The sequence below is a fragment of the Arvicanthis niloticus genome, chromosome 15, assembly GCF_011762505.2.
Source record: "Arvicanthis niloticus isolate mArvNil1 chromosome 15, mArvNil1.pat.X, whole genome shotgun sequence".
In the NCBI taxonomy this organism is placed as follows: domain Eukaryota; kingdom Metazoa; phylum Chordata; class Mammalia; order Rodentia; family Muridae; genus Arvicanthis; species Arvicanthis niloticus.
This window is the reverse complement of record NC_047672.1, coordinates 33657448-33770358: the sequence shown is the minus strand read 5'-3', so window position 1 is coordinate 33770358 and position 112911 is coordinate 33657448. Positions and strand designations below refer to the sequence as shown.

At 44.0% G+C, this 112911-nt stretch overlaps 4 protein-coding genes and 1 non-coding gene across 28 annotated transcripts; 4 read left to right on the top strand and 1 right to left on the bottom strand.

Moving 5' to 3' along the window:
* Positions 1-3270: 3270 nt before the first annotated feature.
* On the top strand, positions 3271-25055 carry Garin1b (golgi associated RAB2 interactor 1B). Its single transcript, XM_034519358.2, has 9 exons — positions 3271-3458; positions 8609-8711; positions 9505-9898; positions 11137-11321; positions 14072-14324; positions 16727-16848; positions 19926-19963; positions 22921-23088; positions 24517-25055. The coding sequence occupies exons 3-9, from the start codon at positions 9650-9652 to the stop codon at positions 24528-24530; spliced, it is 1029 nt and encodes a 342-aa protein (XP_034375249.1). The 5' UTR covers positions 3271-3458; positions 8609-8711; positions 9505-9649; the 3' UTR covers positions 24531-25055.
* A 9418-nt stretch (positions 25056-34473) lies between these two features.
* Calu (calumenin) lies at positions 34474-62365 on the top strand. Of its 2 annotated transcripts, none has more exons than XM_034518842.2 (7): positions 34474-34584; positions 41068-41298; positions 46588-46781; positions 50905-51071; positions 51812-51872; positions 58406-58605; positions 60090-62365. In XM_034518842.2, exons 2-7 carry the CDS (start codon positions 41078-41080, stop codon positions 60192-60194), a joined length of 948 nt encoding a protein of 315 aa, XP_034374733.1. In that variant the 5' UTR covers positions 34474-34584; positions 41068-41077; the 3' UTR covers positions 60195-62365. The 2 variants fall into 2 exon arrangements, with proteins under 2 accessions (XP_034374733.1, XP_034374735.1); XM_034518844.2 differs by lacking the exon at positions 46588-46781 and adding an exon at positions 46322-46515.
* Positions 62366-63101: 736 nt separating this feature from the next.
* On the bottom strand, positions 63102-66204 carry Opn1sw (opsin 1, short wave sensitive). Of its 2 annotated transcripts, none has more exons than XM_076913620.1 (5): positions 65812-66204; positions 65462-65630; positions 65052-65217; positions 64615-64665; positions 63102-63763 (listed from the first exon to the last, which is right to left on the bottom strand). In XM_076913620.1, the coding sequence occupies exons 1-5, from the start codon at positions 66155-66157 to the stop codon at positions 63644-63646; spliced, it is 852 nt and encodes a 283-aa protein (XP_076769735.1). In that variant the 5' UTR covers positions 66158-66204; the 3' UTR covers positions 63102-63643. The 2 variants fall into 2 exon arrangements, with proteins under 2 accessions (XP_076769735.1, XP_034374732.1); XM_034518841.2 differs by having other exon boundaries at positions 64426-64665; positions 65812-66203.
* An 8172-nt stretch (positions 66205-74376) lies between these two features.
* On the top strand, positions 74377-74448 carry Trnap-agg (transfer RNA proline (anticodon AGG)). The gene has a single exon. It is a non-coding gene; the product is annotated as a tRNA-Pro (tRNA).
* A 5059-nt stretch (positions 74449-79507) lies between these two features.
* On the top strand, positions 79508-112462 carry Ccdc136 (coiled-coil domain containing 136). 22 transcript variants are annotated; one of them, XM_076913603.1, is made up of 19 exons: positions 79508-79600; positions 80818-81362; positions 82395-82502; positions 84332-84577; positions 84663-84737; positions 91369-91689; positions 94832-94943; positions 95695-95863; positions 96837-96974; positions 97303-97461; positions 97937-98107; positions 98472-98657; positions 100396-100590; positions 101044-101268; positions 102588-103199; positions 103562-103783; positions 104670-104942; positions 105561-105836; positions 112127-112462. In XM_076913603.1, the coding sequence occupies exons 3-19, from the start codon at positions 82487-82489 to the stop codon at positions 112232-112234; spliced, it is 3504 nt and encodes a 1167-aa protein (XP_076769718.1). In that variant the 5' UTR covers positions 79508-79600; positions 80818-81362; positions 82395-82486; the 3' UTR covers positions 112235-112462. The 22 variants fall into 22 exon arrangements, with proteins under 22 accessions (XP_076769718.1, XP_076769724.1, XP_076769721.1 ...); XM_076913602.1 differs by lacking the exons at positions 79508-79600; positions 80818-81362 and adding exons at positions 81398-81638; positions 107555-107661 and having other exon boundaries at positions 112127-112279; XM_034518845.2 differs by lacking the exons at positions 79508-79600; positions 80818-81362 and adding an exon at positions 81401-81638.
* The last annotated feature ends 449 nt before the right edge of the window (positions 112463-112911 follow it).

The window sequence follows — 112911 nt, the reverse complement described above, 5'->3', positions numbered from 1 at the left end:
TTGGAGCAGCATGCTTTAATGTGCATGTACAAGTGGATTCTGATCACTGTGGAAGGGTATGACAAATCGATTGTTTTTTTTTTAATTTATTTATTTTATGTATGTGAGTACATTGTTGCTATTTCCAGACACACCAGAAGAGGGCATCAGACCCCATTACAGATAGTTGTGAGCCACCATGTGGTTGCTGGGAATTGAACTCAGGACCTCTGGAAGAGCAGTCAGTGCTCACTGAGCCATCTCTCCAGCACAAAGTGATTGTTATGAACAGAAGATTTGGTAGAAGAAGATTGAAAGCCACCATACTGGTGACTGGCCTGCTCTTTACTGGTTCTCTGCCCACTGGGTCACCATCTCCACTTCCCACTCCTCCTCCCTCCTTCCCACTGGAGCTGTTTCTCTAGCTCAACTCTTTCCCACTGGAGCTGTTTCTTCTTAGCTCAACTCTTTCCAGACCTTGTTCTGGGCTCTTGGGCCGACAAGACTCTATTGGCTTCATTTTCTCCTAAGAACAAACCCAGTCATTCTGCACAGCTTCTTCAGAGTGACTTTGGGGAAACAGTGTACTGACTGGCTAGCTACCAAAAGAAGTATCTAGAAACTTTGTACTTTAGTTGATAACTTGTTTCTCATGAGGTATGGGCAAACAGTCCTGGGATTCCTTTATATTAGAGTCCAACAAGGAGAAAATGTTCACAGATTGTGGAGAACTTTCCCCATTGAAGAAAGAAGGGCCAGCTCTGTACACAGAGCTTTCTGTCTTCTTTCACCTCACATGTTGCCTAAATCAACATCCATGTTCTTGTTTGCTTTGGAATGGGATTCACTGTGGATTAAGCAGTCTGTTTATTACCTCATCTGTCCAAAGACAGGGCTGTTGGTAACAGGGCTGTTACCAATTTGGGTGATAAAAGTTGCGGTGGTGGCGCACGCCTTTAATCCCAGCACTTGGGAGGCAGAGGCAGGCGGATTTCTGAGTTTGAGGCCAGCCTGGTCTACAGAGTGAGTTCCAGGACAGCCAGGGATACACAGAGAAACCCTGACTCGAACCCCCCCCCCCCCAAAAAAAACCCAGACAACCAAACAAGCAAAAAAAAAAAAAAGTTGCTACAAACACTTCCATTCATAAGTAAATACTCGTGGAAGTTTGTAACTTTTTAAAATCCTACTTTTAATGATGGTTCTTAAACACTTTAACCTCCCTTGTAGCCCAACATCCACTAGAGGTAGTGGAAAAGAAAGAATACAGGGAAAAGCGGCCCTGTTTAGAAAGGTTCCCTGGAACAACTCCCATCTCGGTTGTCAGGAAATCGGCAGTTCAGTTCATATGTTCCATGGAATTGGAGTTACAGACAGTTGTGAGCCACCACAGGGTGTGGAGAATTGAACCCTGGTCCTGTGGAAGAGAAGTCAGTGCTATTCACGTCTGAGCTGTCTCTTCATCCCAGAACTGTGGTTTTCTTAATGCCTGTGTCATTAAACAAATCAGCAGAAAACACAAAGCTCTTCTTTGGCAGAACTGTTAGTGTCTGTGACTAACACCAAGACCCACAGACAGCCATTATATTCTAAATTACAAAATAGGTTATATAGGTTATATGTTTCCATAAACCTGACTTTAAATAAAAGAATCTACTTTCCATGGAACCAGACACCCTTACACAGACATACATGCATGTAAAACACCAATGCACATAAAACATAGATAGATAGATGGATAGATAGATAGATAGACAGACAGACAGACAGACAGACAGACAAGAAAACCACAATTTACCAGCTGATGTATTATTGTCCCTAACTGTGAATTTTTGTGATACCAGCAGTTGTACTAAGAAAACTGTTTTGACATCTCACATTTTCAGAGTATCCATAGTTTCAGTTTCAGATTTTGTATTTAGATTTTTTGGCTTATGTATTCAATGGTGCATATTTTAAAGTTCTTTGGGGCTTTGTGTACTTTTAAAATAAAATGAAAAAAGCCTGGGGTAGGGGACAAACCAAACACCAAACCAAGTAAAACAGGAGCTGAGGAGATGGTTCAAAGGTTAAGAGCTCTTGCAGAAGACCTGAGTCTCTTCCTAGCACCCACATCAGGCAGCTCAAAACTGCCTGTAACTCAAGTTCTAAGGGACCCAGTGCTTTCTGTCCTCCATGGGCATCTGTCTGCACAAACATGGTGTATATAAATTCACACAGGTCCATACAGGCACACACATACAAATAATAATGCATCTTTGAAGAACTTATTAGCCAAGCACAGTGATGTGCATCTATTATCTTAACATTGGTGAGACTGTAACAAGCAGATCTCAGGTTCAAGGCCAGCTGAGGCTACATAGTGAGACCCTGTCTCAAGTAAACAAAACTAAACATTATCATGTTCTTAATGTATGTGTTAGGTGTCATTCAATGACATGCCCGCTTCACAAAACCTAACTGCCCAGAGTCCTAGGTGGACTCCTAGTCACCTGGCTAACAACTCCATGTCTTGGCTTCCTTGTACGTAGGTGTAGGTGTGAATGTGGGTATGTGTCTGAATTTTGACCAATAGAACATGAGCAAAAATGATTATACCATTTCTAGATCATCCTTGTAAAAGGAATGTGTGTGCGCGTCCTATCCTCTTCTCACTTATCAGAATGCAAGTGTGATACCCGGAGCCAGTGCAGCCATCTTGAGGCTCAGAGGTGAAAGCCACATGGCAGAGATAATGGGATAGCTTTGGACTACCTATCCTTGTGAAAAAAAAAAAAACCACTTTAAAATTGTGTTTGTTAAACTTGTATTTAAACTTTAACTGTGTTTGTTAGATTGTGTTTTGTTTTAGATATAGGGGGTGCTTTGACTATAACCTAAATATTTTATGTCACTACCTTTATTCCTCTTTACTGGTACTTACTTATATCTTTATAATTTTATATTTTATATCCACCATTTTTTGTTTGTTTGTTTGTTTGTTTGTTTGAGACAGGGTTTCTCTGTGTCATCCTGGAACTCACTCTGTATACCAGGCTGGCCTTGAACTTGGAGATCTCCCTGCCTCTCTGAGTACTGAGATTAAAGGCATGTGTACCATTGCCTGGCTTATATCCATATCTTAAAACCATACTGCTAGCAAGTTGATCTATGAATTTTTTTCTATTAGTGCATATGTTCATTTACTTTGGTGGGCTTAATGTTTTAAGATTATTTTTGTTACCATTACAACTGAGTGACTGTCTATAGAATTCTGGAGCCACCTTCTTTCCTCCCCCACATTCTTTCTACACTGTTCCATTGTCTTGTGACATCTGAAAGTGCTGAGAAGTCCGAGGCCATCCTGCCTTCTTTGCTCAGTAGTCTGTCCCCTTCATCTGTCTGGATCCTTGCAGTAGAATGCTTCTCTTTTTATTCCAGTAACTTAGGAGTTTCTTAAAAGCCATCCTGCCTCTCTCATAAACTTACCTCGGAACATGGTGAGTCCCGTTGTGTTGCCATTTTGAGTGGGTTTTGTTTTATTTCAGAAACAGCTTTTTTATTCCTATTTTTTGTGTACTTTTTGTTCAGTTCCGTTCATTTTTCTCTTCAAAGGGAGCTCTAACCTTGCTGGGTCTACATGTCACACTGGTTAATGTCCCTCCAGTCCCTGTGTCTCTTCACTCCCTCTGTGGCCTTCCACGGGATGTCCCCAAGTCTGTCATCCACATCACTGACAGTTTTTTTTTTCCCATCACGCCAACTGTAACCCCTCATGTGACTTCAAGAATTTAGGAGTTTTCCTTCTGTTTCCTCATTTTTTCCTCCGGTCTGATTCTGGTTCCATTAGTTCCTTTTCCATATTGTATTTAATTTCTACCGAAGTACAGGGCAGACACTTGTCAAGTATTTTCTCCTGTTTTCTGGACTCACTTCTCTTGTGATATAGTCATTTGTGTATTTTTCCTTGGCATTACTTGGGGGGAGAAAGCAGCTCCTTGTACAGATCCCATGGTAGAGCTTTACTAAAAAAATAACTTAATTTTAAAAGAATTTAAAAGGTTTTTTAGCTATAACTTGTATTTCATAATGTTAGTGGCTGGAGAAGTGACATAAATAACTAAGAACTAACATGGCAAACCCAGCAACCTGCAGCACAGCTCACGGATGCTTTACGACAGTATGCAACCTGCAGCACAGCTCACGAACGCTTTACGACAGTATGCTAAGGAAGAGACTTTACTGGAGACAAATAAACTAAGGGGAAGATGAGCGATTGGCTGCAGATTTTGATAAGGCAGACGAAACAATAACTAAAGTTACCTAGGGAAATTGTAATGTATCCTCAGGTGGGATAAGATGAGAACACATGAACACAAACATAGTACTGACTAAACAAAACAAGTGATAACAAAGTTTGTGAAGCACTAGAGCACGAGACCAGTTACTGCGGATGCTCCTGTTAATCCCGATGTGCAGGAGCTAGAGAAGAGAGCCACAAGTTCACAGTCATCGGTCACCTTCAACTGCACCGTGAGTTCAAGCCAGCCTGGGTACCGGAGACTTCAAAACCAAACCAGAACTAAAACCCCAACACAGGATTTTGGTTTTACACACACCTGTACTCACACATACATTGTTGTTACAGTGTTCTTCAAAAAATAGGAGTATGCTGGCTTTTAAAACAAATTGTCTAAGGGCTGGAGAGGTTAGTGCTTAAAGCACTTACCTAGTGTTTGCCCTGAATTCAATCCCCAGTAACACACACACACAGGCACATGCACACACTTACGTACATATACATACACACACACACACTTATACACACAAACAGAGCTTTGCATTTTCTAATATTCTCAGAGACTATGCACTGTTTGTGAAACAAAGGATATTTGACATTGTAATAAGTTTAAAGGGAGCAGGTTGGCCCCAAAGATAATACTTAAGGTTTCTTATTCACACAAACACCCTAGGGCCCCTAGACATTTAGAAATACATATATTTTAAAGCTAAGCTTGGTAGCTTACTCTAGTAATCTCAGAACTTGGGAGACTGCAGCAGGAAGACTGCCAAGTGTGCAAGTGCTGTTGGCTACATGATGAACTCCAGGGCAGCCTGGGCTAGAATGTCATCCTGCCTTACAGTAATTTTTAAAAATCTTTTTCTGTACTGAAAATGAAACCCAAGGCCTCACACTTATTAGGACAGTGCCTCACTGTGAGTCATACCCATCACCCTGGGGTGACTTTGTGTCATACCATTGTGGGGCTTTTACTTTATCCTTTAGTCCATGTACCTTTCCTATAGTTAAAATACCACCACAAAAGATACCATTTTAGCCACCTGGCCCAGTACGGTGACATTACTCATACTCACGGTGGTGTAGCCACCACCACTATCCTACACCCGCCCCCCAGCACTGATTCACATTCCTTGTTTTTTGCATTTTATTTATTTTTATTAATCATTTTATTCATTTACATTTCAAATAATATCCCCCTTCCCTGTTACCCCTCCACAACCCCCACATCCCACCCCCTATCTCCTCCCTCCCATTTGCCTCTATGAGGATGTTCCTCCCCCAACTCACACTCCACAGTTCTAGCATTCTCCTACTCTGGGGCATCGACCCTCCACAGGACTAAGGGCTTCCTCTCCCATTGATGTCACATAAAGCCATCCTCTGCTACATGTTTCTGGAGCCATGGATCCCTCCATGTGTACTCTTTGGTTGGTGGTTTAGTCTCTGGGAGCTCTAGGGGGTCTGGTTGGTTGATATTCTATCTATGGGGTTGCAATCCCCTTTAGCTCCTTCCATCTTTCCCCTAGCTCTTCCATTGGGGTCCCCAGGCTCAGTCCAATGGTTGGCTGTGAGTATCTGCATCTGTATTGGTCAGATTCTGGCAGAGCTTCTCTGGGGACAGCCATACCAGGCTCCTGTCAGCAAGCACTTCTTGGCATCAGCAATAGTGTGGGGTTTGGTGTCTGCAGATAGGATGGATCCCTAGGTAGGGCAGTCCGTGGATGGTTTTACATTCCGAAACAGAAATTCTGTACCTATAAAACACCAACTCCATGTTCCCCTCTGACTAATGTTTAAAACATATTGTTGCAGGGCTTGGTGATAATCCCAGTACTTGGGAGGCAGAGGCAGGTAGATCTTTGTGAGTTTGAGGCTAGCCTGGTCTACATAATGAGTTTCAGGACAGCCATAGCTACATAGTGAGACTCTGTCTTGAAACAAAACAGTAAATAGATAAGGAAGGAAGGAAGGAAGGAAGGAAGGGAGGAAGGAAGGAAGGAAGGAAGGGAGGAAGGAAGGAAGAAAGGGAGGGAGGGAGGGAGGGAAGAAAGGAGAGATGGAGGGGGAGGGAGTAAGGATAAAGGGAAGTCTTAAAATAACATTTCTTAAGTGTCACAAAGCCTGGACCCAGAACCAACTGGACACCCAGATATTCTGGTTACTTTGAGCAAGTGTCAGAAAATGTCTCCCTAGAAGTCACCATAGTTATCATCAAATGTACAAAAAAAAAAAAAATGGTGATTATGGTGATACTAGTGTCCTGTAACAAACGAGGAACACAAGGCAGCGTTTTCTAGTGTTGGGATACATAGTTACATTCCCCAGAAGCCATACCTTTGTCATGCTGAGATTCAGATATCCTGTAAATTAACTTTATTCCCTTATCATCTAGAACTATTGGGAAATAGCGCTGTCATCTGCTGTAAAATCATCCCTGAAGAGAGAGCAGAAATTTTATTCTTAGTAGCATCAGCCTGATTTAGGTTTGGCTCTATCTAATTTTAAATATCCAAATTTGGGTTGTGGGGATGGTTCAGCAGGTCAAGAAAGGTGCTTGCTTGCAGAGGTTCAATCCCTGGTCCCCACATGGTGGCAGAAGAGATCAGGCTTCCCTTCCCCCTTCACTCATATGGTACAGCACCACCTCATGTTTACACCCACATACAAACTAATATGTACATGTAAAAAATAGTCCTAACTTTTTTTCATAAAAATTCACAACTCAGGATTGGAATGAAAGTTTTATTCTGGGAGGGAAAGGATGGGGCTAGGGAAGGAGATGGACATGGAAGGGGGTGTGCCTTCTCCCTACAATGGTTTCTCATAGAAAGTTCACTTGAGCTTATGTCTTTACTAGGCTAGTTACATACATGGCCTTACCTAGCTGCAAGGGAAGCCACACAATGCACTCTATTCCAGATGGCGTATGCCCAGGAAAAAAATGGCAATAATCTACACTAAAGAAATGAACATCAAACAGATATACTATGTATGTCTGGAAAAAATTGTGATGTTTGTTTTGTTTTTCAAGGTTTGGTTTCTCTGTGTACTCCTGGCTATCCTGGAACTTGCTCTGTAGACCAGGCTGGCCTTGAGCTTAGAGATTCGCCTCTGCCTCCCAAGTGTTGGGATTAGAGGCGTGTGCCACCACTGCTTGGTCAAGAAAAGAATTTTAATATTGAGGTTATATTTTGGTCTTTCTGTTTTTGTTTTTGTTTTTTGTTTTTCGAGACAGGGTTTCTCTGTGTAGCCCTGGCTGTCCTGGAACTCACTCTGTAAACCAGGTTGGCCTCAGAAATCCACCTGCCTCTGGCTCCCAAGTGCTGGGATTAAAGGCATGCGCCACCACTGCCCGGTCTGTTTTCTTCCTTCTTTTCATAATTATAAACAATATTGTGCTTAACAGAAAAAGGTGGAAGTATTAGGGTTTGTAGGTATCTGTACCTAGTTATTAAAATGATTCAAAGCACTGGTGTTAGAAGGCTAGTGAGAACATGAAGAAAAAGATAGACACCTTGAAAAACCAGTTTATACAATTAGCATTTGTTTAGAGCCCAAAGTGTTGTCACAATTAACCTTCTAGATCAGATGCTGAGGCCTCCCTCCACGGAAGGTTGAGGGCACCTGGAAAGTGGGTCAAATGGAAAAGGGGACAGCTCTGTGTCTAAGCCAGTAGATTATGTTGTAGTTCAGGCTAACTGTAAAAAGGAGCATGGCTTTGTAACGGCTATTACTTCTGTACCACGTTTTCAGTTTCCAGGGGAATGCAAACCACAGGGTGTGGTTTATGACCCTATCCTTAGAGAATCTTACCATGGGGGACATTTCCCCCCACATAGAAAGCAAAAGAAAATGAGAAATGTGAGTTAAACATTTCATTGCTACTCTGGGAGTTGTGGTAGGGGTTTAGACAGGTGTAGCCTTGTGGAAGAGGGCTGGTGGAACCAGACTGGGAAAGCCTTGGGGCCCACTGCCTCTCTCTGACTTTATGATGGAATACAGAAATAATATCCAATTCTGTCCTTTGTATATCTTTTTATTTCTAAACCATTTTTCTAAATTTATTACATCTGATCTCAATGGTATCACATTAACAACTCCTAGAATTGTGTTCAAGTTAGAATACTATTTCTTCTTAAATTGACTCTGAATGGTGATCAGTCTGCTTGGTTCTTTGACCCACTCCACACCCAGGAATTTGGATTTTTTTTTTCTTTTTTTAATTCTTCTGGCTCTTGGGGAGATCCACTATCACTGAGACGCGTGTGTAACACTGTCCCTCCTTGCTGGTACCTTCCCACAGTCAGCCTTGTCATAAGAAACTAATTAAACTTCCTGCTCCTTCAGTTTTGACCTCCGAAGGGAGAGAACTGCAGCTGCAACCAGCCAGCCGTAGCAGCCAAAGAGCAGGCGCCAATAGCCCTCCTGGAAGCAGAAATGGTTCTTGCACGTAAGCCAGGGGGTGGGGGAGTTGGGGAGGAGGCTCACATGCTAAGCCAGGGTGTGTGTGTGTGGGGGGGGTGGGAATCATATGACATGAGACTCTGGAAATTAGTTTTCAATAGACATCAGCTCTCCATACTGTTTAGAATACTTTACACTAAGAGAGTAAGGTAGGAGGCTAGCAAGATGGCTCAGTGGTGAGATGTCTCAGCAGATAAAGGCATGTACTTACCACCAAGCCTGATGGTCTGATCTTGATCCTCAGACCCTGTACGGTGGAAGGAGGAAATTAATTTCTGTAAGTTGTCCTCTGACCTTCACATGTGCTGTGACACATTCACTCTCATGCGCGCGCGCACACACACACACACACACACACACAGCAATCAATCAAATGTAAAGAGAGGAGTTTGAACTACATGCTGCACGCTCATGAACTCAGGAGGCCAAGGCAGTAATACAGCAAGTTCAAGACCTGTGTGGACTGGGGATATAGTTTGATGGCAGGACTCATACAGCATGTATGGGTCCCTGGGTTTAATATCACACACACACACACACACACACACACACACACACACACACACACACACACACAAGCGCGAAGGGCCTTTCTTCTGAGCAGTTGCAGAAGTTTCCTAACAGTCCTTGCTTCCTGCCTACCTGGGGGGTTCCCAGCAAGTTCCGTGAATGCTCTGAGTGGGCCTCCGAGAAGGACTTGGGATGTCAGTCAGTGCATCTGTGAGCATCACTGGCCCAGGAAGAAATGGGAGGCTCCACCTCATATCCCTTTCTTGCAGGCTTACTGTGGTTTTTCATGATGTCATCCATTCATCATTGTGAGCTGACTGGCTGCTCCCCAGGCCTTGGCCAGCTGCCCATGATCAGAAGGGAAGAGACAGATCCCAGGACAACTGTGCAGAGGGCCCCTGAGCATGTGCAGACATGATGACATCAGTTCCACCTAGAAAGTCTTGGTGGAAATCGAAGAAGACAGTAAAAGTGATAAGATCTTATCCAACCTTCCCTTCCTTGAATGCCTGGGAAAAATTCAGGGGCCTCTTGCCTGTGGATGGGGAAACGAACCCTGGAGTGGGCCTGGGTGTGGAGGAAGGACTACTCTGCCAGATGGTTCATTCTCCAGAATTCAATCTGTTTCCTAACTCCGTGGTGTTTGAAAGCAACTTTGTCCAGGTACTCTCTTTCGTGTGATTCAGAAGAGCGCTCCTTGATTCTTCTAAACCTGTTCCCAAGATGTGACCAGAAGAGTTACACCTAGAACTGCAGTGGAGGGTACATTGAGGCAGAAAAGCTAGTGGGCCTGAGACACAAAACTGGCCATGGTTTCTCCTGTAAGTGCACACTCAGAAAGGTCAGCCATTCTTTGCTGAGTTGGAAAATTGGGCATTGGGGTTCCCACTTTCTGTCATTCTCAGGTCTGTCACTTGAGGCCAAGTTAAGGCAGTCAAAGAGATGGCCTTTGAGGATTAGGATCAGAAGTATTGTTTGGCAAAGAATAGTAAGGGCCCAGAGAAACCTGAGCTTAGAGTCCTGGCTCTGCCCACTGGTGGGGAGGTGCCATTGTACAGAATTAAATAGATTCTGTACAAATCTATTTAAACAAAGCAAGCAAATTGCATGGTCTAGTGGGTGCTTGGTGTGTTTTTAATCTCCTTTTATCTCCTGGGATTCCCTTAGGCTAGACAGAACCTAGAATAAATAAAAGGGCCATTAGGATGAGTGCTTTCTAAGCAAAGCCAGGAAGCTGTCAAGGGGAGATGCATAGACCCAAAGTCAGTGCTAAGGAACTTCCAGTTTATTGTTCTTGCTCTTGTGTTGATAGTGGGCCCTTTAAGTCATGTTGGAGAAATACACATTGGTGGCTCACGCGTGTAATGCCAGCACTCAGGAGGCTGAGGCAGGAGGATGAGACTAATCTGGGCTATAGAGTAAGACCCTTTTTTGTTTAAATAAATATAATAATAATAATAATAATAATAATAATAATAATAATAATAATAAACAGAAACCCTACTGAAGTTTTTAGACCAATACACATGTCAAAACGGAGCAGTATCTCTCATTTCCAAGGAACGTTTGGCAATGTCTGAAGACATTTTCAGTTGTCAGAATTTGTGTGGGAGTTTACTATGAACACCTAGGACATGCCAGGGACACTGCTAAACACTCTACTGTATAGCATAGCCCTCTTCCCACAAAGACGCTAAGTGGTTATAACAGTATGGCACATGCCTTTAATCCCAGAACTCAGGACGTAGAGGCAGGCTGATCTCTCTGGTCCCGGTATACACAGTGAGTTCTAGACCAGGCAGAGCTATCAAAAACAAAAATTATCACTGAGTGAAGAAGCCGAGCTAAAACCTTGCTGCTTTTGCCAAATGTTCAGGCTGGGCCTGGGGGCTGCATTGCAGGTCAGAAGGAGCAGAATCTGGAAAGAGATCTATAAGGCATCCAACACAATGGCACTCGGGGTGACCTCCTCCGTACCTTGTCTTCCCCTTCCGAACATCCTCCTTATGGCCAGAGTCAAATGGCATCAGGGGCAGAGCCAGACATGGAACAGACCATCCACAGCACCAAGCATCAACCTGAAGAGGTAAACACCACAGAGGGAAATGAGGGACAAGATGGGCAGATCACGGGAGAGGCTACCTGGTAACTAAATTCAGGATGGGGTGAAACTGCGAAGTCATTGCAGTGACATTAATTGGGAGTTTTGGTTTGTTGGGTTTTGTTTTGCTTGGTTTTGGAAAGAACACAATCTCTTATCACTCAGGCTTGCCATGAACCCACTATTCAATAAAGGCTGGCCTTGAACTCTTGGCCCACCTGCCTCCTCATTCTGAGTGCTTGGATTACAAATATACACTATCATGCCCAGCTAACTGCTCTAGACTGCAGTAACCTGAGATAGACTGGGGACTGGGGCGATAGTTCAGTCAGTAAAGCACATGCTATGCAAACGTGAGCTCTACCCCCAGAACCCATGGTGAAAAAAAAGAATGGGTATAGTGGTGCACATGTGTAATTCTGGCACTGGGGAGGTAGAGCTGGGTGGATCCTCAGGGTTTGCAGGCCAACCAGCCTAGCCTAACTAATATAATATGTTCCAGGCTTAGTGAGACTGATTTTTAAAAACCAATGTGGATAATACTTAGAAACAGCACTTGGGATTGACCTCTGACCTCCACAGGGCATGCGCATACACATCTTCCCAAACACATATATAGAAGCAGACAGATTGGGGGTGGGGAGATGTCTCAGTGGGACAATGGCATGATGCACATGAGTATCTGAGTTTGGGACCTCAGCATCCGTGCAAAAACGGGACTACAGTGTATGCCTGTAACCCAGTGTTAAGAGGTAGAGAAAGAGAGGTGGATTCTAGGGACTGGCAAGTACCAGCCATTCTAGATGAAAGTAAAACCGTGAGCTCCAGGTTCAGTGAGAAACGTCCCATTTGTTTGTTTGTTTGTTTGTTTTTGTTTTTTGAGACAGGGTTTCTCTGTGTAGCCCTGGCTGTTCTGAAACTCACTCTGTAGACCAGGCTGACCTCGAACTCAGAAATCCATGTGTGCACAGAACACACACACACAGAATCCCCGTGTGTAGACCCCACATAATTTTTTGTTGTTGTTGTTTTTCAAGACAGGGTTTTTCTGTGTATCCCTGGCTGCTTGAACTCACTCTGTAGACCAGGCTAGCCTCAAACTCAGAAATCCACCTGCCTCTGCCCCTCAAGTGCTGGGATTAAAGGCGTGCACCACCACCGCCTGGCTCCACATAAAAATTTTAAACTGGACATGGTGGCATATGCCTTTAGACCCAGTGCTCAGGAGGCAGAGGTGGGTGGATCTCTGTGTGCTTAAGGCTAGCCTGGTCTACATAGTGAGTTCCAGGTTAGTTAGAGCTCTCTAGAGAGACACTGTCTCAAAAATAAAAATAAAAACATTTTTTAAAATGATGGACAGCGATAGAGGAAGACGGTGACATTGACCCTCGGCTTCCACACATAAACACGTGCATGGGCAAGCACGACAAGCATGCATGCATATAACACATACAAGTCAGGTGAGACAAGGCAGGTCTTTTGCTGGAAGGACAGACACTTTGGTACAAGGGGAAGCTTTACATGGACAGGGGCAGTGGCCTGCCTTTACACACACTTACCTTCTTGCCTCAGTCTTCTGATTTAGCAGGAAACGTCTGAGCCTCTGGTTAAGTGGTAATAGTGAGACCTGAACGATGGAGAGGCATGCTCTTTTTAGTCCTGGGTGTACAACTAACTAGACTCATTTTTTGTATCACAGGTCACCAGCTGCAGTCTTACTCTATAAAACAAATGGACTAAAGTCCCACTTGGGGCTGTAGCGTATAGTAGCGTGAAGTTTGTGGTAGAACTGCCCTGCTTGATTCTCGGGTCTCATTTCAGTCTCCTTTCCGTTGCTGTGATCAAACGCCCCAGCCAAAAAGCAGGTTAAGGGAGAAAAGGTTTGTTTGGACTTACAGTTCTAGGGAGGGCTAGAGTCCGTCATGGCAGGGAAGGGGAGACATGGTGGCAAGAGCAGGAAGCTGACTGATCACATTGCATCTAAATGGGAAACAGAGAACAGGAAGTAAAGCCTGGCGATAAAACCTCAAAGCTCTCCCCCCAGTAAAGTAAGTTCTCCAGCAAGGCTTTGCCTTCTAAAGGTTCCATAACCTTCCCAAACAGCACCACTAGCTGGGGACCATGTGTTCAAACAAATAAGTCTCTGGGAACATTTGATATTTAAGCCACGAAAGGCCTCCTTACACAATCTGCAAACCATCTCAAGAATCTCTAGATGTTAACAGAGGTCCAGGAAACCCCTTTATTAGGCTACCTCCTGCCAGAGCTCCCCATTATGATGCTGGCATACCTGTAACAAGTACTGCCCACTGCAGGTGACTAATACTAAGTCTAAGCCAGGTCCTTCAGCCAGCTCTTTTGGGCAGTCTTGGGTTCGTGGAGGTTAATGAATGAGCAAGCTATGCAGCTGGGATTTTAAAGAAAAATTCGAAAACCCCATGTCTCCTACCACCTTACTCTTGAGCTACTCTTGTGGCACAGGATCCCTAGACCCTGGCCTGAAAATCATGGCCAGATGAGAGAAATAGGTCTTAGGGCAGAAGCCCAGATCTAAATCTTTGGGATTGTCTTTGAGACTCTGCATCTTAATTAACTGCCCCAGGAAAATCTCCTTTCCTCAGCGTTTGAGCACCACTAGCCAAGAACTCTCTTTCATACCCCTAAAAGTTCCCTATCCTTGAAGAGATGCATCAAAAGTGATGGGGTGATCCAGGTACCATCTTCTATGCCTTTAGCATTCTCCCTTTGAAGTTTGTGGAGCTCCAGATCTGGGACCAACATGAACGCATCCTGCGGTTGAGGACAGTCACCGAGAAAATCTACTACCTGAAGCTCCACCCTGACCATCCTGAAACTGTCTTCCACTTTTGGATCCGCCTGGTTCAAATTCTGCATAAGGGTCTGTCCATCACCACCAAGGACCCTACCATCCTTGTCACTCACTGCCTGGTACCTAAGAGCCTTTCCAGCCCAGGTGGAAAGACTGAGGTAAGAAGTCCTCATTGCTACTCTTCAGCCAAGATCAGATTTGGAGAAGGGTGACCTTTGAATAGCTGCTGCTGAGTGTCCAGTGTAGGTGCCCTCAGCTTTAACTCTGTCCAGACAATCTTCAGTAAATAGACACTGTTGTGCAACCATCAGCTATGACCACAATTCAGTGGAAATGGACAAGAGACAAGGGTTTTTATTTTTGCTTGGCTTTTTGAGATAGCGTTTCATATAGTCCAAACTGGCCTCAAACTCATTATGTAGCCAAAGCTGGCCTTGAAACCTTGAACCTCCTCTCTCCAGTATTAGGGCTACAGACAGATATATTCTACCAAGCCAGGCCCAAAGAGACTTTTCTGGAGTGTGTGTGTGTGTGTGTGTGTGTGTGTGTGTGTGTGTGTGTGTGTGTGTGTAGTGGTTGTTTGCACTACTAGTGAGGAGCATGCAGAGGCCAGAGGAAGACTTCATGTATATTCCTCTATTGCTCTTTGCCTTATTCCTCTGAGATAGAGTATTCCACCTAGAGCTTTGGGGATTTTTGCTAAGCTGGTGGCCAGCAAGCCCCAGCAATCTTCCTGTCTGCTCGCCCACATCCACCCCAGTGCTAGGGTTAGAGGTGTGCCCAACTCTCTTCAGGGATGCTAGGGATCTGGACTCGGGTCCTTACTCTTTAACAAGTGCACTTACCTGCTGAGTCATCCCCCTGCCTATGAGGGAATGTTTTGTTTTTTTCATTTTCTATTCTTACCTCTTTTCCGTCTCTATAAAGTCATCTTAGACATTTCATTTTTTTGCTTGTGGTTGTTTTTGTAAGAATGGGGTCTTAGGTAGTCAAAATTGCTTTCAAAGTTCATGCCTCAAGTAGTCTTAATGTTGGGATCATAGGACCAACCCCCCACAACCAGTGTGTGTGTGTGTGTGTGTGTGTGTGTGTGCGTGTGTGTAAATGCACACATGCTTTAGCACACATGTAGAGGTCAGAGGACAGCCTCAGGCATTGATCCTCGGCTTCTACCTTGTTTGAGACAGCATCCCTTGTTATTCTCTGTGCACCCTCAACTTTTGGGGAATTCTCTTGTCTCTGGTTCCCGTCTCACCATAGAAGCTCTAGGATTTCATATGTGAGCTACTGCATCTGATTTTACATGGCTTCTGGGTCACTGAGCTCCTTACTTGTTAGCATCCTTTTGTTAAGTGTGTTTCTGCAGAATCCATTGTTGTTGGTGGTAACTGCAGGAGTTTTGTTGTGAAACAGAATCTTCCTCTGGAATCCAGGATGGCCAGCAACTCCAGATCCTCCTGTATTAGCCTCCAGTTGGTTAGATTACAGACACACACTACCATGTGTGGCTTTGGAACTAGGGAGGTGTTGTGTTTGAGACAGGGTATCATTTATTTATGCCTTTTGAGTTTATGGTCCAAAAAAATCAGGCATGATCAAAAATGGAGCATGGCAAACAGCTTAAGAAAGGGTTGGGGGGTGGAGTCTTCAGAGAAACCATGAAAAAACCCAGAGTGTTGGGCCTTGTACATAGGCTTTTGGTGTACAGAAAGCAAAACAACAACAACAACAAATCAAACAAACAAATCAACAACAAAAAACCCCAGATAATCAGGGAAAGGAAAGGTTACACTTTCTGAGGTAGAACTTAGAGGAGTGAGTGTGATCAACAGTGAAGTTCTGCAAGCAACTGTGTCAGGAGGGGCGCTTCCAGGAAGTACGAGTACAATCTTTATTAGTGGGATAATTATTCTCCTGGTCTCCTTAATATGTCTTCAGATTAATCAAATTTCCTGACAGGTAGACTCCTGGTCAGGAGATTCATAGGCCCAATTGGGGAAGATCCCTGGAACTCGCTGCCCTGCAGAGTCAATGAGAACCAGGTTCAGTGGGCATGCCTATCTTAAAGTATGAAGTAGAAAATGATAGAGGAAAACCACTCAGTGTTGACCTATAGCCCTACATGTATTCTCATGTATGTGCATGTGCATCTATACACATGTTCATATACATATAAACAGCTATAAATGCACTATATGTCCACAAAGAGATTGCATATAGGGGTTTTCTTGGAGGAATTGGTGTTTTAAACATTAGCTTCTCATAATTTATACATGTAAGGATAAAAACAAGTAGCATTAGCTGTTAAATATTCTAAATCTATGTTGGCAAGTATGCAATGAGGGCCTTACCTCTAAGGCACTAAAGGCTATTTATATGAAATACCAACAAAGAGAACTGTTTCCATGAGTGACTTGTATGGCTGCCTATTGGGAGAGTTTGGGTCCCAATGTTTTAGAGTCTAGATAGAGCTTGGTGTTAGGAAAATGCAGAGAGCCCAAAGCCTAATCTCCTGTTTTCTTTGTTTGTTTGTTTGTTTGTTTTTTCTTTCTCCATATAGTTAGTGCAGAAGAAATCTAAAGGCCTCCAGCCTAGTGAAAGCCTCACACATCTGCTGGCCAAGGGAGAGAGCGAGACCCTCTCCCAGATCTTTTCCGACTTGCATCAGCAGAAACAGTACAGGTACATGATTTAAATCAAGTTAGCCCATATCACCCTTTTCTATAGCCCAGGAGGTCCCAGAGGTAAGACCCTCAGTGAAGGAGCACAGTTAGGGATGTGATATACTAACACACAGTGCCTGGTGTCATTGCCGTAGTCTCTGTCTCCACACAGCAAGCAAGGCAGGCCCGACTCCAAAGGAGTTATATAGGAAGGAAAATACTTGTTCAGCAATGAGTAACAGACACAGAAGGATGAAAGCTAAATCCTAATCCAGTAGCTGATTCTACAGAGGCAAAAGCACATAACCACACAACCACACAGCCACACAACCACACAGCCACACAACCACACAACCACACAACCACACAACCACACAACCACACAACCACACAACCACACAACCACATAACCACATAACCACATAACCACATGTCTTTAAACCCTGCTGTATACTGGTTTCATTTCCTCTGACTGGGCCTCTGTCTGGACTTTATAGAAATCCTAAGGTTGTTCCTAAAGCATAGCCTTCTGGGATGCTCAAGGGTTCAGGCCTGTCGTTTCCATTCCTGAAGAGACATCCTGTGCATTTGATGATGCATTGTGATATCAGAGACAGGAAGCCAGGTGTGGTGACTCACATCTGTCATTCCAGCACTAAAGAGTCTGAGACAAGCAGATTGTCTTAAAGTCAAGGGTAACCCAGGCTGGCTTCAAAGTCTCTATGTAGTTAAGAATGATCTTGAACTCCTGATCCTCCTGCCTCCACCTTCCAAGTGCTGGAAATATAAGAAAACCTGTGCCACCATTCCAGGCTATAGAAGGGATATCCTCCCATCTCCCCTGGCTTGGTAGACCAAGCTGGCCTGAAACTTAAGTAACTAGAGAGATGACCTTGAACTCCAGATCCCCCTAAATGCTAGAATGACAGGCCTGTGGCACAGTACCTGTCTTCTTGGTTTTGTTTTGTTTTTTTTTTTTGTTTGTTTGTTTGTTTTTGAAACAGGGTCTCACTGTGTTGTCAATGCTGGTTCAGAATTCAGGATCTTCCTGTCCGAGACATAACTACAATCCACAGCTAACTTCCTATGCAAAAGACACTGCATTAGCTACATTATCATTATAATAAAATTCCATAACCAAGTCAATTCATATAAAGTGAGGTTTGTTTGAGCTTATGGCTGCAGAGGGAGAGGGGTCTGTCATGACTGGGAGACATAGATAGCAAAAACAGGAAGCTGAGAGCTCACATTTCCAAACGTAAATACAAAGCCCAAAATAACTAAAGTAGCACAGGGCTTTTAATCCCAAAGCCTGCCCCCTGTGACAAACTTCCTCCTACAAGGCTACACCATTTGAACCTCTCCAAACAGGGCTGCCAAGTAGGGACTGAGTGTTCAATCTATAGGTGTGTGCACGCACACACTTATTTCTCATTCAAACCACCACAGACTCTTTTGGATGTATCTCATGCTGAGTTACTAGCTGTAATTCAGTTCCATGGCCCAAAACAGCTGAGAACCACAGTCTATTTTAGACACAAGCCCAGACGAAATTAAGTGTTCTCAGTCTAAGATGGTGGTACACACCTGTACTCAACAGTCAGGAGGCTGAGGCAGGAGGATTCCTGTGAGTTTGAGGCCAACCTAGGGTTAACCTGTCTAAAACAAATAATACCCCCACAAAATTAGATGCTGTATCCAAGAGAAAGGGGGAGTAAAGGGGAAGGCAGGGTTATTAGGGGTCTGCCACTGATATTTGGCTTTTAATTCTGGAAGGTTAGAGGGAGCTAAGCCCCATTAGAGAAACAGGCTCTAGCCAGAAAGAAAGGGCGGGGGTGCAGAGCCAAGCAGTTTGAAAAAAACAAATGACTGAGGTTTTGTCCGGAGGAAGAAACTTAGGGAAGGAGTGAGAAAGTCACTGGGTAAAAGAAAATGTAGAAGCAGGCAGAGGCCAGGCTAAGCAGAACCTGAGAAGCCACTTAGGGTTTTAGAATTCCAGCGGAGGGGAGCCTTATTTGCATATTACTTATGAAGGTGCTGCGATCCAATATGCATTTGGAAAGTCACTCCAGCTGTGGCCATGCCCATTTATTTATTGGAAGGATAGCAGCAGAGACTCAGAAAGACCAGATAAGCAGCTAAACTGGTCTGGACTGGCAGGCACACGACAGGTCAGGGAGGCTGGAGTGAAAGAGAGTATCCCCTCTGCTCCCCTGCTCCCCCAGTGGCTGCTTTGCTCTGTGTCCTCTGTGTCCCAGCACAAACCCCCATGTGATGATGTTCTGCATCCAGACCCTTTCCAGGCTGGTCGCAGTTACCAGGTCTGGCTCATTAGCAGCCTCATGCCACCGAACAGTCGACAGCACGCATGGTTGAGATCCAAGATCCAAAATGGGGCCACACCACTCCTCAGACAAATCAGCACCGCGAGCTCTTCATCACTTCTGCTTGCTCTTTTCTCTTCTGGAAACATAATGTGCATCACATCCAACCAGTACAGCCACCGCTGGCCTTTTTCATATCTGTATCTGTCTCTAAATCTGTCTCTAAGTCTCTTTTAAAAATTTTTTTATTTTATGTATATGAGTACACTGTATCTGTCTTCAGACACACCAGAAGAGGGTATCCGATTCCATTACAGATGGTTGGGAGCCACCACGTGGTTGCTGGGAATTGAACTGAGGACCTCTGGAAGAACAGTCAGTGCTTTTAATCACTGAGCCATCTCTACAGTCCCCAGGAAAAGTCTTAACTAGGGATAAGCTTTGAAATATCACTTCAGAACTGATCATGTAGCTCAGTGGGTAGAAACCTGGTCCTAGCATACACAAAGCCTGGAGTTGATCTCCAGCACTGCATAAACCAGGCATGGTGGTGTGTGCCGTAATTCCAGCACTCAGGAGGCAGAAGGGTCAGAAGTTTAGAGTCATCCTTAGCTACATAGTGAGTCTGAGGCCAGCCTCAGATAATGAGACCATAGCTCCAAAAATCAAAATATATTAAAAAAAAATAACAACAACAACAAACTGAGTTCGATGTTTTTCTCCTTAACTTTTGATCTTCGTTTCCTTGACCTTGAAATGACTGGAGTTCCAGCAGAAGCAAAAAGGTGCAGATCAACAAGACCAGCTCAGGTAAGGAAGGATGCTGGGTTGCATCTTTTGCATCTGTTGCAGTCCCATCCCAACCATGCTTCCTCATACCTTAGTCATCCCCCACTCACTTCCTTCCCCTGAGGAGCCCCTGTAAGCCCCCTCTACATCCTAGACCGCACACTCCCGCCAAGACTTAACTGTCCTCCCCATGACCTTTCACACTATTCTCTGGTTCTCTTATAGGTTTAAGGCTTATTTCTCTTTTTTTGTTTTTCAAGACAGGGTTTCTCTGTGTAGCCCTGGCTGTCCTGGAACTCACTGTAGACCAGGCTGGCCTCAAACTCAGAAATCCACCTGTCTCAGCCTCCTAAGTGCTGGGATTAAAGGCGTGCACCACCACTGCCTGGCTAAGGCTTATTTCTTAATGAATGTTAAATTGCCTCTAAATCATCTAAAGAAGCAAGCACAGCACTGAGGACACCATGTGGAGTTCAATAAATATCTGAATCTAAGACCATTGACAAGTTAATTCTCCATACTGGCTCAGGAGATAGTCACAACATCATGATACTGATATATATATATATATATATATATATATATATATATATATATATATATATATATATGTGTGTGTGTGTGTGTGTGTGTGTGTGTGTGTGTGTGTGTGTGTGTGTGTGTGTGTGTGTATACATATATATGTATGTATGTATGTATTTTACAGACTACATTTATAGGAAGAATAAATGGATAAAGGCCTGAGGAAACAAGGGAACAAGAGGAGTGGTTGACTCTTACTTTATGGAAGTTAAAACAACTGCTAACAGGGTTGGAGAGATAGTTCACCAGTTAGGAATACTCACTGTTCTTCCAGAGGACCCAAGTTCAATTCCCAGCTCACATGACAGCTGACAAATGAATGTGACTCCAGTCCTGGGGGATCTGACACCGTCTTCTGGCCTCCAGGAGCACCAGGCAAGCATGTGGTACACAGACACACATGTAAATGCAATAGTCAAACACATAAAATACAATAAGGAAATCTAAAAAACTGCTGGCAACTGACCCCTGTTTTCAACATTAAGAAGACAATCAAGAGTGGCAGAGACAGTGGCCACAAAAACAGTAACGATTTTAGTTAAGGCTCTGAGTGATTGCTACCATGTAAACACAGAGCCTGGTATTGTTCTTGGTTTTTTTTTGTTTTTTTTTTTTTTTCAAGAGTCATCCCCAAATCTGAATTTTTAAATATACACTGTAAAAACGGAAGTGTGGCATATACTAGCATTTAGTGGGCAAGACAGATGTGTCAAAGGGAAGGCTGTATTCAGCACTGATGGTGAAGATGCAGGCTGCCAGCTCCCGATAGTGAGCAGAGTCTCACTTCTTCCCAATCTGTGACTGCTTTCTCACAGGCCTTGACCCTTGACATGATGTCAACTACATTGTCTGTTTTTATGTAACATTCGAGCACATTCACAAATGCACACACTTTATACTATTCTGTGAGGTTAGGGAGGAGAAAAACAGAATGCTCAAGAATATTTCTAATGATTGCTGGGACCAGAGAGAAAAGCTTTAGAATTTCAGGACAGCCACCCAGGTGTGCATATTTGTCATTCCTAGTACTTGGAGAGCTGAGTTGGGAGAAATGCCTCAAGTTTGAGGCTGGCTTGGTCTATATAACAAGTTACAGGATAGCCTGGGCTACATAGTAAGATCCTTAGCACCAAAAAGAGTTTCAGGATATCTGACGTTGGGATGTTCTTAGGTTAATTTTAATGAACCACACTGGGATGTTCTCTGGATCCTGTTTTCTTCCTAGATCAAGTACTTGGCTGCAAAGGGAAGTGACATGCCAGGCTCTTGGGACTCTTGCTGTCTGCTACTGAACTCTATTGGAACTTCTGGATGGAAAAGAGGGGAGGGAGAAAGACTGGGAAGATAACTCAGTAAAATACTTGTCTTGGAAGAATGAGGAACTGAGTTTGACCTCCAGAACCCATGGGCTGAAAAGATTGTCTCAGTGGTTAAGAAGCATATTCCAGAGGGTCTGTCTGGTTCTCAGCATCCACTTGGGGTAGCTCACAACTACCTATAACCCCAGCTCCAGAGAGAATGGGGAGACCTGATGCCTCTGGTCTCTGAGAGAACGTTCATTCACACACACACACACACATATGTACTCAGGCACTCACAGCTAGACATTGTAGTTCATGCCTGTAGTGCCAGCCCCTGGGAGGCAAAGACAGGAAGAATCAGAAACTCAAGATCAACCTTGGCTGTGCGTGAGCTCAGGACCAGCCTGCAGATGGGGATGGAGATGGGGATGAAGTGTGTGTGTGTGTGTGTGTGTGTGTGTGTGTGTTTAGTCTAGACAACGAGAGGTCCAAAGTTCCCCCTGTTCCCCCATTAGCAGGTACACAAGCTGACCCTTGGTCTTGTTAAGATGTTGCTTCTAATTCATTAGACCTGGGCATAGGGCTTTGAACCCATGCATTTCTAATATGATCCCAGTTGATACCAAGGTTTTGGTTACATTTTGGACAGCACAGGCCAAAGGGTCTAAGAATAGTCTCTGGCTTTGCTCTTCTGGTTTCAAGGCCATTGTCAGTTTAGTTGGCTAAATGTCCTTGGGGAGATTTTATTCAGGTAACCTGTTCCAACTATGTCATTTCTCCATTTACTGAGGCTATTTTATTCAACATGATTGTGTTGTGATCAAGAACATGGGCTCTGGAGCCAGGTTGGTTGGCTTTGCATGTTGACTCTGTCTGCCTCTCCATAATGTGGCCATTAGTAAGTTAACCAGCCTCTTTGGGCCTCAGATTCCTTATCTGGAAAATGTGGGTTGTGGGAGAGTTGTCTTTATACTGTTGTTAGCAACGATAAAAGGAGCCTGGAACATAGTGGCTTTCTCTGCCTATAACTGTTGGCTATTAGCTTCCAGAGTGTTCTGTGAGCTAGAGTGCAAATACACTCCTTTTCTTAACTAGAGAAAGCTACTCCCTGTGAAGACAGTATCCCCTGTACCTGCGATCTCAATTGGAGGGATGCATTCATGTTCGGAGAGTGGGAAAGAGAGAACCCCTCTGGGCCACAGCCCCTCTCGCTCCTCAGTACTCTGGCTGCCTCCAGCAGGCCACGGCTGTCCCTAACTGGAGGTATGGTGGTAATGGGGTTGATCTGGTGGCCTTCCTGGGACAGGCTAGAGTTCAAGTTCAGAACCAGGACCCTGTCCTAGGGTCCTCAGAGTGATTCCAAATGCTATTTATGGGCAGGGGATAGGTCACTGGCCACAATGACCTCAGTCCAACTCCTCTCCCCTGTCTTTGCCTCCAATGGAATTGACTGAAACTCTGCAGTGTGATGTTTCTAAAAACCATAGAGTCCCTACAAAGCAGTACCAAAGGACAAATTGTTAAACTGGTGATCTTGGAACTAGAACCTTCTCTTCTTGCTGTGTAGGGAGGGATAGGGGCCTCCTCCTGGAGTTCTGGAGTTCCTGTGGTCCTTCCCACCCTTCTCCTTTCCTGTAGCTCTTGGTGTCTTTCTAACTGATGGTGCTAGAGTACCAAGAGGGAGAAGGAGCTAGCTGGCAGGATTGGGTGAGGCAAGCTTCCCTGAGGTCCCAGCCTTTCTCTTTCCAAGGTCCAAGGATCCCTATCCTATATTCATTCAACAAGCACTGTGAAGTACCTTCCATGCACTGTGTCTAACAGAGTCCTATAGAAGGTGTGATAATGTAGATTTTTCTAATTCATAAAAATAAAAATATTTATTGTATTTTTTTTAAAGGAGCTTTATTTTTAAAGTAATTTTTAAATGAACGTACAAAGCAATGGTTTTTGTTATGGCATTTTTCTGGTTTTCAGTTAGTAACTGTGCAAGCAGTTACTAGGGCACTTCGAAGGTAGATGTCATTACATTTTGTTTTCCTGTACCCTTCCCCCACCTGCCTTATTCCCACTGTCTCCTTCCTAGTCCCCTTCTCTTTCCCAAATAGGCTCTATCCTGCTTTCCTGTCTCCTGAATTCCATTGCTCTATCTTCTCTCTCCTCAGGATGTCTTCCTGCCTTCCCATGATTTCTTTCCAACTTTCATGATCTTCATATCACACACACGAAACCACATGCGCACGTGTGCGTTCACACACACACACACACACACACACACACACACACGAGATTAAATAAATTAAAATTTAAACTGTAAATAAGCACAAGCACCCCCTCTGTGGTTTCTCTAAGGTTTCAGTTAGCCACAATGGAATACAGTCCAAAAATTAAATGGAGATTCACTATTTGAGAGAGAAACCATGGTCACATAACTTTTGTTAGAACACAATTGTTTGCTTTATGTAGGCATGTTGATAATATCATATCATGCCTCTGAATTAAACTTTAATATAATTCCTATATATTAGAAGACATGGCATCTATTTGGTTTGGAGTTGACTGCAGTTTCTAAAAGCCCCTGGTTGGGAAACAAAGCCCCACAGACAAAAGGGCCATTATTGTGTCTATGCATTCAGAGAGAGTTTTTCAGGTAACCTATATGATACTGACCACTTTTCTCTCTGGCATTCACAGGAAACTCTATGTGATGCTTCCTTCCCCACTGGGGAGAGTTTATGCGGCCCGTACCAGCTCTTCTTTTCAGCATTCAGTTTCAGGGGCTCTATCTGGACAAAAGGGAGGAGGAAGTTGCCACTAGGAGCAAACCAGAGTTATCTCAGCAGCACTGACAAGAGCTCCTCCTCATCCTGTCAGCCTCTCCATGTGTTCTCAGCCACCGCCTCCGAATACAGCAACTTGCAACCCTGTGGCCCCGGGTTCAGGTAGATTGGGATGCACTGTCCAAAAATCTGGAGCCTGGAGAAGAGCGATGTGGCGAGGGAAAGCAAGCCCAGAGAAGCGAAGCAGGGACACCGGAAGCTGGTGGGACACAGAAGCTGGCTGGTGGGAGGGAGTCGGAGAAGAGAGGCAGAAAGAAAAGAAGTAACACAAGGAAACAGAAGAGACCTGGGAGAAAAGCTGAAGAGAACTAGACAGGAAGTACATCTCTGAGAGATGCCCCGCCAAGCGTCTATTTATCTAATTTAAAAAGTAAAGCCATAAACCAAGGAGAGAAGTGTGGTTTCCTCTCTGCTCACATCGCTCTGGAACAATGTCATCCTTCCTCTGCCTGGCTTCCAGTTCAGGCTGTTCAACCTCTCCCTGGGTTGGAAGCTGAGGAACAATCTCTTGTCTGGGTTTTGAGATAGGGGCTCACATATCCCACCTCATGGATGCTGGGATTAGAGGTATTTCCAACCATTCCCGGTTTATGTGGTGCTGGGGACCAAACGCAGGGCCTCATACATGCTAGGCAAAACGCTGAGTTATATCACCAGCCCCGCTTAGGAACAATTATTATAGGAACCGGGAAGATGAAGTGTTAAGGTAGGGTGACTTTACCTTTTGTTGTTTAAACTATGTTTGCTGCTGTCTCCATCTTACAAACGCTGGCACAACCTTTTGGGTTGACAGCCCCTGAAACATAGACATACCTGGTTGATGTGCCTTGAACAGTGTTCATTAAATTAGCCAGTCCGTGTCAAACTCACGGTCATCTCAACATTCCTCACTACAGTAAAATACTGGATTTTACTCCTTCTTGCTTTTTAAATCTTGTCTGCTGAACCTGCTCCTACAGATCCAAATATAAGCGCGGTGACAGAATTTAATCCCCTTTGTTTACAGCATTCACAGTGCCCAGAGGAGTGCCTGGGCACACAGGAAACACTTCATCTATTTGTGGAGGGTGCAATCATACCACAGAGTAAGGACGCATCAGCCTTTGCAGTTCAGAGCACCATCCTCCCCACCCCCCACTCCCGCCACAGCAGACCCTAAGAGCTCCTTTCAAAGGCAGAATGAACTGGTATGCCCTGGGGATAGTTGGTTGGTGTCATTTCTTAAGTGTGTTACTACTAAGTCCTTTCCTTCTGTGGTCTACTTTCTAATGCTGGGCTTCTCGTTGGCCCTAATTTGCTTCTCTCTCAGAATGCATTTACGATGCCATCAGCTGCCTCCTGAGCCAAGACTCCTAAAGGTCTTCTCCAGCCTATGAATTCTTTCTGTCGCCTGTACTCACAACACCGAGCTCTACTTCTCTCCCTCCTCCTCATGCGTCAGGATCATTTGAGGATTTTATGTTGCTGTACTGAATAGTGAACTTGGGCCCCCGTGTGTGCTAGGAGAGCACCCTACCGTTGACCTACATACAGCCACAACCCAACATTTAATTTTGAGTGTCGCCTTAATTTTTCATTGCTAACTCTAAAATTTAATTTTTTATTTGCTCTCTCTGTCTCTGTCTCTGTCTCTGTCTCTCTCTCTCTCTCTCTCTCTCTCTCTCTCTCTCTGTGTATACATGTGCATGTCACAGTATATAAGTAGAGGACTTGCAGACACTGTGTCTCTTCTTCCATTATGTGAATTCCAGGGATTGAATTCCAGTCATCAGGCTTGGCAGAAAATACCTCTACCCACTGAACTATCTTGCCAACCCTCTATTTTTTTTTAAAAATTATATCTGAAATTGTATATATGTACATAGTTTTTTAAGTGATATATACAGATCATTATACCTTGTTGTTATTTGTTTTTGAGAAAGGGTGTTATATGTATCTCGGATTGGCTTCAAACTTGCTATATAGCAGAGAGTGATCCTGACTTGTGAGCCTCCTGCCTCTACACTCAGGCAGGCATGTGCCATCACACCTGATTTGTATGGTGCTAGGGCTCGAACCCCGAGTTTTGTGTATGCTAGATGTCTTCTGCTGACTAAGCTGTATCTCCTTCCTGTTGTTCTTACCTTTAAAATCTCTCTCATTTGCAAGGTTTGTTTTCATTTTCTTCCTAGGTCAGGCCATTATTCACAGGTAATCTCCAGCATTCACTATCTGTCCAGCTTTCATTGACATACTTCTGGGGTATGGTTGCCCCCTTGTTGAGTATCCAACACCCCCTCCCCTGGGAAGTCTTTCCATTCACCCCACGTAGGGCAACAACACACCAAAGAATTAGGTCTACCCAAGTCTAGCTTGGTGAACCAATGGGTTCAGGAACATGAGTGAGGGGGTTACCACAACATAGACCATTAGTACTGGAGGTCACACCAGGAGGGAGTCCCCAAGTCCCAGCAAATGTTAACTTTGTTATCTGGATGTCTTAGTTAGGGTTTTACTGCTGTGAACAGACACCATGACCAAGGCAACTGTTATAAGGATAACATTTAATTGGGGCTGGCTTACAGGTTCAGAGGTTTAGTCCATTATCATCAATTAGGGAACATGGCAGCATCCAGGCAGGCATGGTATATGAGGAGATGAGAATCCTATGTCTTCATCTGAAGGCTGCTAGCATGTTGAGAACCGAGATAGTCCCTGTTTGGGCGACACAAATGTTGAGGCCCTCTCCACTCCACGCTTGGTGGCCACTGTTTCCCGGCCCAAGCTGCCGCTCCGGTCTGCAGGTCAGGGTTCAGCAAGAGAGAGAGTGAGGACGGACTCGAAGAATGGAGACCAGACAGAGTATGATTCAATCCCGTTTATTCTTCAGTCTCTCTTCCTAGTCCAAGTCCCAAGTCTTGAGTTCCTAGTTGTACTCCTCCTAGTTCCTAGTTGTACTCCTCCTGTTCTCTTCCGAGTGTTTAATGTCTATTCCTACTCCTAGTGTCTGAATCTCTGTTACTCCAAATTGTTCTGCACTCTCCTGTCTGCCTCTAGCCTTTTATAAGTCTCACTTCTAAGCCATGCCTTTTGGTCACACCTTTAAGTCATGCCCTTAGGTCTTGTCCCTAAATCTGTCAGGGTATATGGCTCAAGATGGCTGCAAAGCTGATAGCTGCTTTCTGCTAAAAGTCAGCTCCCAACACTAGCAGCATACTTGCTCCCGGGCAGCTAAAACAAGGGTATTAAAGCCCACACCCCAAAGCCACACCTACTCCAACAAGGCCACACCTCCAACGGTGCCACTCCCTGAGCCAAGCATATACAAACCATTACACTGGGTGTTGGAACATGAGGCCTCCCTTCTGCAAGGGAATGTTAGTGGACCCCAACATGTGAGGGTCTTCTAGGAGTAATAACAGCTACTCTGGCTTCTGGTATCATGTCCAGAAGAAAGTGTTCCACAGCATATCTTCACTCTGGGCTGCAGTTCCTTGAGAGTGGTGTGATGTCCTACCCATTAAGGGATGGCCAGTGCCGCATACTGTGCCTTGCCTCAAAAATGCGTTTTTAAGATTTTGAAATAACACTTCCTGCTTGCAGTTGGCCTTTATGTGAAAATGTGTTCCTTTAAATTTCACTCTGCCCTTCATGTAGGCACACTTCCAGCTACCTTCAGCTCAGATTCCTCAGGTTAAGACTTTCCATTCCTCAACTAAACTTGTCAGCCATGCTTTACCTCAGTCAGCCATGCTTTACCTCAGTCAGCTATGCTTTCCCTCAGTGTCTGCCATCTTGTCCTTCATTCCCTACTTGGCCTCAACATGTACCTTCTACTTTCCCCACACCCAACTCTTCTATTGCTTATGTCCTCCTTAGTCCAGCCAGAATCTCAACCCAGGAAGCTCTCCATCAGTGATGGCCAATACCCTTTTGTTTTGTCATCAAAACTTCCTAGAAGGAAGCTGCCCCTTCAAACTGAACCTTCTATACAGCTGATTAACTCATTAGAACATCAAGTATAATTGCAAGTCCAGAAACAAGTTATGTTGGGCCAGTTTTAGCCTTTTTAATAGCCATTCGCTTAGTGGTGGTTTGCTGTTCTCCTATGTACCCAACCTAACAGCTTCGTGCTCATTAGGTAAAGCCTTTGGACTGTAGAAACCACACTAGTTTCTTTTGGAATATATTAACTTAGCAGACCTCTACCTTTCACAAAGCAAAAGCTGAGAGCATCATCAGACAGCATCTAAGACCTACAACAGAGGTTTCCCACTCTGTTCAACAAGCATGCCCTGTCCCTGATGAGGAAGAAGGAAATGTATTTGGAGTTTCCAGAAAGACACATGTAAGGGTTTTATTACCCAGTGTTTTGAGCCACACCCATTTTTGTAATCTGGGATAACCCTGAACCATAGACGGAAAAGATATTCTCAGGGTAAAATCTGAGAAAATCAATCCCCAAAGCAGAACAAAACTCTAATCCAAAGTGCAGGTCCAGAGATAGCACACTGAGGTTTGGAATTTTTCAGGAGAAACAATGTTTCCAAAAAAGAGGAATCGCTGGAAGCTCACCCACCATCCAACACTGCCATGAGCTTTATGTGTGATAATTACAAACTTTTACCTACAGAGTACTAGGAAAAACTGGGGAGGGCTACCAACAATAACTTAGTTTAACAGTTCTCAATAAGAAACATGTAATATTACGAACGTATTTTTGCACACAAAATCAAAGCCCTAGGCAACAAGAGATAATGAATGGGCAACCTGCTTTAACTGGATCGATTTCTATCCTAGATTACCTTTTACTATGCTAAACACTGACCAGACCTACTTGGGGGAGAAAGGGGCTTATTTGGCTATAGGATACAGTCTATAAAAAATACAGTCTATTAAAAAATAGCACCAATAAATTGTCAAAATTAAAGTTTTGACTTTCTTGTAAGATTTACTCATTTAAGAAAACATTTCTTATAAAATGAGTACTTGGTTTCAACAAAATGGCTGTCTAGACAAGACCTGAAGAGTGACACCAGTTTACATGCCAACCATGGATTCAGGAAATCTCACGGGGCTCCATCCTTAGATGAAGAACTACCAGCAATTGACAGTCACCATGAGAGGGAGGATTAGTCTCCCCCGGGAATTAGCTACCAAAATGATAAGCCAATGCCAAGTGGTAACCCCTAAAAATATACATACAAACAACATTAAACAGCCTTAGCAGTGGTCTAAGGAAATAGATATGTCTTAAAACTTTATGATTTATACCAAAGGGGTCTTAAAGATCAGGTCAATGTCATGTGTCTTTTTCTAATTGTGTATGTCAGCTTTGAATTTTCAGATATGTGTGTTTAATTTGAAATACCCTTAGAAATCAGTGTATCTTTCAACTGAGAAGCTTCTATTTGCAAATAGATGCTGATAATAGAGACCCACACTGGCCAAGGTGTGGAGAATAAGAGACTGATGAATTCTCAGCCCTAAAGAGAATATGAATACATATATACTTATACACACACACACACACACACACACACACACACATACGTATACGTATATGTATCACCCTCACCTACTTCCATAGTTTAGGAATCATTTCAGAACGGGGTGGAAAGAGTATAGGGACTACAGACAGTGGGTAACTACAGGGAAACAGTGTCTTCTGGACACACCAGGGAAACTGCATATATGAGCTCACAGAGGTTGCAATAACAGGCCTACAACCCTCACAGGCCCAATCCAGGCCAAATCTCATCCTGAAGAGGGCATTTGTGCATACGATACTGCTTCCAGCCGTTCAGTTTTTGGCAACTGTTAGCTACTGAGAGTGGAAGAGACAGTTTTCTCTAAGAGTGTAGTCCCTGGTAAGTCGACCATGAGCCAGTAAAGAGTGCACTGATATTTAGGCAGCACAAATGGGTCTCGAGAGGGTCTAAAAGAACTCAAAGTTTGGTGGGCATGAAAGGAGGGGTGTTGGGGAAGAGTTAGGGGTGGAAGTTGAACATGATCAAAACATGTACAGAACTCTCAAAGAACTAACTATATGAACCATCTCCATTAAAGAAAAGCATATGCTATGCTTTAAGAACCTTTAACTTTGGGAACCAAAAGTTCAAAATTAGTTACAGAGTCTTCCTCAGCAAATAAGGAAACAAGATGATTCATCAACTGAAAGAAGGAAAACAAAAAAAAAAAAAAAAAAAACATCACAGCAAAGACTTCACTGTGACAGGCAGAGAAAACATGTATCCAGGCACCTCTACAACTTCAACAAGACGTGAAGGGCATGAATTGTTGATCACAGTTCTAAGATGAGACATGTTAAACTTTATCTGAGAACACATCTGTATGGGCTTCAGAAAAGCTGGATAATACTCATCTTCAAGTCCATTGACAACTAAGTATCTATCTCAAGTAACTTTCCTCTTTTTTTTTGTTTCTTAAACCCTTTTTATAATTAGGTATTTTCAGAACGTGTCTATGATACGTAGTATTTTTGCCTGGTCTATAACTATATAATAAATAGTGTTAATTTTGGTTTTAGTGAACCTACAAAGTCATTCATCTTTTTGTACTTGTTTGTTTGAATCCCCACCTTACTCAAAACTAGTTTTTATGTTTAAAAAATTTAAGTGTCTGGCCGGAGAGCTGGCTTGGTGGTTAAGAGCATTTCTTTTTGTAGAAAAAAATGAGTCCAACCAATTAAACACTGTAAAAGGCTCTGTAATATGCTCAGATGTTGAACAAACCTTACCTCCGTTTACTTTAGCTAGAGGCACTTGAAGACTTGGCTAACTTTTCATTCATTTATACAGAAGACGTCCGCCTCTAATAACTACAACATCCTTGAAGTTCTATACCTTAAGTGCTGATGTCTCGTCATTAAATGAGTGGTGAAGGTATTCCACATTACGATAAGCTGGGATCTTTAAATTAAAAATATTTATATTTTGCTAATAAAAAGGAAATAGACAAAACTGAAGTGACTCCTTATAGAGTCTCATTTCCATTTCTGCCATTAAAATAAAATGTAAGATTTAGTTATGCCTACAAGGACTTTAACATTCTGACTTCCTTTTGGGTTTAAGATTTAACCCAGAGCCTTCATGCATGCTAAGCAAGCACTTTACTATTGTGCTATACTCCCTCCCATTAAAATTGTAATTTCTAACAAGTCTCTTCTATCACTGTTATTAATATCTTGTACATCAAACAAATAGTCTTGTTAAGAGAAAATTTATAGGAATATTATATTGTTATCTAATTTATTTTACAATGTGGCTTTCTATTTACTTTTCCCAACTAAATCTGGTTTAATACCAATATAATAAAACAGATCTGGCGAGTAGCCAACAGATAAGAGCTATAATAAATTAAATGTTGATGATCAGACTTTCCTAGAGTTAGGGTTAGCCTAATCGAGATTATAGCTATAAAGTCAAGCTGGGCCAGAACCAAAACAAACAATTAAAGAAACCCACCTCACTAGAATTAAAAATATAATAGATTTGTTTTAAAACTCCAGTTATAAATAAGATAGTTCACAGAATACAAGAAATTCTAAACACAAGGGTAAATATACAGTCAATCTAGGGTTAAGTTTGGTTTTTTTGGGGGGGGGGGCGTTAATTTTTGGTTGTTTAAATGCCCATTTTCTTCACTAGTTACTTTTATGCCACTGGCATAAAAATGACAAATACAGAGGACTTAAAAAATAGATCTGGAACATAATGGCCAGTAGATTTTAATGATATGATCCAGAAGTTGTTTTCTTAACAGTTTTAACAGGCTATTCCCCTCTATTGAAGATGCTCTCCTGCCTACTATTCAGCCTCATCTACACCAGATGCTAGGAAGTGTTTCCTAGCAACATGGAATATTAATAATATTCAGTAAGTACTATGTGTCCCTGCACCATGCACAAAATACAGTGCTTGGCTGGTGGTGGAACAGTGGACAAGGGTGTAAAGAGAGCAGCTATACTTTCAAACTGAACCTTCTTCAGGCTTGTTAGCTGATTAGACCCTCAGTGATGTGGAGGAGTCAGAACGTTGCTAGTCCAGAGACAAATTATTTCGAGACATATTTAACCTTCTTACTATCAATTTATTTAAGAACCTTTTACTTCTCTCCTCTGTAACTGACCTAACAACAACGTTATGGCCATTCGGCAAGTCGTGTGGACTGTAGAAACAGAACACAAATTTCCTCTGGAATGTATATCTTAGCAGACCACTAGCTTCCACAACTCAAGAGCTAAGAGAGTCATCAGATGATTTATTTGAGGGTTATAAGGAAGGTTTTCCCATTTTGCTGTAACTCATCCTCTGATGTTCCCACCAATGTATTTGAAAAGTAATTTTCTTTGTTCTATTACTATAAAGACTTCATCAAACTGTTACTACATTGGTATGTAAAATCTGGGCTCCTAGTCATGGTCACTCACATTTGGCTCCAGAATAAACTTTCTTTGAGATGAGAGTTGTATTTTAAGTTGGTAGTTTGAATGCCCCAGACAATAGTTGCCACCCTTTCTTCATCTTAAAAGGCAAGCTAATTTGCTTTACTGTCTTTCATGAGCTTAGTATTTGTTTTGACTGGACTTAAACTCTAGATGCTTTGTGTGCTATTCATTGCATGTATAATAATATAATGAAATTTGTGTGCTATTCATTGCATGTATAATAATAATGAAAATATAATAGCTCTTAATGAATAATGTTTTAATTTCATGGCATTGAGTAGGTGATGGGGCTGAGGTTAGTTCAGTGGTAGTATGACTGCCCAGAATCCTGTGCAGAGTCTGTGTTCAAACTCTCCCTGCCCCCTCATGCCCCACCCAAAACTAAATAGCTAATTTCCTGTTTCTTTTAAATCATGGGCCTTCAATGCAACGGGTTTCTTCTATTCAGTTCACTTAGTATTGCTGAGAATTTACTTGGACCTGCGCTGTAAGCTGCGATCTCTTGATGCATAAGTCAAGCGGATCCTATTTTGACACTTGGTCTAATCGAAGACATAAAGGATAAGCACCGTTACTTAACAATATCTGGCTGTGTACTGAAAATCCTAACTGCCAGGAAAGGAAATACATATGATCTGTTTACTGACCAGGAAAGATTCCTAGAACTAACACCTTAAATGAGCACTGGCAATGCCACTACTACAGCTCCCATTAAGACAGTCCAGGATGACAACCCGTTTCATGACTTTTTCAGAAGTGACGGCCTTCAGTAGTTGAAAAATCGAGAAAACGTACTTCAGGCAGAGGAACCCGCTTTGTGAACAAAGACCACATGGGTGTGAAACGTAAAGCTGTTAGGGAAGGCCGGGATCTGATGGTTTGGACTGAGGTACGAAAGAATATGGTGGGTGGGAATCGAAGCTGAAAGGTACATGTTGGCGGGGCGGAGAGCTGCTGCAGTAGATCAACTGCAACTCTCAGGAGCCACGGTGGGCGGTGACGTTACAGCGGGATTATTCCGGTCTCAGGGGCTTGGAGACAGGAAGAAAGCTATCAGAATAACACTTGAAGCCTTGGGAATCAGGATTGCGTGCCGTAAATGAGGACGTGGCGGTCAGTGGGGCACAGTCAGCGAGCCGCGCCCACACGCCCAAGAGCAACGAGCTAGGGCTCAGCGTCCCCACAGGCTAGGCAACCGGAGCTGGGCGGGAATCCGGTCCACGCAACTCGGCGCGCTCGCGGGGACGTGGCGATTTCCAGCCAATCCCGGCCACGCGATTGTGAGACCAATGGCCGCACGGAGAAGCAACGCGTCAGCAGTGATCGTGCTGGTGATTGGTGTGAAGACCGGCGACAAGTCGGATGAGGGCGGGGCTAAAAACCACTTCCGGTTGGGCGGTGCTTGAGCGCGGGAGCTGACTCCCTGGGTGAGCGGCGGCCACGGTATCCTGCGGCGTGGAGCTCTCGGGAGAGGTAAGTTCTGTGGTGCTGGGTGGGTCCCCGTTCGCTCTTATTTTGTCCGTCGGCCTTGTTCCCCATTCGTAGTGGGTCTTCTTCATTCCGGTCCAAATGCACCCAGATGGGCCCGAGGCTCCACTCTGGCCCCAAGTGTGCGGTCCCCGACTCGCTGCCCCGCAGCTCTGCGGAAAGGGTTGTAGCCCGGCAGACACTAGGTCCCGGGCCCTGCGCCTTCCTGGGTACCGTTTTGTGCCTGGTTTCGCGCGTCCTTGTTCTTCTCTCGGGGTCCCTCCACTCACTGTGCCCCTGAGACTAGAGGGTCACTTTTGTTTGTTTCCTGAAGGTCGGAGAGAATTTGGTACAGTGTAGTATCCGCTCCCTGCCACCTCACGCGACTCTTGGGAGCTGCCACCCCGCCCCAAGGCCCCATCCCGAGAATGAGTTGCAAGTGCCAAGAAAGAAAGTGTTAGCTGTTTTACAGGGTGTAAGAACATGGAGAACAAAACGAATGAAAACACAATGTCATTATTTTTTAAACTTCTTGTTAATTAGAAAGGAACACCGCCGTTTAGTTTGGCTGAATATTTGTCATTAATGGAAATAGTTTTCACATGTTAATTAGGGAGTTAATTACCTTTAAATAATCACGGTTTTTTGCTTGTCATTTCTAAGTGTTCTTTTTTTTTTTACATGCTGTATGCAGAAGTGAACTTAATTTTAATTCCCAATAGTTGCTGTAATTAAGAGTGGTTTGCATTTTGTAAAGTTTCGTTGTCATGAGTGGGAAGATTCAGTGGATTTCTGCTAAAACTTTTGGTTCTTTAATCGAAATTCCTAAGCGTTCAAAGCCTTGGAACAGAATTTTTTGAGAATTGCATTCACTTCCTGTCGTGAACTATCAAGTCAGCATTAATAAATTGGGAATAATAGCACTCCAGTTTATTTACTTGAACTTGAAAGTAGAGATACCTGGAATGGCTGATAAATTATTCTCTGCTATACCTGAAAGCTGACCCAGGACAAATATATATATTTGACCTCATTCAGTTAGATTTAAGTATCAGTCAATAGTCACCACTGAAGAACTTGTGTTCTTTGGTCCAAATGTGGGGCCAGAGATAACCTATTACTATTTGTGTAAGAGGCAAGTCTGTCTAGTCCTATTATAAGTTTGACAGTATTTCAGGGGTCTCCAACAGGATATTTTGAAGATTCAAAAGGAGTCATGAGCTCACAAAAATATTGAGTATGTGTGAGAGGATGGTATTCTCAGTGTCATTCTCGTCATTGTTGGGCACCATTCATATAGTGATATGTTAAATGATATGTTCTATCATTGCTTCAGTACAGGAGACTAATGTGTTAGTATTAGCTCAAATTTTTTTGTAACATAGATGTTCCAGGGATGTTTCGGGGGATAGCCAGGAATAGTCATGGGAAATACTTGATTAAGATCCTGGCTTCTTTCTATATAAACTTGTTTTTTTCTGTCTGTGGCTTTGATGTTGTTTTGTGTGTGAGGAAGTCTCACTGGGTAGCCCTGGCTGACCTGGAACTCATTATGTAGACCAGACTGGCCTCAAGCTCATAGGAGATCAGCCCATCTCTACCTCCAAATACTGAGAAGATTAAAGGAATGTACTACTACGCCCAGCTTTTCTATGAACTTTAAATATAAATGCCATTAGGCTGTAACATATTAGGATTAAACAGAGGAATTTTATACCATGGTATGCTAGTGGAAGTCAGAGAGATGATTTGTGAAAGTCCATTCTCACCTTCCACCATGTAGATTCTTGGGTCCAACTCAAATTGTTAGGTTTGGTGGCAAATGCCTTCACTGGCTGAACAATCTTGCAAGCTCCTAAAGTCACATATTTGGCTTATAACTGGCTTTTGGCCAGATCCAGTCATAAAATTGGAAGTTGGAAAGCATATCAAAGCCAAATTGCTGCCAAATATCACCCAATTGATCCAATAAAATGTATTGGTTTCTAAAAAGGACAAGACTTTACATTAGGAACTATAGAGAGAGAATTTATATTAACTTATGTAGCAGTTGTTTCAGAACTACAGAATCTGGTGGTTGTGGTGACTCATGCCTGGAATCTTAGCATTTAGAAAGCCCAAGTGAGAGAAACGCCTTAAGCCAGAGGTCACTGAGCAACGTGTCAAGGTCTGGGCCAGTGTAAGACCCTCTACCTCCACCCACCCCCACCCGCACAAAACTGCAAAAGTGAGAGGTCTCAGCCACTGAAGGTGTTTGCTGCCAAGCTTGACAGCCTGGGTTTCAGATGCAGCACATAAATTTGCAAGGTGAGAGTTGCCCTCTGACCTGAGCCCACATGTGCCCACATGCCTGTGCATGCACACACGCATAAATAAAACAGTGTATGCTTGTGGTCATTATTGTGGAGTAATACAAATGAGTTTCAAGATAATCAGTGCAGATTTCTTTCAACTGGAATGATGATCAACCATGGTCTTTTCACCTAAGATCTTGTTTGATTGGGTTTTTTTTCCCATCTAAAATCTTAAGATTTTTTTTAGACTTCTGACACTGATTGGGCTAAAATAACTGCACATTCTCTTATGCATATTAAACATAAATATACAGCAGAATCCAATACTAGACACCAAAGTTTTTTTGTCTGATGTTTTGCTAGAATAAGTTGGCCAATGAATCATATATTAAAATTTCATCTCAACCTTTCCCCCTCACACAATTTCTAGAACCTTTTTCTTACAGTAAGTTTTTGTTTTTCTTGAAGTGTTGTTGATTGCGATTTGTTTTTATTTTATGTTTATGGGAATTTTGCCTGCATATGTCTACAGGGTGTATGTGCAGGTCCTAAAGCGGACAGAAGAGGGCATGGGTTCTTCTGGAACTGGAGTTACAGACAGTTGTTAGCCACCTTGTGGGTATTGAGAATCGAAGCCAGGTCCTCTGGAAGAGCAGTCAGTACACTTAAACACTGAACCACCTCTCCAGCCCCATAAGTAAATTGATTGTATGGCCAAAGAATTTAAGTTTGCTTAATTGCTTTGGTTGTAGAACTGATGATATTCTGCCCTCTTGTATTTCTTCCACTTGATTTATTAGAATGTATTGGTAAACTAGTGTAAATTGACTGCACTAAACAAGTACAGAATGATTTGTCATTATCATGCCTTTAAAGAAATCAAGGATGGTTTGACTTCTGTGTGACAGTCCATCAGCGGCTCTTCTCCTGAAGTCTGCACTTGAAGAATGCCAGTAAACGAGGTCATTTTTATGACTAGATTTCACAACCCAAGTCTCAGTATAGTTAAGTATAATTCTATCAAGTTGTTACCCTTGATTTCCATTAAATAAAGTAGACCCTTGAGCACAGAGCCCTCTGCTCCAGGGTGGAGAGTGCCTTTCTGCTGGCTATCCTAACTCAGAAAACTGGAATTTTACCACCACACCCATTTCTCCCACTTGCTAGCATTGAGCAATGGGTCTTTGGTCAACCAGAATAATTGTGGAATCTCTTTGAATTAACATTTCTGAAGGGATGAATTTAATATAGACATCTAAGTTGCCAGAAAAGATGGGTGAGGTTTGTGCTAAAAGTTGAACTTTCAAGGAAACTTTATTTTTTGAAACAGAGTGCATATAGTCATTTATATAAAATGTAGCACTTCTAATCATTTCTTAGTTTCCACTGGTTACATTTTAAATGTTTACTAGTCCATGTGGCTACTGGTCACCATACTAGCTAGACCTTTTGTTTTCTTAGAGACTTAATCTCAGCCATAGCCTAGGCTTGCCTAGAGTGTCTAACTTAACATTTTGTTGTTGTAACTCAGTGTGTCTGTGTGTCACTTTCCACCTCCTTGTTCCTTTTGAGACAGGCTCTTTGACTGAATCTACAGAAGCTCCTGTCTTCACTCTTCAGGCAATAGAGATCCTCTTCCCTCTACCTCCCCAGTGTTAGGATTTAAAGCATATGCATCATGCCTGGCTGCTTCTTTTATTTTTAAGGACTTTTATATAATAAGCATGATTGCCATTGGCTGTGCTAAGCATGTTCTTAGTTTTTGTAATCCAGAGGGCTCTATAAAGCCAAATTAATGGCTTAAATTCATTAGGCCACTATTTGAGGATGGGGGGGCAGGGGATGGACATGTTGAAGGATGTATACTACATTGACATATTTAATTTCCATATTCCCTAACACAGCTCTCTTCCTTTGGTCTACTTCCCAAAACTTTGAAACAGAACCAGATAGAGGTGTTTTGGGGGTGCAGGTTGATGAACAGCTTCTAAGTTAGATGCTTTGCTGAGAGAATTTTCTGATTGGATAAGTATTTGCATATACATGTAAGTGCTTAGACTAGTTAGTTTCACTAGTGCTGTCCCTAGGAAAGGAAAACCATTTGTTGCTGAGGTTTAATCTTCAGATTAGGGGAGAGTGATATATTTAGCCTTCAGAAGATGTAGCATCCCTGACTACTGTAACTTGTATTCATTTCTTGCAGATGTAGTAACAAATTGCAACAAACCAAGTAGTAGTTTGGTTTTGTTTTAATTACTACTTGTGTGAGTAATATAGGTATGTACTTGTGGAGGTCAGAGGACAGCTTCGTGTGGAGTCAGTTCTTTCTCTCACTTCTATGTGGGTTCTAGGGGTCAGATTCCAGGCTTTTAAGTAAGAGGCACTTCACCCCTGAGCCGTCCATCTTACCTGTCCTTGACTGGTTTTTTAAACTGAAATGTATAGCAGTTAAGAAAGCTAAAAGTTAAGCGCAGGTGTCATCGGGCCATCCTCTCTTTCCTCACATCTGGTAGCTGTCAGCACTCTTTGGCAGCCCCTGACTCACCTGTGTATCACTTCTATCTCTGCCTGTCATAGCAGAGCCTCCTAATTCTGTGTCCAAATTTCCTTTTTTGTAAGACACCCATCTTTGGACCCACACTAAATGAGTATGACTTTATTTTAACTTGATTGCATCTACAAGGACTATTTCCAAATAAAGGCTCATTCAGAGATACCAGGGATTAGGCATAACAGAGGAAGAAAAAGAAGTATTGTGAAATTGCTTAAAAAGAAAAAACTTATTTTTACTGATAGAATGGGAGTATAGGCATTCAGCATTCATGTTCCACAATGAAAATATTAATTAAAATATGAAAGTTCAGGGCTAGAGAGACATCTCAGTGGTTAAGAGCCCTGACTGTTCTTCCAGAAGACCTGGGTTCAATTCCTAGCACCCACATGACAACTCACACTATCTTTAACTCTAGTTCCAGGGGACCTCACACCCACACACAGACATGCATGCAAGCAAACTACCAATGCATGTATTAAATGTATAATAAATGTAATAAAAATAATGAAAGCCCAGGAAAACTATTTCCTTTGTTTAATGTTAAGGTTGTGATGTTGTCCCTTGAGACCTTAGCCTCTCTAGTAATAGTATAAGTTGTTTGTAAGGTATATGAAATTGCTTTTTGTATTTTTATTTTGTTTTGGTTTTCAAAACAGAGTTTTTCTGTGTAACAGACCTGGCTGTCTTGGAACTTATTCTGTAGACCAGGCTAGCCTCAACTCACAGAGATCCACTTGCCTCTGCTTCCCAAGTGCTAGGTTAAAGGCATATGCCACGATGCCTGGCATGAAACAGGTTTTTAACTGTTAACATCTCTGGGATTTGTGCCCCATTTTTCAGTAGTGTTTCAGCCTTATGCTCATTAGATTCACCTCTGACTATGGTCTGAGAGTGGGGGCGGGCAGGTCTGTGTACATGGCAACACACAGACACATGTACACAAAGCTCGGGAATCTGAACTCTTTATAGTACCTGGGGGTCTTTGTGCCTGAGCAAGTCTGGAAAATGCAACTATGCAGATAGATAAAGTTGCTGTTACTTTTGAACAGACATCCTAATGGGTTGGTGACTCAAGATGAGGCTAATGAGAGGCCTGTGGTGCTGTGGGGCAGGGCGGCCATGGGTGTGTGAGTGGTTCCTGCTGCCGTGATTCTCAGTCACCAGAGAAGCTTTGAAAACCACCAATGGTGGATTCAACTTGAGAGACTCTAAAGGGGCAGGGCACTTAACTCTTCTAGGTGATATTCTAATATTCAGAATAATATATTTGAAGACCAAATCACTGACAAAAGTACAAAAAGCAAAAGACCTACGTCTTGTCCTTTCAATTTTGTTAGCATTTTCAACAAAAAGGTCAATTTTTTTTTTTTTTGGTGTTCCTTGAAAAAAAACTATAAAGTTGTTATTTGAACTATAAATTCCTAATTAGCCTAGAGTCATAAAGGAAACAGTCCTACTACAGTAACTAGAGGTCTAATAACCTACTGTACTCGCTTTACAGATTATTATTACTTGGGTAATATAAAAGACTTAGATATATGAACATACCAAATTAATAATTTAATTGAGACACATTTTGATTTCTTGCTTGTTATCAAGCATACTGCCTTCTATGTTAACTACCTTTCCTTTTCCTTTAAGGTTAGTTATCATGGACCTGCGTCAGTTTCTTATGTGCCTGTCCCTGTGCACAGCCTTTGCTTTGAGCAAGCCTACAGAAAAGAAGGACCGAGTACACCATGAGCCTCAGCTCAGCGACAAAGTTCACAATGATGCTCAGAATTTTGACTATGACCATGATGCCTTCTTGGGTGCAGAAGAGGCAAAGAGTTTTGATCAGCTGACACCAGAAGAGAGCAAGGAAAGACTTGGGTAAGATGTCTGTTCTTGGCCAAGGAAGGGGTCCAGAGTTTTTTGGTTGAGAAACACTAGCAATCTTTTTTTTTTTTTTTTTAATTTCCCTTTTCTGATTCAGTCACTAATAAATCTGTGCCAAGCTCTGTCTTCTGAGTACTAACAGCAGAATTGCTGCCGCTAAAATCTAATAAAATTCCTGCTTTCATATACTTCTCCACTGAATAACATTTGTACCTCATTCTTCTACAAAGCAAAATCATCTTCATAAAAGTACCCAGTAGGGCTGGAAAGATGGCTAAGAACACATACTGCTCTTTCATAGGACCCAGATTCAGTACTTATGTCAAGAGTTACTCATCCATCTATAACTCAAGTTTTAGATTATCTGATGCCTTCTAGACTCCAAGGCCACCTGCACTCATGTGCAAATGATAACACAGAGACACGTACACATGGTTTTAAAATAATAATACATTTTCCCTAAAATACCAGTAGTACTATATCCAGCTTAAGCTTATCATCTTAATTCTAGAACATTATATGGGAGTTCTTAGTTCTGCTGCTTTTAATTTTGAAAAGCCTTCTGTAATTTATTCATTGAGCCCAGGCCAACTAGTTTAAGTACCTAATAAACTAGAAACTGGATTTTCTATTTCTGTAAAGTTGATGTTCTTTAATAAAGTCAAACCAACCATTTTAACAGGGGTGTCCAACCTTTTGACATTGTGATATGATGATGTTATCTACAACCAAACCAGGGCTGGGAGGATAGTGTAATGGAAGAGCACTTTCCTGTATAGTCAAGGTCCTGTACGTGATCCCCAGTACCTAAGAAAACAGAACAGTAATAAGCAAAGGCAAAAATGACTGACCAAATGATGGCCTTATTTTCAGAATAGGAATGGCTTTCAGTGATGCTGTGCTAGTCAAGTTCTGTGGTCCTAAGCAGCTTCTTAACCTAAAGGCTCAGTAGAGGGGCTGGAGATAGCCCAGTGGGTGAGAACACTGACTGCTCTTCCCAGGACCTGGGCTCAGTTCCCAGCACTCTGTTGCAGCTCAAAACCATCTAACTCGAGTTCCAGGGGGTTCCATCCATGTCCCCTTCTGGCCCACACTGGTGCTGCACAGAGAACACCTGCAGATGAAACACAGTCACATGCAACTTTTTCTCTTTTTTGAATCTACACCTAGTAGAATCCTAAACTCACTTTTTTGGAGTTTTAAACATATCTTTTTTGGCTCTTTAGAAACTCTGATTTTTAAGAAAATAAAGGACAATTCTGTGAAAATATCTTCCTGAATGAGTTCCGTTGGTTGGCTTTGTAGACTGTTTTCAGGAGATTTGTGTAGCAGTGGTACTACACCACAACTCTTTGCCATTGTGGGCAATGCTATGATTTATAAGATATTACTCTAGAGTTTACTTTGATGGAAACTTAAATATCAACTTATTCTTTATATTCTTCAGCACTGATGTAGGTAATAAAAGATTTTGCTCTGTAGAATGAACTACTCTTCAACATTTGAAGATACATTCAGAAACATACATCAGAAAGCCAATTTTCTGTTAGGTTGCTTCTCTGTCTTTGAGAAACCATGCTTGCTTTTAGCTTTAAGCTTCTAACCATGCTAACATTTTAGGCTGAAAAGAACAGTAGATAAGGGTGCTCTCAAGCCTGTGTGTCATACCTATTAATATTATATGCCCAGCCTACATTTTGGTCTGAATGAGTCTCTGTGGAATTACTCTTAAATAATGGATGGCCTTTAGGTTTGGCGTCACTTAGGGTGTGTAGGACTTCAGTGCGCCGCCTTTGGCTTGCTTAGGGTGTGTAGGTCTTCAGTGCCGCCTCTGGCTTGCAGGGGTAGAGTAGCTTTGCTAGCGGTTCTCAGTAGAGAAAAAGTGTTCATTTTTATCCTCAGTAAATATCAAAAGTTCAGCACATTGAGTAGGCTATACACTATTAGAAAACCTGATGAAGCCATGTTTTTAATACAATTTATAAATGAAGTAAATAGTTTGTTTTTCCCAAATTTTAGAGATAGTGACAGACATCCTTCATTAATGCGGTGATTACTTTGGAAGCAAGAATCTTAGGTGAAGCCTGGACAGCACACCAGTACTTGGGGAGGCTAAAGGAAAAGAATTGCTAGTTCAAGCCTGGATTACATAGAGAGATTCTGTTTCCCCAAGAGAGAAGATCTCAGATAAACTCCTACTGTGGCATTTTAAAACATTGATTTGGTAGCTAACTGTTCATCAAAATTTGTAAATCACAGAGTCACTCCCTGTCATTCTATAATAGTAATTATTAAGGAGAAAATCATTGTTTGTGTATCATTACAAAAATTAAAACTATTTTTGAAATCTTTAATAAGCATTTTCGGAACAAGTTTAGTACATAATTTTCAGTATCTTTTTCTCTTAATGTTGACAAGTAGAACCTTTTTGTGCTTGTGTTGGCTTGGGTTTTTTGGCCTTTTGAGATAGGATCTCACTGCATGGAACAAGATGGCCTCCTTCTTGGGGTTATTTGTCTACTTTTGCCTCCTAGTTCTAAGATTACAGGCATATCTCCTGGGTGCTAGGATTTTTTTTTTTCTTTTCTTTTCTTTGTTTTTGTTTTTTTAGACAGGGTCTCACTGTATAGCCCTGTCTGGTCTGGAACTCACGGATACACCTGTCTCTGCCATCCTGAGATTAAAGGCATGTTCCATCACGCTTAGGCTCAGTGCTAGAATTTTCAGGCATGAGCTATTATGTCAGCTTTTTTTCTACTTTGTTTTATTTAAAAGGGGGAAGGAGTATTATGTGATAGGGTTTTGACTATCTCCGGCTGGCCTTGAGCATACTATCATATATAGCTGAGGACTACTTGAATTTCTGGTGCTCCTGCCCCTACGTCCTCAGTGCTGAGATTACAGTCATGTGCCACTACATTGGGTTTTTGTGGTACTGGTGATTGAACCCAGAGCTCCATACATGCTAGGTGATCTCCATGCATGTTAGGTGAGCTCTGTACCAGCTGAGCTACAGTCCCTTTAGATCTATTTTATTTTATGTGTATGAATATCTTGCCGGCATATATGTATGTGCACCACAGGTATGCCTGGTGTCTGCAGAGGTCAGAAGAAAGCATCAGATCCCTGGAACTGGAGTTATAGATGGCTGTGAGCCATGATGTGGGTTTTGGGAACTGAGCCTGCGTCCTCTGTTCTTAATCCCTGAGCCATCTCTTCATCCCTTACTTTCTTTCAGAAGGTTGTTGGTGTGTACACGTACAACAGGCTATATATGGCTCGTGAAGTAAAAATATTAACTTCCAAAAAGAGTTTGCTAATCCCTGGATTAATACATTTGGTGTGTTTATCTGGGATAGAATGCTGTGCAGCCTTAACCTTTGTTGAGAGAAGCTCATCTTGAACAGTCATATGCCTATTTTATCTGGGCAGTCCCTTCAGGATATTTATTTATAATAACTTAAAAATACATTCTGGGGTTAGGAGGGGTTCTGATACTTTGCCTACGTTTTTTTTTTTCTTAGTAGTGGTTCCATTGGTAGCAAGTACCATATAGATAATGCAGAGGTTTTCTTAATCTGCTACTGTTATTAAAATTCTCTGATAAAATTTACCCTGTGTCCATGCAGCCAGGGCTGGGGGTAGGGGGTGTTTAGGAGATGCCGTCTTGGTGCATTCCATTTTCTGTCAGTGTTGTAGGCTGAGGTTAGAAGAGAGAACATTCTGAGGGGAGAGTGCTAGAGTCTAGAGGTAGGTAATGAAGCTGAGGCTGTATCAGTATGAGGCTGTTACAATCTTGCTAGGAAGAGCTCTGATTTGTAATCCCTTTCTCATGCTCTAGGCATGAAACAAACAAGAGCTGAGAAAGTACATTTGTTACCAGCATGTATCATTTTCCATCAAGCATAGGATATGCTGACTGTTTGCTTTCTGAAAGCTTTGATACAGTGTCCATTTGAAACTGGGCTGCTTATTGTCTGGCTCTACATAGACCGGCTGAGCCCTCTATAAATAGGAAGTTACATCTTTAGAGTTTTTATATCATGAGCATTTACTTAGTGGTGCCAGAGGTCACACTCGGGTCCTCACAAATGACAGGCAAGCACTCTACTCCTGAGCCATACTCAAAGCACGTTGACTTATTTTTAAATCCTTAATTAAAGTGACATATATAGAAGAAAGAAGATTATAAAGGAAGTCTATCCATGCTTTATTTAGCTTTGTTGTTTTGCTTTATAATCTGCTTGCTAATAAACCTTTTAGCTTATTAACAGTCTTCTAACCAGGAATGCATATTCTTTTCATATCATTTCCTCAGAGTACTGTTTTCATGAAGTTATAGATATAATCTCCAATTTGATGTAATTCATAAAAGCTACAGTTATTTTGAAGATTAGTGCCTCTATATTCATTTGTTTTTTGCTTTTTTTACAATTGTCATGCCATAAAATATGTTATCTGTGGATTTTTTTTGAGACGGGATCTTACCAGAGAGCTTTTTTTTTAATTAAAAAAAAAAAAAAACTATATGTTTTAACAAAAGTATAGCTCTTTTCTAAAAGCAACTAACTTTTAAAGTCTGATTTAGATATCTTAAATGCTAAGGAAGTCATTATTAGTGCTTGTGATTATTCACCAAGAGGTATACCTGCTCCAATAAACATAGTAAAGACAAATATAAAGATTTACATCATGTTTGATGCACAAGTGAGAACCCAGGTGCACTGGGTGTTGAGATTAGACTCACCTAACCATAAAGAGTCTGGCTGGGTCTTTGGCCATGATCTGTTCACCTTTTCCAGATGGCTTGTTACAGGCCAGGAACAGGCCAACAAAGCGAAAAGTATTCTATTGTCTGTTTTGGAAAGGTTTTTTTGTTTTTTTGTTTTTTGTTTTTTTTTTTAAATTTCCTTGTGTTAGACCTGGGTGATACCTCAGTGGTCACAGCACACTCCTGGCTACGTCCAGAGACTTGTGTTTTTTAACCTCTTGCTGGATTTCTCTGCATTTTCTACAGAAAGATTGTAAGTAAAATAGATGGCGACAAGGATGGGTTTGTCACTGTGGATGAACTCAAAGGCTGGATTAAGTTTGCACAAAAACGCTGGATTCACGAGGATGTAGAGCGGCAGTGGAAGGGGCACGACCTCAATGAGGATGGCCTCGTGTCCTGGGAGGAGTATAAAAATGCCACCTACGGCTACGTTTTAGGTAGGTCCCTGCTATCTGGGGGAAAAAGCTTTGTGGACCTGGCCCTTGAAACACAACTGTTTTGTCTTGTAGAATGATTGTAGATAAAATAGACGCGGATAAAGATGGGTTTGTGACGGAGGGGGAGCTGAAATCCTGGATTAAGCACGCCCAGAAGAAATACATATATGACAATGTTGAAAACCAGTGGCAGGAATTTGATATGAATCAAGACGGCTTAATCTCCTGGGATGAGTACAGAAACGTGACTTATGGCACTTACTTGGGTAAGGGGCGAGATGTCAGGCTGGCCGAGACTGTGTGGTCTTGAGTCAAAGAAACAAATGGGTTCGACAGGAAAGAGGGGGATACTGTGCTGGACTTCAGTAGTTTGATTCTGAGTTGACTCCCCTTTGTTTCATTTTACTATGTAGAATTTTAAAATTTGTATATTATATGTTTTAAATTTTAATTTTGGTCCTCCAAAGACTGACATGTACATCTTGAGCACTGCAAATGTATTTTGCCATTTTTTTCCTATAAAGATATATAAACTTACTCCAAAGAGGTATGTGTATGTATGTGCCTCTTTAGAGTAAGTTTCATGTAAAAGACTGTATTCCAGCAGTGCAGAACAAGAGGCCTTTGTTTTGAGGTCTCTTACCATGGTACTATTCAAATTTTGGGCCTGAAATTCAAATCAAATTAGATTCTTTTGTAACTGGTTAGAATAAGAGGAAACTATTGGTAATGAATGAAATAAAATTCAAATAAGATAACTGTCAGTATGTCATGCTTACTGAAGTTTACAAGTGAAAATCTCCCATTTGTTTTCTCTGGCATGTGAGTTTATATGAACCTGCTTGGCAAATGCTTCAAGGCAAATGTTACTTTGATTGCTTTGTTATTGATTTTGGTGGCTCTTTTGTTAAAGGGGCCACTGATTAGTAATTTTTTCTTTGACATTGATGCTTTTCTGCTTGCCTGCTGCTGAACTCCAGGTGGCAGTCTTACTGAGCTGATGAGCAGGGTACTTTATTAATAGAGATTCCTGCGTTGTAAATAGTTTCAACTTGAGACATAAATATGTAAATGGTACTTTTTGTACTTTAATTCTAGAATTAGGCAAATTAGAATTACAGGAAGCTAACTTGACTATCTAGGAGTGTGTAAAGGTCCATTTCCCCACCAGATAGCCAGCTGTCTATGTTAATTACAGGACTGCATGCATTTCTGGCGAAGAGACTTATTTCTGTATTGGGCCTGTTCTCATTCCTAAGACTAAAGTCTCTCAGGACTTGACATTTAGCCAAGAACCAAACATACCCACCCAATTAAGAACTTGTGTATTAAGAACCCAGCACAGATGGAGAGCATTTCATGTTTCCTGCCCTCTGGCTGAGACCCAACACTCTTCTGAGTCAATCAAAGTTAATTATAAATATGAAGCAAAGGATAGGCTAGACTATCCGTGATCTCAACAAAATGGTTTGCTAATAAATCTCTGCTCAGGCTTAGGCACTCCCTTGCCGTCCAGAATTCTGCTTCAACTGTGTATAATTATGTGCATAAAAATCTGTTGAGAGCTTTCTTGCATCACAGGGCTGATGATTCAATGTAGTGGGTATTTCTACAGCCTGAGACAAAGCCCAAGGCAAAGCACTGGCTGAAGAAGTAATGTCTTTATAAGGCCTCTTTCCCAGGAGGGCTGTGGGTGATGAGCCCTCAGGGGGTAACAAGTTGGCTTTAGAAAAGTGCTGAGGAGTTTTGTGAGAATGTATTATTAATTCAATTTGAGTTTGTGTATAAATCATCTCAGCTTTTAAAGGTTATTCAGTGATTCCACTTTCCACAAAAGGAACAGTTGTACTATATGTACTGTCTCTCTAATAAGTAAAATAAAAGATACCAAGATTGGCCAGAGGCTGTAAGCAAGGCCAGCAGGGACTGTAAACTGGTGCTTGGGATAAATGCCACACTTAAAGTAGTATGCCTTCCTTTTTCTGTTCTTTTATAGGAGTGTGTTGCTGTCAGGCTCCATGTTTTACTGCAAGGAAGGGGACAGAGGACTCCTGGGAGTCTAGTCTGAATGCATAGATTGACTTATGTTACATAATTTTACTGAAACTTGGTATTTGTTTTAAAACTACAACTTAGTATTTGAAAAAGATGTTATTTTCTTTCCATCCTTCATCCCTATTATGGTTTTGAGTTTACCTATGCAGAGTCCCACAGCCTCATGTGATTCAATACTAGTGCTGTTTACTAAAATTTTGACAATCAACAAAGAAACTTCAAGCTATTTAGTTTTCAGGATAGGGCAGTTTTTATTTTGGTTTTGTGTTGTTTCTCTAGTGGCTTGGGTGTTTGTTTGTTGTAGGGGGAGTTGGTTTTGTTTTTTTGAAACAGGTCTCACTATGAAGCCTTAGATGGCCTGGAGCTTACTATAGAGACCAAACTGCCCTTGAACTCACAGAGATCTGCCTGCCCTTTGCCACTTAGCCTCTGGAATGCTAGGGTGAAAGGCTTGAGTCACTATGCCTTTTGTTTGTTTGCTTATTTGTTTATTTCCTTGTTTGTGCTTAAAATAAAGAAAGTGTGGCCTCTAATATCAGAGGTCAACAATGTGGTGGTATTGTTAAAAGAGACCAGTGAGCTTTTTGATAAGTAGTACCATGACTTTTTATTTAGTGTTTCAGGAACAATAACTTCTCAAAGTATCCTCACACCTCTAAGATCCTTTATATCTTTTCAGTTTACAGAAATTAAAGTTTAGTCTCCTAGATACTACTGTGGAAACCAGCTGCTGCTTGTATAACTTAGATTATATAACAGTTAGATTACTTTGTTCCACTTGCTTATATTTTGATTTTTTTTAAAAGTATGTATGTGTGTTTCTGTGTATAGGTATGTGCCAAAGGAGACCAGAAGAGGGTGTTTGATCCCCTGGAACTGGAGTTACAGATAGTTATGAGCTGCCATGTGGATGCTGGGAGTTGAACCCAGGTCCTTTGGGAAAGCAACAAGTGCTCTTAACCACTGAGCCATATCTCTAGTTCCATATTTTAATATTTATTTTCTAATAAAAGGTTGATCATAGTATAATTAACATCTAGAAAGTATATATCACTTCCCAAAGATTTCTTGTGCCTTAACTTTCCCTCTGCCTTTGTTCCTAATACACCATTTACCTACTTCCTATAACTCTGGATCAGTCTTCATCTTTTACTTGTAATTTCCAGTAGATGTTGTTGGGAGTGGTGTTAGTTGGACCATTCAAAATGGTGATGCTCTTTTAGCTTGAGTCTAAGTGTCCTTAAAATGAAATGGGACAAAAGACCTTTGATACCTAGAGTCTTAATGGAAGTTTAACATTTGATTAAAACAGCATAGCTGGGTGCCAGCTATATGGGTACCAGATGTTGCTCTTTAGTTTGATGTGTCTCTCCTCTCTCTCTCTCTCTCTCTCTCTCTCTCTCTCTCTCTCTCTCTCTCTCTCTCTCTCTCAGGGTTTCTCTGTATAGCCCTGCCTGTCCTAGAACTCACTCTGTACACCAGGCTAGGCTCCACCGCAGAGATTGGCCTGCCTCTGCCTCCCGAGGGCTGGGGCTAATGGCCTGTGCCACTGCTGCTGCCACCAACAGCAGTTTGTTTGTTTCTTGTTTATACTTTTTATAACCACCAGTAAGGCAGGTGAAATCTCATGTTACAGATGAGTAGACTGAGATACAGTTATGTTTCTTGCCCAAGAGCTGGAGAGTTGGCTGGACAATTAAGAGGTGTTGCTCTTGAAGAGGAACTAGGTTCAATTCCCAACAACCACATGGTGGCTCACAACCATCTGTAACTCCAGATCATAAGACTAAGGCACTTAAGAAAAAGAGATCTGAGATCCTTTTCTGACCTGCAAGCAGTAGGCACATACATGCTGCACAGTATTTTGCAGGCAAAACACTCATGCACATAAAGTAATAAAAGAAGAAAAAGAAAATGTCCCTTGCCCAAGGCCACACAGCTAGAGGTGCTAATTCACCCCAGACAGTGTAACTTAGAGTCTCCACTGCCTCCTAGATAGACGGAAGACATTCAAGTCTTCTACTAACCTTCACAGCCATAGTGATGAGACAGCACATACTTAGTTAAGTCATCAGGAGCCAGTTCCATGTTGAATGGCAGCCCTTTACCTTTAGCTTGGACCTGATTTGGAGGTGTGATCACGGAAGCTTTAGTTCAAAACAAAGTGTTTTTCAGCTTCTGCTTCTGAAATCAAATATCATTTCTTCATGCTTGGTTTAGCTTCACCTGGACATTCATTGTTTGGTTTATCTTTTTTGAAATCTGTCTGTTCCCTTTACTTTTTTGAGTTCTCTGGAAGCTTTTTAAGATTTTACCTAAATTTTTGTTTTCTAGATGATCCAGACCCTGATGATGGATTTAATTATAAACAGATGATGGTTAGAGATGAGCGGAGGTTTAAAATGGCAGACAAAGATGGAGACCTAATTGCCACAAAGGAGGAGTTCACAGCTTTCCTGCACCCTGAGGAGTATGACTACATGAAAGACATAGTCGTGCAGGTGGGCATGGGCAAGGGTCCCTGCTGCAGCCTAGCTTCGCCTTCTGCTGCTCCTCATGTGCTTATCTGCTCTGCGTGTGGACCAGTGCTGGCCTGTGCCAGTGCCGGCCTGTGCCAGTGCTGCATGAAGAAGCTAAGGAGCATCACTGTTTTCTTCAATGCCTTGGGCTTATCATAAAACTGTCTATCAAAGAATATATTTTTCCATTTAATTGATATGTCATAAAGTTAAAAATTAGAGAAAATCTTACTCCAAATATCCTATGATTTGTGTTCAGTAGCCAAGTAATGATATGATAACTCGGGAGTTCTCCCAGAAGGCAGTTTACTGACAATGCAGAATCATCTCCTAATTAGCAAGAGTTCAGCATGAGTAGGGCCACAGTCTTGTCATTTGGTAGTGTCCTCCAAAGGACTCAGTTATTATACGTAGACATATAAGAAATTGCTAATATTTAACTGTTTTTTAACTAGAAAAATAAGGGTTTCCCTCCCTCCCTTCCTTCCTTTATTTTTTGTTTTGTTTGGGTTTTTGGTTTTGTGTGCATTTTTGGCTGCAGTGTAGGCTGGTTTTACCTGCAAGTTGAGAATGAGCACTGAGTCTCTCTGATCCTCCTGTCTCTGATCTCCCAAAAAAATCTGGGATTACAGGTGTTTGTTTATCTTTTAACCATACACACCTTACTGTCTTCTGGGCAATTCAGTTAGAAACTATCGGTCTTCTTGTTCTTCTCTATTTAGGAAACCATGGAGGATATAGATAAGAATGCTGATGGTTTCATTGATCTAGAGGAGTATATTGGTAAGTCTCCTGTTTCTAGTGTCCTTAAATATTGAAATGCTTTAGAATTATAATTATCAATAGAAACTGTTTATCTCATGTGTCAACTCTTAACAGATGGTTTATTTAGCCAGACCAGTGTGACGAATAGTATAACTTGAGCTGGAGAGATTAGTACATCTGAGTTTTAACCAGAGGTCCCGAGTTTGATTTCCAGCATCCACACTGGGTATCTCATAACTGCCTATAACTCCCACTCTAGAGAACCTGATGCTTTCTTCTGGCCTCCATAGCTACCTGCACTCACACATGCACATACCTTCACAAGGTTGCACATTTGCATATATACACACATAGTTTTAAATAATTTTTAAAAAAAGTCTATCAGATAGACTGATGGGAAAGCCAAGTGCCTGGTGATGCATCAGCAGGAACTGTAAGAAGAGGAGTCCAAGGCCACTGGACTACAGGAAACAAACGCTGAGTGGATGGACGACCAGCCAGCAGTTCACTCGCTGTGTTGTGCACATTTTCTGTCCTGAGTCCTCTGAGAAGTTTCCATTTTATTAGGGTATTTATTTTGGCCATTTTCCATTTAGTTGTCACTATAAGGGAGCAGGAGGTGGGGACTACAAATGAAACTTGAGAGGAGATTGAAAATATGTTTTTTATTCTTTGAAATTGTATCTCTGCAATGTATCATAATCATATCTACTACCTGGTTCCCTGTGAAACTTGTTTTTATCATCCTTAATTAAAATTGCTTTATAATTACTTTGTTACAAGTGGCATTCTGTTTTGAAACATAATTTTTTTTTTTTTCAAATACACATCTTTTGGTATATTGAGAACAGGGTCTTACAGTATTGCTCAGGCTAGCCATGAATTCCTAACCATTTGAATTGTGCATCTGTTGCTAGTTTTAATACCTTATCAAGTGAGCAGTTTGTGGCTACTGTCTCCCACCTGCTGTTCTTGTTCCTCTGTTGATTGCTTCCTTTACTGAGCAGAAACTTTGTATAATTTCATGTGTCTGTTTGTACTTTGTTGTCTGTGTTGATGGCTTGTACTGATCTTACAGTGCAGGGTTTTGTGTTTATGTCTGATTTATTCAATCTTCTACTAATGGACACCCAGCTATCCAGGTACCATTTGTTGAAGAGGTTATTCCTTCTTTATTGAAAATCTTGTGGCTACAGATACATAGATTTATTTCTAGATTCTTGGTTCTGTTGCACTCTACATTGGTACAGTAACTTTTCTCATGACCTTTCTGCTTTTGTTTTTCCATCTCTGATCATCTTGTCAGGTGTTAACTATTAAGCCTGAAAGAGGGAGTCTTGTGCCTCCGTCTGTTATCGTCGTGAGTGCTGAGCAGGTCACTCCTAGATCCTCTCACTGTCCCTGCTGGAGAAGCGGATGGACGGTGAGAGCTGTGTGCAGTGACAGAGCTTCTTCATGATAGGGTCTTATGTGTTTACCATATTTTTCTACTGTTAAGTACATTATCTTTTTATTCTTGGCTTTGGCATTTTGTGGCTAAGGTAAAAAGTGAGTTCCACATTTAAAACTTCTAAAGCAGAGAAATCCAGGCTTATCACAGTTAAGTAACATTACTTGCTAAGCATTGGGGCCAGATGAGCAGATACAGGTTTTCTTCTGCATCCTCTAGATTCAGGGCAGAGGAATTAATTACAGTTTGAAGCTGCAAAACAATCAAGAATGTGTGTGGTTTTCTTTGACAAGTCAATAGCTATTGCTAGCTTGTGCAGCAGGTACTGGGTTTATAGACCCATGTTTTCTCCCCAACAGTGTCTTCCAGTTTGTACACATGCACTTTGTTTCTGCCCTGTTAAGAAAGAGGTTGTGAAGAAAAGGTCCAGCCTCACTTTACTCCCTTTCTTGTTTGGCCCAGACCGTAGTCTTCTTCCCATTTCATCTGTAAGCATTGCATTATGTATCTCCATGGTGCATTTATATTTCTTAACTTTTTAAAAATAGTCTAAACTAAAAAATTAATTCCTTAGTCTCATCTGATAGATTGAATACTTTTTTTTATTGGTTATTTTATTTACATTTCAGATGCCGTTCCCTTTTCCCATTTCCCCTCCCTAGAAAACCCCTATCCCATGCCCCCTTCTCCTTTTTGCTTTTATACAATTTTTTAAAATATTAATCAAAGGCTTTATGAGTTTGGTAATGCTCAATATCAATCAGAAGTGTAAACCAATACCCAACCTAGATATATCAGCTATCTTTGACTGCCAGAGACACTCGAACATCTGCCTTCATGTTTCTCTTTCTCTCTCTCTCTCTCTCTCTCTCTCTCTCTCTCCTTTTCTCTCTCTCTCTCTTCTTCTTCTTCTTCTTCTTCTTCTTTTCTCTCTCTCTCTTTCTCTCTCTCTCCCTCTCTCCTTTCATCACCTAGCTCCTCCTCTTCCTCTCCGTACTCCTCCCACCTTAGCTCCTCCTACATAGCACCCTTCCTGTTAAAATAAAACTTTTCTCTCAAAATACAATTAGAGCATAACTATACCAATTTATGTCAGTAAGGTGCAAGATAGACCTAATACCCAGACCATCATTTTGTTGACTAAGCAGAACCTCTGTCATCTCTCCTAACTAAAAGACTTAGTTCTGAGCCTGGCTTTTTTTTTTCCCCTTGGCTTTAGAATGAATGTCAGCTGAAAACCATCCACTCAAATCTTTTCTCTCAAAGTAAATAGCCAGGATTGGCTATGAGACTATAAGTTTTCAACCCCATCAGAAATCCAGAATGACTGAGTTAACTGAAATTATGGGAAGCACAAAGCATAGCATCTAAAACTTAGCCAATTTATAGAGACTGCTGAACACCTGGACAGTCCCTATACTACAAAATGTTGGAGCATCCGATCTTCAGCCTTCTGGCCCAGGATCATCTGACAGACCTAGTGATGCAGAATTATTAAGGGCTGATTACTCTGTCTAGGCAGATATAATCAGTCGACTATTCCGCAAGTGTGTCCTTTTCTGGACAGTAATTTGCCTGTAGATGAAAAGAGGCAATTCTTGCCTAGTGGTTGTCTCACCATAACTGGAGTGACTCCAAAGATGCGATTGAATACTTTTAGAATAAGCTAAAATATCTTTTGTTATCTTTACTCATGTACCTGTAAAATGTATATGGTATAGTTTAGCTTCTGTTTTTGTTTTTATTCTTTGAGACATTGAGACAGCACTACCATCCCAGACCTGAAAAAAAAAATCTCGGCAAACACCATTCACTTACATATTTTAAAGTTGTCCTCTAAAATATTTAACTAGACTTCTTAAAAACTAATAATGTATAAGCTGTTGTAAACAGGCAGCTTCTGTGGAAATCCACCAGCCTGAGTAGTCATAGACCTTGTAAATAGGCAGCCTTAGCGGATAGTGCCAACTTAGATAAGGACAAGTGAATCGTAGGCAGAGTCATAGTGACCTGTCCCCTGAACCTTCACCCAGCTGATACACTGTTCATGAACACCCATGCTCCTGTGTCATCCCCTTCCCCACATCCTGCATTTTTGTGTTTATAACCTGTGTTAAAAAGTAAAAATTATGATTTGATTAAAAAAAAGAAAAAAGTATATATGCATGTAATATAACTTTCATAAATATTTTTTTAAAGCAAAAAAAAAAAAAAAAAAAAGAAACCTAATAATGTGGGGCTGGAGTGATGGCTCAGTGGTTAAGAGCAACGACTGTTCTTCCAGAGGTCCTGAGTTCAATTCCCAGTACCACATGGTGGCTCACAACCATCTGTAATGGGATCTGATGCCCTCTTCGGTGTGTCTGAAGAGAGTGACAGTGTACTCATTGTACTCATATATATACATAAAGTAAATTATTAAATCAAAAAAATTATAAAGTGGGTGTGGCGACCCTTGCCTGTTATCTGACCACTTAGGCTGAGGCAGGAGGATTTTGTGAGGTTGAAATACACCAGCTCTTAAAAAGTAATTCAAAAGTTTAAACATGGAACGGCTATTAGATGATGCACAGGATTGGCTCCATAAACTGTGGTAAAGGCATCATGGTTGTATAAGAAATGTCCTTCACTTGTAAAGCTATATTCAAAAGGACATGGGGAGATGTGGTACCTAGTATTTGCCCTAAAACAGTTCACTGGGGAGGGTGTCAGACATGAGCATGATGCTGAGCCAGCAGCTGTGGAGTTGATGGTGGCTTAAGTGCTGGGTCTGTGGACTTTGTTTTCTGTGTCTGTATGTGTTTGAAATTGTTGATAATGAGAACAAAAGTGGTAAGTAGGATGCTGCTCTTGATGCCAGTCTACCTGAGCACTCCTCACTCCCTGAGGGTTAGTGGCTGGGTTTTGAGGCAGGGTGTCACTATGTAGCTCTGGCTGTCCTAAGACTCACTATGTAGTCCAGGCTGGCCTCAAACTGAGAGCTCCACCTGGGTCTGCCTCCTGCCATCTGATTAAAGATGTGCATCATCACATCCAGCTAATTGTTACTTCTGCATTCCTGCATTCAATAGTTGTTAAAGGGAAAATAGTGCTTTAAGTTTTATATGCATGCATAGAGGCAAATACACATATTTTTCCTTTATTAAACTAGAAACACATTTATTCTGGTTGATGTGTTTGCTTGTGTTAGGTACTGGTGGTCAAACCCAGGGCTTTGGCATGTTAGGCAGGCTCTGCCACTCAGTTCTATTCCAGCCCTAGATAATTTCAGATGCCAATATTTGGTTGGCAACATTTAACCATTCCTTGATTACAGTTGATTGTTGTTTTTGTAGGGATGAACATCCATTTGCCAGTTACAAAATGGACAGGAAATGGTGGTGTTGTCTTGAGAAAATAAAAATATAATCTGTTCTCTCCTATTTGGAGTTTATTTGTATTTTTCACAAACATGTTTGTATTTTTTCTTGATTAGTTTTATCTTGGAAGCCTTAATTGTCCTGATATAGTTACTTGCAAGTGAATTATGTATTTAAATTAAAATATTGTTTCCAGAGTAAAGCTTAGTGTTTTAAATGTATTACAGATTAAATTACTCTTAAATTGTTAATATAGAGCTGAGTACCTTGACAGGTGACACCTGCTTCCAGTTACAGCCCTTAGAAGGCTGAGGCAGGAGGAACATCTCCAGTTTGAGGCCTGTCTAGACTAAAACTCTGCCTCAAAACCAACAGAACAAAATAGCACTTACTGTATACATGTTACTATCAAAAAAACAAAAATGTGTGTGTTAATTTTTTTTGCAGATAGCTTTCTATTTGTAAATGACAGTGTGTGTAATTACCATGAAGAGATGGCTCAGGGTTAAAGCTCCTCTTACAGAGCATCCAAAATTGGTTCCCTGCACCCACTTCAGATTACTCAGTACCGCACTGCCACCAAGACTCTAGCTCCAGGGATCAGACACTGCCTTCTGAACTCTGTAGGCACCTGCAGACAAACAGACAGACAGACACACACACACTTAAAAGAAGAGAAACTACAGAAGCCCTGCCTGTGGAGATGTGCTTTGTTCTCTCAGCTTCTTTAGAGTTATATGCCAAAATTTGTGATGTAATTCATCATCAAAATTGTTTTTAATGATCTCATAGCTAAAATTTAGACTCTGTTTTTGTTTTATTTACATACAAAAAATTAGAAGCCTCTTGACATGTGAAAGTATTTGTTAACAATTTTCCTGGCTGTCTGCTTTTTAAAGACCAACAGCAATGTTTTTAATCACATCTGGAACTTCTTATACTCTATTACAAATGAAGAAGGAGGGAATTCTAAGAGGGGACATGGAGTAGAAGCCTTAGGAGCCATGCCACAGTATAAGAAAAATATGTGTGGAGTTGAGAGTCAGGGATTTGATTCTTTGATGATTGTCCCTTCTCAGTGTACTCTTGGGGGGTGTTCTTTGCTTGTCCTGATTGAAGGCCACTGGCATAGTGCACTTATGTAGGTGTTGGTTAGTAAGTAGAGTTTCCTTGAGAATTTAGAATTTTACCGCCTTAAACCAGCGGTCTAATAGTTAGCCACTTGGGGGTAAGATGCAATGCAGTAAGAAAGGAACTCTTACTTGGTACTAGTCAACTTAATTACTTCTTATTTTGAGACAATTTTTCATTTAGCCCAAGCTAGCTTTGAACCCCCCCTGCCTCAGCCTCTCAACACCCTGAGCTTAACAAACTTAACAAACACGCACCACCATGCTCAGCCTCACTATCTTATCTCTGTGTTTTAGAAAGTGTGTGTGTGTGTGTGTGTGTGTGTGTGTGTGTGTGTGTGTGTATGAGAGAGAGAGAGAGAGACAGACAGACAGACTGACTGACTGACTGACTCTTCTTTCCTGTCACTCAGTCAGCAACTGGAAACACTTGTTGGAAAATGAACAGTTACAACTCTTGTTGAAAGCAGGAAACATACTTTCATTCTAAAGTCTCTCTGGCCTAAGAAAACTGTGACTGCTACTGGATGCCAAGAAGGACTAAGCCAGATGAACAGAGGCAGCCTTTGGGACAAGACTTGACTCTTGTGTTGTGTCTGTCTGTGCACACAGGTGACATGTACAGCCACGATGGAAATGCTGATGAGCCAGAATGGGTGAAGACAGAGCGAGAACAGTTTGTAGAGTTTCGAGATAAGAACCGGGATGGGAAGATGGACAAGGAAGAGACCAAAGACTGGATCCTCCCTTCAGACTATGACCATGCAGAGGCAGAAGCCAGGCATCTAGTCTATGAGTCAGACCAAAACAAGGTAAGTTGTTCTAGGGCCAAGCTCTAGCAATGTCCAAAGTCTTTTTCTATGGGGTTGCCTTAAACAAATTTCATCAAAATACATGGGGTATTTTTAGGGTCTTAATTACTATAAGTCTACAAGGACCTAAATTTAATGACCAGGAATCTACTGGTAGCACTAACTGTCTGGTCTCATTTTGGAAGTCTCTTGCTCTGTGCTCGTAGTGTTGGCGAAACCTAGACTTCCCCAGAGAGAGCATTGGCATAAAAACCCTGACCCAGCATGTATCACCTCTAACTGCTGAATTTCCAGGAGATTTTCTTTTTTAAAAAATTGTCTGTTATTCCTGTGTTCTTTTACCTACTACAGGCTCATTCTTTCCTGCTATCTTAAATCAAATACATACACTCACATGTATGGAATTTTTTTAGAACAAGAGAGATTGACTGACTGAGACTTTGAATATAAAGAAAGCCCTTGCTGGCTGGCCTGAAACTACAGTGTAGACCAGCCTAGCCTCCACTCACAGATACACTTGCATGTGTCTCTCCAATGCTGAGATTGAAGGTGTGTGCCATCACTCCCAGCATCAAATAGGTTCTTAAAATTTAAGCCCTTTATGGGGTTATAAGCTGGCTTTTCTGTGGACCCTGTTAAAATTGAAAATTGTGTGAGGTTGTTAGGTAATCAGATTTTCACTAAGCCCTGCCATCTTTTCAAAGGGCTGTGCATTAAAGACCAGAGTCTTTATTGTTTTGAATGTTCTTTAAGCTTCAGGTGCTGTTCCGTAGAACCTTTTTAAGGTGGATCAGTCTTAAGTTCTTGCTCAGTATCACCTCAGCAGCTGGCTGTCAGGCCTTGAGTTGTCCTCTTTGAGGAGTCTTGGTGCTGATTGAGATGAGTGGTCAAGCCTTCTTTGGGTGTGGCTCATCTTGTTATAGTGAAGGTGAGATAAGGGTTGGCCCTGGAGAATTCACTGTTCCTGTTAGACCTTGGTATGATGTTCCCTGAAGTATCAGCCCAATGTTAGTGAGCATTTCCCACCCATACCTAGCAGCTACTCCATAGTTGTCTCCAAAGGGAGCAAACCTGCAGCTCTCTCCTGAAGTTATTGAGTATATTTGGCCTATCATTTCACTTTTGACACTTTTCCTTTGAGATAGAATCTTCCTCTGTAGCCCAAGCTGGTTTTGAACAATTCTTCTGTCTGACTTTCCAAGTTCAGGGATCAAATCTAGGACCTCAGTCTTGCAAGGCAAACACTTTACACAGAACCATATCCCCAGCTCACTAGTGACTTTCTTGATGAAAAAAGATTTTGTGTGTCTGTGTGTCTGTGTGTGTCTGTGTGTGTGTAGAAGGGATAGGGGATAACATGTCCCATGTAGAGGGAACTAGAACCTTAAGTTATTACAGTCTCAAGTTATTATTTTATAGCAGTCTTTCTGAATTTGGAATGGCAAGTATATGTGACCTCAATTCACTGTTGACTCTGGTTTCAGGATGGCAAGCTCACCAAGGAGGAGATTGTGGACAAGTATGACTTATTTGTGGGCAGCCAGGCCACAGATTTCGGGGAGGCCTTAGTCCGACATGATGAGTTCTAAGCTGCAGACAGAGGAGCCTACATTTCTTCAAAAGTAATTTATTTTTACAGCTCTGGTTTCACATACAATTGTTTGCGCTACTGAGACTGTTATTACAAACTTTTTAAGACGTGAAAAGGCATATTGAGATAGTGAAATCACCCGTCCCCACTCCTCCTCCCTCTGAGGGGCTGGAGGGAACCCGTGCTTCTGAGGAGCAACTCTGATTAGTACACTTGTGTCTGTAGGTTTACACTTTGTATAATGTATAACATGGTGTGTTTATTTTTGTATTGTTCTATAGCTGGGAGTATAATATGAAGGATGGAGATCCTCAGCCCACACTTGTAGGCAAACATTAGCCATTACACTTTCTCAACCCCTCACCACATCTTTTTTTATAATTCTCACTTAACTAATCTTTTTAAAGCCTGGGATCAGTAAGCAGTGTTGAGGAGAGAAAAGGAAAACCATGTACTTCACGATCTATGTTTAGAGAAAGAGTGCTTTATCTTGCCTGTTGAAAGTTTCATTTCACAAGTAGCTGTTCAGTTGTCACAGGTCTAGCCACTGAGCCTGCCATTGTCTGGGCAAGGATAGAGTCCTGCGCCCTAAGACAGCTCGACTCAACTGACTTCATTCTTTTTCCCCTTTAGGACTAGCTGTTTGCTAATTTTGTCAAGCACAGCTGTGGTAGGAAGAATTAGGGCCAGTGTCTTGAAAAATCAACCAAGTAGTGTGTATGATGTCTTCACGGGCTATTTCTAGCTCTTCATAAGGCTGTTTCCAAGTAGGAACCGCTGGAAAACGAAAGGAACAAAGGGCATGCAGGGCATGCAATCACTGTAAGGCCCCATGCAGCCCCTTTCTAAGAATTAACCTTGGTTTTACTGCAGTTAAGAACAGTTGATTCTTTTCCAATCATGACATTGAAAGTGCCTTTAACAGGAAAAATGTTCACTGAATGGGAACTGGATTAAGATAAACAATTTGGGCACCTTACGTGAAAGCATTGAACCTCCTGATACAGGGAATGTTCCCACTTTTTCTCTTGTGAACAGGAGCTAAGTAGCAGTATTAGTTAGAGCTTGGTTGCAGTGTTCTTACCTTGTGGGCTGGTTTCTAAAACCTCATGCTGCTGATTTGACCAGGGATCCTCATACCTCAGAATGCAAACCACTCTTCTACCAGGCCTCTGTTTGCCAGAGCTTGAGCTGTGCCTCAAGGATAGACACATGTGCAGAGGGGGCTCTGTGGTTTGAGGACCACTGCCCATCCTTCCTGTCATTAACCCATCACACCCCATTTCATCATCTCCCTTTGTTTCTGACACAAAAGGTGGGGTAGGTAGGAAGGTCATAGATCATCAGGTTGCCATCCTTATTAAGAAAAAAAAAATCATGTTGCCAACTCCATTTACCCATCTTTTGGTCTCTTATTGATGAGCCTCTTAAGAATTATTGTATTCCAAGTCTTTAACCCTCAGGTTACTAAGATAAATATACATCTGTATAATCTTTATTACTTCCTATATCTCTGAATAATACATTCAGGTGGTGCTGGGTGATGGTCATATCTGAACCTAGACCTACCCTTTGGTCTTCCACAACCCTGTTGAGGTGGGATGCTTGGTGTGGCAAAAAGCCCAGTTGTGGTGTAACTTTACCTTAGCCATTGCATCAAGCTCTTGATAGCAGATACACTCTTAGGTTTTGACCCTAGTATAGGAGTAATGAACATCACTGCCTTCCAGATCCTCAACTCTCTATTGTTAAGGAGACCAGAGAGAATTAATGCCACCAACCCTGACTTAGAAAGGGTACGTCATACACTGTGTGGCAAAAGGGCATTACAGCTCGTTAGGTGCACAGAGCCTAATGCTGGTGTGAAAGGCACACACTTACCCAGCAAGCTGAGTCTGCTAGGATGGCGTATTCTGGACATGGGTGCTCAGCAGCAAGAACTGTGCGCTCATGTCTGTGAGCCCCACATAGTGTTGGGGTTTGGATTTCTGGTTTAAATCAAGTCTGAGGCAGTGAGCAATGGTCTCATGTCTATAGAGAATGCCCTGTGAATGCTAAGCTCTCTTGAATTTGAGTATTGGTTCTTTTTTTATAGAGTGTAAACCAAGTTTTATATTCTGTAATGCAAACAGGTACCTATCTGTTTCTGAATAAAACTGTTTACATTCATCAATGGTTTATGTGTCTTTCATTTTCTTGGAAATGTATATTTCAGGTCAGCCAAAACTACATAGAGAGACCCTGTCTCAAGAAACCAAGACAGAGCTGGCTCAGTAGTTAAGAGCACTGTTTGCTCTTTGGCAGGACCTGGGTTCAATTTCCAGCACCCACATAGAGCTCACAGCTATATGTAACTCCAGGTCCAGGGGATCCAACACTCTCACACAGTCACACATACAGGCAAATTATTGATGCACATGAAATAAAAACAAATCATTAAAAAGAAAGAAACAAAGAAGGAAGAAATGAAATTATAGCTTAGAGTTCTGTTATAAAATGTCAGAAAAAGAATTTTCCCAACTCCATTTACCCATCTTTTGGTCTCTTATTGATGGACCTCTTAAAAGTTATTCTATTCCAAGTCTTTAACCTTCAGGTTTCTAAGATAAATGCACAAAGACCTGTATGATCTTTATTACTTCCATTTCTTCCTCATACTTAGTCCTTTTCTGTTCCTGAGGTTTCTGGTTCCTTCTCCCAGCTACAGTCCTCCTGCTTTCCAGTGCCTGATATCAGCACCCAGCATCCCTTGCGCGTGACTCAGCACACACTCCTCCTGGTCTTCGTCTCAAGGAGCTCACTTCCCAGAAGTAGCAGGTGTGAGGAGAGTGTAAGGTAAAATGTTTTTAGCTCTTGGAGTTGATTTATAAATGCCACTGAGACATGCAAATTCATTTTGAGGACATCAAGAGATTAAGACACTAACTTTAATCAACGCACACATCTTTAAATGGATACATTTAGCCAAATGGGGAGAACACCTAGAATAACTATGTCAGATGAGTGAGGTGGGGCGCCATGGTGGCCATAGCCCAGACTGCAGCAACTGGGAGAGGCTGCACAAGGAAGCTCTTCAGTTCACTGCAGGTGCTTGGTGTCTGCTGCCTTCTCTTGGCACTGCCCCATGCCCAGCTTCTTCTAACACAGGATATATCAGCTCAGATCCCCAGCAGGAGGGGAACAAATGACCAAAAAGGAAAGTGTTACCTATACACCGGAAACCCAGCCCTTCTCACACAGTTCTCTGGAGGTGAAACGAACTGTGACTGTTGAAATGGCCCATGTGGCCCTGCTGACAGGCCGAGAGTAACAGGAAGATGGAGCTGACTCCCAGAGTGCCACCACTCCCGTTTTTTCCCCTGCATTGTCAATGGTTAGGATTCTAATGGAGATGCAGATACTTAAATGTGGCATTGTGTGTGCTGCCAGCAGGCCAACTGAGGGTCCTTAGTGAGGGCCAACTTTGCTAGAAGAAACAGTAGAAACTTCTGTTTTCTGAGAGCCAGACATGTCAGATTCGTCTGTCATGGGCTTCCTGCACACCATCTCCAGGATGCAAGCCCGGAACTGGAAAGAGAAGTGTATATCATCCTTATCCTGAAGACTACCTGAACTCCATCTGTAACTACTAGTTCCTGCAGGCTAGACTTTTAAAAGGCTGGATTAAGAATTTGCAGAAGGCTGGACTTAAATGGTGGTGCACGTCTTTTAACTCCAGCACTTGGGGAAAGAGGCAGTATGATCTCTTGAGTTCAGGGACAGCCTGGTTTCCATAGGAGTTCCAGGACAGCTAGGGCTGCACAGTTTGACCCATCTTAAAAGCTAGATATCTGTTACTGTTGATGTTATTGTTTACCAAGACAGAATAGGAATGATATATAACTCAGTGATAAGGGTATTTGCCTAGCATGTGAGATGCTCTGTGTCCCATCTCCAGCATTGCTAAATGAAATGTGTGGGGGAAGTACCCATCCCTTCCCACTCTTTCAAAGAATTTGATTTTTCTGGCTCAAGGTCTAGCCTCCCCTAGTTCCAGTGTTTTAGGAAGCATACTCTGTTCATGTGCTCACCGAGAGCATCCTGACCTGCTTGGACTATTCTGTGGCTTTCCTCATCTCTAAGCCCTGTCTGTGTAGAGGCCAGGGTGCTGAGTCAGAGAGTCATCAATAAGGGAAGAACCAGGGTCTGATGGACCAAAACCTCATGGGAATGTCAATAGACAGCTTTACCTGCTTATTCATGAAGCAGTAGATGATGGGGTTGTAGACACATGAGCTCTTGGAAAAGAAGGCAGGGACGGTGACAAGCCGTAAGTCCAGCCCATGGTTACGGTTGTTGACCATGTACATGGCCAGGGCAGCGTAGGGCACGTAGCAAAGACAGAAGGATCCCACCATCACCACCACCATTTGGCTCACCTCCCGTTCAGCCTTTTGTGTCGTAGCTGACTCTTGCTGCTGCGCTGCCACCTGGAATTGAGCACAAGGGTCAAATCCCTCTCACTTCTGGCTGAGTTTGGCTTTCCCTTGAGGGAGGCATCATGGAGGGGGTCCTTAGCTCAGACACCAAAAAGTAATCCCATCCTCGCCCCCTCCTCTCTCTGGTCTTTTTCTCCTTCACCCACTGCCTCTTGTGCAGGGTATGGAACCCAGTACCTCACACCTGCCAGGTGCTCTACCAATTCGGAGTTGTAACTCCGAATTTTCATTCTCCCTCCCCAACTCATGCTACCTCCTGACACGCCTATGGATATTCTAGACATGTGTCCTGAGGCAGACATATCTCTGGATATATCCACTGTCTCTCCTGGAGCCTCCTGAGTTACTCCTGCCTGTCCCTCTCAAAAACCACTCACAGCTCTGAGAGTCCTTAGCAACTGGGAGTAGGAGAAGCAGATGAGGGAAAGAGGAATGATGAAACAGAAGATGAAGAGGAACCAGGTATAGTACTCGCTTCGATACTTGGTGCCCACGGTGTACCAGTCTGGGCCACAGGAGCACTGCAGGCCCTCAGGGATGAACCTGAAAAGGAGGACCAAGCATTCATTCTGGGCTCTCCCTGAGAACTGGAAGAGTGGGGTTAGCGTCTGGATTGGCTTCTCCAGTTGGAAGAATGCCAGAAGAGACTACAGTAATTATAACTACAGAGGAAACAGCGATGTCTCCAGCTGACCCTTTCCCCGCTTATTCTACCAACTCAGGTCAAAGAATAAAAGGTTGCACCCAATCTCTCATCCCACAGCAGAGCACTGTCCTATACTCTCACCTGCTCCAGCCAAAGAAGGGTGGGATAGACACCCCGATACCAATGAACCAAGTAATCAGGACCACCGTCAGTGCATGCTTGGAGGTGAAGCGGAAGTTGCCAAAGGGCTTACAGATGACAATGTAGCGCTCAAAAGCCAGGAAAGCCAATGACCATCCTGTCACTAGACCTGCAGCAAACGTGAGAAGAATGAAGTCGACAGACTCCCTGAGCCTAGACTGAAATATAGGTGTAACTGAACAAGTCCAGAGAGTTGGAATGGAATTTAACACTCACATAACCCATTGTTAGAGGTCAAACTGCTCGGGGTAATTAAGGGCCCTCTCTCCAGCCCCAGTTGCCTGCAGTACCTGCTACAGAGCCCAAGAAGGCCTCCAGAGCACAAACATGGCGACCAAAGAGGAAGTATCCGTGACAGCTGGCGATGAAGACTGTGAAGACAGAGAAGATGCAGAAGAGGAAGCCCCCGAGGGATACATTGACCAGAATGTAGTTGAGGGGTTGCCGCAACTTTTTGTAATGCAGTGTGGCCACCAGCACTGTGGCATTGAGTGGGGTCCCTACAAAGAAGACAAATCCCATGAAGGCTGCCTGGAGGTGAAAGGCCCAGACAGGAGCAATGTGGTACTGAGGCCCATCCCAGGGCCCCACCGAGGAGATATTCTTAAACAGGTAAAACTCTTCCTCTCCCGACATCTTGCACTTGGGATGCCCTCACCACCTCCGGTCCCTCTTATGGACAATTCTTCTATCACCCCTCCCCACCGCACCCTCCTTTAAAGATACAGTTGAGACTCTGTACTATTCTAAGCTTCCCAAAGACAAAGTCCAGGATTAGACATCTCTTAGTTCTCACCTAAACCTTTCATGAGCCCAAAGCTGATTGTGTTCTTCAGGAGATAAGAGATTGAGGTCAGAAACCTGGATAGCAAGGCTGGGTGCTTTGGGGTCAGTATTGGTTTCTGTGGCCTGGAAGACACTAAGCTAAATTCTTTGGAGATGCTACCATACCTCACCCCCACCTCTGCCTTTGGCTTCAGGCTGCTCTGCACCTCACTTGGCCCTTTGTGAAAGACACTCGTCTGAGTATCACTCTCCAGAGAGCTGGGAATCAGCCCCAGGAAACAGGAAGAGGACGGACGGACGAGTGGCAAGCCCCCTTGGGAGCATTTTAAACAGCCACTGTGGGACACCCTGCCTTGGGTCCTGGGGTATGCCTGAGCCACTACTGTGTTGGGTCTTTGCAGTGAGGTCTTCCTATGTAGACCTGAAGCCAGACAGGTTAGGCTGCTTCTTAGATTAGGCTTCTTTTAAGTTAGAACAGAAGAGGATAAAACTTCTGAATAGACCAGGTCTGATTAGGCTTCTTTTACATTAGAACAGAAGAGAAGGAAACTTCTGAATAGAGCGAGTTCACTGTTACTAAGGACACCAAGAGTGAGTTTCCTTTCAGCATCACCACACCCAGCCTCAACTAGAAAGCAGAGAGGAGTGGACATGGGTAAGGCTACAAGCTCTTAAAGCTTGCCCCTAGTGCCATGCTTCTTTCAGCAATGTGCTACATGCTGAAAGTCCCTTTACCTCCCAGTCATTCACGGTGGAGCAAGTGCTCATGTACAGAAGCCTATTGAGGCCCGTTTCTCACTCAAACCATCACAGCAAACTAAATATGAAGGTCAGAAAGATGGCTCAGTGAGTAAGAGCACCCACTGCTCTTACATAGGACCCAGGTTTGGCTCCCAGCACCCACATGGTGGCTTACAACTGATTAACTCTAATTCCAAGGAGATCCAGTGTTGAGAACTGCACTCTCCACACTTGGCGGCTCCACGCTTTGGGAGCCACTAATGTTGCTGTCCACACTGCCCCACGCTTTGGGGCTAAGTACTCTGGTCAAGAGAGAGAGTGGGAATGGAGGGGCAAGAGACTGGAAGAATGAAGACAAGACCAGGTGTGTGGTCAAGTCTGGTTACTCCTTTATTTCCCCTATTCTCTCTCCTATTGACTCTATTACAAGAAAATCCTGGGTATTTTTAAGCACAAGCAGAACACAGGTGAAAACATTTTACCACGTGCACCATGCAGCTGGGGTCACTAAACAGCAAAACAAGCTATGTGGGATAAACAAGGTGTTTGTCAGAGTGTGCTCAGCTGTTGTATGCGGTTGAAAAACAAGTCTCTATCAGGGTATATGGTTCCAGATGACTGCAAAGTTGATCTAGCCGCTTTCTGCTAAAAGTTGGCTCCCAACAATCCAGAATACTTTTCTCACCTCCACAGGCACCAGCCATGTGCACAGTGTTCATACATACACACAGGCAAAACACTCATACACATAATTTTTAAAAAGAAGTTAAAAATATGACTTTTTTTTAGAAGGTATTAGAACACAGATACCCTTCACAGTGAACAATGCTTCTCTCAGACTATACGGGTTCTTAAGTGAACATCTTAGTATGGGGCATGAGATATCTCCATACAAGTTGCCAGTCAGGGAGGTCCCAGAGGTCTGGGAAACAATGCAAGCTGTTGCCACTGCTCCTGCTTGCCCACCATAACTGGATGGTAAGGTCTTATTGCTGAAAACTGTGGTGTAAGAGAAAGCAAGCTAGAACTCACCTGAACACCTTTCTGCAGGCTAGTTTTTATAGAGCCAGCAGGTGCCCTATAGGCCATGGTGGGGGTGGGGCAGAGAAAAGTCAATTTTACCCAGTAATGAACCCTAAAAGCTATAATCTCCACGTGCCAGGTAAGATGTGTCCACTAGTACTATAACAGCACAGAGGTTATAGGGGTAACTTCCTGCTTGGATTTTAGGCCTGGTCCACAGGAGGAGGCATCCATACCTGGTACTGTAAATCTTTTTACAAGATTGTTTTTTCAAAGCCCATAGCTTGGGGAGGTCATGGGCTCTAGCTAAAATTACTGTTGTTTGACTAAACTGTACGTGTTGTCAAACTGCCTTTTAAATATTTATACTTATACGCATGATTAGTGCTGTTCTCGACCTTAGCCTGAGAAACTTCTCTCTCTCTCTCTCTCTCTCTCTCTCTCTCTCTCTCTCTCTCTCTCTCTCTCACACACACACACACACACACACACACTCAAGGCAAAGCTCAGGGACCATCAGAGAAGAGAAAACAGAAGTAGAAGTCAGAGTGCTGTGAAATGCATCTTCTGGCCATGAGCTGGCCATGAGCTCACTGCTGCCATGGTTACCTGCACAGGATCAAGCCAATAAAATCATCAGCACCCAGCAGACAGCAGTAACAGGATTCAGTGGATTCCGGAAAACTAAAAAGGAATGGCCGTGAAGGTGGGAGGAGACATGTTGGAAGGTGGGGACTGTGGGAGGAGGGTGGGTCCTGGGACTCTGAATTCAGGTCCTCATGCTTGTACAGCAGCCATCCTCCCACTGTGCCGTCTTCTCAGCCACCTTTTCCTTTTCTATACTTAGAGAAGTCTAAAAGCGGAAGTGTGTGTCCCATCCAGTAAGCAAACCTGTATGAACCTGTATGAGTTGGCTCTTGCAGGCCTGACTCTCTCTCTGTCTCTGTCTCTGTCTCTGTCTCTCTCTCTCTCTCTCTGTGTGTGTGTGTGTGTGTGTGTGTGTGTGTGTGTGTTTTAAGCCAGAGTTGGGGAGACAGCTCACTGGTTAAAAGTACTTAACTCCATCTTTAGGAGACCCAGTGTCCTCTTTTAGCCTCTACAGACACTTGTACTCCTCATATATGTGTGTGCACACAATACACACACACACACACACACAGCCCTAAATACAATTAAAATAACAAAATATTTAAAAAAAAAAAAAAAACTCTTTAAACAATAAAACAAACAAACAAAAAAATAAAACAAAACCCAAAAGATGAAGAGATGGCTCAGGAGTTGAGCACTGTCTACTCTTCCAGAGGACCCGGGTTCAATTTCCAGCACCCACATGGCAGCTCACAACTGTCTGTAACTCCAGCTCCAGGGGATCCAACACCCTCACACAGTCATAATACAGGTAGAATAACAATGCACATAAAATAAAGATAAATAAATCATTTTTTTTAAAACAAAAACAAAGCCAAAACTTAGCCTGACCAGGGTATTTGTTGCCGTCTCTTAAATCCTAAGCCAAAAGCCATGGACAGAGACTAGTCAGCCATTTTGAAAAGACTGACTTTCCCATGTGCACACACACATTACCCAACACAAATGTTCACCCACAGGTAGGATCCTACAGAGATAACAACAACAACAACAACAACAAAAAATCATCTGAGGGTCCAGAAACCACCTGGGCAGAGCCTGAGGATAGAGCCAAAGGGCAAATGGCATGTGTCAACACGCACTGCAAAAAGTCAGCCTCAGCTGCTTCATGTGGCTTCTGACTGTCATGAACTCAAGACACCCTGGGCTCTCTTACTCCTAACAGAAGGCTAAGTGGTAGACGCCTCTTTAGCCTCACGGATACCCAGATACCTGCATATCAGAGCGGTTGGGAGGAAGGAATGGACCCGAATTGGAAGCAACCCAGACCAAGTTAAGATATGACAGATGACCCAGTGAGGTTTAAGCCAAAGAGTATCACCAAAGCACACATTCTCGCCAACACCAGGCTGAGGCTCACCTCTCAGTGACCTTGAAGCCATGCAGTAGGGGACAGATGGGAAGTTCTGAGAACAGGGCATGAGGCAAAGGAGGAAAGAAGGGCCATGACACTAAGTTGGAGGTGCTGTTTTTGGCTTTTTCCTCAGCTCACTAGACCACTCTCATTTTGGGAAATGCTTTTCCTTTTTTTTTTTTTTTTAAATGTAAGTGTGTATGTGTGTATATGTGTGCACATGAGGATGTGGGTGTGAGCAGAGGCCAGAAGAGTGTCAGATTCCCTTGCAGCTGGAGCACCAGAGTGCTGGCCCTGAGCTGCCCAGTGTAGGTGCTTAGGAATGGTCTAGTCCTTTACCAGAGCAGCAAACTCTGAACTGCTGAACCCCTACCTTTCCTTTCTTAAGACAGTGCCTACATTTCTATTTCTAAGTATATTCTCTCTGACAGTCTGAGTTTTCTCAGTTTCTCTGACCTTCATGGCCAATTCTTCCTCCCTAAAGAAAAGAACTCCCTCTCTTCCATTGGTAAACAACTGATTTAGCTATACATTATAAATGTTCTGCATCCTGGGACGGAGGATGTTTTCTTAACCATTTCAGGGATTTTTCTTCTATTCCCATCAAGGGTTCACAGGCTCTTACTCCTAAATAGACTATAGTAGACTCAGAGGAATCCATAAGTCAACAGCAGGAACAGAAGAAAAGCAGTGCCAACGAGTTAAAAGTCTGAAAGTGAAACATGATCGCCCTGTGAACTCTGAACTGGACACCCAGGGCCACAGACTTAGTTTCACACATTCTGGAAGTTACTCCATTACATAGTGAAGAGTGGGAGAGTCTATGCAGGAATTCATGTAAAACAATGCAAACCACCCATTCCCGGGGTCACGACAGGTAAGAATGCCTCTCTGGTGGACTTCACAGGCAAGACGTTGGTGGGACACAATAAACAATGTCCTTAATAGCAGACACAAGAAGTCATCAGTACATCACTGACCCCCAAGATGGACTTGCAGCACATAAGCCAGAAGCACTGGGTAAGGCAGAATCCTGGAAATCCAGAGAAGACCTGGTATCTGGAGGTTTGAGTTGCAATTTCCTTGTCCTGATTGTTTTCTGTCTCTGCTTAGTTTTTATAAAATTACCAAAAGAATATACAGGCTCCAACTGCTCAGTTACCCCTTTCAGATTCAGCCAGGATTAGCTTGTGCCCTGGAACACGCGTGGAGGTCAGAGGACAACTTGTGGGAGTTGGTTCTCTCCACCATCCGGGTCCATCAGCCTTGGCAACAGTCACCCTCACACACTGGGCCATCTTACCAGCCAGCTTTTAATTCACAGGTGACAATGAACTTGACGGGTGTTGTGACAATAGATTCTCCAGGCACGTGATTGGAATCAGGAAGATCTGACACGCTTTACTGGATATGGGGGTGGGGGGGTCCCCAAGGATTTGCCTGACTGAAAGCCATCCTCATGCTTGGGAGAAAATGAGGGAACTCCCAAAGTATAGCCAGGAGCCTCTCTAGAAAATTCTGCCTATAGCTTCTTTTGATGTAGAAACAGGTGAACAATGGTGGGCCTGGAATCTAACAGCATGGATCCAGGGCACAGCCATTTTAGTCTGGCACGAAAGTGAAGGCCAGTGCCAGTGGGTTTCCACCAGGACACTCTCTCCCGGCTCCCCTTCCCTTTCTCCTGTGCAGGAAGCATTTGAAAGTATGGAGAACTGCAGAGGTGAGACCGCCAGCATTCAGTGAACAGTATGGTGCTCCAGAAAGGCCACACAGAGGAGAACAAGCCTGCCCCCAAATTCAGAGCCTCCCCACCCCACCCAAAAGCACTGCCTGGGACCTAAATGGAGTTTCAGCTCTGAAGCATCTTCAGCAAAGACCCCTCACCCACCAAGGAGAACAATTTCGAGAATGTGTGCTGAGGTCATGGGATGACATGTTGAGTGGAGTTTTATATATAAGCCAGTTGAAACGCTGGAACAGCTACAGGAAAAAGCCTCTCTGGTTGGAGAATAAATGAGCCCTTCTCCCCTGCCCCTCCCCCAACCATGATGAGTGAGCAGAGTCGCCTGAATGGTACAGAGACTCCTGAGTGTCGATAATAAAACTTTACAAGCTGGGAGCAAAGGAAAGCTGGCCTGTCCACTCACAGAAGTGAAGCCAGTAGCCTGTCCACTCACAGAAGTGAAGCCAGCACTCATTCTTCACAGGTGTCATCACTTCACAGGATGGGGTTCTCCTCAGGACTTCCCTGAACATGTTTCCACTTGTAATTTCTTTTGTGTGTGCACATGCCTGGGACTGTCATTCGTTCGTTTATGTCTCCCACAGGCCTCGGCTAAATGGCATCTGCAGGCACGGTTAAGATGGAGGATTCAGGAAGGTTGGTCCTGTCACATGCTCAAGCGGATTAGTCATACAGATCTGCTGAGAGCCACTGGCACCGCCAGGCCTGCCAAAGGCCAGGCACAGGGTTAGACTCGAAGACCGACAAAACAGATCTCTGTCCCCACAGAGGTCCCTGCTCATAGGAGCCCCTGCCAAAAGCAAGCAAGGTTTCCATGTGTTAGGTGTGAAATAGGCCTGGCTGAGACCATTGTTTCTCTTACAGGGCCCTTGCATCTGAGCCATGATCTCAGCTCTTTGGGGATCCTTCCCACCCATCAGGCCCCCGTGTGCAACACCCTTAGGCTGTGGGTAGCTCATCCTCCTGAGAATGGAAGTTCTCGGAAACAAACTATGCCTAAGTTAAAGGTTCTGTGAGACTGACCAACTGATTAGAATTTCGTAATTGTGTGAGCTGCCGAAGCGGCTCCGTGGAGGATGTTGGACTGAAGAATTTAATAACTGTGGAGTATTGGAATGTTGCAGATCTGGAGCTAATTATCTTGGGCTGTCTTGATCCATATGAATTCATTGTCCACTTCTGTGTCTGATAGTATTCTTGTGACTGCCATTTGAGACATTTGAAATGTACTACCAGTCCACTAGCTTCCACCATTCAAAAACTAAGACTGTCGTCGGATAGCAGCTGAAACCCCAGCAGAGATTCCCACTCTGTTCTAATCCTCCTGCCTTATATTCCCACCAATGCATCTGAAAAGGACTCAGAGTTATTACATTCTTGTTCTAAAACTATAAAAAAATCCACAAAACCACCACCACTCTGGAAAATGGTATTTGAGGCAACCTGAGTCTATGTCCTTGGGTCATGGTCACTCATATTTAGCTCTAGGATAAACTATCTCCTCCTCCTCTTCTTGAGACAAGGGTCTCACCATGCAGCTGGGAGCAGGGGTGGGGGTGGGGTAGGGGCGTTGAAATGTACTACTCAGTCCTCTATCCGTGCTGGCATCAGCCTCCGGAGCCTCAGTTGAAAGGCCCATGCCACAGCCTGGCCTCAGAAGCCATCTCCTGTAGTCTCCAAAGTGAGAACTGTTTTTGGAGTTGACACTTGGCAACTTCCCTGGACCACTAGCAGGGGCTGGCTGGTGTGGGGAAAGCAGCAGAGGTATGTGAGGATACATTGCTGTGTCCAGTTTTTCTAGAAAGTCTGAGAAGCTATGTGTCCTGCATTTAAAGCAGCTTCAGATGTTGATGGCAGCAAGAGGAAGCATTCTGGTAATAGGCGGGCCCATGGCGAGTGTCCTTGTCTTGCTGCAGGGAACATGGGCCTCCCCAGGCTGTCCCAAAGTTAAGAGATTGGTGCACACAGCACATGCCCTGCACAAAGCAGGCAGTAAGTGGCCTCTGCTCTGTTAGGAACACCTCCACCCCGACCCCTGTCTTAGGTTATCACCATCACCCGTTTCTGTTGCAGAGCGTTTTATACACTCCATCACCCTTAAGGGAAACGGGGCAGGGACTGCCTTGCCTAGCAGATGGAAGGAGAGTTAGCCAAGGTGGCCTAGACAAGGGTGTGGCAGGCCCAGCCTCTGGGCTGGCACCCAGGAGTTTACCAGGTGTGAAGAATCTTTTCCTGGTGGGCTGACCAGGGGCTAAGAAAGAAGAGCAGCTTGGAATTGACAGCAAGAACTCCTAAGAGAAGAAGTATCTGCTGGGGCCTACCTGGCCCTCTCTTCTTTTCTTCCAACAGTGAATTTGGAAGGATGGCCCTGTGTGAAGTCCTAGGTGGAGGAGTCTCTGTGTGGCTGAGGAGAGCAAGGCCTGTTGGAGCATTGCCTGCCTGGGCTGGGAGCCAGCCTGAGAGGAGTAGCAGAGAAACTGTTCCTAGGAACCACAGATGCTGCTGTTAATGATGATGATGTGGTAGAGAGGATGCATCTGGCCAGAAGTAATTGCTAGTGGCTCGTTGGTCTAGGGGTATGATTCTCGCTTAGGGTGCGAGAGGTCCCGGGTTCAAATCCCGGACGAGCCCTGTTTATCCTTTTCTGCTCCCCTTGGGCAACTTCCACATATACAGCCTGCTCTTGCCAGCTATCTGATCAAAGAATCTTGATGGCCAGCTGTCAGTCACCTCAGAGTCTTAGACTATATACACATACACATATATGGTGTTTCCACATGGTCAAGCATGGTTTTAAAGCTTCCTGGGTGAGAGAAGTAGACTTTGGGTCATCTACAGGCTGCTGGAGCCTCAGCCTCGCAAAAGCACATGAAAGCCTGGTTCCTGAACCTTGGAATCCCTGCAATACTACATAACTACACAAATGCAAGAAAGAGGCTTACAGCAATGTTTCAATAAACCAGGGTGTGTTGGGGAATTTGACCAAAGAAAGAGACAAAGGATGAAAGAAAAGTTTAAAAAAGGGAAGAGGGAGGAAGAGAGGGGGTAGAGAGAGTGAGTACAAGAGAGAGATCTACTGAAGAATCAACAAAATACTATGATTTGTGTAGGATTTCCCAGCTTCTCCTACTGTTTCTAAACAGGAAGTACAAGATGCACTGCTAACTCTGTGATGCCACCAACCGCCTGTTTGTTTCTCCTACAAACTCAACCATCCCAGGCACAGATACAAGTGTTTAGGTGCTTGCTCAGAACACTGCCTGTCACCTGGCCCCACATCTAGCTGGAGAGCTATTGGCAGTTGGTAGCGTCTGAAGAAGGGAGAATCACTTGTGTTCTGGCTTGGAGCCCCTGGTAGGCTGCCCATGCTGGAGTGCAGAGCCCCACACCCATGCACACACTGGCAACACTAATGCAACTCAATGAGTTATTTAAAAAAGACAGAGGTGGGGACATGCTGTGGCAGAGGCTGTGGGGAGTGGGCAGTAGATATGATCAGGACATATTGGATACATGTATGGAATGAAATTGTTGAACAATAAATTAAAAATAGAATGGAAAGTTCAGATAACCAAACACCAAACTCACCCTATCTGTAGCCATTTCTTAAGCCATAAGCTCTTTAGTGTGGCCATACCCAGGCAGAATATTCCTTCTCTCAGTGCCTGTCCTGAGGGTAATTGGCAGCCTACTTTGCACGCACATCCCCCTAATCAATGCTTTGAACTCAACCACCTGCCAAGAAGAGCTGCTTTCCTTAGGATTCCTACTGGAAAAGTAAAATAAAAATAAAAAGCTGGGTGGTGGTGGCAGTGCGCACGCGTTTAACCCAGCACTCCAGAGGCAGAGGTAGGTGGATCTCTGAGTTCTGAGGCCAGCATGGTCTACAGAGTGAGTTCCAGGACAGCCAGGGCTACACAGAGAAGCCCTGTCTTGAAAAACAAAACAAAAAGAAAAACAAAAAAACAACAACAAAAACAGAGAAGGAATCCCTACTGGTGTATCATTTACATGTCCCCTAGGTACTAAGAGTACCCTGTCACCATCTTCGGGGTGACTCCCAGAGGGAGTAAAATTATTCCATGAGGTAATTCCTCCTAAGGAGAATAGGTAGAACATTGCAAACAAGAATGCTCCACAACCTGGGGCGACATGACATGAAAATTACTACATAGTACACACACTTCAAATGGTAAAGATCAAGGCAAGAAAGAGGGCAAAGTAAGCATGAAGAGATTGTTGAGAGAATAAACTAAACCATTAAGAAATGAAAACCAGGGGGCTGGAGAGATGGCCAGTGGTTAGAGGACTTGGGTTTGATTCCCAGCGTCCACACGGCAGCTTACAACTGTCTGTAACCTCAGAGCATCCTACACCTTCTTTTGGCTTCCATGGGAACCAAGCATACAAATGGTGCACAGACATACATGCAGGCAAAATACACACACACATATAAAATAAAAATAATCCCCAAAGGCGCTGGTAATGAAGCACAGTTAGAGCACTTGCCTAGCACGCACAAAGCCATGGCGGATGTGTATCTGGAATCTCAGCATCAGGGAGTAGAAAGAAAAAGGGTCAGACATTCAAGGTCGTCATCAGCTACACAAGGAGTTTCAGGACAACCTGAGATATAAGACCCTGTCAAGAAACAGAGTGGGGGTGGGGGCGGTGACAAGGATGCACCAGACAGATTAGACTTGGAGAGAAGTAGTGACGAGAAGATAGAACTAATAAAAGTCATTCAGAAATGTAAGCAATAAAAAAATAATCTGAGGAACCGTGTGTGTGTGTGTGTGTGTGTGTGTGTGTGTGTGTATTACATAATATCCTGGAGAGAGAGAGAGAGAGAGAGAGAGAGAGAGAGAGAGAGAGAGAAGGAAAGAAGGAAGGAAGGAAGGAAGGAAGGAAGGAAGGAAGGAAGGAAGGAGGGAAGGAAGGAAAGGAGGAAGGAAGGAAGGAAGGGAAAAGAAAAACAGAGTGAATCTAACTAACCGTAGCCAGAAGGTGATGCTGGCCGACCACAGATAATGATGATGGTGATGAATCTTAATGGGGTTAGATACAAGCTGAAACCAAAATACCAGCTTGAAATTTGGCGGATCAGGAAAGAAGGGTGTTGTCATGTCCTAAGCTGCTTCTATTTGATAGAAAATTACAATGACTGCAGACTTAAAGATTGAAGGAAATGGGTGGGCAGCGGTGGCACCAACTTGTAATCCCAGCACGTGGGAGGCAGAGGCAGACAGATCTCTGTAAATTTGAAACCAGATTGGTCTACATAGCGGGCTCTAGGTTAGCCAATGAGCTACACAGCTATATAGCTACACATGAGACCCTGTCTCCAAAGGAAGGGGGGGAGGATGAAGAAAAATGTACACAGAGACTACTAACATAGGCAGCTTTTGCACCAGTGGCAGATGCGAAATAAGGAAGATAAATACATCCACAAGCAGTGTCATTTAAATTGTCACATCTACTTTATAGACTAACTTGGCAACAATTAGTAAAATTTAGAGGCACCTATTCCATGACCCAGAAATTCCCCTTGAGTCATTTGCCCTTGGGATATGTCTGTCACACGGGCCGAGAAGACATATATAGAATTGCCAGTTACAGCATTTACTTTATTATAGAAAACTGCAAGGAGCCCAGATGCCCGCTAGAGCTACGTGAAACACCATGGATACCTAAACCTTTAAGGTTAGACGATGAAGGTGGATGATGTAACATTAGATGGATATTGAAACCACACAAATCAAAATTATGTAATTTTTTGTGACTATATACGTATATAGCATAACTTTCAAACCATGGGATTGTTCCTGATGGTCAGGGTTGGGTTTTTCTAGATTTTAGGCTTCTACTTCAAATAAAGGCTGGCACAGATTGCAAAGTAGCAAGGAAGTATAGCTCAAAAGCAAAGCAAATAGTATAGACCTGAAAGAAATACATGGTAAAGGATCAGTAGTCCACAGGCCTGAGAAGCTGATCACGGGCTCCAATTGTGACTTGAGGCTTTTTTATGGTGTTCAAGAAAAGGAGTTTGGTTACTAAAGTGCGTAAAGTTGTTCTTTGTTTTGATTAAGTCATATAATTATTTCTTACATATCACTTCCCATAATGCATCTGATTTTTTTTTTTTTTTTTTTTTTTTTTTTTTTTTTTTGGTTTTTCGAGACAGGGTTTCTCTGTGTAGTCCTGGAATGCATCTGATTTTAATCATGGAGGCACCCAATTAACATTCAGGGAATTTTCCCTCAAAGTTTACTCAAGGACATAGTTTTTTGCCTTAATGTGGACACATACCCAAAAACCATTTCAGGTTGGATCTGTCCTTCTATTCTTTCTACTCAAATGCACTGGGAATATATTTGTTTTTTTTTTTTTTTTTAATTATTATTATTGTAAGCCTAGCCCTTAACAGTTGAAACATCTCTCTAAACCCTTTGGGAATACATTTGAATAAAAAAACTTGGTAGTTGTTAGAGACAAAGAAACTTAAATTATTTGAACAATAGAGCCTGATGTCGGTAGGGGTCTGAGGTTGCTGGGTGTGTTGTTTGAGGAGGGCTGTGTATACACAGATCACACAGGTGAAGAAACTAGGCTGCCAAGTGCATTATTGCAAGACAGAGTGTGCACAACTAAACCTAAACAGGGCCCCAAGTTGCTACACTACTCCTTGTCCTTACCTACTTCAGAATCAAATTTGGTCTGATATTAATTGTCTGGAGAGATGGCTTAGTGAATAAGAGCACTGGCTGCTCTTCCAGAAGACCTGGGTTCGAGTCCCAGAGCCCACACGGCAGCTCACAATCATCCGTAGCTCCCACTGCCAGGGGTCCAATGCCCTCTTCCAGTCTCTCTGCACACTTCACACGTGTGGTGCACAGATATAAATGCAGGCAAAATGCCCGTACGTGTGCAAACACGTCATCTTAAAAGTATATAGTTGTAAAAAGTAACATTACTGCTGGGAGAGGAAGTCAGTTTTCTTTAATGATCATACCCCCAGGTAGGCTGTCCGTACTCTAGGGCAGGCCCTGCTCTCAGGGGTAGGAGGACAACACAAACTGGACTCCATTGGGGGGAAAAAAATACAAGAAGACAACTCAAGGCTGGGGGGTAGGGCTGTGAGGTGAGGGTGAAGAGGGTGGGGGTGGGAGGAATGGGGACTCAGAAGCATTTATGAAATTTCCAAAGAATACAAACATAAAATTTGTTTGAAAGTAAAATTTAAACATGACTCGGGATGTAGCAAGGTAGCAGAGCATTTGCCTACCAGGCAAAAGGTCCGAGGTTCAGTCCCCAGTGTTGCAAGAAGAGTCGAGAGATAGGAACGGTCTGGTGTGCACAGGAGTGTTACATTAGTCTTTGAACTTTACTTTTCTGCACGTTGCAAAGACTCATTTTTAATATGTTTTAGTGGTTAACTCTGAGCATCTAGAAATAAGGGTAAAGGGGGATAAATGGCTGCCTCGGTCCTTAGAAGGGATGATCTCCTGGGATGGGATTGGGGGTAAGGCTGAGTCTTAAACCCTGGATTATGAGGATTAACCCAGATCATCCCTCTAAACTAACTGATCACCTGGCTGACACACCCGGCAGGCCTGGCCTTTCAGAGACACATCCCTGACAGCCCCACCCCCCATACATGCTAAGCTCTTTCCTTCTGCTTCCTAACTTCACCCTCATCTCAACCTCATACTGATCTGAATAGAGTTTGCCTCCTACTAACAGATTGGTTCTGGTCTCCCTTGAACATTCCCTGAGAGCAAAGGTAAGTGATGACCTGCATCCAGGATCCAGGGAGAGTTCAGTCCTAATGCTCAAGACCCAGGCTCCCCTAAAGAGAAGCTTTGACTTCTGAATGCCACAACAGACAACTTCTGTCTCTCCATTCACCCACCGCCAACTGCTAGTCTGACCTGCTGCTGAGACAAAACCAGAAGGAGCTGCGTGAGGCAAAACCCCTGAGCTTCCAGAACTTTAGCTCCCCCCATGAGAGCCCATTGCATCATCTCTAAAACTTTAACCTTGCTGCCCAAGTCTGGCTGGATAGTCTGCAAAACAGCAGGCTTGCCTGGCAGCTCTCCTTCTCCATGGCTGGATCACTATAGCCATAGGTCTAAAGTGGGGGCTTGTCCTCTGGGGAGAAGGTGAAAAAGAAAAGTTCTTTATCTCTCTGGTCATGGGGGTGGGGGGGACGACTTACTACTGACTTCTGATTTTTGGACTTTGTTTTGTTTTGTTTTGTTTTTAGAGAAAGGGTTTCTCTGTGTAGCCCTGGCTGTCCTGGAACTCATTCTGTAGACCAGGCTGGCCTTGAAATCATATAGATCCTCCTGCCTCTGACTCCTGGGTGCTGGGATTAAAGGTATGTGCCATCACTGCCTGGCAGACATCATTGTTAATAGGGAACACGAGTTTAAATTCATGAGCTAAAAATCTGTGATAAATCATGAAGGCATTATAAATGTAGTTGGAAGGTTTACATGAACTCCTTTACTCCATGAGTCGGGTACTTTGATACTGAAGAAGCAAAGATGACTAGGATACTTCCCAACCTTAGCAGACAGTACTCTGATGCTGCCCAGAGGGTCAGAAGAGCATAGCAGGGGTGTCTAATAAGGAAGGGATGGGGTGTCTGGAGAGAAACTCTCAAGCCAAGGCTGAAATTATGGATAAGCCAGGCATGTGCAGCAGACAGGCAGAGAAGTGTTTCATTCCTGTGGAACACAGAAGGCTTGAGAGCCTGGCAGCCTGGAGAGTCAAACACAGCCAATCCACAGCCAAACTTTAGGAGTGAGAATACAAGAGAAAGAACTGATGTGAGCACCCAGCTTAGAAATCTTCCCCGATTATAACTCAGGGAACACATTCCTGGGTATCCATCCACTTCTGACCCAAAAGAGACCTGCTGAGATGCCAGATCTGCCTCAAGATCACGTTCATCTCTTGAATACGCCTCCTGTTTTCCCACATCTCCTGTTACAGGGAACATCCGTGGTGTCCACACTGCACAGGTCACAGAGGGTGCGGCTCAAAGGACAGGGGAGAAAGCAGGTCTTGATACACTTGGAAGCAGCCTGGATGGACCCTTGGCTCTGGCTTGGTGGGAATTCGGGGGGGAAAGCAGTGATGTACAGCCTAGCAGTTGGCACATACAGGTCTCAACTTCCCTACCCTCCAGCCTTGCAATAGTTCTGGGGTGCACGAGGCCACCCGAAGGGATGGGCTCTGTGGATTGCGGGGATGGGGACGCTGGCCCTGCGTGGAGACCAAGGAAGTGCGCGCGTGTCTGCGCATCTGCAGGAAACAGTCCATTCTCTCATCCCCGGCTTCAATCACCCGGCAAGATCAGGCCCTGAAACCCAGCGCAGGGAGGTCCCTACGCGCGGCTGACCCAGGGTGGGTTCTGCAGCCAGAACCAAGCCATCCTAGCACTCCCTGGGAGCATCCTCAAGACCCGGTAGCTCACGTCCACTTTGCAGGCGCAGTAGACCCGAAGCAGCCTCGGGCGAGCCTGGGACACTTTGGTGGTACGCTCTAAGCCTCTTTTGCGTATCCCCTACTGGGTCTGGAGCTGGGGACTGGGGAGGGCTTCCGGGCGGCCGCAGGCGGGCACTCGCGTCAGGTGGCCAGGCCAGGCCCCGCCCTCTCGGCCCGCCCTCTCTCCTCCCTGCGCACCGGGCTCCCGGTCCCCGGCCCGGAGGCTGCGGCTTCTGCTCGGGAGGCGGCGGCAGCGGCGGGAGCGGCCATGGAGGCAGGCGGCGGGGCCGGCGCGGGAGCCGCGGGCTGGAGCTGCCCTGGCCCAGGTCAGAGCCGCCTCTCCCTCAGTTCCCTATGCTCCTTCCCCCCCCCAACGGCTCTCCTTCCTTCTGACCCCCAGGTGCTCCTGGTACTCAGTCGGCTCCTTCCACCCCGGCCTCCACCAGATACCGCTCTCCATCTTTCGACCTGGGGTGTCCCTTCCCAGCGGTCACTCCCCAAGCGCTCCCCATCTAGTCTCTCCCGCCCGACAGTGCTTCCAGCTCACGAGGGGGGCGGGGAAGGGATGGTCTCTAGAGCCTGAACCCTTCTAGTTCATCAAAGCTCTGGCCCACCGGGAAAGGGTGGGGTGGGCGAGGTCTGGTGAGGGAGGGGAGGAGAGAGATAGAGAAATGGCCTAGTTTGGAGCCCCTTCTCTCCTGGTCCGGCCGCCCCTCCCTTCCCTGCTTTGCTATACAGAATCTTCCCCAAACCTTCTTTCCTAGTTCCCACCCTACCCCTCTTCTCCTTGTGCCCCAAGCTAAACACTCACCCTCTTCTGTCTGGATGAGGGAGAGGAGCCGGGAACAGCCTGGAACAGGGGTGCTGAGGTTGGGCAGCGCCGGGCAGGGGTCCTCTCCATAGGCGAAGCATGAGAGGTGACTGAGGGAATAGAATCACAGAGCTAGGCAGAGTGAGTCAGGCTTCTCCCGTGTGATTGCAAATTCCGGGGCTCCCATATAAGAACGCACGCACGTCCCTTGTTTTCCCTTCAACCCCAGCCCCCTCGAATCCTACAATGCCTACTTTCTCCCTGCTCACAGGACCCACAGTAACCACTTTAGGCTCTTATGAGGTATCTGAGGGTTGTGAGAGGAAGAAAGGCCAGCGCTGGGGGTCCCTGGAGCGCCGTGGGATGCAAGCTATGGACGGTGAGTTTTCTGAAAAAGGCTTTCCCATCACCCTACTCCGCAACTCCCTTCCTCCTTCTTTCCCTGACCCTAGAGCTCTGAGCCAGGACTGGGCCCTTCCCTCGCTTCATCTCAGGCCCCTCCTCCCTGGTGGCTGGGCTCCAGACCTCCCCTGGGCTCAAGAAAGTCATTGATGGAAGTTTGGGCACATCCCTTTGGGGCGCCAGTCACCCAGCTAACCAGGTTGTGTGTCCTGGTGGAGCTGCCAGTCAGAGAGAGGTCCTGCTCAACCCAGCCTGGAAGCAGGCTTTCGGCAGGGGGCTTGTTCTCACTGCCTGCTGACCCAGATCCCGAGCTGTCTCTGATTTTTAAAAGCCAGGACATGGGCATGTGAACTGCCTTTCTGGTGCCACCACCATCAACTCCGAATGGAGCCCTGGAGCTTTAGTAGGAAAGTGCTTAGGAGAGAGCTAGGTGAAGCCTGTTTCCCAACAGCACTCCTGTGTCACAGGGCAGGTGGTACTAACACATTATCCAGGACTTCTTACTGAGTGTCCCCAGGCCCCTCTATAGTTCGGCACAGGCCTCCCTAGAGACTAGATGACATAAGTGGCCTCAAATGAACAGTATGATGTTGGCATTAAAAAAAAAAGGGAAGACCAGAGATCCAGAATTTAAAAACAAAGCAATCCCTACCGAGACAAGAGTTTGCTATTTACAGGAACTGCAATGCAGTTAAAAAAAAAAAAAAAAAAAAAAAAAAAAAAGGCGTGTTCAGGAGCTTGAACATGAGGACCAGTCCCAAATCAGTTTTTCAAATGTGTCAACAGGACTGGAGAGATGGCTTAGCAGTTGACCAGTTCCCAGCACCCTCATCACAGCCCACAGCTGTCTCTGACTTCAGTCTTAGAGGCTCTGATACCCTCTTTTACCTGCAAGGGCATTGCCCTTACATTGATGGACAGACACACGTGCAGGGAAAGCACCCATATGCATTAACTAACTAAATAAGTAGTTTAAAATAATGTGTTAGCCGGGCAGTGGTGGCACACGCCTTTAATCCCAGCACTTGGGAGGCAGAGACAGGCGGATTTTTGAGTTCAAGGCCAGCCTGGTCTACAGAGTGAGTTCCAGGACAGCCAGGACTACAGAGAAACCCTGTCTTAAAAAACAAACAAACAAACAAAAAAAAAAAAAGCATTAGGATGGCAGGATGGCAGACTTTCTTTTATACACAAGTTCAGCCTAACATCAACTTGGGTTAGCAAGAAAGAGATGACCCTTGTGGCACCTAACAGGGGAATAACAGGTGTAGAAAATTTCAAAAAGATCTTTGATAACATGCATTTGAAAGGATTCCAACACTGATGCAGTAAACAACTCCAAGTCACTTCTGCCTAACGTTTCCTTTTCCGACAGACCAAGCCAGTGCTCACTCATTATGAAAAGGTAATACCTTGCAAGCCACCTAGATTTCTTTCCCCTAAGCTTGCTCCATTTGCCCCTACATAAACAGCTGGTGTCTGAACGTCTGAATCCTTTCTTTAACTCCTTGTCCCACTACCCAGAGTTCAGACTACCAGTGCCAGCTGTCTTCATGCAAGCTTCTTGTAGTTGAGCCAGCATGAGGCTGCTGTAAAGGCAACAAACGTTCAATATTAGGCGTTTAGAAGCCGGAGAAGATACATCCAAATTTGACCTACCAGAGCCTGACCATGAGTTAAGTCCCACCCAGGGGAACCTCTGGGGGACACCAGGTGGCACTATTCTGCTATCCAGGTTCTGGGGTGGTAAGGTGCAGGGTTCTGGAAGGGACACTGACTGTGTGGTGTAATGATTGTCTCTTCTAGGGGAGGTGTTACTTCCAGCTCTATATGAGGAAGAGGAGGAAGAGGAAGAAGAGGAAGAGGTGGAAGAAGATCAAGTACAGAAAGGAGGCAGTTTGGGCTCCCTATCAATGGGCAAGCATCGGGGCCTGAGCCTGACGGAGACAGAGCTGGAGGAGCTGAGGGCTCAGGTGCTGCAGCTGGTGGCAGAGCTGGAGGAGACTCGAGAGCTCGCTGGGCAGCATGAGGATGACTCCCTGGAGCTTCAGGGTGAGCACCCGTGATAGGGCACGGGGCTTGGGCCCAAAGGCTCGGTGCTTCCCTGGTTCCAAACCAGATGCTCCTCTCACTGCAGGGCTCCTGGAAGATGAACGGCTGGCCAGTGCCCAGCAAGCAGAAGTATTCACCAAGCAGATTCAGCAGCTCCAAGGTAACTGCCTCCCAAGTCTACACACACCTAACTCAGAACCTTACCTCGATCCTTTTCTTTCTTTCCCCACCCCCTTCTCTTCTCCTTTACCTCTGTTCTCATCTTTCCTTAATTTCTCATCTTTACCTATCTACGTGGCTATCCAGACCCCCCCCCCCAACTTCCTACCTTTTTATCTTCTCTCTCAGGCTCATCCTTTCTCTTTTCTCTTCCCAACCTCCTCCCTCACCCACATCCGTGTTTACTTTCATGTTCTGTTGAGTTCTAGGCTGTATTTGTATTTCTCTTTCTAGTCCCTCCAAGGGCACCATAGGGACCCATTGGAGGACACTCTAGTGTCTTGGAAGGAAACAGATAAGAACCTGAGTTTGTGGTCCCCCCACTCCTTTATTTCAGAGTCCAGGTTCTTTTGTGTTGGGAGGCAGGGAGGCAAGTGTCCCATATTCCACTGCACTACCAAATAAAGAGAGAGCTTTTGTTACTTCTGTGGGCTTCCGGAAGGTTTTGAGGATCTGCCCTAGAAAACAGCAGGGACTCTGTAGGGAGAGCTGAGATCAAGCCAAATGCAAACTATAAATGGGGGGGGGGGGGGGTCTGGAAGCTGTCCTGGAGAGAGCAACATGTCCTGAAATGTATAAGAGGAGGAGCGGAAGAGAAGGGTACAGCATGTAAAGCAAAGAGAGATGGAGGAAATGTGGCGAAGAGAAGAGAAATGGCAGATACGGGCGGGGGTTGGAGGGAGTGTGGGTGTTGGCTTCACATTATCTAAACTCCTGGGCTTAGCTTTACCATGTACAGACCTTATTCTCTTGGGCAGGTCATGTATTCCTCAGAGTCTCAGTTTCTTCTCTAAAACAAGGCTAACTCATTTGTCAACTGTTTGTTGAGAACCTTTATATTTAAAGGACCAACAAAGAACACAATTGTCCAAATCCCTCAAGAGTAGATTCCACAGCTGGGCAGGTGGCACAGGCAGGTAATCCCAGTATGTGGGAAGTAAAGGCAGGAAAACCAGGAATCTGATGCCAGCCTGGGCTACACAGTAAGTTCAAGGCTATCTGGGTTTTATGAGACCCTGTGTCATTAAAAGTAAATAAATTTTAAAGGAAAGTATAACAGCACAAATTCATGTGGTAATAAAGGCAACACAGGTATGAATATAATATTCAATATAAATATGTGATACTATTGTTTTCCTGCCAGTAAAATGAGCCAAGTCAAGTCAGATTCGATTATATTAAATGCAGGTTTATTGGGAAGCTGCTTTCAGGTGAGTTCACTGACCCTAAGGATTAAGACCAGGGGAGTGAGTGGCCATGGGAAGGGAGAGAAGGAGGAAGAGGAAGAGAAATAAAGGGAAAGTATGTACAGAGAGTGAAGAGGAGAGAGAAAGGAAGACCAAAATGTTGGTGATAGGGTATGGCAGGTAGGGACTGAGGGATGCTGGGAGAACCTAGATGCTAGGTCGTCTTTGGTATGTAAGATGTGCACCTCAGTCCCTTGTTCCAGGATAGACTCATAGCTAGGGATGAGGTAGGAGTTGGTTAGGTTATAAAAGTTATCTTCAAGAAGGTGGTGCTTCAGTTGTATAATGGGAAGGATCCAACCATGCAAAATGTGAGGGAGGAACCTACTAGAAGAACAGCCGCTGTAAGGTCCGGAGATGAGAATGAGCTTCATGTATTAGGGGGCAGCACCAAGGTCATTGCAAAGTTTATGTGAAGGACCCTTGTAGGAGAAAGTTCTAAGGAGAAGGTAGAGGTCTGCTTATAGTAGGTAGGCCTTTTATGTCAGCCGACAGAGCTAGCTTTCATTGTAGTTGCTATCAGAGGTACTTTCCAAGGCTGGAGTGTCAGATATGTTTTACATTTTTAGTTAGCTCTTTGCCTTTTTCCTCCCGTGGTGGGAGTTGAAGACAAGGCTTTTGTCAGGTGCTGACCACTGGGCCACATCCCTAAACCTTTACTTTACCTTTTCAAAAGAGTACTTTAGAATTCAGGAGGCAGAAATGGAGTCCAGCATGCTAGTGGATCCATTTAACTGACTTTTTTTGAATGAAGGCAGTAGAAATGGAGATGGTTTGAAACACATTTTGAAGGTGGAGCCTTCGTGACTTTGCCAGGAAAAACTGGGTAAATACTGATAATCTAGTGGCGTGGGAAAACTTGGCCAAAATGTTGCTTGGGGTCTAGAGAATTTAAGAGTTTTTTGGCTGGATGGGTCTGATGTCCAAAGTGAGTGTGTGGAGGAGCCATTTGGCTGTATGATCGAGAATTGGGGGAGAGACAAGGGCTGAAAATTAGCTTTGGTAATTTTTTTTTTTTAAGATTTATTTATTTTATGTATGTGGGTACACTGTCATTGTCTTCAGACACACCAGAAGAGGGCATCAGACCCCATTACAGGTGGTTGTGAGCCACCATGTGGTTGCTGGGAATTGAACTCAGGACCTCTCGAAGAGCAGTCAGTGCTCTTAACTGCTGAGCTATCTATCTCTCCAGCCCCCGGCTTTGGTAATTATTAACATGCAGACAGCATTATAATCTATGGGAGATGGACATTCAGTCACAACAAGAGATACCAGAGGGGAGAGAAAGGGGCCATAGAGACTCTCCTAGCTAGATGCCCAGGATAGGAGGAATGGCAAAAGAACCGTGATAGAAGGTACACCTAAGTCCATTCTGCCCTGAAAGGCAAGAGCAGAAAATTCTTCAGGGAAGTAATGCTCCACTGTGTAGAGAGCTGTGAAGGGAAGCGAGGTGGCTGCTGGGGTTGGCAAGATGGACAACCAGGAGACATGGCAGGATGGACTGGGATTGGCGAGAAAAAACGAAAGGTCAAATGGAGAACAACCTGAAGTACAGATCATGGTGGTGATAGCCATTTTAAAGAGAAAGAAGGCTAGGTGAGGTGAGATCAAGGGTTTCTTTTTAAGGCAAGGAACCCTTGATCTTGTTTTTATGATGAAGGAAAAAAGTCCAGTTGAGTCGAGCCAAGTCTTAGTCTTTGCTTGGAAAAGAACATTCTTTTCTTCCCAGTATGGAGACGGCTGGAAATCTGAAAGAGCAGGGGACACAGAGTGGTCGCTAGAGTTCAAGGATTCCCAGCCAGGTGAGGGGCCGCTGGCCTCAAACCCACTCCAAGCCCCGCCCCGCGGAAGGAACCTGAGACGGGGCCTTGCGCACGCGCGTTGCCCGTTTCCGCCAAGTGGGGGCGCTCGCGGCCTCAGAGGTACCTAGTGTTCAGAGGCGGTTCCGGCCGCCAAAGCCCCCCCGGGGCGGCACCGGCCGGGAGGCGGGAGCCCCCCCTTTGGAGACCGCTTGTGGGGGGCCGCCGAGATGCAGGCCATAACCAGTAAGTGCGAATTGTCTTCTCTTCCTCCCCCTCAAGTCGACTCCCCGAATCCTCCGCCGCGCCCCCCGAAGGCCGCAGCCCGCAGTCAACCGGCGCCAGCTCTTTGGAACTTGGTCCCTGGCTTTCCAACTCCTGGCTGGGCTGTCCCATTCAGCTTCCAAGATGGACCTGGCCCCTCGCCACCCATCACTACCCCAACTTCCATGATCTAAGAAGGCACTTTACAGAGCCAGGTCCCAAACAGCTACCCAGTGAGGTTTGAGGATGTTCTAGGGAGATGGAGGTTAGTCTGCGTCCCTAGAATGCCCAGGCCTGGGGTCTTCATCATAGTGACCAGTTGACCCCCATGCCTCTCCCTCCAACTAGACCCGAGCTGAGGATCTAGATCTCACCTTGTAAACTCTTGTACTGTGGAATACATTTGTGTTGCGGGATTCCGATTATCTCTTGTATAATCCAGGAAGTTATACAACCTAGTGCGCATACTTGCTGAAGGCATACAGACCTCTTCCTGAGGTGCCCTGCCCACTTAAATTGATACTGGCCATATATCCAAATGGGTGCTTTTTCCCTCCTTCCCTCCCTCCCATACAGCATGACACAGGTTGGTCTCAAACTCCTAGGCTCAAGCAATTCTCTTGCCTCGGCCTCTAGAGTTCTGGAACTATAGACATGTACAACTATGTCCGTAAATTTATCTTACAGAGCCCGTGTGCTCTTAACACATATGTAACTTTGCATATACAGAAGAAACTGAGTAAAAATGGAATGAATGATCCCCTCCCTCCTACATGAATACAGTAAATGCTTATTGAACTGGATTTTGGTTTAAATTCCTTTACTAAAAGTTGAACCAAGCATCTCATGTGTGCTAGGTACTAACTACATTCCCCACACCCTGACTTTCTGTTTGAAAGGAAGTAAATAGAACAAGCGTGTTCCCTGTTTTCATAAAGCTCATAGCCAAGTGAGGACAGAACTGAACACAGCCATGTGTGCTGCAGAGTTCAAGGCGCTATGTGAACCATCAGGGTTCTTCTTAACTTTTGGATTTTAGAGGAGGTGGAGGAGAGGTTAGAAAAAGATGAAATCTGAGTGTTTGCTAGAGTACGAAGGGGATAGGACATGGGGACAGCATACCTGGTGAAGTCCAGTTCTCTTTCATTCCTTAATCCTCCCCACACTTCTGAATCCTTACTGAAATCCATGACTTTAACTGTCCACTTTGGAGTTATTTTCACCCATTCCAAATGGGTGCCTGCATCCAGAAATCTGAGATGCAAAACTAGATGTAGTGACTCATGTCTGTAATCTCATCACTTGGGAGGCTGAGTTTGAGACCAGCCTGTGCTACAGAATGAGACACTGTCTTAAAAACAACAAAAGAACAGAGGTAGGTGGATCTCTTGAGTTCCAGGACAGCCAGGGCTACACAGAGAAACCTATTTCAAAAAACAAAACAAAACAAAAAAAAAAAAAAAAAAAAAAAAGAAAGAAAGAAAGAAAGAAACCAAACAAACTAAAACAGTGATCCACAGGGTTCTGACACATTTGTTTTGCAAATTAAAATATAAGCATAATCCATATATAAAGTGTAGAAATTTGTGAAAATCAAGCAACACCAGTACAAGATGGAGACTAGAACACCTGGAATGTCACCCCACCCCTCTATGACTATGTGAATGCACATGTCTGCCTGTGAATTGGAGACCAGGAGTCAGTGTCAAGTGTCTTCCTCACTCTCCCCTTATGTTTTTTTTTGTTTTTTGTTTTTGTTTGTTTGTTTGTTTGTTTTTGTTTTTTCGAGAAAGGGTTTCTCTATGTAGCCCTGGCTGTCCTGGAACTCACACTGTAGAACAGGCTGGCCTCAAACTCAGAAATCTGCCTGCCTCTGCCTCCCAAGTGCTGGGATTAAAGGCGTGAGCCACCACCGCCTGGCTTCCCCTTATGTTTTGAGACAGGGTCTCTCACTAAACCAAGAGCTTACTGTTTCAGCCAAACTGGCAAGCCATAGGCTCCAGGGATCTGTCTCTGCCTCCTACCCACACTCCACAGTCCCAAGGGTTAGGGTTACTGACTCATGCCACCATGTCTGGGTTTTATGTGGACACTGGGGATCTGAACTCGGGCCCTTAATGCTTATATGGCAAGCACCTCACCGACTAAGCCCTTTTCCCATCCTTGAAGTAATGGTTTGGGGCATAGATCTTCTTAGACTGTTTTTCTGTGTCTTTAAGTATTTATGTTGTGCGGGATCTGACTTGTTTCTCTTTCTACCTAATATATGGTAGATACACCTTTATATTTTTCTAGTTAGCAAAATGGTTTCTGTTTGTAGAAAGACTTAATGTTTTTGAAGGCTTAAAAGTGGTATGGACACTGGTTTCTACTTAAGCCCTCTTGGTGAACTGTATCATGATTCAAACAGTTGATGTTGTCAGTCACCATGTAGATTATTATTCCATATTTTATTATTTTGTGATAAATTTCTTTTTTTTAATTTGACCTTGAATTCTAAGTGTGTGCTGTTTTGCATCCTGTGCTTACAGGAAGTTTGGGGCAAAGGGAGCCTCTGAGGTCTTGTATTTCCTAAGCTCCAGGATGAATAAGTGAAAATACTCTGAAAAATTTTTTTTTTTTACCCATGGAAGTTTTAGAAAGACTTAGGACGCTGATAAGATACTACCTATTAGGTGTTTTGTTTCATTTTGTTGGGTAGAATATCTATCCCAGGCTAGACATAGATTCACAAGATAGCTGAGAAGGACCTTGGATTTCTGATCTTTGTGCTTTCACCTCTCCAGTTTTGGAATGACAGGTGTGACTCACCACACCTAGTTTGTTTGGTTCTTAATTGTAATTTTCTTAGGCATACTTAATATTTTTTCTGTTTGTTTATAATTTTTTACTCTGTAGATTAGTGTACAAAGCAGTAGGCTTCCTTAGAGCATTTCCGTGCATATGTCACTGAACTCTGTTTTCGAGCATTCCATCCTTTTTGTTCACACTAGCCCATGTGCTAGTGGTGAGCGAGGCCTCAGCGTCTGCCTGCCTACCACATTTTAGTACACAGGGTTCCTCTCTGCTTTCCTCTTAGGCATCCTTCATCTGTACCATACAATGCTCTCCTTCTTTGGTGGGGTAAAGACTAGGTTGTCAGTGGTTTACAGACAGCAGGGAAGACTCTCTTGAATGCTATGTTTGCAGACTGTGCTCAGCTCATTCACTTCTTGACCACCAACCTTTGTTGTTGTTGTTGTTTTGTTTTGTTTTCCAGGTGAGCTGCAACATCTACGGGAGGAGATTTCCCTGTTAGAGCATGAGAAAGAAAGTGAACTTAAAGAAATAGAACAGGAGTTGCATTTGGCCCAAGCAGAGATCCAGAATCTACGGCAAGCTGCAGCAGATTCTGCAACTGAACATGAGAGTGACATAGCATCCTTGCAGGATGATCTCTGCCGGTTGCAGAATGAACTCGATGACATGGAACGCATTCGAGGGGATTATGAGATGGAAATTGCCTCGCTCCGTGCAGAAATGGAATTAAAGACTTCTGAACCATCTAATTTAAGTATCTCAGACTTCTCTGGGATGCAAGGTATGAAACTTTCTGGTCTGTTCACACAGTTGAACAGAGGAGAGGACATTATAGATAGGAAGATAGTGGAAGAGTAGTGTTAGATTACGCATTAGAAACCTCTAGAAAAAAAATTCCCCGTGTTTACTTTGAGACTGGAGAGAAAAGCTCAGCTGTTACATAACCAGTCCATGTGGTGTAAGAATTAGAGATGGGCCCTAGAGATTTTTAACAGAGAGCTGTTGGGCACTCATTGGTTTGAGTATGGGAAAGTCCTCTCTGGGAAAGTGTCCAGGTCTGGGGTAGATACAGAAGAGTAGATACGGTTTCCACTGTAGGATACCCTTCCTGCTGCTGTAGCATCATGGCTGTTTGCCTGAACCTGTTTAGGCCTCTAGCCCAGCATCTAAGATCCAGAATGCTAATTCTTAGCTTCATTTAGCCCTCCTGAGTAGAAACTTTGGAAGGCAACAAATCAGAGCACAAGACAGCTGGAGAGGAAAAAAGGTTATTTCTAGTAATGCATGCGGTACTCAAAAGCTTCGAGCCCTGCTTCAGACTGTCTCCCAGCTAGTTGCTAGGATTCATGACATCAGAGGGTTTGCCTTTTTTCTAGCCTAGATTTATGATCTGAGTATAACAGAGGCCCTATATTTGGCCAGGTCAAGCAGAGACAGTCAACAAGGAAATAAAAGAATTGCAGTCTTCCCAGCTGTATTAAGCTTTTCAGAAAGAGTTGCCTTTGGCCAGGTGGCGCCAGGAGAGGGAAGCAGCACAGGGGAGAGGGTGCAGCTAGAGTTGACCTAACCTGAGTCAAAAACCCGGCTGTACTTGGGGTAGCAAGATTAACTCAATCAAGTTACTGTCTCTCTCCAAGCCTCATTTCTATATCAGATAGATGAACCCCACTTGATTAATAAAGTCTTACAGCAGGATGGGACACTGGGATAAAAAAAGGGCCCAAGGAAAACACAGAGAAACCCGAGTGCTCTGTGGAATGGATGGCTTTTGCTCTTTACTCATGGCAAGTAGGCAGTGGTGACCTCAGATGCTTTACAGCTGAGGATCCAAGGTGAGAATTTTCCCACTGAACTTTGGACTGGCTTCTTTTGTTGTGTTAGTCTAAAACTGTACTAAAATCAAAGGTTTATTTAAGCAGGAGATCTTATATAAGACTATTTCAAAGATTAAATGAAGGTCAAAACTATCAAGTCTTCATACACAGTTCTCATTACAGTTTTTCTTACTTCCCACAGTAATCTTCAGGGGTTTCTTTCTTTCTTTCTTTATTTTCTTTTGAGACAGGTCTCTCTACATAGCCCTGGCTATCCTAGAATTTGTTATTCATAGACCAAGCTGGCCTTAAATTCACAGAGGTCTGTATGCCTATGCCTCTGCCTCCCAAATGCTGGGATTTAAGCTTGTGCCACTGTGCCTGGACCTGTCTAAGAACATCTGATTGGATTAAAGAAGAAACATTAAAACTGGTGTTTAGGGGTGTTGAATCTTCTTACAAATAAAATATCATATACGGTAATTAAGGCCAGTTACTGCATCTTAAATGTTAGTAGAATTATGTTCTAAGTGCTGCAATTCTTTCTGTGTGTGCTGTGTGTGTGTTGGGCTAGGGGGAGCACTGCCATCTGCACATACTGTAGAAGCCAGGGGTTGATGCAGGTATCTGCTTCTATCAGTGTCCACCAGACTTTTTTTTTTTTTTTTTTTTTTTTTTTAGCCTAGGCTGGCCTCAAACTCGTGATCCTCCTGCCTCTGCCTCCTTCAGCAAATCCTACTGGCATGCACCACCACAACCGGCCCACCAGACCTTTTTTTGAGGCAGGATCTCTTACTGAGCCTGAGGTTTACCACCTTGGATAGATTGACTCACTAGGGAGCCCCCAGGATCTACCAGTCTCCACACCCTCAGTGCTGCCGGGCTCATAGGTACAAGTTGCCATTCCTGGCTTTTTAACGAGGATATTGGGAATCTGAACTTAGGTCCTCATGTTCATACAAGCAAGCACTACCTACTCAGCCACTTCCCCAGCCCCAGTAATATTATTTTTTTCTTGAAATATTTATTTAGTTTTATTTATATGTACATGTATCTGTGTGTCTGCCACATGATTTGTGTAACTGCTGAGTCCAAAAGTAGCACTGAGTTGAAATTGTAGGTGGTTGTAAGCCAGGTAACATGAGTGCTGGAAACTGATTCCACTCTTATAGAAAAGCATGAACACACTTAAAGACTGGGCCATCCCCCGGCCCTGCTGGTTCTTATTCATAAAGAGAAAAAGCGCAGGTATTTGTAGCAACTGGGAAATTTCAACCAGTCTCTTCTCTCTTCTAATGCTTGAGAAAAACAAGCATTTTAGATTGGGATGGGCTTTTCTGTCAGCAGATGAAGAAAATGAATATGACTTGGGGGTAGCATGTTTGCTGGCCGTGCATTATAAGGCCCTAGGTTTTATCCCAGGCACCATTCCTCCTCACCAACAAACAACCAAACAAAACCCCACAAGAAATATTTATCTGTCCCCAGGCCAGTGTCTCCAGTGTGAAGATAAAGGAAAGGAAGGATGGCCAGCATGAGTGAGTAGTCTCTGAAAGGCAGGTCTGGAATGTAGAAGGTGGCAGTTCACGGCTCACAGGGCTTTGGACTAAAAGCATTATGGTGGCTGTGGTTGCGCCTCAGTGACTAGAAAACTTGCCAGACTTGCATGGAGCTGTGTACTGCATAAAAAGACAGACACTCAGGAGGAGGACGCGGGAAGATCTGAAGTTTAGAGTCAGAGACCAACCTAGGCTACCCAAGGCCCTGTCTCAAAAAGAAAAAAAGGAAGGAAGGAAGGAAAGAAGGAAGGAAGAAAGACAGAAAGAAAGACAGACAGACAATGGGGGGGTAACTATAGTTAACTAGAAATTTAAATACAATAAATTCAACTTATTTAAACCTTCAAGAGCTCCTAAACACACAAGATGATATTTCAACTGGGGCTTCAAGAATGAATATATTGGGTATCTATTCTCTGTCTCAGAAAAAGAGAGGCTATGTAGCCCTTTGCTGAGAATTTCCATTTAGGAGATCTTGGGGTTGGTCACCAGTGCGTCTGTCCACTGCGGAAGCGCTCATCTCTCTCATCTCTCTGCTTTCCTTCTGCAGAGGAGCTGCACCAACTTCGGGAGCGCTACCACTTTCTGAACGAGGAGTACCAGGCCTTGCGGGAGAGCAACAGCAGCCTCACAGGGCAGCTTGCTGAGCTGGAGAGTGATAGGTATAGCCAGGATGCAGGAGCACTGCAGTCCCTTAGGCTTCCCCAGAAGACAGAGGCTGGGATCATGAATATTTCTCTGTTCCTGGAAGCAGGGTGTGGAGACCTCCCAGGAGCAGGCTCAGAATGCCACCAAACTGTGTCAGAACTATAGTTAAGTGATCTATAAAATGCAGTTTTCCTCTATTCTTGGCATTAGAGTCTAGCTAGCTCTGATTTTTATTAGATCAGCCGAGATCCCTTTGTCGTCCACACAGATGTGATTCAGTGTAGTGGCATCAAACAGCCTTCCGAGTGCTGTGGCCATTTAATACAGTTCCTCATGTGGTGGTGATCCACAACCATAGAATTATGTCTGTGCTACTCCATACTTTTGTGATTTTACTACTGTTAGGAATTTCAGTGTAAATATCTGATGTGCAGGACATCTAATGTGGCCCGAGAAGGCGTCGTGACCTGCAGGTTGAGAACCACTGGCACAGAGCCTCTAGGTTATCTGTGTCTTGACATCAGAACCAGCCTTGAAACCAGCTAGGTCAGTCATCATAGAATGTTACAGAGTTAAAATGCCCATGTAGTGAAGTGCTGGAGGTTTTATGTAATCTTCTAAACATGTTCATCTGAGGGGTGAAGCACAATAAAAGGCTCTTTAGTAATGTTGGCCTAACTGGAAGCACTGGGGCTGAGCTTGCCTGACAGGTGATACCAGGCAGAAAGAACTCCTCCCAACAGAGCCCTGGGTTCTGGATTACAGGACACGAAGAGCAACAGAACGATGGTTGGAATCTCACATGCTAAGGAGTATGATATCCTCAGAGTCTCAGACTTCAGAACTGGATTTCCCAGAGCCTGACCCTGTGATGCAGGTTTTGCGCCAGAAGCTGCTGGGAGCTGAGGAACAGATGCAGAACATGGAGGACAAGGTAGGCGACAGAGGGTGGAGAGGCAGGCTCCTGCTACCATCTCTCTGACCTTTCTCTGGCCTGTAGGGATAGAGCTAACAGAGGAGCCCTGCACTATAGGAGGGTATGGTATAGTCACCTGTCAGGGGATGACATTTCAATCAGAAAATGGACCAGATATTTGGTAGTGGTCTCATACAATTATATGGATGCTGAAAACTCTTACCCATACAGATACTGTAGTACAGCATGTTACTGAACATGAGTGCACATAAGCCTGCTGTGTGAAGCTGCCAGATGTGTGAAAGGATGACACATGCCATTGTTACATAGTACAGTGACTGAAGAGTGCTGATGTTTTATGTTTCTACCACACTGTGTTTTACTGTTATTTTAAAAGCCTTTATTCTTAAAAACAAAAGCAAAGAAAAAGTGTTCATTATAAAACAGGATACCAGAAGGGCAATGGCGGTTCACATCTTTAATCTTGGCACTTGAGAGGCAGAGGCAGGCAGATCTCTGAGTTTAAGGCCAGTGTGATGAGGTCTCAGGATGTCCAGGACTACACAGAGAAAGAAACCCTATCTCAGAAAACAACAACAAAAACAAACAAAAAGACCAGGATGCCATGTTATACTGACAGGATCTTCCAATATCTTGTATTTGTTGTCTCTATTGATGGCATTGTTTTCATTTGTGCTTAGTTCACTGTCAAGGTATACATTAGCATCCCAGGAGTAGTAAAACACAGTCACAAACACACGTGCTGTGCTTATCTAAGTTTGTGTAAGTGTACTCTATAATGGTCACACAATAATTCACTAGTATAATGACAGATTTCTCAGCATGAATGTACATTGTTATGTGATACCTGACTAAATTCTAACCAAAGGAATGACATATTTTCCTAGGTTGGGGTGTGTGTGTGTGTGTGTGTGTGTGTGTGTGTGTGTCTCATCTACTACAAATCAGCCCCATTCTGTTTCCCACACAGTGTAAGAACCTGTATTGTGAATTAGAAGAGCTACAGCATCACCGCAGAGCCAGTGAGGAGGAGCAGAAGCGGCTGCAGAGAGAGCTCAAGTGTGCCCAGAGTGAGGTGCTCCGGTTCCAGACCTCCCACAGCACCCAGGTAAACACCGCCAGGGGGAGGAAGGGCAGCAGGGCTCAGTCACTGCCTCCAGGGAGGCTGGACATCAGGAGTGAGGCTGAACTCTGCTGACTCTAACCCTGTGACCAGACCCCAACAGCATCACCCAAAGCTCCTGCATATAGAAGCCACGTGGGATGGCATGTAGAAAGGTGTCATTGTTGAGTGTCTTCATCACTGAAGAAACCCAGCCATAGATCCAGAGAGCTTCTTCTCAAGGTCTCTGCATCAGAAAAGTATCACAAAGGCCTGGATAGGGCCCTGCTGCTTCTTGAGAGTAACTGCTCTACCCACGTCCTCCCTACTACAGAATGAGGAACTGAAGAGCAGGCTCTGTGCCCTGCAGCAAAAGTATGATGCTAGCCAGGATGAACACAGTGAGCTTCTGAAGGTGCAGATGCAGCTCGAGACTGAGCTCCAGCAGCTCAGACTCCTCAGATGCACACCTGTAGAGAGCCAGAGTGAAAAGGTAACAGTGCCAAAGGGAAAGGGACAGTGGAGGGGCCAACAGCACTGGCCTGAGGTTTGGGGATATAAATAATAGTAACTGCAGAGTTGGGGATGGGCTTTTGGTAGACTCCCTGCCTAGAGTACATGAGGTCCTAGGTTCAGTCCCTAGCATTGAAACAAGACAAAAGGAGACAACTGGTTTTTGAGTCTAGTGTGGTAGAACATATCTGTTATGACAGCACCGAGAAGATAGAAGGAGAAGAATCAGGAGTTCAAAGCCAGTGCCAGCTGCATAGACTGGATTTTATGAGATTAGATTATATTTGTTTATAAACAGGCAAGCCAACAAGATAACTGCCTTCTTCAGGTTCTGCATAGGTGGGAGGACAGATGGCCAGTGAGAGGAGGAGGTAGTCTGAGTGGTCAGTGGCTGAGTCAGGAGAAGAGCAAGGTCATAAAACCCAGCACCACTACCCAAAGCCCCCTGCATGCAGGAGTTAATGTGCCGGCTCCAGAAGCTGCAGGCTCAGCACCAGTGCAGTGTGAATGAAAAGGAGCAGCTTCTAGAAGTCCAGCATCACCTGCACGACAAGCTGCGCTGCCATGAATCAGAGGTGCATCGTCTCCGAGACATGGTGGACTGCTTGCGAGAGAAAAATGAGAAGGTAAAAGGAAGGCCAGGCCAGGAGCACATAGCCAGGCAAGATCTTCTGTGAGGGTAAGCGGAGGGGGACTGCTGGAGTTCTCTGGAGGATTGCTGCTGAAGTGGACCCAGGACATGTAGAAAGAGTGCTTTTGAGATACCCAGTTTCCTTCTATTTTAAACCAGAAAATCATTCTACAGAAAGGAATTCTGTTGCTTCCTTCAGGAGGAAGTCTCACAAGGTCAGGGTGTCAAGCCTGTTAAGGATGGGTCTGTTTGGGTCTCCCTGGCTGGGATGAAGTTAGGGTTGGAAAGGTAAGGGGCAGAAAGCTCTAGAGTGAGGCAGTAGTTGTACATGGGATGATGGCTTTGCCTTCCCTATTCAGAATTCAGGGATACACATCCAGCTTCAGGAGATGAAGGGATTGTATCAGTTCAGCAGGGATGAGCTGGAGCGTCACAAGCACATGTATGACCAGTTGGAGCAGGACTTCCTGCTCTGCCAGCAGGAGCTGACAGAGCTCAAGTCCAACCAGTCCATTTGTGAAGATAACGGAAACTGCTCGAACAAGGTAATTGTACTTCAGAGTGCTAAGTGCTTCTAGTACCAGCTTGGGAGAGAGGAGAAACAAAGACAAGGGATGAGGTCACCCAACTAAAGCAGAAGACAAAGGCAGACCCATGTCTACTGGCCTTAAAACAGTTTAGCTTGAACTTGACTTGAATAAAAACCATAGCTTAGTAGATCAATACATTTGATCTCAGTATGAACATCTGTTTTTCATATGACCCCATATATATATATTTCTACATTAGTATTATAACTGTATTGATGTCTCATCATTTGAAGGGAGGCACATACACATATGTTTAACTAAATTAAAAAGGATTTCTGAAACAGGTTGCAGGTGATTTTCAGGGTCTGGTCTGTACCCAGAATGCTGATTTGAGTATTGGAAGAGCCAGTGCTCTTTTAGGATGTAGTCAGACTTGAAGTAAATTCTCAGATCTTGAATTTTGCTTCAAATTAAACAAAAAATGCTATCTTTTTTTTTTTAATGGAGAGGAGTGCTGAGACAGAGACTCAGTGTTTAGACTAGGTTACCCTTGAACTTGTGGCAGTCCTCTTGCTTCCACCTCTATTGGTCAGATTACAGGCATGTACCACCATTCCCAGCTTGGTACAGAACAATATTTTTGTCTCACTTTCTTGAAAAAAGCAATTCCAGTAATGATACATAAGAGTTTGTTCAGTTTTCTGTGATGTCTAAGATGTCAGTCAGCTTTTGCCATTTACCCTGCTGAGCACTGTCCGCCCTTGATTGTGATAGGAACTGGAGAGGAGTGGAGCCCCGTGGAGAACAGGCATGAGTCTTGGGAGATGGTGAGGCTGGTCACATTCTGCGAGGGTGCTCTGGCTCCTGCCTCTCCCAGTAGTAGACTGTGTCCTGAGGGAAAGGCCTTATGATTTAGAGGACCGAGACGGTTGCAGTCCAGCTGCCATTTCATCCCAGGGCTTGCATTTTGCCCGCTTTCTTTACTCCCCCTCAGTTGAGAGACCCACTGGATCCCTGATTTGCTTCAATTCCTCTTACAGTACTATAGCTTACAAGAAGTGAAAGACGTGCTGGTGTACAAATCACTGAGATTTTCCTTGATTTTAAAATACCTGGTTCTGAGAATCAGCGGCCAATATAGCTTTAACTCAAATTCAGCAATGGCTCCTATTTTACTAAAGGTTTTACAATATGATTAAGACTAGGGATGTTGCTCCATGGTAGAGCACTGGCCTAGCATGCATTAGGTCCTAGGTTCAATTTCCAATATGGGCAATAAAAGTAAGGAAAACAAAAATAAGAAAAATTATGTCCAAATTAAGTCATTATTGAGGAGGTAAATAAGTCTAAAAATAACTGACAGGGTGACTTGAACTGGAGTGCAGGGAGATGGAGAGAGTGTGCCACAGGAAAGGGCTGGGGAACAGAGGGAAGGAAGGAAGGAAGGAGGGAAGGAAGGAAGGAAGGAAGGGCATTGAAATCACTGCTTTTCAAGCCACTTTCTGGGGGCATGGCAGATGAACTTAGAACATAGACATTGAGAGTACAGGTGGAGTTCTCAGAACTACCTGATGGGGTCCCCCACTTAGCATAGAGGTCTGGTCTGCACAAGGCCATCATCAGTCCAGGGTAACTGAACAAGGAAGAGAGGGGACCTAAAAAGTCACAGGAGGCAGGGAGCAGACAGTGCTCTGCCAGCCCCCTAAATATACCGTCCGTAGTAATCATGCCCTACACTCCTCCTGACCCATAGTGTGATGCACTGCTGGCCAGACTGACAGAATTGCAGGACAAGTTCAAAGCCAGCCAGCAGGAGATTGCGCACCTGCAGATGGAACAGTGTGAGCTCCTGGAGGATCAGAGGAGGCTGCAGGAGGAGCAGGGCCAGCTGCAGGAAGAGCTCCATAGGCTCACGTTCCCACAGCCCAAATGTGGTCTCTTACAGAAGGTACTCATGCCAGGGTGACCATTGATCAGGGGGAGGCTGCTCTGAGAAGCTTCCAGGTACAGCTGTCCATGGGGAAGTAAAAGGGAGGGAAGTGAGTATTTTCCTTTCTTGCCCGAGCACTTTTTCTTTTCTTACCATTCTCCCCACAGAGCTGATTTGGGTTTTTCTTGATAAAGGCTTTAAACTTTAAAATACATTTTATATTCTGGAATCTGTGCGGCATTATATTTTTAGCTGTTTGGTCCATCTGGAGGAAGTGCACCTGTGAACTGAAAAATATCCACACATTGGAATCTTTTTTTTTTTTCTTTTCAATTAGCAAGGTTCCATGGAAGGAACCCCTTTCCCCAGAAGGGCTATGTGAAGCAATGAAGAGATGAAGCCCAGCAGGGATGGGGCCAAGGAGGGCATTTTCCCCTTAATCATCACTTTTCCTTCCTCTTTCCTACTCAGAGTCAGGAGCTGCTTTCAAAGTTGCAAGACCTGTGTGAAATGCAGGTGCTCTACCAAAACATGCAGGACCAACAGAGAAAACTGATACAAAACCAAGAGTGTCTATTAAAGGAACAATTAGAGGCACACAAACATCTTCGAAATTTCAAAGAGTCTAATTTCCAGGAAGTGTTGGTGAGCCCTCAAGATGTGAAAGGGCCTAAGTCTTCCAGTTGTGAGAATAAGGTAACCACAGCAGAAGGAAGGGATTTGGTTCTTGTAAGTACAACTCTGTGACAGGGAAAGGGGCTCTGTGGAAGAGTTGCATCAGGAAGGCCTATTTGGATAGGAAGCAGGGTGAGACTGAAGCCCTAGTTAGGGTCTTCCATGGGCTCCAGTGCTCAGACACCCTGAGTATCTCACCCAGAGGCACACATTCTGGTGTGAGGTTTGGGTACAGAATGATTTTTTTAAGAGCTGAAGTGAAGGCAGCATCTAGAACAGAGTTTAGGTGGCCCCAAGGTCTGTCTGACTACTGGATTCTGTCCCTACAAAATGGCGTTTTTCAAAATATGTGGAATCAGTTCAGTGTTTGTTTTGATTCCTCTGGACTAGCCCTAAATGTGTCATCTTTTTGTATGGGCTGGAAAGTCTACTCCATTTTCAGAGTTTATAACCTTTTGAGTCTCCATGAACAAATGGTAGCCCCAGTCATCTCCAAGGAAGCAGTTGCAGCAGACGGGTTCATGGCACTGTCTACACTATTTTATTAAACCTTGGGTGATGCTAGGAAAGCCAGGTTACAGGGACTAAATAGACAAATCATTGTTTCTCAGGCACTGTCAGGTGGTCATGCCTGTGAGGTAAGATGGCTGGAATTTCTATACAGATCTGTTCAGAGTTGGGCAATAAATTTGGTCCAAGGTCTCAGTGAAAGCAAGAGCAGGTAGACAGTTTCAGTTCAGGCTGAACCTACCAGTTTTAATATTACCATGAACAAGGAGAATCAGGAATAGAGAAAGTCCAAACTGTGGGACTTCTTGATCATTCCAGGGTGTCAGATATCCAGGCTGAGAAGCCTGGGTAACATAGAAATTGGGAAATCACATATAAACGGTTTCCTTGATCAATTATAGCTAATGCTGAATATGAACTCGAGGTATGGAAAACATACTCCGGGCAGAGGGTACAGGGACTAGTGAGGAGCAAGACCTTGATTCCAAGCCTGCATCTTCCAAGAAAAAAACTGATAGTCACATTTGCAGCTGGGCTGATTTTACCATGAGGGGTGGTGGTAGAGAGGACTGAACCCAAAGGTCAGGATGAGTACACGTGACTTAAGTGTGGTAGGGAGCCAGGGTGTTTGTGAGGTTCGTCTACACAGCTTCAAGGAGGAAGTTATGCCAGAGTACAGAAACCAGCAGAACAGGAGCCCTAAAGTCACTTAGTATCTGCCCTGGGGAGATGTTTTCAAAGTAGCAGAAAGCTGATCTATACCAGTCTCCTGTAGGTTAATTCAAAAACAGTGGCCTTATGAAACAGAGGTGTGTGTACCCTTTTCTCAGGTAAGCACTCACATCTGCCCTAGAAGAGGGGCAGCTAAAAGGACTGAAATATCTCACAGTAATGGTGATGTCTCCTGCACCCCCTGCCTCTCCCCCCCCTCCCAGTTCAAAGTGCTTATGGACCAGCTGCAGGCTCTACAGGAGCTATATGACAGCAGTCAGAAACAGCAGGAGGTGCTGCAGCAGGAACATGGGCGGCTCATGGAGGAGCGGAGGAGGCTGCAGGCTGAGCTACAGCTCTGCATGGAAGAAATGCAGCTGCTCCAAACCCAGTCCCCCATCATAAAACAGAGTCTTGAGTACTGCAGGAGGAAGTCAGGCAGCAGGGCCCCCAGCACTGAGAGCTTCCACAGGAGTTATGACAGTACCATTGAGGAAAATGAAGGCTATCAGAAGAGTTACTTGAGCTCTCAGCCCAGCAATGAAACCTTCCTCAAGAGCTATGAGAGCACCACCAGTTCCAACGAGGCCTTTCAGAAGAGTTACTGCTCCAGCAGCACAAGTGTGTCCTATAAGAAGAGTTACGGCACTGCCAGTAGTTCTGAAACACTTCACAAGAGTTATGCCAGCAGCAGTACTGATGAGGACCCGGCTGAGCCTGAAGACTTGGAGGTAACCATTGCCAGGTGATTGGTCAGGCAGGAAAGATGGGTTCCTTATCTTTGAAAGAAACATCACCAGGGGAAGGGCATATGAATGAGATAGGAGTAGGGTCAGAGCTGCCCTGGAAGACTTCCTGCAGTATGTAAGACTTCTGCTAGTGATTGTCCTGCTTCCTCTTACTCCTGAAAGAGGTGGCCTGATTTGGACAAAGACCCCAGGGTTCAGGACTTTGAACATAGTCATGATGTTCTTTATGGGAAGAAATAAAGCTCTCCCCCCCCCCCAGGCAGCTCCAGGAAAGGGCCTAGCAGAGTGTAGGACAGAGATCAAGTGCTCCTTGGGGTGCTGTCATCGATCCCCACTCTCTGCAGCACTTTGAGGAAACAGTGGCCAAGGTGCTGACCAAGTTGCAGGCAGTGAAGGCCCTGTACCAAGTGAGCCAGGAAGACCATTGCCAGCTGCAGGAGCGGATGACCAGGCTTCTGGAGAAGCAGAAAGAACTGAAGGAGGAGCTGGAATGCTGTGAGAAGGAGTTGAAGGAATGCATGGAAAACTCTGAGAAGCCTGCAACTCCCCAGAATGACAAGTGTGAGGTAACCGTTGCCAGTAGCAAAGATCCTCCTGGAAGTCCCTAGAGCCATTTTAGAGAATGAGGTGTGAGGGTGAGGGGGCAGGGAGTCCGCTGCATCTGATGGGCATTGCTCAGGTGAAGGGCATCTCTCCAGTGATCACTGTTGCTGTGACGTACTTGTCATTCCAGTCGCTTTCATGGCGTTACTCTCTCCCCTTTGCTGCTTCTAGCTTTCATTATTTTGAGTGCATTGTCTTTTTCCCCCCAACTAGATTATATGCACTTTGAGGACAGGACTCTGATGAGCCAGGATTCACTGTCCAGTGGGAGAATCGCTGTGTGTGTGTTTGGGAGAGATAGAACAGATGCAGAGAGTGATGGCCACATGAACCTATACTGATTAGTACTTACTGAATAGACCATGTGGTGCCATCATCCCAGGAAGACAAAACCTGAGATTAGGAGTCAGGGTTTTAACTTCGTACATTACCAGGAAGGAGTTGCAGGTGCCACACATACTGCCAGGTGTTTTCAGCAGTTCCCTAAGTAACTAACAAAGGAATGAAGTGGGTGAAATAGGAGTTCCTGGAAAGAGAATTAGTAATAAATGCCTGAGTTTCAGAAGTGGTGGCACTCTTGTAGTTATTCCCTAGACAGGTCATGATCAAAAAACACAATAATATTTTTAATTTAATAATTTTTATCATTCTAGATGCAGATCTTCAGGTATTTCAACTTAGGGGGAAAGCTATCTGTGAAGCCTCTTAGGTTTCATTGCCTTCTTGAACTTTAATGTCTACTTCCTTGTGAGCTTTAGCAGGGATATCTGTGAGACAGTGATTCCCTAAGAAAAACCCGGGCTGACTGGGTGGGGCTGCTGTGGATAACTGGAGTCCCACTACCAACAGATCAAAGAACTGCAAACTAAGCTGCGGGAGCTGCAGCTGCAGTACCAGGCTAGCATGGATGAGCAGGGGCGGCTTCTGGCAGTGCAGGAGCAGCTGGAGGGGCAGCTGCAGTGCTGCCAAGAAGAACTCCGTCAACTCAAAGAAAACAGGTCTTCTATTAGCTCAGAAGCCAGGGGCAAGTATGTCAATAAGAATATGAACAAGAATGCCAATGGAGTTAGAAATACGAAGTTGAGCATGACATGCTCAGAGGATTCATTTGAGAATGAAACGGTGAGTTGCAGCCTTAGAAGCCAGAGAGGCAGTGGGTGGGGGAGGCCCTGGGAAGAAACATCACTTCCACTAACAATTCTAAGTCAGGCACTGTGAAGAAGTACACTCTTGGTACTGCTAATATCTACAAGAGTTCCAACTTTGGCCACTTTGATGGGTGCTATGGGGAAAATACCCAACAATTGGTTTCACTAGCCTAAGTCCATCTCTGGGACCCTTGCTCTTCCTGGGTTACATGATCAAAGCCCATCGTTACACGATGAAAGACCAACTAGACAGAGAGAAAGGAATTTATTTATGTGAGAGGATTGGCTGTGGTAAGAATTTCTAGGAAGGGAGGAAGCGACAGTGGAGGAGCAAAGCCCAAGAATCTTGAATTATGGTTATCTGCCTGAAATGGCCTAGTGGTCAGATCTGGTTGCTAGCTTAACAAACTCAATATGATTGCCCTCCACATTATTCTTGGAAAGATTAGTTTATAGTTCCAAAATACAGTCTTCTACAATGGAACTCTGATGTGGTGCAAGCAGAGCTTTCTGGAGGTAGCATAGCCCTGTCTGGAGGGTAAGATTTATTTAGGTAACAGCAGCCCCACCCTACCCTGCCTCCATCCTGCAGAATCTGGATGTGGTGCTATACTACAAGGCCAGCCAGAGGACATTAGATGAGCTAACGAAAGAAGAAAAAGAGATGGAAGAGGCAAGAAAGAAAGAAAAAGTAAAGCAAGCCAGGAAAGAATTGTGCAAACTAGCTGCTAAGCCAGCAGATCCTAGTGCAGAGCCCGAGTCAGCAGAAGATGAAGATGGAAACTTTGAAGAGTACAGAGAAGGGGAGGATGAATCTTGTGAGACTGCTGAGGAAGGCAACCCTCTTAAGCTTTCTGAGAGCAAAAAGGTAACCACAGCCTAAAGCTAGACCAAGTGGGAATAAGCCTGGTGCTCCGGTGCTCTGGTGCTGAGGAGTGGCCCTTCCATGAGTACACCAATACAAGATAGAGGCCAGTGAGCACCTGTTGGACAAGGGAATGGGGAAGGAGTTGGAGAGGGCAATCTTTCTGAAGAGAATGGCAGGCTTAGATTAATTGGCTGGAGCCATTGCACAATGACTGCCTTTTCTCAGAACCAAGGTAGAGGTCATGTGTCTTTTCACTTACACTGTAGCACTCTGTCACCTTTCTATATCAGCAGTGTCCCCTCATCCCTCTCCCCGACACAAAGGACCTTGATGGTGTAAGCCCTTGTTCAGCACATTTCTGCCAGCCTCCTTCAGCAAGTCAGTTCATCCTGTGGTGCCCTGTGAGAGTTAACCTTGCTTGTACCCACTGGGTTTTCATCTCACATCATAGGATGTGAAAGTTGGACTTTGGGAGTGAACAGGGGTGATGTTGAAAGTTGCAGTCCGTGCAGCAGGGACACTGGCCAGTCTACCACTGCTCTAACCCTTAGTTCTGGATCTATGAGAGATTGGAGAGAAAGTATCTTGGGGTACATGCAGATGACATAGGTAAGTTAGCTGCTTACAGAAGTATTTGCATCCTGTAACAACTGATACATTTCCATTGGTATGTATCAGCTGAATTCCTTCTCTGAGGTTAGTTGGCCACTAAGTCCCCAGTTGACGGTACAAAAAATGTCTCTTGTAGTGGGTTATCTACACTTTATAGATACCTGGAGTTTTGCAGTTCAGTCTGCATTGCTGGTTCATGATCCAGTATTCAGTTTCCGTTAACAACGAGATGGAGGATTGTTACTTAAGATACAAGCAGGAGTGACTAAAGTCTTTCCCCAGGCCAGTGTTTCTTCTGAACTTACCATGTTCTACCACAGGCTGGTTCAGAGAGCGTAGATTTCTTGCCCTCAGGGACCACTTACCTAAATCTAAGCTTGACTCTAGTACTCTAGAGTCAAATACATTGTTGATGTCTGCACAGGTAGATGCCCTTTTGCCCCAGTGGGTCCTGAATCTTTTGCAGACCACTCAACTGGCATTCATGTTACTGCTACAAATTCAGTTTCTCTCTATAAGTTGTTGTAGTCAAAGAAGTATCCTTCTCTAGCCTTAGCTTATTGTAGTACATTTTGTCTCACAATGTATTAGATTCCTAGGGGATTGTAGAAACCAGAGCTCTGCATACCTCTAAAGTTGGTAGAAAGTAAGGCTGGCATGTGGCCTGGCTGAAGACTGGCTCTTCCTGAAGTGATCCTGGGAAAGTATCTACCCAGTTCCTGTGAGGAAGCCCACTGTACTCTCTGAAGCTTCACTTTTCTAGTGTCTGACTCTAGAAAGATTTAGGTGCAGGTAGCTTCTGCTTGACAAGATATGAGCTGTACATGATCTGGAGACCTAATTTGGATCTATCTACTGCTTGACTCTGTTTTGCAACTGTTCCAGGCTGCCAGTATGAGGAACTCCTCTGCTCTTCTCAAGGCTCTGGGAGCAGAGAAGAAATGCTACTTTTCCAGCTTATGTGGTTTTTAACCTTGGATTCTTCTCTCTTTCCCTTTGTTTTCTCATCTTCATTATCTGTTGGGTTTGTGTGTGTGTATGTGTGTCTCTCCATACAATCACGCGTCTCCCGGTCTCTCCTGTGCATCTCATTTGACATGTTGCAGCCATCCCCTGCCCCTGATCCCCCCATATTCTCCTTGCCTCTTGTAGGCCTGGTGGTCATATCAGCTCTGCTCTGGTGCTGGTGGGCTGAGACATCGTCCTAACCCAGGTACTGGTATTGCTTCCTCTCTTTCCTCAGCTTCTTCCTTCTCCCATTATACGATAGGTGATACTCAGGTCTGAGTTTTAGCCCTGGCTTTTTCTTATTTTGCTACAAAACATACAAGCTTTCTTGAGCATGCCATGATTGGTGTATGTAATGGACAGGTAGTTGGGGTGCTTACTAGATGTACAGGTTGAGTTTCTGTCTTTGGCTGGTAAAACTTGGATAAGCACATCTCTGTTGCTGCTGACAGAGATGCCCAGCTACTTCTGATGAGCGGATGTTTGCTTAAACTCTAGAGCCAAACATTTGCCATTTTAACCCAGAAAGAATTCCTCCCTGTGTTTAGGGAGATAGAGGAGGCCTAAAGAACTGTGGTCCTTCTGGTCCTCCGGAGCATTTGGATGAGTGTACCCTAAATTGGTCCCTCCCACCTTGATGGAAGTAGAACTGACTCCCTGCTGTACTATGTTGCTCACCATAAAAGTTCTCAAAAGTTTGGTGTTTCTGGTTACCAGAAAAAGATGTCAACAAAATCCCAGGGAATTATGTACAGTTACGTTTATTCTTTGGGGGACCAGATTCCATTGTAATTGGCCTCTCAAGCCAGGCTTCTGGAGATAGTGTGATGTTGCTGTAAAGTTTCTAATGATCAGAGATAGAAACATTCTCAGAAGTCAAGAGTAACGTGTTACGGGCACCTCTCCCTTGGTCCAGTTCATGTAATCTGGTCTGTTGACAGAATTGCCAGTTTAGGATGAAGATTGTTTAATGGTCTCAGGTAGGAACCTGAGGTTCTCCCTGCCTCCTGGAACCTGTAAGTTCTGTTTTGACTTTCTTCTCAGACTCTCCCAGCCGCATCACCTCTGTGTCCTCCTCTTCTGCCTCTTTAAATAAGTAAGGTAGAGTGGTTTAATGCAAAGTTTTAGAGAGACAGCTTTTGTTGATGGCACCCCTCACCATTTTCCCTTTTCAATTTTGTTTATATTGCATTTATTTGGAGAGCTGGTGTATGAAGGTGAAAAGATAACTTCTGAGATTCTGCTTTTCTTTTTTTTCCTTTTACCTTGTCCCAGGGATGGAACTCAGGTCATCAAGCTTAGCAACAAGGGACTTCACCTGCAGAGCCATCTTGCCTCCCCTCCCAGCTTCTTCTTTCTCTGTTTTGCCTTCTCACAACCTTCAGCCTTTCTCTTTTCTTTCTTTAAGGCCTTTCCCACAACAGTCTTTAGTTCTTTTCACAATGGGAGCTCTCCTTATCTCTCTTCCTCTCTGAGTACTTCCAGAAGTCACTTGAGTTCCTATGGAATGAGACACAAGGGATTCAGCCACAGCCTTTAGCCAGGCTTCACCATCCCCATCAGAGTGCAGGGAAGGGACTGTGGTTAGATTTTCTTGGAATCCTTGTGTGCCCTAAGCTCTGGCTGGGTCCCCAGTGTACAGCTTGTGCCAGGTCTTGAGGCTCTGTCGTTATAAGGCATTGACAAGTGCTAAGAACCTGACTGAGTCTGTCACCTCCTGTTAGCTTTGTCCCAGGGACGAAATCATGACTAGACTTCAGAGTCTTCGGTGGTAAATAAAGGATGACTTCCGCCTGCCTTTTTCTCGTGGAGTTTTTGTGAGGATTGATTGAGTTTGTTCCTCTGGATCTACATGGTAGAAACAGAGAACCTGCTCCTACAAGTTGTCCTCTGACCTCTATATGCACAACCTCCTTCAGTAAATAACTAATGTAATAACATTTTTAAAAAATTTTTAAAAATAGATTAATTTTTAAAATCCATGTGAGTACAAAAAAAGGCTGTGCTCATTCACATGGTGTGTGCTGTGTGCCAGGCACTTCTCTAGACACTCTGCATAGGTGGACTTAATCCCTGCAGCAGTCGTGAGAAAGCACTGACTACGCCACTTACACATGAAAACTAAACTGAAGACAACTGAATACAGCCAGGAAATTGTGGGTATGACTATAAGGAATTGATATTAACAGTTATAAAGTTATAAGGGGTGCTAGTATGGAGGGCTAACACCAAGAGGGGGGCTCCCCCTTTACAAAGGAATGAGGAATCAATATTAACATATACCTGTAATCCTGTCACTTCACTTAGGGAGGCAGGAAGATGGGACATTTGAGACCAGCCTGGGCTGGTTCCTGTCACAGAAAAAAATAAAACCAAACCCTCTTGTTGTTTCTTAGCTCTTTCACTGCTCCCTCCCTTATTCCCCCAATTCCCCTCCCCCCTACTTTGCTTCCTGGCTTTTTACACAGGGTCCCATACTGACCTAAAGTTATCTGTAGGGGAGGATGACCTTACACTCCCCACCCTCCTGCTTACCCCCCCTGGATTACTGTGATTATATGTGCATGTTACCACACTGAGTTTTGGGGGTTCTGGAGGTCAAGTCCAAGGCTTCATACATGCTAGGCAAGTATTCTATCAACCACGTTATAGTCCTGGCTCTACATTGTCTCTTCTCAGTCTGAGCACCTTTCATTGGTTGACCCCAGGGAACTGGGAAGACACACACAGCAGATTATACTGTTATCCTGTTGTACTTATGGGACCTCCAACCTTAGTAGTCCTCTTGGTGACTAATATCATTAATTTATTCATGTCTTGTTGCTAAGACTTTTGTGTATTGTGCACACTAAGTATCCTCTCCTCATTCTCTACTAACACTTGGTTGTTTGGAGTTCAAAGGCAAAGGTTTCTCTTTTTGTCTGTTAGCTGTAGTTCACTGCGCAGTGAGTGAGTTCTGTGGGGTTTTGTTTGATTGTTTATCCTAACCCTGTGTTTTATGTTTTCACAATACTCTTCTTTCCTGCTGGCTTGATTCACATCCTTAGGTGACAAGGCCACCTTGCCTTTCACCCTTGTGTTCAGCCAGATTTCATGGAAGGACCCAGCCTCTAGGGGCTTGCCTTGCCAAGTTCTCATTGTTCAGCAATTTGGTACTTAAGAAATGATCATAACAGACAATATTGATATCCTACTCTTTCTGCCTGTTGTCTGCAAGTACTACAAGGAAATCTTGTCAGACACCTTGCTTAAGTGAGTTCCTTAGTCTGTCAGATTGGTGACACATCTAGATGTTTGTGATTTCTCGGAGCCCAGAAGCTCTTTGGGACACCCAAAGAAGCCAGCATCGTCTATGTACACATGAACATGGGGCGGCTCATAGAGCCTTTAACTGTGGCTACATCTACAACAACAAATGGCTGTCCCTCTCCCTGCATCCTTCAGCCACCGGTGGCTCCTCAGCCACTAGAGCTGGCATATAGGTTTTTCTTTTTTAGGTTTTAGTATAGGATCCCATGTAGCCCAGATGGGCTTCAAACGAGCCATGCAGTGACGTGTCCGGATTACATGTGTGCTACCAGAACTGGAGTAAACATCTTTCCCAGATTACCCGTTTGTCTTGAGAGGGCCTGGCGTGTAGACCAGGCAGCAGCACTCACATGTGCTCCTGCTTCCTAGTTTCTATTGTGGATACTTCTAACATTAACTTTTTTCATTTTACATTTTTTGTTCTTAGCAACTGTTCCTATAAAATTGGGAGATTATCTTTGTTCTTCATAATTAGCTTAAATTTTTCTTTGAGATCAGTTATTTTTTAATCGAATATGTTAGCTTTAATGGGCTCTACTCCGTTTTTTTCCCTCAAGCCATCTTCCCCTTATGCTGTAACTTATGATTCAAAATCCAAATTCTTTAAAAAACACAGTAAAACAAGTAGTAAAAATAAGAACTATTTCTCTTATTTTTGTGTCCAAAAATTCTTGTTTCCTGAATCTTTTCTTATGGTGTGTTTTCCTACCCATGAATCATCAGGGTTTCCCAGCAGCCAGAGAGTTTAGAAACCTTATCACACTCAGTGCATGCTGCAGGATGTCATGCCATGACCTAGTGACTGAAGGGAGTTGGGGTGAGGAGTGTATTTATTGGCTTGTGACACTGCTGCTCAGGACCAATAGCAGAGTCCCCTGAATTTCTTTGAAGTGACACCATCTGACACAAAATCTCTGGCTACCAGTGATCTCTACTTCATTCTACAATGCATTTTATTGCTTCCTCTCATGCCCCTGCCCCTTAACTTTGCTCTCACTTCTCCATAGTAAAGTCCATGAGCTATGCCTGCCTTCTCCAAAGGCCCAGGTTACCACACCTCTTCTCATATACCTACATGAAGAGTCCCTGAAGGTGGGCCTGTAATCTTGCTTGTGCAAATAGGAATCAGTATTCGAGGCAAATCCAGCACAAACACAGGGAGAACCTAAGTGATCATAGTGTCCTGCCACAAAACTAGTGTGCTGTGGTGAAACACACGTTCTCTACGGTCACCCGGAGGTGAGAGAGGCTAAGCCGTAAGAATGTTCCTGAGGCAAGCCCTCTAGTAGGCGGTGATTTCTGACTTAACGAAGGGTTTGGGAAGAAGGCTTGGAACTCACTGTTTTTCTTTGGTCCCACAGAACCTGTTTGGGATGTGGAAGCCTATGGTATTCTTGGCTATTGCAGCAGTAGCTCTGTATGTGTTACCCAATATGCGACCACAGGAACCAGAATTCTACATGAAGTGATGGCAGACCTGGACCAGCCCAGAGGGCAGATCCCCAAAGGCTACCACCCTCACCTTTGGGCAGAATACATACACTGTGCCAGAGACCCCACCCCACCTATGTTTCTCCATCTCCTTGCCTCAGCCACTCAGACTGGAAAGGCTTATGGGAGTTGCTGGCTCTCAACCTCCTGCCTTGTGTTAAGAACCTGGGTTCCTTGTAATTAAATATCAGCCTAATTACACGAAACATTGTGTGACTTTTTCTTCAATAAATGTTTCACATAACACTGAACAGAGCAGTTATCCCTTCAACCAAGTATATCCCATAAGAGTCTTGTTTTAAATATGACTTTTCAGAAATGAGGTTGGTTCCCTCTGCTGCCAGCTGAATCACAGAGAGATTGATCTGTACCTATTTAATCTTATCTCAAGGAACTCTTAGGAACACAGAAATGGGGTGAACTGGGTACTCTGTGTATGGGACTAGGGGCAATGGGCAAACAAAAGATCTTAAGTTTCTGTGTCCTAAGATCTTCATGGGAGCCTTTATGACTTACCCTTTCAACTCAGGAGATTCAATTTGGGAGACGTTTTAATTAGTCAAGAGACTGGCAGCAAGCAAGACAGTTAATACTTGGACTGAAGAGAATTTCATGAAGCAATTATGTGTGAAAGACAGGAGAACCAAAGAAAAGT

Excerpts from the sequence above, each read along its gene's own strand:
- Garin1b (XM_034519358.2), top strand. The coding sequence starts at position 9,650 with ATGATGACATCAGTTCCACCTAGAAAGTCTTGGTGGAAATCGAAGAAG. Across the intron at positions 9,899-11,136 it reads TTGAAAGCAACTTTGTCCAG|GTCAGAAGGAGCAGAATCTG; the intron begins GTACTCTCTTTC and ends GCTGCATTGCAG. Across the intron at positions 11,322-14,071 it reads CCAAGCATCAACCTGAAGAG|CATTCTCCCTTTGAAGTTTG; the intron begins GTAAACACCACA and ends CTATGCCTTTAG.
- Calu (XM_034518842.2), top strand. The coding sequence starts at position 41,078 with ATGGACCTGCGTCAGTTTCTTATGTGCCTGTCCCTGTGCACAGCCTTT. Across the intron at positions 41,299-46,587 it reads GAGAGCAAGGAAAGACTTGG|AATGATTGTAGATAAAATAG; the intron begins GTAAGATGTCTG and ends TTTGTCTTGTAG. Across the intron at positions 58,606-60,089 it reads ATGAGTCAGACCAAAACAAG|GATGGCAAGCTCACCAAGGA; the intron begins GTAAGTTGTTCT and ends CTCTGGTTTCAG.
- Opn1sw (XM_034518841.2), bottom strand. The coding sequence starts at position 66,157 with ATGTCGGGAGAGGAAGAGTTTTACCTGTTTAAGAATATCTCCTCGGTG. Across the intron at positions 65,631-65,811 it reads CTTCTTGGGCTCTGTAGCAG|GTCTAGTGACAGGATGGTCA; the intron begins GTACTGCAGGCA and ends CGTTTGCTGCAG. Across the intron at positions 64,666-65,051 it reads TGCTAAGGACTCTCAGAGCT|GTGGCAGCGCAGCAGCAAGA; the intron begins GTGAGTGGTTTT and ends GCTCAATTCCAG.
- Ccdc136 (XM_034518845.2), top strand. The coding sequence starts at position 81,581 with ATGGAGGCAGGCGGCGGGGCCGGCGCGGGAGCCGCGGGCTGGAGCTGC. Across the intron at positions 95,864-96,836 it reads TGCAGAACATGGAGGACAAG|TGTAAGAACCTGTATTGTGA; the intron begins GTAGGCGACAGA and ends TTTCCCACACAG. Across the intron at positions 97,462-97,936 it reads TAGAGAGCCAGAGTGAAAAG|GAGTTAATGTGCCGGCTCCA; the intron begins GTAACAGTGCCA and ends CCCTGCATGCAG.